The sequence below is a fragment of the Amblyomma mixtum genome, chromosome 6, assembly GCF_055824585.1.
Source record: "Amblyomma mixtum isolate Tamu chromosome 6, ASM5582458v1, whole genome shotgun sequence".
NCBI classification, from domain to species: Eukaryota; Metazoa; Arthropoda; class Arachnida; order Ixodida; family Ixodidae; genus Amblyomma; species Amblyomma mixtum.
In genome coordinates, this window is record NC_143017.1 from 125,253,188 (window position 1) to 125,379,479 (window position 126,292).

At 47.4% G+C, this 126,292-nt stretch overlaps 5 protein-coding genes across 8 annotated transcripts; 3 read left to right on the forward strand and 2 right to left on the reverse strand.

Annotated features, from left to right (window-relative positions):
* Positions 1–39,746: 39,746 nt before the first annotated feature.
* On the reverse strand, positions 39,747–41,984 carry LOC149340281 (uncharacterized). Its single transcript, XM_089551095.1, has one exon. It carries the CDS (start codon positions 41,982–41,984, stop codon positions 39,747–39,749), a length of 2,238 nt encoding a protein of 745 aa, XP_089407221.1.
* A 7,044-nt stretch (positions 41,985–49,028) lies between these two features.
* LOC149340282 (phospholipid-transporting ATPase ABCA3-like) lies at positions 49,029–83,237 on the forward strand. Its single transcript, XM_089550709.1, has 17 exons — positions 49,029–49,268; positions 51,045–51,462; positions 53,245–53,513; positions 54,557–54,857; positions 57,116–57,416; positions 60,302–60,455; positions 61,094–61,378; positions 65,098–65,379; positions 66,265–66,411; positions 67,999–68,562; positions 70,161–70,728; positions 71,671–71,799; positions 74,559–74,898; positions 76,856–77,111; positions 79,263–79,615; positions 82,419–82,770; positions 83,004–83,237. Exons 1-17 carry the CDS (start codon positions 49,029–49,031, stop codon positions 83,235–83,237), a joined length of 5,193 nt encoding a protein of 1,730 aa, XP_089406835.1.
* Positions 83,238–84,670: 1,433 nt separating this feature from the next.
* Positions 84,671–86,653, forward strand: LOC149340283 (uncharacterized). Its single transcript, XM_089550710.1, has one exon. The coding sequence runs from the start codon at positions 84,770–84,772 to the stop codon at positions 86,651–86,653; it is 1,884 nt and encodes a 627-aa protein (XP_089406836.1). The 5' UTR covers positions 84,671–84,769.
* Positions 86,654–93,569: 6,916 nt separating this feature from the next.
* On the forward strand, positions 93,570–98,873 carry LOC149340284 (Na(+)/citrate cotransporter-like). The gene is made up of 3 exons (XM_089550711.1): positions 93,570–93,854; positions 95,561–95,679; positions 97,469–98,873. The coding sequence occupies exons 1-3, from the start codon at positions 93,570–93,572 to the stop codon at positions 98,871–98,873; spliced, it is 1,809 nt and encodes a 602-aa protein (XP_089406837.1).
* Positions 98,874–100,258: 1,385 nt separating this feature from the next.
* On the reverse strand, positions 100,259–120,221 carry LOC149340285 (uncharacterized). 4 transcript variants are annotated; one of them, XM_089549031.1, is made up of 7 exons: positions 120,081–120,221; positions 112,893–113,077; positions 111,964–112,122; positions 110,743–110,790; positions 107,186–107,326; positions 102,643–102,921; positions 100,259–100,649 (listed from the first exon to the last, which is right to left on the reverse strand). In XM_089549031.1, exons 2-7 carry the CDS (start codon positions 112,947–112,949, stop codon positions 100,422–100,424), a joined length of 912 nt encoding a protein of 303 aa, XP_089405157.1. In that variant the 5' UTR covers positions 112,950–113,077; positions 120,081–120,221; the 3' UTR covers positions 100,259–100,421. The 4 variants fall into 4 exon arrangements, with proteins under 4 accessions (XP_089405157.1, XP_089405155.1, XP_089405156.1 ...); XM_089549029.1 differs by lacking the exon at positions 120,081–120,221 and adding an exon at positions 115,316–115,563; XM_089549030.1 differs by lacking the exon at positions 120,081–120,221 and adding an exon at positions 113,219–113,773.
* Positions 120,222–126,292: the final 6,071 nt, after the last annotated feature.

A 126,292-nucleotide genomic window follows, 5' to 3' on the forward strand; every position in this document is an offset into this window, starting at 1 on the left:
ACAGGTAATGTTCGTCCGAGTCGGCAATTAGAGACGTGGTCAGCATAGCCTACAGATCCAAGCATCCTCCAGGGAGCTTAAGCGAAGCGAAAAAACAGAATCCTCGCACTGGTCGTCCGGGTTGCAGCGAACTACAACGTGCTTTTCGCTAGTCGGAGCTTCAAGTCACGTCGTCGGGTAGACGCTATAAATAACACGTCTAAGCCATGGCCATTGCTATTGTCGTTGCTGGTTTTGCTGCATGGTTCCCTGTCATCCCTCTTATTCCCTGCAGTTTCTTGAAGGCAAAGCGGGCAACCCGATGATGGTGCTGGCAAATATTTCGGACATAAATAGAGCATATTATTCAGTATTACGTCTTTTCGGGCAAGCATGATCATGTGGAGACGACCCTGGCATGCGTGCAGATAAAAAGAAACATACCTTAAGCAACACACTAAGTTGATACTCGCATCATACTCACATGATACAACAGCCAATGTTTCGCGGCAATATGAACGAGTTTAGAGAGGCAGAAAATGTACTAAGTACATCACAAGGAAAAAGAATGGGGTATTCCGTAAGTCTTCCTTAAGTACTTCTCTCTCTCGACATTTTTATTGTTATCTTCACCTACAGTTATAATTAGAGCTACAAAACGGACCCAATCTTTTTCTTATTTTTTTTAGAAAATGGATACAGGAGCAGCTGGTGCACGATATAAAAAAAAATTGTTATCGCCATCACCTCCAGCAACTGCCTTAATCTTTACTTACGAGCACCAGTAACACGTAGAGATATTTGACTTTTGTTCCACAGTCGTTAATAACTTTGTAACCATAGCGCTCATTATTCCCCGCCACTCATCTTTCAGGCACGTACAAGCAACGTGAAACAAAACACCTATCCTGTTGTTCTGAACAACGAAACACTGCCTGCAAAAGGCATCACAATGCCTGAAATTCTACACGGGAAAAGTCATGCCATTAGTGCTCGGTAAACTGGACACGCGTTCCACAGAGGTTTCCCATTGAGATGTGGAAATAGGACAAACATGAAGCGCGTAATACTGAAAAGCTATGGTTGGTTCCACATTTAATTGTCTAAAAAGCGACCCTATGACCTACCCTTCTGACACTAACAGACTTACAGCGATACTCTTCCAAGGACAGCCCCTTCGTACAATGAAAGTTTTAACGTTTCAAGTGTATTATGTTCGCCAATGCTTGTGAAAATGGATGGTTATTTATTCACCCACCGGCCAAGGGTAGCTGAAGAGGATGAGGATCAGTGATGCTTTTAGAGCGCGCTTATTTCATCTATTATATTCCGCGCACTTAGCGCTGGGTCCAGTGTGTTAGCTTTGCTCACAGGGTATGGTGTAAAGGGTCAATATTTGTACCGGGCATTACCACAGTCGACTGCTTCGTAACAAAAAACGATGATGCTCTGGTTGCAGCGCGCCAAACATATAGGAAACAAGGCAACACCGCTAAAGTAGGTCAGGATTACCGTTCGAAAAATTTCTGGACATTATACGCCTGCCTAACGCTCCAAGCCGTTTCCTTGAAAGGTTTCATTTAAAACTTCGGACCGTCGCATCCATCGGAAGCGTTCTTACGTTCCCTTCCTTTCGCTATCTTAGGTTTGCTTGGACATCCGTTTTTGACAAAACCGTGTTCTCACCGCCTTCATGTCACCTCGAAATCCCTTCAGCAGGAAGCATTATATACGCTTGGGGTGCTCTCGGACACACGAAAACGAAATGGGTGTTTCTTTTTCTTTTCTTTTTTTTAAAGCCAGTCATTGAATTCAGAATAAGCTCGATCCATTTAAAAACGGAAACAAAGATTTGGAGGCGGAATTTGAAATAACGGCTTGTCAGGAAATAACCTCAGAAATAAAAAGAACATACTGTGCTGAAACTCTACTTTTGCAAATCTGTAGGTTTGCAAAGAATAAGCATCAGCACCTCACGTTAGTGCGATTGAAGCGGATAAGAGTGACATTTTAAATTTAGTGGCACTCCGCTACATTATTTCGTAAGTTTTACTGCGGCAACGCAACCGATGCAACAGTTTCAAATACAGTAGATATTACAACATAAACTTCTTTCCGCCGTAAGCAAAGCTAAAAGTTTCCTTCCTAGCCCACTCATTTATCTTTTTTTTAGGCACTAGAGAACCATATAAAAAAGAACTAGTAACTTAAAATTTAGGACTTTTTGGCAACTTTTCTAAAATTCTATCAAACTGAACATCTAAGTGACTCCTTGGGACACTCATGGATACCACTATTAATTTTCAAATTAAGCATATTTCATCCATAGAAGTTCACCGGTGTCTATAAACAGATTTCCGCGTCAACAAGAACAAGCTCGACCTGTGGCCTCGCCATCCTTAGCGGGAAGGAGTGTCAAAATTATCTCAGCCTTCCCACCTCTTTCAAGTAAAAAACAAACAGATGCCCTCATGGGGTGCATCATACAGGCATCATTCTCCTTAACCTAACATTTGATGGAGTTTAAAGACAGGATAGTTGGTCATAGTAATTCGAATGCATGTTTACAGCGCAAAATTAAACAGGATGAAAGAAGACACAAGACACATATATCGCACTTAAAACATACATTTGAATTCGTTAACATTTGAGACCGGTAGCTTCCACTCTATGTGACTGAGCCGACAGTAATGCCATTTACCACCATAGGGTCCCGCACATAGCTATAGCTGTAAAATGGCAAATTACGCTTTAAAACTGAGCTGAGCCGCTCAGTTGGTTTTCACGAAAGAATAGAAGGCGACTTCCGTCACAACTATCGAAATGCTCTCAGCCCTGAGTCGTTCTGCATTTTAAAAGCAGAAGGCGTCCAAGGAAAGTGCTTGAGAGGAAACATCGTCTTCGGAGCACAAAGCCTGGCATTCTTCGAGCAGGATACTACGCCGCGAAAGATGTCAGCCTCGAGAACTACGTCGTCTGTGCGGCCGAGTGACTATATGCACGAACCGAGGGGCGGGAACAATACGAGTTCCATCATTACACGGAACGTTTTATTAGTCGAAGCGAATGTCGTGCTATACAGACGGGGAGGCGCGAAAGGCCGTGTTCCTGCAGCGCGCTGGCGCCCGGCCGTTTCAGGAAACGGGTGTTCCGGGTGCGCCGCACGCTCGCTGCGTTGAAATCGAGAGCAGCTTGCGTTCCCGCCACTGCGATGGGGTCATTACGGCGCTTTCCAACTTGACCCGCTGGGCAAATGACCGCTCGGAAATGATCCCCAGACGCCGTCGCCATTGCGCGGCTCTGTTCGTGGAATCGGACTCGCGGGGCAAGCTGGCGTCGTGAGGGTATACTCGCGACGGAGCAGCTCGCGATTTGAATGTCATGCAGCGCTCGAGCCCGCTTCGCATGTCGGGGTTTTTAGGGTCCATCATAATCGTACAGACTGCTTGAAGGAATCTATCCGTGCACAGTGATGACATTTTTGCGCTCGAAACACGCGCAGTATTTTAATTTGGACGACTGCTCTGTATACTAGCAGCAACTCTGAGGGTAAGAAGGACGATTGTTCACTGAAACCTGGGTTCATATTTACTAACGTTGGATTCCGTTCTCGCTTTGGGTGGTCGTCATGTCACTCTTGATGAAGGCAACAAGAGAAGCAAACAACCAATCACAGGCACGGACGGCCAGGGCGCGGCGCGACTGGTAGCAACACTGCAGCCACTGCATCCATGACATCGGCACCTATATAAGGTGCGAATATTACAGTAGCTGAGTGTATATGCTTTCCATGGCAGCCTGTAATTCTGGGGTATCTAAAGTGGACCATGGCGTCTGTATAACCAACATAATCGCGAACGCACCCACGTTCCATAAAGAACAGCGCCGACTGAAGCTACATGGTTCTGAAATCCCTGGCTTCTGCTGGCCTATGCTTATAACCTAAAAATTGTAGGGGAGACTAAAGCTCCGCCTTAACGGTATGACGCGATAACGTCATGGGTTAATGCTCAGATGCAGACGGTTATTCTCTACTATACATTTATAGATCCCTGGGAGTCCTCATACCCCTCCTGGCACATTGGTGCTGCAGTTAAACGATGCGCCACTGCCCTGCGATGACATATGCTCCCAGTGGTGAGCCTTGTGCGGCCCAGGTTGCTCTTCCCGAGCGACTATTCATTGATTTAAATGTCACGGTGGGCATTTCGATCACTGTCCGGTGGTCAGGTTGTGATGACGCCGCAACGTCACGTTAACTACGTGTTCTACCTGCCTTCTAGGTTAGGTTGGTCCCTGGGAACCACCAGCCAGAGCCATGTCCATGATTTTTCGCACACAACACCGACTTCGACAAAGCCGACACTCGATATTGTGGAGAACGGGGCCTTTAACGCTATCGCATTGAAATGAGCGTCTTTTTTTAAGAAGTGACCTAAATCGGCTGCGTTGTTAACCGGCATGGCATAGAGGTCGACTCTGAAAAACTACGTGCTCTGGCCGAATATGGCCCTCCTTGCACAAAGATGGAGGTATGAAGTTTCATCAGTATAGCATTGTATTGTATTTCGCCGATTCATTAAAGATGTTTCCCAGTACACTGCAGCAGACGACGCTGGCTCACGGGCGAGTCGGCTTTCCTTGTACCATACACGAATGCCTGCCAAGAATGTCTCGGCGCAGGAACATTTTTCTGGCGAACATCGTGTCCTCTGTTATAGCAGTCGTCAGCTATCCGATAATGAAAAACGCTGCTGCTCAGGGAAACTTCAGTGCCAGGAGATGGTCTGGGTGATGGAAACGTTCTGTTCCTTCCTGCGCGGCCGTAATTCTATCGCCGCCACAGACGGCAGCGTTCCCATCTGACTACAGTTGTCGCAACACTTAAACTGGAAGGTGATGCGGTGTTCCCTGCAGCTAAAAGAATACGGCTTTGCTATGCTATCGTTCACAGATCCGGCTCTACCCGTCAAACTAACGATTTGTTTTCCCGCCGCCCTCTGGCTTAATATCTCTGACAGAATTCTAGACTGCGAAGGCCAACGTAACAACCTCTCTTACAACACTTGCTCTCTTAATGGAGATAGTGGGACTCGTTACCGATATCTATGGTTGTGCTGCAAGGTGGAGGAGGCCCTACTGTTGCATGCAAAAATTACGAGGAACTTTAGCGGCTAAAGTGGTGAAAGGCGAAAGCCTGAGTGCTGCATTCTGCTACGCGATTGTTCACTTCACATTTTGTTGCTGCATTAATTAACTGCCAATTAATGACGCTTAATGTTTGCCTTTACGAGTGGAACGCGAAAGCGTGTTGTAGCGCTGCCAGGGAGTCTACGGAACGCCACCACCCGTTCGGCGCGATGCGTTGCCCTTTGAACGCAACGCTTTTTGAGGAAAGGAAATGGCGCTGTAATTCTCTGTCATCTCGGTGGACACCTGAACCGCACCGTACGGGAAGGGAGGGAGGAAGTGGAGTGAAAGAAGAAAGAGAAAGACGGGCCGTAATGAAGAAAATGAAAATTGTATTTGAGGAAAGGAAATACCTGTCTCACATATTTCGGTGGACACCCGTCACAATACGCGCGCAGTGACGTCATTACCATTTTGACCAATCTGAAACGCGGAAGAATTTGCTAACACGTATTGGTCACGACAGTATGAGCCATTAAAGGCTTTCGCCTTAAAATGGCTCCCCAGCCGACCTTCTGGTCCGTTTACAGTCGTTCCGAAAACTTCAACTTCTGCCACACTTCTTAGGCTGCTTACAAGACTACGATACAGCAGGCCGGAAAATATGCTTTGAGTTGAATTCAGAAGAAAATATGACCCTGACATTAATTTACGTAGTATAAACTCATTCTTGATGTAAACAAAATTATGGTGTGAAAATGCAGTAGCTCAGGTAATTGTTGCTGAAAAAAACATAAAGAAACCTTCTTACGCCTAATTTTCATGACTTATCGCTGGGGCTCTTCCATCTCAATCTCAAAACATGAGAGCGGCACAAAGCTTGATGCTGCCGCTCGATTCGTGCGCTGCTACTTATATTCAACGTTTCGACACATGATCGAATGAACGAGGAGAGTTACGTGACTCGTTTATCTTGCTTATAAGGATACGATGACATATGCGCAATATTTCAGAGCCTACGTACTACTAAATCACGCCTATGTATAGTAATAATTGTCGCACCCACTTGCAATAAAAAAAAGGTGGAAGTGATGCTTACGTAAATCACCGGCTGGTTCGTGATTCACATCTTCGGCGTCGAAGAGTAATACTGGAAGGCTGCATTAAACGTATAAAAGATGAAGACCAACGCTTACTTCAAAATGGGAATCAGCGCTTGAAGGTCGGCACATAACTACCTTCCTCTTCTTCTCATTCATCGTTCTTAGTCGGTCCTACGCTGTTATGTCCAACTGAGTATGTTGCTCATATTTCGAGCGCTTTCGAGTTTGAATCCAATTTTACCGATGCATCTTGAAATAAATTTTGCCGTCCTCTGCCCTTCACTTGTGTGATTCATTTCCTCAGTTTTCGTGGAGTTCCTACAGTTGACGCAACAGCAGTGAGTGAGTGAGTGAAGAAACTTTATTTCCGCCAGAAGAAGACCCGTGCCCCTCCGGGTCCGCACGCAGGCGTCCGGGGAGGGGCAGCGTCGCAGCTGGAAGACTAGCAACGGTATAGTCGCGCAGCTTCTGCTACCAGGCGGGTAGCGTATCGTTGTATGCTAAGGTCGGCACTTCTGAGTATGGTCTCCCATTCCTCTGCATTATTGATTCTGCCATATCCTGGGGCACTGGGGCATCTCCATAGTATGTGTTCGAGTGTAGCGGTATGCCCGCAGAACTCGCACACCTCCGCATCCTCCCTCGTGTCACCTCCTGTCCAGCTCCTCCAGAGCGGGGATGCGAAGTTTCTAGCTTGGAGTCTTCTCCAGTCATAGGCCTCAGCCGAGCTAAGCGATCTATCCGGAGGAGGATAGATCCTTTTGTTCTTTTTCTGAATGTCTGTGATGCTATTAAAGGTATTGGTTTCCTCTTTAGTGCTGAATTCGTATGAGGTGTCCACGGCTCCCCGAGGTAAAGAGGAGCGGGCGAGCCTGTGGGCGGCCTCGTTTCCAACCAGACCCGAGTGGGCTGGGGTCCAGATAATTAGAATATTGTGGGCTGGGATAAAGTCTTTTAGATATTTAGCCGCCATTTCGTGGATGCGTCCCTTGCTGTAATTTCTAATTGCGGCTTTGCAGTCGCTTACTACGTATTTGGTACCTGGCTGAGTTAGAGCGATCGCTATTGCAACCTCCTCCGCCACAAGGGGTTTTAAGTCAAGGTGTCTTACAACGCGTAACGTTCTGCCTGAGTCCCCGACGGCTACGGAGACGGTGTCTCCTAGCGTGCCTACCGCGGCATCAGTGTAGGCCACGGTTCCCTGTGGCATCTTGCCTAGCTTAGCAGTCAGCTGTGCGACCCTGCTTTTCCTTCTGCCTTTGTCGTGGATGGGATGCATGTTTCTAGGTATGGGAGCGATAATAAGATGCTCTCTTATTTCTCTTCCCAGATCTGTTCTGGTGTTCACTGTGCTATCTACGGTTGCCCATTTCGCTAGCTGTAGGTATTTCCTTCCTGCGGGTGTGGATGTTAGCCTTTCGATTTGCGATGTTCTAACCGCTTCAGTCAGTTCTCTCCAATTGTTATGCAGGCCCATTTTCTCCAGTATATCATTGGACGTGGAAATGGGCAGCCCTAGCGCTCGTTTGACACATTTTCTGATGATTGTGTCTAATGCCTTTTCTTCGGTTTTGTTTATTTTCAGGAATGGGGTTGCGTAGCATATCCTGCTAACGATGAAGGCCTGCGTGAGTCTTAGTTTGCTGGACTCTGAGAGTCCTTCCCCCCTTCGAGATACCTTTCTGAAGGCTCTGACGACAAGTTCAGCTTGCGCTTTGAGCTTGTCTAGCGTACTTTTGTTTTTCCCTTTTCTGTTAATATACATGCCTAGGATTCTTATTTCCTCGACAATTGGTATCGTTCTATTTTCAAGTGTAACCATTTTTTTCCATCGCTCGCATCGAGCAGTTAAGAATGCCATAGAAAACCAATGGGGTACTCTTTTGACGATAGCAAAAACTTTAATCGCAAAAAAATGCAAATCTGTTGACGGGAGCCTTGCGCATATATTAACTGTTATCGTGAAATCTTACAATATGTAAAAAAATTGCTTCCATAAACTCTTTCTCGTTCAAAACTGCTTTTGTCCAGAACTGCTTGGTTTGGTCACAGAAATAAGGTTCACATTTTTCATGTAGTAGAAGAAGACAAGGAAATATATCTCTTCAAAACGTTATCACTGCTGTGATCAGTAACAGCAGTGATAACGTTATCACTGCTGTGATCAGTAACAGCAGTGATAACGTTTTGAAGAGATATATTTCCTTGTCTTCTTCTACTACATGAAAAATGTGAACCTTATTTCTGTGACCAAACCAAGCAGTTCTGGACAAAAGCAGTTTTGAACGAGAAAGAGTTTATGGAAGCAATTTTTTTACATATTGTAAGATTTCACGATAACAGTTAATATATGCGCAAGGCTCCCGTCAACAGATTTGCATTTTTTTGCGATTAAAGTTTTTGCTATCGTCAAAAGAGTACCCCATTGGTTTTCTATGGCATTCTTAACTGCTCGATGCGAGCGATGGAAAAAAATTAAAAGAAATATTTCGCTAATCATCAGAAGAATAGACCATTAGCTTCAATATTTCAATAACAGTACCCTGAAATTTTTCAATATTCAAAAGTTTTGTCCAAAAATGTTCGACATGGGAGAGGAGAGGAAAGTCATGATCACAGCCTGTAATGAATACTTGTTACATTAAAGACATAGAACACACCGTCGTTGTTGTTGACGTTAGTAAACATTGCACATACCCACGCCGGGAGATTGGCCAAGGTTTGGTTTTGAATGCCAAGGAGAATCACAAAGGTAATTGCAAGGGGAAAAAATCATGAGGCGGAGAAGTAGAATAGTGAAGTGATTTAGACTAGAAAAAAAATCATAATTGAAGAAAAATCAAAATATATTGCTGAAGTTGTAGAAGAAAGTAAAAATACATATTTTTTACATGCTGAAGAATTTTGAATACTGTTAACAAGATAACCTTGCAACTGCAATCATGTATTCGTGAAGGTTTCCGCAAACCTTACTTAACGCGAAACCCTTGGCTCTCACATCGAACGAGAGAAGACAAGGAGCCCTAACATCGAAAGAGGGACCACCAGAAAAGTCTTTCTCTGAAGTCCGAACCGGCGGCAAGTGAGGAGAAAATGTTCTATTGATTCAGCTTCCCCGCATGCGTAACAAAAATTTGTCGGAGCAAACCCACCTCTACATGAATACAAATTTAAGTGGGGTATTCTGCATCGCAGAAGCGTCATTGACACTTGACACACCGTCAAAGCTTCCGTACCCTAATATATCGTCCTCATTTTCTTTGTTCCAAACAAAGATGAGCCACGTTCAATCATCGCCTGTGGCTATGCCTTTTTAAACTCCTCCAATATATTTCCGTATTTCGAAGATGTGCTGATAATGAAGCATGATAACGAAGTAGCTCATAAAAGTAAGTCGGTCGCAGCAATTTTTTCGAAGATGACTAAGGGCACAAGCCTCCAAAAACTCCTCAGAGGCCGCTGATAGATGGCATAAATTCTAAAGCACAGCTTTCAACCCCTTTTATTTTAGTTTCTTTTGAATGAAAACGCGGACAACAAATTCCCGTCTCGCGTTTCATTGGACCGAGCGCTTGTAAAGGACGAATAGCCAATCTTGACGCCTCACATCAGACGCGCAAGAACATTTACAAAATTTCTGCCGTGGCAAGAAAAAAAAACCAAGGGCGCCACAGAAGAGAGAGCGCAGGCAAGGCGCAAAGTGGTGTGACATGTTTATCTGAACGCGCTGTCCCCAAAGTAGCTCCCTACTTGATATGCGCTGCTTGTTCGAGCAAGTGACAAGCATTGGAATATCCGCATTCAGACAGCGGCGTCAACATGACGGAAGAAAGCGGAGCTGTGATGAAGAAAATGTGGGGAAAAAAAAAAAACAGCACACTGCACTGCAGACTTTTACGCAGAATTGCTTGGGAAAGGTCGCTCGATGAACGAAAGAAAGCAAAAGCTAGCCCTGGGCAAAATGCTGACGTTTTGCGCAAACAAGACGACGACGACGACCTCGGAGCTTTTTTTCTTCTTCTTTCTTCTCTCCTTTTCATTTACGCTGTTACTATCCTTTTAGGCAGCGGCGTAAGTGATGCAGTCGAAACTGTCGCTAGCTTAGTCGGAGTAATTCACAGGACTCAATTCGAGAAGAGGACGCTTTTATGCGTAACGACCACAGCATCCTCGCGTCGCCACTACAGCGTCTCGTAGTTCAGTCGCTGGCTATGTAACGCACAAGTAAAGCTTTCCTAGGAGTACAACGATGTCCGCAAAAGAAAATTTCAACGCAACCCTTGTCCTGCGCTTTGACGGAGACTTTGAAACTGGCCTAATAGAACGAAATGCCGTCTCTGCGCTTTGAAAGAAGCCAGAGACCGTGCAGCGCGGACGAGACAGCCAGTGAAGTTCAATGTCAAATTCTCTGAGGCCCTTTGAGCTTTCGTGAAGGGCGACTATATGCGTCTTGCAGCTTTTGAGTTTACTCGGGCAAGCGATTTAAAATACGGGTGCCTGCAGCAAGTAGCGCCTGGCGCGGGGCAACTACAGATGTAGTCAAAGCGATTTAGGGAAGCCTACCAGAGTTTTGTAACTGCGTTGAAGCCCCTAGACGGGCCCTTCACGACAAGTGAACTGGGTAGTATGGCCGACAAGGGCAGAATATGCAAAGGTCACTGTTGACTACAGCTATGTGCGCAAACCATAGCATACATAAACACTGATATCCAGCATATTAGGTGTTTAGTGGAAAAAGCATCTTTCCAGAGTAACACCACTGCTGAGGTCCAAGAAAAACGTGTTTTAGCGTTGGTGCTGAAAGCATCGAAATCACTGGCAGGAGCAGTGAAGTTCATTTGTAATTGCTTTCCCGTGAAAATACTGAAGCAGGGAAATGAGATAAAGAATATATTTAAGATAAGATCTGAGGCACCTCTTTACGAAAAAGTCTCCTAAAACAATCTAAGCACCGGGGGAGGGTAGTACCAGGAGTCTGCAAAAAAAAAACAAATAAAAGTTTCCAGTCAATGGCAGCGCAGTATGTAACGCATGCACGTCGGGCTCATTGCCAATTTTTACAGAAACGTTCATTTATCTGTCCTTATCGTGCGTTTCAATTTTACTTTCAACCATGTCCTCGTGAAAAACAACATACCCGCGTGAGTTGAGAATGCAGTCTCTCTGCCCATGTCGGGAGAGAATTTTGCAGCGTGCTCGAATTTCGACCAGTATTTCCACTGAAGCGCCCAGTCACATCCAGTCTGCGCAGTGTCTGTCACTTGGCTAATTCCTCTACGGCGGCATGCTGATGCTTATGCTCCCGCAAGACTTGCACTTGTGGCACTTGGGGCAGCGGTAGCTCGGCACCGACGATGAGGCCACAGATTTGGACGAGCGCCGCGAGCAGATTCGCCTCCCGCTCACCGTCACTTCCACTTGTGACGACACATCCTGGGTTCCCTTGCGCTGTTTCTCCGCCCGTTTGCGGCGGACGAATTCCTCGAGGCAGTCAAGACACGGGTCCGGCGTTTTCGCGGACTTACGCGGAGGCTCCTTGCGCGATTCCTCTTCCGAGCCGGAACGGGCCGCGATCTCAAACTTGATCTTGATATCCGCCTCTTCAGCATCTTCAGACTCCCGCTCAGGCTCCGGCTCGGGCTCCGGCTCGCTGTCGTACCAGCTCTGCTCTTGGACTACCTTGACGACAGCCGGCGACAGCGGTCGCGACCTAGAACGTGAGAGCGACTGCGACCGGGCCCTGGAGCGCATGGGCGGCGACGAGGCTGGCAGGGACTTCCGGCGGGGTGGCGGCGCCCTCGAAGAGGACGAAGACCTCGGCATCTGAGTGACTTGCTCGAGAACGATGCTAGCTCCGTACGGGACGACGCGTACGACGGGCGACATTTCGTTCGTGACGCTGTTCTCTTCCAGAGACACGCTCAAACTGATTTCGTTCCGATCATCTTCGAGCTCGGGCGGAGGCGACGGGGGCGACTTCTGCATGACCTTGTAGACAGTCTTTCGCGACGAAGACGACTGAACGCGGCCTCGCCTGCTGCTGGAAGCCGGCGGTGGCTGGTCATCTTCTGCCGGTGCAGCAGTGACGAAGATGACTGTCTCCGAGCTCACCTTGCGCTGGGCTGACCTGCTCATGGCTGCGTCCCGGATGGAGGCCCCGCGAGCAAGCTGGTCTCTCCCACGGTGCCGGCGTGCGAACGGGCGCGGGTCTCACGAGCCTCGCCTGGCGCCTCGCTCCTTGCACGGCGTTCAAGGTGTCGCGCAGCCGGACTCGTAGCCGCTTCCAGCCGTCGGCCACCCTCCGCTCGCCCGGCTAGGATGTCGGCGGCGAGCTCCGAATCGTGCAGCTGCGCGAGATCGTGGCCGCGAGGGCGCGTGAGGCTAGCGTTGCCCGCGACAGAAGCGAAAAAAGAAGAAATATAATTTCGTCCCGCGCTCCACCCGGCACTATCCGACAAAATTCAGGAGCCTGCTTCTTTCTCATAATTAATAGGAAAACATTTTTTGATGAATTATTTTTGCCACGAGTCTCTATTCTCCAAGTCATTCCAAATGCGCGAAGACTATCTGCATCGGTAGCTTTTATGGCTAGTAACTAGCTGAATAAAAAAAAAATGCTCGTAGAATGAGACGCCGAGAAGAACGAAGACAGTAAGAATGAGTAATCATGGAAGGTATTTAGAACTGTCGAGAATAATACACAGATGCTTTGGCATGATCGATTTCGCCGCCTATAAAAGATTAACTACTGGTCTCTCTTTCAATCGCTGATGCAGCAGCTGTTTTCAAATACGTCCCTTTTCGTGTGTGTAATCTGGCTGTCAGTCGTTGGCCATGCACGCATGAACTATGGCAACTCGTGCTGCCGAAAGTCCATTTTAAAAAAACTAGCTCCTGCATGGTGCGACTGCAACGCAACTGTCTCCACCTGCACAGCCCTGTGATACTACGTGGGTCCAAGCTTTCTCAAAGAGACAGTGGCATTTTCGTGTCAGGAACTATCCACGCGCTGATATTTTTTTCCACCGATCACACTTTTCTTCTGCTCCTGGATAAACTCCCTCATTAACACCACGTAGCACTTGCTTATCCGTAGATTAGTTTCATTATGCACACCCTATGGAGACGAATGTCGCATGTTGTGCCGGCTGCGATCTGCTACGCTGCCGCATGTGTTCAAACGGCTTCTTTCAGAGAATACTGACATCAGCCTGGCTATGCCCACCGCTGGACAAAGGCATCTGCCATATCCCTCCAATTCACCATGTCCTGTGCCAGCCGCGGCCGCCTTATCACTGAAGTTTTAATCTCCTCAGCTCACAAACTTTTCACACCCCTTGATGCACTTGCCTTCTCTTGGAACTCAGTCCATTGCCCTAAATGACCGTTGGTTATTCTTGCCTGCGCATTACATTCCCTGCCCAAGCCCATTTCTTCCTTTTGGTTTCGACTAGAATGTCATTAACCCGTGTTTGATCCCTGACCCACTCTATACCTCTTCGCGTCTCTTAATGTTACACCTATCATTTGCCTGTCTCATTTGCTATTCATCCCCTGAGTGACATAGCAAGGCAATGTCAGGAGTTATTCACAGATTAAAATTACGAGGACATTTTGCCAACTGAAGTGTTGAGAGGCGAAAGCCGAGCTATGCCGTGACGACTTCCGGTGGATGTGACGTCACACCGTTCCCATATCGATACCCAAATTATACATCTTTCATGGATCCTAAGTGATAATACGCTTAATTACACATTTTCCCACCTAATTTGACAAAAATCAGACGTTTTTCTGATCATTCTGTGACAATTTTCACTATGCCGTGATGACTTCCGGTGGATGTGACGTCACACCGTTCACGTGGAAATATCGACATCCGCGCTATTTCGACACAATTTCGACATTTTTGCCTACAATTAAATAATTAATCTACAGTCATCAAATTTGGCTTCTAGATTCATTTTTTCCTCCTCTATCTGAAGCAGCTATTGGTTTTCTTCCATCCATTTTAGTTCCCGAGTTAAACGCGTCTAACACGCTTTCTTAACGGATGACAGTATGAAACATTAGGCTTTCGCCTTAATAAGGTGTTCTCCATTAACTCTTATGCCCAACTGTTCTTAATCCAGGTCTCTGAATACCTCCTGTAAACAGATGAACAGAATTCGCGAAAGCATGACACCATTCCTTATTGGAATATTATTGCTTTTACACGATTCCTGTTTCTGCTAATTGATTCTTAGTGTGAACCTCTCGTCGAAAGATTTTCTCCCTCATCCATGACTAGCCGGGCGAAAGTTCTAGCGCAATTCTTGGCCTAATCAAAGTCGGAGTGACTATGTTTTAAGGGACCCATGAAAATCTGTCCCAGAGTAGTAACAGGACACAATAGTGGCGCACAACAATTTTATTCCCAAATGGCCCTTGTCCAAATTGTCCTGGTAAAAGACCAATCGTCCCCTCTTCGTCTTCCAAGGACCAAGGCAAGTCCACTGAGCTGACTAGCCTCCATCTCCGCAAATTTGGCCCGTTCCTGTTCGGTGCCTCGGCTACGCTGTCGCTGCCACTGATCGGGGGCCGCCGCCCTACTCGTACCACTTCCTGGACCTGGATCTAGCGGTGTTCGGCTTGAGTTCTGCGCCCATCGTGCCACATGACTTGCAAGCCGTGCAGGTCGGGCAACGGGGCGTCGACGCCGGCGAAGCACCGCGCGAGGATGCCCGATGTGCGGGGCTCTGCTTCACGAAGCGTCGCGAACACGACGCCCGCTTCGAACTGGGCATTCTGCTCATGTAGACAGGTGCGGGAGCTGGCTCCGTATCCAGACCTCGTCGCCTGCGCATAAGTTCTTCGAGGCACTCCAGGCACGTCTCGGGCTCAGCGGGAGCCTCGGACTCGCTGGACTCCGGGACAACCTTGTCGTACCAGTTGCCGTCGTCGACGAGCTGCATTACCGTGGGTAGCTGCTTGCGACGCGATTTGGACGAGCGCTGCGGCGTCTGTTTGACTTCCTCCACGTAGATGTTCTTGCCTTTGGGCACGACGCGTAGTATCTGGGGCTCGTTGCCGCTGGCGACCGCTCCACCGTACCGGACGTCTTCCATAGAAACCTGCTGCAGGCGGCACAGCGGGGGGCAGTTGTCGCACTGTAGACCGGGGGCGAGGGTGGCTCCCGGGACGGGCGTCAGAACGCGGGCGCCCTGGATCTGCGACGGGGCCATCCGGTACACTGTCTTCCTGGAGCGGCCCGCGTTATTCTCGATAGGCATACAGACTATGCCTCCGCCCCCGCCGAGGGCCGGCTGAGACTTGGCCTGCGCCGTGTCCAAGTAGTACATGGTCTTGGAGCCTTGCCTGACTGCGGTGCCCATGGCTGCTGTCGGTGCCGGGTCCTTGCTACGCCTTCCGTTGACCTCTTGCTCGGGGGTCCGGACCTGGGGCGTCGAGAATTTTAAGCCGGGGCTCGCGGAAGGGGCGCAATTTTGCGACGAGCCGCAACGGTTCGTCGAAAGGGCCGAATAATCGGCAGCAGCAGCGCCGGTGTTCTTCCTGCTGCAAGCGCCCCTCAGAACGTGCGCACGTTGGGCCGCCCGCTCGAGCGCCCTTCTTGCGCCTGCAAGATGGCGATGAAACGCAGCTCCCGCGAAGAAGAAGAAGGAAATGAAAAAATGGCACCTTGTTAAAAAGTGCTGCAATCGCGCTATAGTCTCAAATAGAGGTTTCCTTGGCAGTGCAGCATCTTCACGTGGTTTCATTTATTCGGAAATCAAAGTAAATACTTATGCATACCGATGACCACACAGTAAAGAATATACTGCCTCTACTCCACCATATGTCATCATCATCATCCCCAGCCTGACTACAGCCAACTGCAGGGCGAAGGCCTCTCCCATGTGTCTCCAACTATGCCTGCCCTTTTCCAGCCGCGGCCATCGTATCCCCGCAAACTACTTAATCCCATCCGCCCACCTAACTTTCTGGCGCCCCCTGCTATGCTTGCCTCCTCTTGGAATCCAATTACCTGGTGGCACCATATGTAAAATGAATCATTTCACCTAACTTTTACAGCTGTTAAGTAATTTATGATTAATTCGAGGTAGAAAGCTACAAAACTTATCTCTTAGGCTACGCAAAAATGGCGACAATTTTTTGCAATATAGAGTGTCCGTAAATACTTTAGTCCCAAATATTTATCCCAGGTGACTGCTCATAGACTCCTCCGGACTACTAGACTGGTCAGGAAATATTCACCACTAAGGACGCAGTTGAGCTCGAAAACATTTGCAAAAGAATTTGTGTATATGCCCCACACTGGAATGACGAGAAGGCCTCTAGACTTCAGACAGTAGTGCCATGGCTGGCGGTGTGGGGAAACGATACTGCTTACGCTTACGCGATTCTGTAGGAACGGGAAGGCATCAGCTCCCGATGCTGTTGCTTGCACCCTTTAGGGTCATTTTTTTCAAGCTCTCCTCTTCTATTCTGTGCCCTCTAAATTTCTAGTGCATTTGCCTTACTCTCTTGTAGCGCCCAAAGCTCAATATAGCTAGTCTTCCTAGTGCCCATTTGTACTGCTTTTGCACCCAAGATATCAGCTTCAGAAAATCTGAACAAGCCCTTCTAGTTTGTGTGGCTGCCACCCCGTGCTGCACGTTGCTGAGCATCAGAAAGTACCTATCGATTTTTTAATGTTTAGTTCATCTCATCGGTTTCGTATGGCAGTCAAAAGTGTTGAGCTGGCGCAGGACGCATTCTAGAAGCCAGATTTTCCGGCTCGTAGGAATGGAAGGCCGCAAGTACCAGCATTTTTGAGCACCCTTTCACTTCAGGTTCTAGTTCCTTCTAAATTGCAAATGAAAATGTTCACATTCGGTTACGCGATGAGAGCTATTGGTGGACGACAGATAGCGCCAGTGGGTGCAAAGAAAGCTACCCCTCAAGCGAATGGGAGCGGCTTTTACCTAAAGGTCTTCCTCCTCCTTCTGTCATCTTACCCTGTTTATTTCTGCCTTTTTTTTTGCCACTTGGCCAGTGCACTGTACGTGGTGCCGATCAACTTCAAAGCGTATGGCCCCGAGCATAATCACCATTTTCATTATCATCATTATCTACCCCTTCATCATCAAAGCTGGGCATGACCCAGTGCCGTGTTAATATCAGCAGCTACCAATCACGCCTAAAAGTATGACGAAGAAAATGTTATTATTTAATCATTCCAGGAGACGGACTTTACTGGAACTGTGCTACTTCAACGCTAGATTTATCTCACTGTTGTTATTGACGCTTTATCCCTAAAGGCGTGCTCTTAGGCAACCCATTTTGTTCTTCCAGAATGAATACTGTACTCCTAGTACACGCTTAAATGTACCTATTTTTTTATTGTGACAGTGTGCCTGCTGGAATAAAATATTATTTGCAAATACAGATACACGCTGGATTCTCTCTGCGCATGCGCTTCGCACGCAGACTGCAGACGCTTATAAATTTCGACCGATACTGATAGAGATAAGTTGTACAAAACAGTGAACGAAATTTGATAGCCCATTTAAACCGTAGGGTGTCTTCTGCATGGCTCCTCAAATGAGTCTTCGGTACGTATGTACATATACTTCACAATGTTCATTTTAATGACCACAATCGGGCTGGTTGATCTTTATGTCCTTATTCTTAGCGTTAAGAAAACTCACAAATTCGCTGCTATTTTTAGAGTTAAAGAAATTGTCGTTATTTATTATGCCACTGTTCGGCATAACGATGAGTTTTTTCAAAGCAGTGAGTGACTAGATATTGGTATCACCTGGGAATTAAAATTGAAATTACGGAGATGAACCACTGATGCAGTCCATGATGTTAAGAAAAGTAATTCCTTTTTAGAAATGGGAGTATATGAGCACGACACCAAAACTGCGCATTTATTTTTCTTTTCTTATAAAATACACTCCTTGCTTTTAATTTTGCATTATGCGACAGCTCCAAAAAACACAGACGCCATGCAAAGACGGCATCGAGGACTGAGCATAGCAAGAAAAAAAATTATTTAGCGACTTACCACCATGGAACTGTTCTTACGGTTAGCGGAAGAAGTTTCCATGGCCAAAAAAAAAATAGCGAGAACAAATTTCTTCTTTTTCGCATCTCTCTTCTCTACATCATCCCTAGCAAGACTGCGCGGGGATGTCCAAAGCGACAGACCACCTCGGCCATCTCCCTAATTCCGTTCTTTCCACCTCTTTTGACGTAGCCGCCACGCAGTCCAGCATGCTCAAATGTTTACTTAGTTGCAGCCGCAAACGCGCGCTCACCTCTCCTTTTCTCTGGGTCGGTTCATAGTATCTATCTGTGCTTAGCGCCTCTGCTGCCCCTCCTTGGTCCTCACAGGACATTTGATCGTCATACCTGTGCGTCGTTTTTCTTGTGCGCTAGGTGTGGTCTTTGGCACAGAAGCAGGAAGAAGCAGGCTGTGTCTTATTTTCTCATCAGTGGCTCAAAGTCCTCGAGCTTGTATCTACAGAGGCGCAATGCGAGCACTGACCCATGTCGAGGTTCCTGAATGGAGGCCCTGATCGAGTACTTCCCGAAACTTCCTCGAACGTGCAAATTTCTAACATACTTTGCCGGGTAGCTTTATTGAATGGTATTTTAAAAGGGCATACACTAACGCTGTAAAGTTATAGAGAAAACGGCTCAAGTACAGTATTACATGTCACTAATTTTCCGCAAGATACTACGCTGAAAGACATCAGAGGAGGGCAGCTCCACTGTATAAAAACAACACGGGCCACACGCCAAAGTCCTTCCAAGAAGGGTGCTAAGGCTAAAAGTGATAGTAATTAGAAGAAAAATCTAGACACAGAGCTCGCTGGGTCTGTCTTTTCCTTCCTCTTCATCCCAACTAGATTTAGTGCTTATATGTGTAGGAATCATAGCAATCAAGCGCTACTGCATGTGTTCACATGCTACATTCCCCAAATTTTTCTACTTCTTCTTACCTAAAATTGGTGAATAGATGGCCAGTATATTACCAATCCTTCTTGGTTCTGCCATTAGTGTAGAATACGGCCGACAGCTCAGAAGTTCTTTATTGATGTTTCTGAGCTTGAATTAAATTATTTGTTCTCCTCTGTATCCGGTTCTCCGGCCCTCTCGATATGAATCTACTGTAAGCTAAAGGCAATTAGTCGGCAGGTGCTGCACTGTTCTGTCCCCGCTATCGTGCTCGCTTCATATGTTTTCAGCACGAAGAAACAGAAACAGCGATGTTAAGCAGCACTAAAAGAGCCCGTTAGAATTGCACTGCGTCTTCGTTGACCTCTGAGTGTGCAATGGCTTTGCTTTTGTGCCGACATAAACACTTGAGGAATGGAGCGCCTAAACATTCAGAAACGCCGAATTCATTCCGAGTGAGTTATGGAAGTTTTTTTGAACGCAAAGAAAGCACGACGGCACACAGTTTTCTGGCTGACAGCAGTCGCCACCCCGGCGGACGCAACTTTGTATTCCTAGCATTTGTGTCAGATTTTTAAACTGACCCCATGAATTGATTCAATGCATGCAAAAAAACTTCTCACTTCCTTAGCAAGTTTATTATTCAAGAACCAAAAAGAAAACATTGTAGACATATTGAATAGAACGATGAAAAGTGCAACCCGGCGAAAATTTTCTCGACTACGTAAACAAAGGAGGCCTCAACAATAGGGGAAATGAGGTCTCCCTAGCTTGAATGGATGTTCATTGCATAAGCAAAAGGACAGCAAGTTTCACAAAGTTCAAACTGTTTTTGTCGGCAATGATCGCGGTGCCTGCTTTATTGTTATAAATATTCGTTCTTGGTCTCACTTTGGTGAAAAGCCGCTCGAATCCTCGTTCATTTCTTTTTCGATTCTTGAAATTAGAGGTTCAACGACTTCGGAGACCGTAAAATTATACTGATCAAAAAGAACCGCAGTTCTTCTTTTGCAACGAGATAAATAGTGTTACATGGTCCGCCAGTAGCTGCTTTTGTAACAATGTTGTTTTCATTGATCATTTTTACGCTAACATCGGGTTAGTCAACACCTACGACGTCGGGGTCAACAACAAATGGCGTTGACAGGCTCTGTCACTAAAGGTAAAACTCAGCAATATCATTGAGACGAAAGGACGAATATCGCAAGAAATCATTACAGAATACGGCTCCCAGTAATCAACTAATTTGTTCCTCTCGCTTGGGAAGGCAGACTTGCAAAGGCGTCTAGCGGCGTTAATGACATCCTGATAGCGCGGCACAGTTCTGGGTCACTCACCCTGAGTTACTGCTTTAGGTCAAGCCCTCGCCGACCAGGCCCACGTAGGTAGTTTGGAAATAAAAGGGACAATGCAAGCGACTCCTTCTGGCAGCAGCGGCTCACTTTCGCTTACAAGCAGAGCTGCTAATGATGCCTCCCGATAATCCTTCTCTCAAGTAACCCGGAGCTACAAGGAGAGCAATTAGCGCTTACTCAGGAACTCCAGCTTGCTCGCATGGGAAGGCACACAAGGCAGTCTCGAAATGCATTTTCTCCGACGCCCAAGAAGGACAACGGACAAGAAACACAAAGACGCAGCATACGTTAGCAAAGACAGTGAGCGTCTTTGGTGTTTACTTGGACGTGGAGCAAGCCCCAGCAGAGTGTTCGTCGGTGGTAAGTACTCTCACCATCGCTAACAACTAGCCTCGTCGTGTTCATCTACCGAAGCGGCTGTCAGCTAAAGTAAGCGTAAAGAGACCGCCTCGATGTACAAATACCGGCTCCCCAAGCTCCCACTACCGTTTACTGCGTCGACACTAAATAGCTTCTTGAATAACATAGCAAATATGCTGAAGTGCGATTGATGTCTATGTGACAAGATGGCGTTTTATTTACTTCATCGGCTGAAGATCTCACCGGATCACCTGACCAGCATTCATGTAGTACACCGGTTTCGATTACTTGCAGATGCTGCCGAAGCATCTAAGATAATGCGAAATATACAGACAATGTTAGCATCGCAGACATTGTCTCTGGCAGTAGACGTAAATTAGGAGACTTAGATCAACTCGCAAAAACAGGCGAACACTCCATTGCTCCTGAGCATGAGAGACTATACATACCGATGAAGCGATAAGTGCAAATGCCAATTAATGTCGCTAAATGCCTGCGACCGAGTTCATAGGTTAGGGTTTTTTTCGCCAATTTACATTTTCTTATGTGTATAGCTAAGCCACAGTTTGTTCCCACTGTCGCGACGGAATAAGTGCATATAAATAGATAGATAATGTTATTCACAGTTTGATATAATGAGCTTAAACGGAAGAAAACGTCGCTAGTGGCGATCGAGAGACGGGTGGTGAAATGATGTCAGGAAATTTTCTTGCAAATGGAGGCTGCGTCTAGCGCAGGAAGTGGTGAGTTGAGGTGATTTAGACGTAACTGGTGCGTAATCGGTACATGGGATGTAATCTCTTGGATGATAATACTGTTCATGGCGATAACCAAATAAGATATGTAGACAATTTTTTTTCTTATTTTATATTTAAAGCGCAAAATTGTTTGCCACTCTATCTATAGGTGACGAAGCGATGTCTAGACCTGAAGTGTGGACTGATATGTCTTAACCTGAAGTGAGTTTCTTACACTCGGAGAAATAGGCCACCGAGAGAATCTTGGTGACAGCAACAATTACGGCGTGGCAATCGTATCCGAAAAGTGCTACTGGCCATTAAGCTTAACGCTTTACTTTTGTCCATTTCACAGAGGATAAAGCTTATTCCGACAATCCCAATGTTTGATTCCATCATGCCAAAATACTAGATACATTTCTACCTCGAAACGCGGATCCATCTCCTGACAGCATGTCAGTGGTTTTGAAGAACAGGCATCGTAATACACCATGTTTTCTTGCCACAGAAAGAGCCCGGACACTCAGGGTCCTTTTAAACGAGAAGAAAAAAGGCTAAGCATCAGCGAGTTTACAGATTATGTTTTGAGGCATCTGTGCGTCCACAAATACTATGGAAGTCTGTATTTGAAACTACAGGCCACATATGTAATGTGTGCGTTTAATTGAATTTCGTCAATTGAAAGCGTCTAAATGTACAACCACCGGTATCGTCTGCCGTTACCTACAGTCTAAACACGCATGCACCTTTATGGGAGTAAAAACGGTTAGCTCTCATCTAGCATACTCCTGTTATAAAAAGAAATGTGTTAGCGGACAGCTTACTTTCTTTTTACTCCTTCGTGTTTGGAGGGTAGTGCTAAAAGTACGAGGTGCACACTAGCGATAGAAAATGCCAATCGTCGTAAGCTGAGAAAAATTTGGGGGGGCAGAAACGAAAGAAAACTGCGCAAGGCACTCCATACATGAAAATGTACAAATGCGGAAGAACTAAAACAGCTTGCGAGTATGAATCTAGAATGGAGTCGATTTGGCCCTATAAAGCATCAAGTGCGCCACACGGCTGCGACCGCCTACCCGAATAGTTTGATCCAACGACCATAGTAGTAAAGCCATTCTGTTTGCTTTGTCGTTAACTTATTTTTGTAAGTTCAGTTTGTTATAAGCGGTGTTTATTGAGTTTCTTCTATTTATTTTTTCTCGGTAGTGATTGACCAACTTCGCGTAGTAAAAGTGCACCTAAGAGCGAATAAAAAATGCAGGTATCAAAAAACCGACTATAGCAACATAGCTTCGATGTGAGCGATAACGTGCGGGCCACAGTTCTTGATGTAGCTCCAGACTGGCGACGCAAAGATATGGGTTTCAGAGTTTTTCCACAGGAGAACGACGGCAGCTGCTGGTAGTGATTCTCAATCGCTTCCTTCTCAGAGAGAACTCGCGATAAAAAAAAAAAGGAAGAAAGGAGGAAGAAGCAACGCTAAGAAGCTATACCAAAACAGCAACAAGTGCTACTACAGAGCAGTGAGCTTGTAAAAGCTTTTCCGGCACCCCATAGCCAGTCTTTGGAAATGACCGGCGTGAAAGCTTTAGTTATTGAGTTACTCCTTCAGTTTATACGCGTGCTCTAAGCTCGAGGAGCGTTCTTGCTAAGGCAAGTTGGTTTTCGCTTCAAGGCCTTTTGACGGAAGTTCAGGTCATGGTCACTCTTGGCGGCAATAGATGTAACCTACTTAAATAATGCAATACAAAATGCATCGCCTCTAAAGCAGCACTCTTTCCTATCTGAAAATATTTCAGTTCCTTAAAGAAAAAACGGCTTAAAATAAAAAAGATGAAAGCTTATAAATAACGCCGTTCTTCAAGGCCTTGCGCAGAAACTCGAGCTGCCTGGACGCCTTTTCGGTAGTAGTTTGCGCCTTCTGTTCTTTTCTGCGTACGAATAAGTGACTTTGCAGCTGCTGCTTGTGTTACCGCCGGGAAGTTTGCACTTACTATTTCTACCTTCGTGCCGCACTTCTGGAAACCCGTTCATCGACTCAGAAAGAACGAAGGAAATAATGAGAGGCACGTTATCGAGGCATACATACTTCTGTCTACCCTAAAGCGTACGACGGCTTGGAAAAATGGGACCAGCTACGAAAGGCATGACGGAATAAAATTCTTGCACAACGTGCCTATAGTGAGCCAATGTTCTCAGACATTGAACTATTTTCGCGCTTTTCTCAGCCGACGAAAACTCAAGGAACATTCTCGTCATGTAGACGATATGTATTTGCCAATGCAGCCAAAAAATCCCGGTTACCGTAAGGCACGTTTGGCTATTTAGGGCGCGAGTTGCATTCACATGGCACAAAGGTGTGCCCATCCAGACATGTTCCACAAAAAAAGTATTTCCGTTTGTTTTTTTTTTCTTTTTGTCCACTAGAAAGCAAAAACGACGTAATTCGCATGTCAGTCAAGATCTACACCTCTGTCAATACCCCACATACACGTCCCTTCCAAAAAAAGCACGCCAGCGTAAGTGCTTGCTCCTCTCGACACAAGGCTCGTGGCGCAACTGGGTCGGCCGCGAGTTCATCGCACCGTAAAACCCTCGTCTTTACTGCTAAGCCACGTACACCCTCACCTCCGCGCGCACACATCTCAGGCGGAGGGAGAGCGATCTTGGTTAAGAGGTCAGGCATCGGCAAAGTGCGTTGGGATGTGGCCGGGGTGTCGCTGTCAGAAGAGGAAGACGGGAAGAGGCCGTTGAGGCCGAGAGACGGGCAAACCCCATGAGTCTGGCTGCGATAAGTAAGACAAAACGCAGGGCTACCGAGCCCGTGCGGCTTTGTGTCGTTCGCTACACAGCCCGCGGAACCATCGGATGGAAGAGTAGAATTCCTGGCGCGATGTCCTTCGCTATTGATATTAGGAGCGGGGGGAAAATACGGCAACAGTCAGGATATTTCCCTCATCAGAACATTTCCCCTTTCTGAGGTTGCACAGCCACAGAAATTATCCGGACTTCTTCAACAGGTATGCGATAACATTGGTTTGCTATATGTCTATTGTTTAGGGTGGCGGAAAAAAATCGAATCGAATCTGGGGCTCTTGGAGAGGAGACAACGCTGAACGTAAGATAGATCCAGTCGACCGCTCGAACAGTGGCCTTGTGCGCCGGATATGAAGGAACAGAGCACGAGATAAAGATAACTGAATTACGTGTGATGTTTTCACTTGGTCTAAAAGTTATCTATAAAGTGCGTGCTTCCTGCGCTCCTTTCAGCGCGCTATTTATTCCTATTCTGTCTAGTATTCAGGGTGCCTTGGTGCGTTGCTACACTCTACCGACTCTTAACTCCAGCTTGAGCCAAAGTATACTAAGTGCCTTCGATGGGGCCTAAGTGCATTCAACGCTTTTCTCAACGTTCTCATGTTATACCTGTGCTCAGTTCATTTGTTGTTATACATTAGCTAAGACTGCTAAAATATATCAAAGCTTTCGATGCCACGCAGCGCTCAACATGAAATTACGAAAGCGGCTTGCAGTGATGGAAGTGGTAACGCAGCTTCTTTCATTACGCATTACTTAATTTGTAACGCATTTCAATAGCAACAGCATGTGCACTGCTTCCCATTAGGTCCCGGGGGCAATGTACTTCTGTGTTTGTTTCAACTCCTGTATTCGTAAACTGCTTGCCAACAAAAGCAAATAAACGACTGACGGAATGCTGAAATAAATTGACATCGTTTCAGGGTTCTTCTTCTCGGCGCTATCCATGCTCAGAGGTCCTAAATAAGACATTAACTTTTGTGTGCGACTTCTGTGTCCTTATTCTTTCCAGCGCCTCTTTCAAGACACTATTTTTAGTATTGCGTATTTTACAGCACAACCTGTAAAGCTGAGTTCAGGAGCCAAGCATAAGGCTTACAACAGCGGAGTAGATGTCAAATATTAGTTATTTTTGAGTACAGAAAACGACGCAGAGACTGTCTCACATCTCGGTAGACATCTCAACCGCGACATGAGGGAAGAGATAAAGCATGGAGTGAAGGAATAAGTGGAGAAAAAGATGTCGTAGTGGAGGGCTCCGGAATAATTTCGAGCCTCAAAGGATCTTTAACAACCACTGATATTGCACAACACACGGGTGCCTTTTGTGTTTCACCTCCATCACACAGTCAGGCGTAACGCGCGTTATATGAGGAAAGGAGATAGCTCCGGTAACGGCAGGACAGAGCCCCAGTGTTGTCTTATTCGCAGACTAAACTCTCCGTAGTTTTTAAGGGCGCATAACGGCATCACTTTGTAGGTGGACATCACTGTAACCTCAGCTCGAATTGATGTTACCACTGGCCCAGTGAGCCAGTTATGCGCCCTACCTTTCCTCAAAACCAACTGAGTCCAAACCCTTCATCGGTTTTTGAACGGGAAAGGCGCATAACCCGATCTTTTTGTAGGTGCACATCACCGCCACTTTTCAGCGCGATTGAGGTGAGCACACACTCAACTAGTGAGCTAGTTATGAGTTTTATGAAGGTTATGAGCCAGTTATGAAGGTTTATACTGTGAATAAGACAACGCTAGGTACCAGACTGCCCATTTGTTTGGTGCAAGCGTACCCTGAAGTCTGCGAAGTGTGCCGAGAATACGATCGAACCGAGGACAGCGGAAGTTCGAGTATACACTCGTGCATAGAAACGCCAAAACGCGTATTATAAGCTGGAGTCACCTGTGAAGCGTCAAAACGGACCTGCCATTCCAGACCTGCCAAAACCGGTAAGTTAAGGTATTCTTATTTTTAAGACGAAAGCCTTATATGGCACATTAGCTGCGAAACCCCGCGTCGACGTCGGCGTGCAGGCAAAGTAGTCCAGAACACCCCCACATCGTCTTCAGCAAAGAAATCTCTTGCGAATATGCAGGGATTTTAACCAAGGGCCTTAAAATTGCGAGGCGGACACAAAGCCCGTATAGACACGATACAGCATTGTTTCTTGGCGAATAAAGGTGAACCTAGTGTATGCGTTGCCTTACGAGTGCATGATATTGAGTAGGTGAGTCATTAGAAAGGAACAGAAAATATCAATTAAAATTTAATGGTTTCGCCTTCAATGCACGTGAGTACCCTTACGTGTCCTCCGTACATTTTTTTTTCTCACGATGCCCCAAGTGGAGGAGCGGAATCATGCTTTCTGCACAAATTCAGCATAAAAACAGTCCTTTTACATTGACTTAGCGGTAGCAGTGCTATATGGAAATAAATGCAAGCTGCTTGTAGAACACTTCGCAACTACGGCACGTGGTACTCATCTAAAAAAAAATAAACCCTTCAATATGTTACACAGATCATATTGTGACTATACAGCAGTAGACAGCGAATAGCTAAACAAAACTAAATCTAAGATCTGTCTTCGCAATTCATATTCTAGGGCAGGCGCCCATAAGAGTTCCCGGAGTGCGCCACTTAGGTGCACAAGAAGCCACTGCTCAGTGATACCCGTTCTCATCACAATAAAATCAGAATCAGAACCATTGGCTTTAATTCGTGCAAGGAAAAGCGCTGTTACTAAATGTACTGTAATTAAAGTTACTACTGCGCATTTTTTGCACTAGGCAACTTATTGGGTGAACTTTCCTGATTATCCCAAATCAGAAAGAGTTTTAACTAAGTGTACTTTGTGAATGGTTGGTTAAGTGCGATACAGAACTCTGGAGGACATGTAAGACTACTTACGTGTTGTGAATGCGAAAGCACGCACGCGGGGTATTCAGCAGCAGCGATCACTTACTACTGTACCGCAGTGGCCTGCGAAGCTGATCTATTTGCACCACCCGAATGGAGGTTGATGAAGACGATGATACCCAAATACAGCGCGAGAGAAGCCTGAGAATATCATCAGCATCATCACCGGCAGTTTAACACGCGCGGTGCTGTGCTGCGGTGATCGCTTAATAAATAAATAAATAAGCGGTGATGGCTTCCTACTGTAATTAAGTGTCCAGCGAAACTGATCGGTTTGCGTCGGCCTTGGTTCGAAACCTCAGCCGCAGCGCTAGTCATCAAGCACCACGACAGGGTGGGCCGGGAAGTTCACGTCGTTACCGACTCGCAACAGGCCTGCCGGAACATCGCCAACGGGCCAACATCGCTGCTGGAGGCTCAGATTCAGTGTACAAAGATAGAAAAATACCATCCAATCCCGTGAGCACCTGGAAGCGCGAGATTGGAGGGAAACGGAAGGGTGAGCGCCTTAGATGGAGCGTTAACCAACTCAGCGGGGCAAAACTATTCCTCCGATCAATCCCCACACTTTATATACGTGTCCCTGCCATTCCATTCCGGCGAACGCCTTTAGGTCAAGCGGTTTAACCGCAGGATTTATCCTCCCTCACAATAAGCTCAGTGCTGAAGACAACGTAGCTCTCAAACTTGTTCAAACACATTCCCAAACCTACACAGATAGAGCAAGATGTGCCCACTAACATATTGTGAGGTCTGCCCCTTGTGCGCCGACACACGTCCCACACTCTTCCACATCTTTCGGGGGTGCGGGTACAAACGCCAAAACTTAGACGCCTAGCGCATCATTTGAGCGGTGGGAGGTACAGCTGTCCGGTGATACCCTGGCGTAACAAGAAGCGCTTGTCCAGCAAGTTCGTCGAGCAGCCGTGGCCAGTGGAGTCCTGGAATGAGGAATTCACCCACTCGACCACTCCAACGAGGTCACTAACATCGTTGTTCCTAATAATTGTTTCTCCTCCTCCTCCTCGAAATCCACGTCGGAAGAAATTTCATTTCTCTTTTTTTTTTCATGACGAGGACACCTGGGTTTTCGGACCGTATGGCGTGGACAACGACAACGCCTGATTTTCCGCCTCATGAGCCATAGAATGCTTTCGCATTAATAATCTATTTACTCAGCAAGACACAACTCTTGAAAGGCCGCTAATTGCGTCAACGAAACGCGTTCGATTGTATCAAAGCCTGTTTTAAGTTAGCCAAAGCATATAACTTGTTGCCCTACAATGTTTATGATATGTTTAATGCTAATCACTCTTAAAAAAGCACACTAAAGTTAACTCACTACCCAGAGTATTCACGTCGATGCTTTTCTGACCCTTAGCGAATTACAGTTCTCGTTAGAATACTGCCACAAAGTTTACGTGCGAGAGCTGGTTCAGAAGTTCTCAAGAGCCGGCTACCAACCCAGACAGAAAAAAAAAAGCACGCACGGTTACCCAGGCTGCTTTATCAAGAGGAAGCCTCTGTAAACGGAGCGTCCTGTGAAATAAATTGTCGCGGTTTCGTTTTGAAGTCTTTACGAGCGGCCGTTCATCATTTCTCGCGCATACGCGGCCATTGCCGGCCACCTTCCTTCAGCCTCATTAAACCGGACGCACCATCGAGCCGAGCTCTCGAAGCGGCTAGGTCGAACGACCGACGGCCTTCCTCCACTCAGATTTTTTGCAGCCTGCCTCGAGCTCTTCAAGCAGCGCACTCTGCATTGACCCTTCTGTACAGCTCACACACGTTTCCCGCTGACGCCGCGCTTATGCGAGTCCTCGAAGCTTTGTTTGGCCATCTGCAAAAGCAGTTCTGGAATTTCACCGAGGGGCTCATTATGGAGCCCGCCTTTGAACGCTTCTGCAAAGGCTGTCCTGATGTGCGTCTCTGTAAAGGGGATACCGAGGTAGCTTGCGGCGTTCCCTGACACGCGGTACGTTCATTCATACCGTTTGAAGCGTAACGCACACGGCAGCGTACATTAGGAACAAAGCAGTACCTAACGCGACCCTGCAGCTGTAAGCACCGCAGCGTCCCAGCCATCTCTAGACAGAATTCTGAACAATGCTTCTGCGCTGTAGGTGCGAAAGAACCTTTTTAAATACTTTCTTTAAAGTTAGTAATGTCGTGCGGGCGCTTTGAGACACTAGATCCATTAGAGCCCTTCTATTTTGTTTCTGTCTCCTCTCCCGGGCTTTCTTTCATCTTATCATTTGAAACTTGTCACTGTGGCTACAGAAATCTGTGCTAGAAAAGAGTTTCTATTCGAGGCTCTATGTCTCTTCTACGTTTCTAATTAGCAATGCACATCACTCACAATTCGGAATCGAATACACCAAAACCTTCCGGACCACCGTGCTAAATAGACAGGTTCTCTAAAACAGTGCATGCGCGTGCGCCCGCGTTTGTGTGTGTGCGTGTGTGTGTGAGAGAGAGAGTGTGCGTGTGTCTGTGTGAGTGAGTGAGTGAGTGAGTGAGTGAGTGAGTGAGTGAGTGAGTGAGTGAGTGAGTGAGTGAGTGAGTGAGTGAGTGAGTGAGTGAGTGAGTGAGTGAGTGAGTGAGTGAGTGAGTGAGTGAGTGAGTGAGTGAGTGAGTCTGTGTGTGAGAGTGTGTGTGTCTGTGTGTGAGAGTATGTGTGTGAGAGTGTGTGTGTGTCTGTGTGTGTGCGTGTGTGTGTGAGTGTGTGTGTGTAGCTGCGTGAGTGTGTGTGTGAGAGTGGTTGTGTGTGTGCGTGCGTGTGTGTGTGTGTGTTTGTGTGTGTGTGTGAGTGTGTGTGTGTGTGTGTGTGTGTGTGTGTGTGCGTGTGCATGCTTGTGTGTGAGTTTGTGTGTGTATCTGCGTGAGTGTGTGCGTGTGAGTGTGTGTGTGAGAGAGAGTGTGTGTGTGTGAGAGAGAGAGTGGGTGTGTGAGAGTGTGTGTGTGAGAGTGTGTGTGTGTGTGTGTGTGTAAGTGTGTGTGTGTGTGTGTATCTGCTTGAGTGTGAGAGAGAGTGAGTGTGTGTGTGTGTGCGTGTGTGTGTGTGTGCGTGTGTGTGTGTGTGCGTGCGTGTGTGCGTGCGTGTGTGTGTGTATCTGCGTGAGTGTGTGAGAGAGAGAGAGAGTGTGTGTGTGTGTGTGTGTGTGTGTGTGCGTGTGTGTGTGTGTGTGCGTGCGTGCGTGCGTGTGTGTGTGTGTCTGTGTGTCTGTGTGTGCGTGCGTGCGTGTGTGTGTGTGTGTGTGCGCGTGCGTGGGTGCGTGTGCGTGTGTGTGTGTGTGTGTGTGTGTGTGTGTGTGTGTGTGTGTGTGTGTGTGTGTGTGTGTGTGTGTGTGCGTGTGTGTGTGTGTGTGTGTGTGTGTGGGCGCGCGCGCGCGCGCGTGGTGCGGGCGTGCGTGCGTGCGTACCTTCTCAGCAGCTTTCCACTGTGAGGCGGAAAATGACATTACGTCCTACTTATGACGGTTTCCAATCGATGATCTGCAGCAAGTTTTCTTGGCCCTGCGAATCCGAAGAGACTGTTTCAATAGGCGATTTGAATTCAGAATCTCATTCCTAATTTGACAGCTACAGTGCGGTCCCTACACTCGCTAGGTCGCTAGATTCCCTAGACATCTTGCTGCTTCGCGGATTCGCAGAGCTTCTGTCGGTTGCCAACTGAAGTTTGCCATTAGTCATTCAGCGTACCAGCCGCTTTCCCGTGTCTTGTCAACAATCATGTTTATATTCAGGGCATTCTGCGAGAAGAATTATGTACCAAACTAGGACCGGTGTTTCTGCGCACGTTCTGTCGTGCATAGATGGCTCCCATTTTCATCTCTGCCGCGTGAATAAATCGTTTTCTCTCACCTCAGAGGAAGCGTGCGCTAAACGCCAAAAATTCAAACGAATACCTTTCCAAACCGTTCAAGATTCCACAGACTCCATCCCACCAAATACCAAAACTCCTGCCCTTGGAGCAGCGCTAGTCCGGCAGTCTTTAATGTATCATAGGGGTTCTAGGTTAAACCGTAACATTTACATACATTGAGCACGTTACCCGAGCACTGCTAGGTACAACTGACCAGCGTCACCTTGGACAGCCAACGAGCGTTCGTCTAAAAGAAGCGTTCGTTGGCCAAGGCCTCTGGACTGGGGGCCTTGACTGAGAGCTGGTGGATCTAGCTGTACGGGCGACCTGCTTCTTGTTCCCTGGATTAGGGGCTCCACGTTGTACCACGTTTATTTCTTTAATTCATAATAAATTTTCTACCGCCATCCCCTCGCCTGAGGGCTCCAGCCATGAGCTCAGTCAACACCTTTTCTTTGGTGAATACAGGTTTTTTTCCTTCACCTCCTTATCTTCGCCTCGACTCTGCCTCAATGACCACCTCCTGACGTCCGAGTCCCAAAGGCCCGGTGCCCCGCCTTGTCAACGCCGCCTTGGACAGGGCCCCCGGGCGTGAGAGGCGTCAACTTTTCTGCCTTTTTTTCTTTTTTTTATTCTTGTGAATAGTGTTAATAGCTCGCACCGCGGTTTAGTTAAGCGTTACTGTTTTGTCGTCGTGTTGTTTTTTTGCAAGTGTCTGCAACGTGGGTTATCTGTGCGAAACATTTTCGCATTTCGTTGCGCTGGCAGTGATTCAGCTCATAGTGGCAGCAAAGCCAAGGCGGTGCGCGCACGTTGAGAACTGCGCCTTCTCGTACCGTCCGACGATGCTACATCAGCGCTCCTCCAGTGTGCGTCAAGTGGCGGCGTGTTCTAGGGGTGCCCACGTGCAAGACCGGCACCTCGCTGCATCACTTTAGCATTTAACCCCGAAGGTAAGGTTTTATTGCTCTCAGGTCGTGCGTAGCATTCCGTATTAAAGCCTTACGTCCGGTCCCGTTGCTGTTCTTAATTGTAGCTGTTAATGGGATCGTTTTGAAAGGGCCTGTCCGTCACGCTTCGGTGCTCGCCATCACCGACGCTGTAGTCAGTGGTGCAACAAAACACGCACATGCTAAAGGAAGCGATGGACCTGAGCATAATTTACAGGCGTTTAGGCCTTCCATCTTGCTCTCTAAACTTTACATGTTTTCGACGGCATTGACTTCTGTCAGCGTCAGATGCAACCAGCGAATAAAATTGAATCGCGCAAAGCATTACGTGTTCTTCAAGGAAACTGAAAAGTAGAACTGTTGATTTTCACTTCTAAGGCGCGAGAATAGCTCTTTATTAGTGGTAACAAATCCGGTTTGAGTTTTCTATCCAAAAGCTAATATTTCTGCGTCTTCGCGCTTCCGTTATCCTGTTCGTGTTCCTTTTGACTTTGACGGCACAAAGCTTGTCCCTGAGTGCGACCCTTCTATTGCCTGCCCACCTTTCGTTTGGATACGCTGCTATCAGATCATCTATCTCCAGGGCCTACACTTGAAGACTCTAACGTAGCTGAATGGAGGTGCCCACCTTCCTACCGTTCGACTTAATTTCTTTTCATTTCGCTACGCGTCTGAGGGTGTAATCTTGAATAAAGCATGGCCTTCGATGTAACACAACAAGCATTGGAGCTCTCATTTGTGTCTTTAGTGAAATCACTCAGGCGATGTGATTCGCTTCAAGGTCCTATTCATTTAAAAAGTTCCCTCTGAAAAAAAAAATCACCATGCCTTTATATGACGCGTGACAAAGAAAGATGATATCAACGAATACAAAGGTAACACGGTGCTTTAATGAGTCGACTGAGAACCCAGTTCACTGCCTTATTTTAAGTCGACTTAGCCGTGAAAATTGCTGTTGAGTCGGCTTAAGAGTAACGATAGCTTTTATCTGCCGGCTTTCGAGCGCGTCATTCTATTTTTGTCGCCCTTGGCATTGTCTTTTTGTCGTTTAAATGGAGGGGGTTGGGGTGAAACTGCGCCAAAAAAATCATCACGAAGTCAGTGTTTTCTTTATTCGTTAATTCACCTCCACTCTCAGATGGCGCCATGAAACTCGTGCCTCGCTTTGTTATCACACTCGTGGCTTATGTGACTTTCGCTACCAGTTGGTACGCATGGGTATACCTTGAAAGCAGCGGAAGCGCTGCTGATGACGGTCACGCAGTCGGCGGCCAGCACCAGACTTCAGGATGTACAGTCTTTGTCAAAAGTAACCAGGCTGCATGGTTTGCTTCTAGCTCGTAGAGTGGAGCCCTTACAGCTTCCCTGAAGCTGAAATGGTCGTTAAAGGTAAGGACTGGGGGTCTTCTTACCTTCCAACACCTTTTGGTTTTTAGGAAAGTCACAAGGGCTCCACTATACAAGCTAGAAGCAAACCACGCAGCCTGGTTACTTTTGACAAAGACTGTACTTACTATCGTGCGCGAAATAAAGATACCCCTTCGAGCGAGTGCCGAATCGGGCCGAACTGCATGCAGCGCTGCCTGACTAAGCACTTATGGTTCGACACCATCGCACTGACGTGCTTCTATCTCGAGCAACCCGACGCAGCGCCGGTGTCGACAATGGGAGTGCTTCGCCCGGTGGCGCCCGCGTGCAGTTTGGACCGATTAGGCACTCGCTCGCAGGGGGTCTCTCAATTTTGCTCACGATAGTACACTGACTACGGTGTGGCAACTTATCATAATGAAGGTAGAAGATGGAAGCCGCATCCCCGAAGGTGGAATACCTGTCACCAGCGAAAAAGTCAAGTATCCACAGGTTGCAAAGTGTAGAGATCGCAATCCTCCTCTCCACTTTCACAAGGGGAAGGAAATGCAACTGTAAAAGGGAAAACGAGGAGTGGGTGGCAGGCAACGGATAGCGGGTGGCAAATGGGAGAGCGGGAACTCCCACTTTCCTTCTCGTGCACAAGCGCTAGGTGGGTTACTAGTGAAATGCTATTGTGTATCCAGGTGAAGGAGGAAAACCAGTTTTGTGGCAGTTGCAGCCACGTGGAAAGGACGAAACCCGGGCACGCCAGCAACAGCCAAGTGGAACGGCGGATAGCGCGTCTTCTGCAGCGCAGGAAATGAGGAAAAGCGGTTTTTCTGTAGCTGCAACCAAGTGGAAAGGCAGAAACCGCGTTGCATCAGTTGCCGCTTACACTGTCTGTAAAACCCCCACAAATAACCTATGCGAGCGGTCCGTACATATTGCGCTGAGCATCTAAGTCGCATTTAGTTTAACGAAGCAAATCGGGGGTTAATTCTTTGTACAGAAGTGAAACGGTTGTACCACAGGGAATGATTGCCTCAATATTGCGGAAAACTGGAGACATTACGTTTTTGACATGTTCTACAAAATTTGCGCTTCCACGAGCTCTATTAACAAGTGGGGATGTCTCCGTTGTTAATCCCCTAGACAGGAGAGACGCAAACAATTCCTCGAAACACGTCGTTAGAACTGAAACTTCGGCGAGTTTATAATCCAGTGAGTAATGCAGCGCGATTTGAAACGGTCGAAAAAGGTCAGACGAGAACGAGCGTCGTTCTACTATACGCGCAGGCTGCCTGAGTATTGCCACCTGAACCAGCTTGCCAGCTTTCGCTGTCATTCTAAACGAATTCTGTTACGGATTAGCGAATCTCCTACGATGCTTCCCCGTGCAGTGTAAAATCCGGCTCAAAAGAGCTTTCAGCGCGCTTAAGTTTCGAAGAGCGCTGGTTCTCCGGGCGATGCAAGAGTTCCGTCTTCTGCGGAAAGTCCTTATTTGCTTCTACGCATTGTCGTGGGGACTTTTAGATCCGATTAAATCCTCTATAGAAAGACGAGTATTGATTATTGTGAGCTCATATTCAGTATGATCTGCATGGCGAATGAAAATTGGGGCTTTTGTGGAAAGGAAATGGATGAGTAAACTTTAGCTACCACTTCAGCCCTCCACCATGGTTATGCGCCTCCAAATCACATGATACATGACGTCACACCACGTGACACGATGACGTCACGACAGTAGAGAAACGGGGGCCCACCTCGCGCCGTCGCTGTGGTTGTGCGCCTCCAAATCATGTGATACATGACGTCACACCACGTGACACGATGACGTCACGACAGTGGAGAAACGGGGGCCCAACTCGCGCCGTCGCTGTGGTTGTGCGCCTCCAAATCACGTGACACGATGACGTCACACCACGTGACACGATGACGTCACGGCAATGGAGGAACGGGGGCCCACCTCGCGCCGTCGCTGTGGTTGTGCGCCTCCAAATCACGTGATACATGACGTCACACCACGTGACACGGTGACGTCACGACAGTGGAGAAACGGGGGCCCACCTCGCGCCGTCGCTGTGGTTGTGCGCCTCCAAATCACGTGATACATGACGTCACACCACGTGACACGATGACGTCGCGACAGTGGAGAAACGGGGGCCCACCTCGCGCCGTCGCTGTGGTTGTGCGCCTCCAAATTACGCGACACGATGATGCTTCGCATTCTCCAGGCTTAACCAAGTTAAGCCTCAGCATTTTTTTAACGCGCGCTGACATCGTGCAGCACACGGGCGTGTTTGGGTTTCGCCTCCATCGAAACGTGGCAGCAGCACCAGTGTTCGAACCCGAGAACTCCGGCTCAGGAGCCCACGCTCTAACCACTCAACCATCGCTGCGGGTGCGATTGAATATAGTAAAACTCTATTAAGGAAATTTTATAGAAAGGGCACACAAACAGAAGCATGGCTGGCATGGGTCAGTTAACTGACAATCGAGTGGGGGAAGTTCAAAACAGACGGGTGCCAACGCATCGAGTCTGACTGCATAGTGGCGCCCAAGGTGGTGGCATGGTGGTTGCGCCCGAGGCCCAAGTGGCCTCGTTTTTAAAGAAAAAATGTATTTAAAGAAAATGGTAAATCTATAGGTTGATTAATTACACCGTTAGAGAAATAGAAAGAAGAAAATAATGAAAAAAGCACAAACATAAAAATAGCGAGCATAGTGGCAGCTGCCACCACCCCGTTTCAGACGGGGCGCTCCTATCTTCCATCCATCCATTCAGTGTGTGGCAGTATGCAGTGACGAGTCTGGCAGAGCGGAAAAGCAAAAGATTAAAAACAGTTGATTTGCATTCTTTGTCAGAGAGGTACGCATCAGCTGTCCTGTGTGCTAACGCAATAGCTGAAAAAGTGATTAGGGGCTGATTTGTAGTGCGTAATTGGTGTTGCTGCGCTCTTGCAGTGATTTTAAAGTATCATTACTGCGATGGGCCATTATTATTGTTATAAACCTGGTCTGAAAAAACTACGTCAAAGAGTTCCGGGCGCGTACTTTCGGCAACTTCTTTCTGCTGTGATTCATAACTGTAAGCCTGTAATATTGAAGCTGCACAATGTCATAATAGATGTATCGATAAGCTCCGAATGGTGCTGCGGGAAATGCAAGGCATCCGCTGCTCTCAGCGTCTTGAAAACAACCCTGCGTGATCCAGATATTCTTTTAATCAAACAGTGTCTTCCTATTTCTTCCAAACAGAAGCTGCAGATACTGAGCGCATCGAGAAACAAAGCGGCCAGCATGTCACTGACTTGACTGGAGATTAATTCAAACATGTGGTGTGATCAGCGGTCATTGGCGATACGGTCAATTATCGGTGGGCATCGCTGCAACTGAGACACCGTTCGCATAGAATGCGATCACGCAGCCGCTATCTACTTGCGTGCCACGTAAAGCGTCCTCGTCCTGCTCGCAACGTTGCCTGGCAAGTTCGGACAGGTGCATCGAGGACTGGCCATATACCTTGGTACCATGGGCGGAATCGTTGGAGCCAGTCCAGTAGGAATGGCCACTCGCGCTGCAGATGCCACCGGAACGGCAAGCGGAAGCGGCGTAGCCGCCGAAGTTCCGAAGAGCGGCGGCGACATGAACACTGGGGGAGGAGGCTGGGGTGGAGATGGTGGATACCAAGGCGGCGGGGCCAACATGATCATGGGAGGCTCCGAACGGCGACGATGGTGCTTGGAGGGCGTCTTCACGGGCACCGGAACGGGGACGGGGACGGGAACTGGAACCTGGACAGATACATCCACCATCGAGGGCACTGCCAGCAACGAAGAAGGGGCTGTGGGAGACGAAGCTGGTGGCTTAGCCAACGGAGGTGGTGTGGGTGACGGGGACGAATCTTTCTTCTTGCTCTTCTTTTGTTTCTTGCTCTTTCGTTTCTTACCCTTCTTTTTCTTCCTCCTGATACGACGTCGCTTGCGGACCACTTTCTTCGAGGACGTCTTGGCAATCCTCGAGCCTACAGCCATATATATGGCTGCGATGGCGCCCGCCGCAATGGCGGTGAGCATGCCAAAAATGACCGAAAGCACAAGCGCCATCCAGTGGGCCACTAAATCGTCCGTGAACAGTGGGCATACCGACACCATGTCCGTGTTAATGATCTTGTATGGGTAAAAACAGTCGCCACTGATCTTCTTCTTATCCGCGCTGGCTTGTTGTAGACTGGCTAATGGTGGATGGTCGCGCCGCAGCAGTATAGCATGCAGCTCCTCTTCGGCGTCCTGAGGAATTTCTAGCGCTTTCTTTCCGGTCTTCGCTGGACAAGATGTCAAGTCATCGATGCCTTTCTTGCCTTTAGTGGTACAATAAATGGCTAACTTGCTTGGCACCAATCGACAGAATGGTTCAGGCCTGTTAGCCAACGGCCAGACCTTCGCGACACCGTCGTCTAGCACTGCCAAGGCACCGCTTCGGTAAGGCGCGCACAGGTAGGTCTCTCCCAGTACGCAGAGTGGCAGCCAGCGGGCGATCATGGGCAGCGTAATGGCCAGGTGTGTGAGCAGCAGCACGGCGGCGGCGATAAGGACAGCCGCCACCGAGACCGGACTGTGGCCACCCGCCTCGAGGGCCAGCTTGCGCCGGTTCCACGCTCCGCATGCGAGCAGAGCTGCGGCAACGGCGACTGCGACCGCTATACCAAGCAGAATCATCTGGACAATAGATATCGGGCCCGTGAGCATAGACTGCAGGGATTCGTAAGCGTCGAAAGTGTTTTCCCATAGTGACAAGTTTCGTTGCAGCCACTTGATGCCGGTGATGGTGGAATCCTGAACTGCCTCGAGCTTTTTAATCCTGTCTGGCTTCGCTGCGTTCTTCAGCTGGTCTACGGTCACATTCGTGTAGTTTCGGAGCAGCTCGAAGGTCCACTGATACGCCTCGGGCGCTTTCGCTCCGAGGCCGTCTCTCATGCCGAACCAGGTGCTAATCATGGACAAGAGGCACATGAGCTGGACACCGGCGCAGGCAAGTAAAACCATTTCGCATGCAATCCAGACAGCAGGGCCCACGGTGGCTGTATAGAACCGAAGGCCGAACGACGCACACGGTAGAAGCACGAAAAGCTCGAGCAGCACTAAGCCTGTGAATACGTAACAGAAAAGGGCGACATGTCCGACGGAAGTCTGCTCCCTGTCCAGGAAGCTGATGAGACTGCCCATAGTGCCATCATGCGCCAGCGCCGAGAACAGGTCGGCATTTCTAGGCTCCGTGGTCAGGCTGCTTACGGCTGAGCGACCCTTGCTGTTGAACCACGGACTGGAACCACCTTCTGTGTATTCCATATCCAGCTGAATCAAGATTGGCAACGTCTTGGCACTTGCCGGAGCCGCCATTGTCTGCGGTATATCGCCTCCGTATTTCTGCGTCCTTCTTAAAAGCAGCACACGAGAAAAAAATATAGGCCCTGCGGTCAAGCATGGGCGACGGTGCGAGGGTATCCTCTTCTTCGTCTTTGACGCTCATGCATACGCTTACATTTATTAGCGTGCAGTCACTTTACCCTCTTCTCATGGCCCTCCCCACTGAACTCTGGCCAATCCCCTCCGCCGATGTGCAGCGTGTCAATAAGACACCGACAACAACGGAAGGCGATGCCCCGATGCGGGAGGAGCCTCAGTCTTGGGTAACCTTCTTTGTTTGTAATGCTTCTCCGGTGGCAATGCCTGCAGTTAGCTCCAAAATGAGGAACAGGGAAGATAGCCCAGAAATGCTTCGAATAAATCCGCAAATCACAGTAGTCAATGTATGAAAACAAGAAAACACGGCGAGCATGTACTGTGTGAGCTGTGCGGCTTCGGCAGAAAAAAAGAAACTGCTGAGTCACAGCGTACTTCCACGTACGCTCGATATTCACAGCTACCGCTTGGAGCATAGGCGGTGAAACTTCGCTATGACTTGATGTCCATTAAAAGGTACTTGCTCTTTATCCAACACCTCGTAGTGTCTTTGTCTAAGCATATAAACATTTCCGAAAGTAATGCCAGCGTGCGACATTGCCCCCTGTAGAAAAACTATCCTTGTCTACGCTCTTTGCGTGGTTTCTTCCGTGAAAACACTCAAGCTTGAAAAGTAAAAAATTCACAGATTTATTGAAACGTTGCGTTTCTATTATTTCAGCAAGATGCAAGCTGACTGCGCTAAATAATGCAACATGGTCTCAGTCGTTGTAAACATTTCAGATACGGCGAGGGACCGCGTAAGTCATCTGTCTCGTAACCAGTGGCTGGACCGCTCCAGGAACACCGCGAACTAAGCGGCTCCCTGGCAAAAGCGCCACTGTTGACGGCGGCACGTTCCCGGAGCGATGTGCCACCGATGAGCGGCGTAGCGTGCAGAGGGACGCAGCCCGCCTCAGTGGCGACAGGATTCGCGAGTAGGCAGGTTGTTGCGCCGCGAGCACCATGCTCCTGCTGGGCGCGTGAGCCAGAGCGATGCCGCTGTCGCAGAAGTTTGCGTTCGTGTAGCACAGAGAGTTCTCACGGGAATAGCTTTCATCGCACCCGCAGCATTCGGGCGAACGACGCATCATGACCGTCGAGATTGTCGGCGATGCCGGAACCGGAGTGGTAACGACCTGCGACACGGCTCCCACGGGCATGCCCATGGATGGCATTACCGCTGGAGGGAAGGGCAGCGGGGACGCCATCAATGCTGGTGATACTGCCGGCGACGTCGCAATAGGAGAGGCAACGACCCGTGACGCAGCTCCCACGGGCATGGCCATCGATGGCATCACAGCTTGAGGAAAGGACAGTGGAGCAGCCATCAGTGCCGGTGCAGGGTGAGAACAGGGTGGCGTGGACACCAGAATAATAGGAGGCTCCGACCTGCAGTGGTGGTGTCGGGGGCGGCGACGTCTTCGAGGAATTATTACCGGCACAGGTGTCGGCACTTCGACCGCAATGTTGACCTCACTGGGCTCAGGTGGTGGAGGAGGTGGCGGTGGGGGTGGTGGCGGTGTGGGTGGCGGCGTTGGCTTTTTCTTTGGTTTCTTCTTTATGCGCCGCTTGCGGACAATTTTTTTCTTTTTTTTCTTCTTGCCGATGGCCAAAAATATTACGGCAATAGCGACAGCGGCCAATCCACCCAGTAACCCAAAGACGGCCGAGAGCACGAGAGCCATCCAGTGTCCAATCAGCTCGTCCGTGAGAAGCGGGCATGCCGACGTCATATCCGTGTCGAATACCTTGTAAGGGTAGAAGCAGTCGCCGTCGATCATGTTCGCGGGCTTGGTGGTTTCCGGAGCAGAGTTAGGCTTCGTAGGCGTCTCCTGCAGCGCCAACAAATGTGCCGTGATACGAACGGGAGCCGGTTGTGAATCGTTTGCCTCTGCACCAGTACATTTCGGTAGCTGCAGGATACCTGTCTCGTTCTTGGCTGTGCACTTGGAGGCCAATGCGGTGGGCACAAGCCTGCAAAACGGTGATGGTCTGTTCTCGAGTGGCCAGACCATACCCACGGCGTCGTCATGTATTATCAGGTTACCGTCGCGATAAGGCGCGCAGGTGTACGTCTCTCCCAGTACGCAAACGGGCAGCACGCGAGCAATCATGACGAGCGCCACTGCCACATGCATAAACAGGAACACGGCGCTCAATATGACCACTATAGCGGTCAAAAGAGGAGTACGGCGGCCTTTCTCCAGGGCTTGCTGGCGTCTGTTCCAGGTGGCAAAGCCGAGCAGAACCGACGCCGTCGCACCAGCCACCGCAATAGCGAGTACACTCATCTGCAGGATCGTTAATGGACCAGTTAGCATGTTCTTGAGAGCCGCGCGTCCGTTATAGTTGTTTTCCCAAGCAGACAAATTGCCTTGCATCCACTTGATGCTGTCCGTAGTGGTCGCCTCGTCAAGGTCGAGTTTTTTGCGAACCTCAGGCGACGTTCCTTTCTTAAGCTGATGAACGGTCAGTTTGGTGTAGTTTCGGAGCATCTCGAAGGTCCAGTCGTACGCCTGAGGTGTTTTAGTTTCGAGGCCATCGTTCATGCCGTACCAGGTGCTGATCATTGACAGAAGGCAGATGAGTTGGATGGCCGCGGAGGCCAGCAGGACGACCTCGCAGCACAGCCATGGAATCAAACCCACTTTGGCGGCATAGCGCCGGAGGCCCAACGCAGCCACCGGCAGCCCCACGAAAAGCTGAAGCAGCACCAGGCCGAGCAGGATGTAGCACACGAATGCCACTGTGCTAACAGAGGGCTGCGCAGTGTCCAGGAAGCTGATCAACGTGCCCATGCTACCGTCACGGGCGAGCTCCGTGAACAGGCCGGCATCCTCGGGCTCCGTGGTCAGGCCGCTCAGTATTAAGCGACCCTTCTTGTTGAACCACGGGCTGGAGCCGCCGTCGGTGTAGTCCATTTCTAATACGACCAGAACAGGCAGGCTCTCCTTGGCGCCCGCAGGGGTGGCCATTGCTGTCGCTGAGTTCGTCTCGGAAAGATATGGCGACCAGAATGGCGGATCTCAGGAGCCGGTTGCTCGTTCTTCTTTTTCCTTGAATGGCTCGTGGCCCGGTTAAAAATTGTTCCCCGACGGTAGATCGCAGCACCTGCCGAAATTTCTGTTTTGGACAAAAAAATCTATAGATAACATAAATGAGTTCGATGCACTAAACGTATACTCTGTTGCCTGATGGTCCCATTTCATCTCTTCGCACATACGATTTGGTAACTGGAAGTTCATGCATAGCCGTTTCCTTTGCTGAAACACGTACGCTGCCGCCCAGAAGTGCTCTACTGTGTGGCATTTTTAACAGTGTCTTCTGTTATGCATATAACTTTACTCCTAACACTAAAGAGCCTATGTGGGAGTAAAAAGAGAGTAAGGTGTCCTCTAGGGCACTTCCTTTTAGTGTGTGTGTGCGGGGGGGGGGAGTTGTAACTTGATGTAGTTAGTAATGGAGAAGGCTTTTAAACGCAGTGATGGAGGCCCAAATAGAGATTGAACTTCGCTCAAAATCTTCGTAACTGCTATAACTTTGCACGTTTCAAAGATGGAATTTATTTCCGTGGCCAACTTTAAATATTCCGCATGTTTAGCGAAGGATACCTACCTCTGTGCTTGACCAACATACCCTGCCCCTTAAAGGGCGGGCCCTAGAGGTTAGCTTAGTTCCTTTTTACTCCTTTCATGTTTAGTGAGTAAATGTCATGTACCAGTTGAACTGTATGTAATCTAATTCCGCGTTTTACTCTGCTCTTTGACGAAACACATTCCCTGAATCATTTATGTTATCAAAACGCAAGAGGGTTAGCCGCTCCTATAGCTGTGTTTTCTGTTTCTATGTGGCCTTTATTTTTTTCTTTCTCTTTGTTTTACTCTCATTTTAATAAAAAGCCCCTAAATGCTTACCTCTGGGCAGTGCACAACTAACCCTTTGAGGGCTTAACAAGCCCGTAAGTCTTCCTTGTGCTCTGAAAATACAAAGATAGCTGAAATTGTTTCATTAAAGGAAAAACTAGCGACAGGTATCTGTTTATTGCCTTCCAAGAAAACTAAGACAACTTTACTGAACGTAAAAAAAAAATTGCTTAACGCGCCACAGACATGGAAAGGTTGTACTGAAGGAAAACACAGAGAACGTCGTGAAATGAAAGTTGGTCTGCCATTTCTATGTGGTACATTGCGTGAGCGACACACACAGAGACACATAAGATCGCTGTTTGGATATATACCTTGAGATGCACTTTGGACACACGGTTCCATAGTCACTCCTGAGCATTGTGCTGCTCAAGCGCTGAAGAATCTTGTGGTTTCAGCACCCACCTCGCATGCGATAGGTGCCGGGTTCAATGTCAAGTGGCGACTTGTGCCCATCGCTCTTCAAAGGGTGCAAGCTTTCCCCTGGCCTGGTGTTCAGCTTCTCTTCAGTGAAATACTTGAAAAATAGGCCTCCGACTCCACCTTCTGTAGACGAAGAAATACCTCGTGTGCTAGGCCTCTTTGACCGAAGTTACCCTTGGGTCATTAGAAATTCATGATCATGACCATCATGAAATACTAACGATCGTTTTTGCGTTATGCTCAAGCTGGCCCTTTTTGCGCTAGCGTTAACACCACTTAGCGGAAAAAGTGTCCCCCGTAGACGCCCGACATGTTAGAGCCTACTGGGCGAGGAGGTTCAAAGTTGAGAACGGGAAAGGGTGATATAGATGGAAGGAGAGAGAAGGATGGGAGAGGGTTGGAGGAAAGTGTGGAGAAAGGGACAGAGGATGAGTCAGAGAGAGGTGACGGGTGAAGAGAGGGAAATCGCGGTGCCAAGCATAGTCGAGGGGTGGAGAGAGTGACGAGGGGAATGGCATGGCACACTGTGATTGCTGGATTTTATCGGGTGCGTGGAAGGGGGCACGATGTATCACACGGTGGTTGCTGGGCTGTATCATGCCACCCGCTACCGTCAGAGGGGAACACTAGTGTTGACGCAAATTATACCGCATGAATCGCAATTGATTGTCTCTTACTTTTTGTATTGCTTTTGACGCGTTTTAAACCGGAGATGTACTGCATGTTCATGTATGTGCCCTGTAACTAATTTTCCCTAATTCATGAAGCAATTTTCGCATCCCGTCCACGCACAGCTTAATTTAAAACTTTCTGTCAAGAGTAAAATTTTACAACCGGAATGAAGCCCAATGCACTGTGATCTCTTTTATGCTCAAAAATGCATTATTTAGGGTTTTCAAGAACACCTCCTTACCATGATCTTGAAAATTATTCAGCACGCCAATAAATTCCTCGCACTGCGTGTTGCAGTTAAAATCCATCGTGCTCTTTCTAGCAGGCACATCGAATGCAACCTAACGTAAAAGAAACCTGTCGGCAGCCGATTTTTTGAGAAGCACTTTAGACGCTTCCCTTCTTTTACTGTCATCTGCATCTATGCCAAACCTTATTGCCATGCGACTTGTGCAGGAAGACGATAGTTGAAGGTTAGTGATACGATCATTTATTCAGCAGTACCCCCCCCCCCCCCTTTCACTGTTTATCCCAAAATAATATAAAGTTATGCTCAGTCCTAACATCACTGATATCATCTCATTCGTTCCGCACAGAGTTTACAAATCAAATGAAGGACGACGCAGATGCAATATTCACCGTCTGAGAATTTCTGGGCACTGAGCTATGCAGCTTGCGGCAGCAGACTACAGGAGGGTAGAGCCGTACTACAATTGGTAAGACATTTATGCAACAAAAAACAGCAAACAACACAGGACAGAAGCTGGAGACAACAAAACAGTTAATGGAATCGTCCTTTGTTTTATCGTCCTCCGGTCCTGGTCTTTTGTGGTTTTTGTTGTTTTAAAACTGCAGGACTAAATCGCAAAGCTATTCGCACGTTTTAACGCTGCTTGATTCGCCGGCACATTTGTTATGGTACTTTCAACTATCTTAATCCCAACGTGATGGCCGTAGCCAGTAATAAACCTTTTTCATGTCAGAGATGTTTTTACAGTCTGGCTCCTGACTAGCCGACATGAGACGTAGCTTTCATTTCAACCTTCCTGATTGCGAAAAGGACGATAGTTGTTGCATCTCGGTGAGATTCTAAAGCAGGCAGTGGACGTTTTTTGATGTTCAAAGCAAACATCAATTTCTTCGTTTACTGACCACCGTCCCTGTACGAAACCTCTGACAGGCGTGCTGACTTCTTAACTCGGGTTGGCTTCCTCATTTCCTCCAAGCCTGCTGGGCCGCACGCGTCAAGACAGCTAGCATGAAGCGCTCCAGAAATTAAAAAAAAAATGAATACAGAAGAGAAAATTGTAATTTTTCTAAAGCAAATAACCAGAATGGCTATAGGAGGAAAAGACTAGTTCTTGGTGTTAGTCTCCTGCAAGTTGCTTGTACAAGTTTACAACTAATATTCCTGCTGCGTCGAGAGCCACGTGATTGTTTTGGCTCGCTGTGCAGGAGAGCGGTAAATAGGAGTGTATATCTAATGCAGTGGATTTCACGTGAGCAGGAAGCATAAGGCACGTACAGGTAATTTCAGACGAAAACCAAGAAACAAAGCCCAGGGTAGGTGTTTCATGACGCCAAGTTCCAGGCCAGGAATAATTCAACAGGCGAGCGAGGTAGAAACGTGTTTACTCTTTCTTGGAGACAGAAAATGGTGCATTGGGGGTCGCATCACCCACAAAAGCCAAACTTTCGTCTTCAAAGAGCTCAGGGACGAGGAACATTAGCATCTTTAATCCGAACAGTTACATGAAAAGTTGATTTATCCTTACTAAATTATGACTCCGGCAGTTTTAAGATATGTAATGACCTGACAACTCATAACTTCAAGTCTTCTAGTCCTAATTAGCTCTTCTCAGCGAGCGAGCCCCTGTTCGATTAGCGTGTACGAGCGCAAGAGTTACCATAGTGCCGATCACGCGAGCAGTGCCTTATACCCGCGCACAGCCGCTAATCATTAACACTGCTATAGTCTCAGGCCTGCAGATGCTCCCTGATCCTGTAGGCATGTTGAATAACTCTGCATTGGCTAAAGGTTGAAGACACTGCGCTTCGCTTCAGCGAAGACGAAATACTTCACTGCAGAAGTCGGCTTTTTAGATAGAATGGCAACGCCAGGCCAGCAGAACACCACACAACGTCTAACTACGCCTTATGAAGAAGGATAAATAAATGGTAAGCATCTGAAATAAATGGTAAGCATCAACATCGTTTTCCTAGCGCCTGAAGAGGGGCAGGGCAGTCTGTGAGCCTCAGCTGCTGTGCCGCTGCAACTCAGCCCAACCTTTTCTGCTACAGTCGTTGCAGCCATGCTGGTGGACTTTTTCTAGAATAGGATAGAAAATAACTCGCTACGCGATCTTGAGCAAAGAACGTCGGGTGGATGGGTGCTCTAGAACACGCTGTCCTTTTTGTCCTGTCCTCACTGCATTCATGCTGGCGAGGTGAAAATCGTTTTTGCTTAATTGTTTGTTTGCATGTTTTGTGTTGTTGTTATTTTGCTCAACATGACATCCTCTCCAGGCAATGTACCCGTCTCCCATATGGCACATTAAGACATCTAGCAGTTCCCGTGCTGAGTGACGGCGAAAACCGGTCTTTAACCGCCATGCCTCCTTTTAACCGCTTTCGACAGTAATACTTCGGCCGCATTAGGTAAAGATTATCTGCACACATGTATGATTTCAGTTCCTTTCATACCGTAACTGATTATTCCTGATTTTCTGATTCACAGCTGAAGTACAGGGTTGTCGATGCTGCTCCAGAAGCTGATGCGTCCCTCAAAGTAAAACGTGAGCGAACTAAGCACGCGAAATGCGTCAGAATTAGGACAGGAAATTCAGAAAGACAGAGAACCGTCCAAATGTTTGGCGTTACAAAGAGAACACGCGAGAAGATGGCGGACAATGATGTAGGGGAAGGAAAAGAACTGTTATAGTCATCATCATCAACATCAACGTATTCTGGAAACGAGTTACGTCTCGACCTCTCATCATGTGGCCTTAGTAGCTTATAACCACAGCGAATGAATCTTTTCTTCTTTGCATCATGGCAGAATGAAAATGAGTACATATTTTTCTCTTTTCCTATGCTCCGTTACCATTCGCTACTGCGCGAAGCTAAAGAAGTGGTCAAAGGCGCGCGACCGTGTGGCGCGTTCGCCTTGAAAGAAGAAGGCAGCGGAACCGTTTGGCCGCCACCGAACAACGGTCCGCGAGGTGAGTGGACATTTCCTGGTTATTCTCCGTAGTTCAGTAATATTTTCGCCTCTACAGAATCATAACGCATTAAGAGGAACGGCAGATGGGTTAGTTTGCCTCAGTTGCGTGGAAGACTGTTCGAATGGCGTGTTTGATGCGAGGCTTGCTGACCTCTGCTCTTTTTTATTTTCGTGGTTCCCCTAGCTATGATGCATAGCAGACTTTTTCTCAGCGTTCGCCATTGATGCTGCTCACCGCCGGAAGCGTACACGAAACTTCAAAGCAGCAATTCATTAAAAGTAAACATCATACAAGTGATCGTATTAATAAATCTGAATCTTCTGAAGGCCGCTTTTATAGGGTTATGCGAGGTAACCTCGCTCAGGTGTTTTGGACGACGAAATATTCGAAACAGGGCGGCAGCTGTATATCAAGGTTGCTTTACAACACCTACACATCTGGAACCACGTAGATCCCGAGTGTTATGCTCTTTTCATATTTCAGTTATCGCCGAAAATATGCTTCCGCATGCTTACCTTATGATTTTGTATATTACCATACAAAGGTTTCTTCACAGGAGTTGAACACAATTCGACATTTACCAGTACTTAGCAGCCTGGTATTATAGTTGATAATGAGCGCATATTTCTTGCATCTCTAATAAGAATTTTCTCATTGAGAGCGAGGTGCCTTAATCGTCTTAGTGTTCTAATATTTTTCGACTTTCTGTGCGATTTTGTGCCTATATTTACTGCGCGTGAATATGTGTTATGTTCCTGCGCCTAAACATGAAGCGTATAATTACATGTACCAATACACTCTGTGCGTAAATATCGGCACAAATCTTGCATGCAGGTTAATATATTTTTATTTTCTTAACTACCGTTATTAATCATGAGGGCAGTGCAATGTTGCGTGATGACAGCTCATCTTAAACAGGAAAGCTGAACATGTACAATTGATACACTAATTTTATGTCATTATAATGTGGCATTCAAACTGCACTAAAAGAGCTAGTTCGCCTTAAGCATATTTGGTGACAACGTTACTGTTCTTGCTTTTATCTTTTTCTTGATTCACTTTTTTACAGCAGTACAACCGACGACTATCATGGATTGTTATTTACATTGCGCACGACGAATGACTCTTGGTAATAGCCAATACATACAAATCTCCTGCTGCTGTAATAGCAACGAAAAGCGACATTTTGAGTATACCGTACCTAAAATCACGCGCCCAGTCAATTATAAATAATGGGGGACTCATGACCGTGCCGCCATCTTGTACCAGCGAAAGACACCACACTAGACAAGCGGGAGCCTTTATATTCCGTTCCGTTCACAGATGGCGCCTTTATTGATCTTGTGTTGGGGTGCCTCGATGTCTGCCCGGCGGCGGGAAGGCATCGATGCACCCTGTTTTGTGTGTGTGTCTGTGGAGGGGGGGGGGGGGATAGAAAGGAGTACGTTCTGGCTGCAAGGTGCTATCCGGAACACGTCTCCCACGACGCTGTAAATGCAATCTAGGTGAATAAGTGCCACGTTTTGCAATAATCACTTCAATCCGCTGCCCCACATTAATCGGGATTGCGCGCACTGCCGAGCCACTGGTTAATAAGAAAGAAATCGGCTTCAGTAAGTGCTCACGCGTCCTGAAGACTTTTGTACCCGATATTATGAGCCCAGCAGCATTACTGCTGAAAGCTGAGCTGCTCCCTAAGCAACATCGGGGCTCTGTCCGCTACGCCCCCTTACCCACTCCCCCTCCACGTCCCCTGCAGATCGCGGCGGCAGCAGCCATGAGCGTGGTCGGCCAGCTGTACACCATCGTCTGGAAGGACGTGTACGTGCAGGCCATCAAGCGCCACTACTACGTGACCACTGTCGAGGTGGTCCTCATCATCCTCTCGTTCTTCGCCGTGGAGCACGACCGGCCCATACTGGAGAGGCAGCAATGCGCCAAGCCGCCCTGCCTGCGCTTCGCCGAACCTCGCGAGTATGGCGAGCGCACGCTGGCCAACTTCACGTGCCCGCAGGTGGTACGTGCCCCTCTACTGTCCTCCCGCGGCGCCGCGCAGGAATGTCTGCAAGAAGCGCTTTTTGGGCGGAGCCATACTCCTCAATGCTTTGTGCGTTCGAAGTGCGTACGCGAGCATCCTGCATTTATTCGCAACAGGCCCAACAGCACGTGGTCTACTCTGTGTAAACAATGCAAAGGTCTAAGCACGTAGGATACTAGTCACCCTGTGCATGCGGGTCCGGGGACCTTAGTTTGGTATGATACTCTTGTAGGTCCATTATTTAGCCCTTCCATCATTAGTAGCTGTCACATGTTAAGCTCGCAACCAGAAACTGTCGTCATTCTCAGCCTCTGCTAAGGCGAAGTCGACCAGGGGCATAGGAGCAAAAGGGTGCATCGGGCAGAAAATATTTGCAGAATACTGACTCTGGGCTCGGAGGTAATGTCCGTTCATCGCAATTATTAAAGTCAGTGTGCTCCTGCGTTTATGAAAAAGACCGGTGGAAGCATGAAAGGCCAATATATTATATATTTTCAGTATTATTCCCTGCAACATTGATAAACAAAACAAAGTGATTCTGACTTCTTAGTGTTTTCCAATCCCTCATGAGGGTTGTTGATCTGGCGGGTTTTTCACATACCAATTTTTCTAATTTCGTGAATGGTAGTATCTCTAAATATGTCTCTGATATTTTGATCCTTTTTGATTTTGTTCTGAAAAGCAGCCATGTTGTCGCCCTAGATCGAAGAGCTCACCAATGGCTTTGCCGCGCAGCTTCCGAGCGGCTTTGAGAAACTCGGCAAACGTAGGAGAGAAGCTTAGCGCCATTTTGTGCTAGAGCGAATCACTTCACACAAAAGCGAGGATTAACGCTGGCTTCTTGCTACATATGGCCCTCAATTTTTTAGGGGACAATGAGAACACACTGAGTCTGGTCTCTATATATTACCGCATTATAGACGCAAAGATACCACTTCGCTGAAAATGGGGCTTCTATATGCTGCAAAGTACAAGGAATGAAATGCCGGTGTCGCCACCATAGGCCACTTTCGGAAGTAAACTTCGTGCGTCGACACAACTTTTGTGACGCGGATCAGAGGCTAGGTAACACTGCCATTCGCTTCAAAACTGAGATTATAGTCTTTTTCGATCTGGGCGTCACGAGTTTGAATCAAGTGGCGCGAAAATTTTTAATTAATTTTTTCAGCAATTATTTCTCCTTTTGCTTCGAGAAAAACATTGGCATACCCGGAAAGAGCCATAAAATCAATTTTTACTGAGAACAAAATTTAGCTGCAGTTGTCTTCAGTGCCTGTTTAAGCTGCAGAATTCTCAAATTTTCTTACACTCTCGCTGGAAACGACGGATTGTATTTTGCTCTTTGACAAAGCAACGTCAGTGAAGCGCAATAGTGCACAATAACAAGTCAAATAGAATAATTGTCATTCTTAATCGGAAATCAACCACCTCTTCAGGAGGAAGAAACACTTATGGTCGTCTCTATAAGCACTACACAGGAGTTCAAAGGAACGGTCTGGGCCGTTAGCCAGAAAAGATCCCCATTTTCTATGCTTGCATATCCCATAGGCTTCCCTCACACTCTGCAAAAAATTATTTGCCACTGCATGCAACTTCTCTCCGCTCCTCGTTGGCACTTCCAAATTTTTTAGCTTCAACTTATTTCTTGGGGCGCTTAACACAGTTTTTGGGGAATGAAACTTGCTTCCACACCTGGGTGGCACATAAGATTTCTTTTAAAACATGGAAATTGTTTTCGCGCACGCGGCATCGCAGGTGCTGTTCGCGCCTAGCAAGCTGGGCGACAAGGTGTTCGCGGCGGCCTTCAAGGAAAACCCAAATGTTAAAATCGCCGGCTTCGAGACGGTGGAGGGCATGCTGGCCGCCTTCCACAAGATCTCGCCCAAGCCACAGCGCGGCCCCGAGCAGCGCGTGGTCGCCGTCACGATGGACAAGGACACCGCTTCGTCGCAGGGGCTCAAGTTCACCGTGAGCTTCTACGACGAGTTCTCGTACATGTCGAAGCGGCTCAACGGATACCCGCTCTTCGAGCCGCTGCCCAACCCGGTGACTCAGCGCGAGAGTATCGCGTGCCTACAGCTGGCGCTGGGACAGGCGCACATTGCCGCCGTGGCTGCAGAGAAGAAGTACGAAGGCAAGCTGTACGACCTGGCCACGAACCGCTTCAGCGAAGGTGGGTGCTCGGAGATTGCGTTAGTTCCGCGGAATGGCCGTGCAGGGTTGCGCAGCAGGTGAGACTTCACGCACTTTGCAGCCTCCAGAGGCACTAAGGCGTTTATTAATGTGTTCACACTGCCTACTACTTATTGGTTTTTGGGATGGAATGTATTCCAAGACAAGGAAAACTTGAGGGCCGCGAATCAAGTAGGCGGATTGAGGTTAGGGGATTTTGCTCGCGTAAGGCAGCCACACCTGGCGTAAGGTAGGGTTAATTGGACATCAGTCAGTGAGTCAGTCAATCAATCAAATCAGTCAGTGAAGTCTAGAGTGTTGAAGGCCTTTTTCTTGCAGTGGACGTAATTAGGCTGGTGGTGATGATGGTGACTTACTGCTGATTTACGCGCTTTCTTTTAGAGAACTAACAAAATCCTTTATAAATAAGAATTATTTCCTGTAGTGTCCGCTTATTGCCTTGTGGGCGAACAGTTGCTATGTGGAGGACAGTCAGGCCACGCCAGATTCTTCAATGCAACTTCAGCATTGGAATGCCCCTTGCATAAGAGAATCAAGATTCTAGAGGACCACCGCGCATCGTAATGACGTTCAGAGTTAAAAATGGCACCTCTTGCTGTGCGCGACTTCTTTCTTGTCCAGGCTTTACTTTTCTCGGCTGCACTTTGATTGTTGACCTGTTCCAACTAAAACTGCGGCTGGAGGCTTCTGACCCTCGGTCATTGCCAGATAATTCTAGACAACCAAAAGTGAGCACCTGGTAGCAATCCATCTTGTTGTGGCCGGCTTAGCGCGATCATGCACGGCCGCGCACGATGGCTTTGATGCTAGCTTCACTCGACTGCATTTGGTTTCGACACAGCGCACCCGGCCGTTCCCTGGGATATGCGATGAGGACTATGCTTTTTTCGCTCATATGTCTAGTAAAACACGCGTGCCAGATGGACCACATTTACAGGCAAGACATGAGCGTTTTCATCTGCGCATTACACAGCGACAACTGTGGGCGACTAGCTTAGCGTGACTATATGTGAAAGCGTGAAGACTACGGGAGCCTCAGTAGAGAGCACATATTGAAGGCACCTTGACAGTGCGTCGGTTGCCAGCCGCGAAATCATGCTCTAACCGGTTCTTGCTACTGACTGTGACGTGCCCTGTACGCTTAACGCACTAAAGTGCGAGTGTTTGCAAATTAAGTTAATGCTGCTTGAGCTAACATTTTTTCTGAATCTGAAATTATGGGGACCCTCACTTAAACTTGTTCCGTCAACAACCTCGAGATGATGAAGGGAAAGAAATGCGTGTACACCTCTAGTCGAGGCTAGAATACAAACGCGTACCGGTCGACTCTAGAAGTGACGCACTACCGATCAATTCATGGAACATTTCGGCCTGCCGTCAGCATAGACTCTGTTTTTTACGAGGCTGGCACGTGCAGAGTGACAGAGTCTTTAGGAGTCTAGTTAGAAGGAATGGGCAGGTATTTTTCTCACATTTATTTCCCTAAATGCCAATTTTTTTTAGTAAACAACAAGGGCTCGTTACCGAAGATGAACATGTTTGGCAGTCATGTTTTAGAGGGTAACTGTTAACAGCTGGCTTCTCGAGCAAACGATGGCAAGTAAGTTAATTCCAGAATACCGTACTTTAAGTGCGTGTAACGGATGACAATCGCTACTCAATCCTCTAATCATTCGTTCTGCTTCAAGGGACGGGACAGACTAAATTTTCGTTACTTAGTAGATTAAGGGAAATAAATCTGTCCTTCGCGCTGGCATCGCAGGGCCGTACCCGCTGGACGCACCATCCCATCGCTGGCTCATGCTGCTCCGGCTCGGAATCGGCTACATGGTTCCCTTCTGCCTCATTCTGTCCCGCGTGGTGGAGGAGACCCAGCAAGGCATGCGCGAGAAGCTCCGCCTGGTTGGCTTGCGCGCGTCTTTTTACCGCATGGGCCACTGGATGTCCGGATTTTTCTCGGGCATCGTCAGCGTCGCCATGGTGATGGCCTACATGACGGGTGTCGAAAACACAAGCAAGTACGGGTCGCAGGTGAGTTACTGCTCGATTGTCAACGCGGGCTGTATGCACTTGACAGCTGCGCCACTAAAAGAACTGCTACTTGCTGTCAGCTTGTATGCCAGCGCTGCTGACGCGTGCATCAAAAATATTAATATATCCTCCCTGCGAAGGCAACCGCTTCTTGTGGCGTTAACAAATCTGAGCTTGTTCTGTGTGATGTCTTAGTTTATTTCACTTTTTTTTTTGTCTCTTGCTTCCACAGTCAGTGCTGGAAACGCGACTGCGCTCCCTTAGGCACTACTTTTTTCGGTCTAGCAGGATTAGAAAAGTACTGTCCACTTGGTTGAAATATTATAGACATTACTTTTTCAACGCACACAGACTTCAGTACATTGACTCTCATGGTAGCACGCTTCGACGTGAGTCGTTAACTGTTTGAGGAGAAGGCAGACTTCAGCGGCTTTTTTTAGGATTCTGCATCTCATTGTTAATGCTATGATAGGTTGGGAGCAAGAAAAACACACGCTAACTGCCCCGGTCTGAGTGAGCATCAGACCTGAGTCGTGAGGGAAGAACAGCACTCGGTTAAGGGGGAAAAGAACGTAGTCCACGCGCTGCCTCTCTCGAAAATAGACAGCCTAAGAGGATTGCTTCTAAGACGTAAGTGTGGCTCTAGTTGTAGTAGGTAGCGATTAAATTTCAGGAGATTTGTAGCGGTCGCAACGCATAACGAGCCCAAGAGCTTGACGCAGAGACAGACCTCTCGAACTCATTACATTCGACAAAGGTTGTATGTTCCACGCATTGTTTATGGCGGGCCAAACCCACTTGGGCTAGGGGCCACGGTGTCGCAACGCATCAGACTCTACCTCATGGTTCAAGCCAGAGGAGTCAAAACGCGCACTTTTTGGACCACTGTTACTACTTGTGATAATTCGCTTTACAACTAGCACCGATTTAGCCGCTCTTGCACACAAAAAAAGTGTGGGAATATGGCAACGCTCAGAGGGCGCGTCTTTTGCGAGCGTCAGTTTGCGGCGACGGCGCCCTGATGTCACGGCGCTTCCTCTCAGTCATTCCTGGACGGCACGAGCAAGACTGTGGTGCTCATATGCTTCGCGCTGTTCACGGCTCAGTACATCTCCAGAGCCATGCTGCTGGGGCTCTTCTTCAGGGACACCACTCTGGGCGTAGTGTTCGGCGCCATTTACTGGACAATCAGCTACGTCATGCCATGCGTGCTCCTCGAAGACATGCAGGGCCGCGCCGCCCACTACATACTCATGGACCGGTGGACAAAGCTGCTCACCACTACGCTGCCGTGCGTCGGGATGCACTGGTGCTTCCGCATTATTGGATGTGCCAATGCCGTCGGTAAGTGGTTCTTTCTCCTATGGGCCTCTACTCTCAAAACTCCGCCACGAATTCCCGCCCAATTTCGCGCTTTGGAGTGAACATAATGAAGAGCCGAAAATTCCAAATGGAGCAGAACCAGAGAATGATGCGCTGCTGCCAGAAAAACATGCAGGCCATCCGTATGATCTCTCGCGGGGCACCAAATAACGGAGAGAAAGGATGCAGCCGAGCTAATAACTGAAAATGAGCTAGAGGAAGGAAACGCGGAGTCCTGACCCGAGGCATCATTGGCACTTCATTATAACAGCATTAGAACTGGGTTGTCATATTGAAGACGAGAACGGGAATTTTTCGAACTGTTTATTGTGCTTAGATTTCTGCTAAAAGGTAGGTGAATAGCTGCAACTACACTAAAATATGGGCGCCCGCTGCTGCAGTGGTGTCACACCAAATGGCTGAGCCGACCTTTGGTGACATCGGCCGCATTTGATGTCCGCAGGCTCCAAATCCAAACATTTAACCCTTTACCCGCCACGGTGTCTCAGTGGTTAATGCGCTCGTCTACCGAGCCGGAGTACCTGGGTTCGAACCCGACTGCAGCGGCCTCGTTTCGGTGGAGGCGGAACGCAAAAGGCGCCCATATGCTGTGCGATGTCAGTGCAGGTTGAAGATCCCCAGGTTGTCGATATTATTCCGGAGACCTACACTACAGCACCTCTTTGTCTTTCTTCCTTCACTCCCACATTCCTCCCTTTCCTTATGGCGTGGTCCCGGTGTCCACCGAGATGTGAGGAAGATACTGCGCCATTTCCTTTCCTCAAAAACCAATTGACCAATTTACTAGCCCTTTAAGGCAAAACGCGGAAAATAAAATTCCCAAATTATTGCAATTTTCAATTTTGCTATTTTTTTTAATAATTTACGTGTCTTCGTCTGTCTCATAACGAAACATTCTGGCAAAATGCACGGTACAAATTTAGAAATTGACATTTTTTGTATGTGTGGTCGTCGAATTTTTCTGTTGGTCCCATCAGATCGCGCATTCCGCGGGTTTCTGAAAACGGAGCACCACCATCTTAGTATCCCCATGAAAGAGAGAGATCAGAGCTTCCGCCGGTTTTAATTCTGCTTTCCTTTGTTCAAACAAAATAGTATACGAAGCGATATATGGCGTCCCCGAAGGAATGAACTTAAAGCTGATTTTCTCTAGCTTTCACTTTATATGTGATTGTTAGCATTCATCCATCCAGAATTGCGTAATAAATGACACTAAAGTTATTGTATTTTTTGTTCATGAATTCTGATACTTTGAGCGAGTGCAATAAAGCACTCTGTTTTGTATGCATTCTAGAGATAGGCGTACATTTCCATAAGTCTGGCATCTAATCTAAAAAAGAGCTAATAGCCTTATTGAACAGAATAGGCCTTTGGCTACATGCTGCCATCAACAACTTGTGCATATTCCTGAAATATTTACAACCCCTGGGATGACTTCACAAATTGTAATTGTGCTAATTGTAATTTCTCAACTATGCCGCCTGGCTATAAAAAAGTAAATTCTGAAACCACTTGATAATGTGTAGCAAATTTTGTTGCCTTTCATGAAAGAATAACAAAACTAGTTGCAGTGTCCTCCCTTAATGTTCAAATTTTGAATGAATCAAAGAAAAAAAACCATTGCCTTCGTATTGCTAGGAAATGCTTCGACAATCAAAAACAAATGTCAGAATTTGCTATCGTGGCTTATTGTTCAGAAAATGGTACGACGCCATTTAGTAGCAAAAAGAATTTTGTCAGTTTTGTGCAGCCATTCTAAATTGTGTGAAAGCCTAGGTCGAAGATATCGAACCAAGTACAACGCCCACAGAGAGAAAACAATTTTTTATCCAACAGATGTCTCTCTATAGACGCAGCGACACTTGTCTGAAAATGAGAGATGTCGTACTGTTGGACGCTGGCTGAATTCCGACATTCGCGCCCCCTTCAGCTTCACACTGCCTGCTCGAAGCAACTGAAAACTTTTTGACCGGAAAGCGATGGCTGTTGAGAGCACGCTGACACCAAGCTTTTTACCCAAACTCACGTTGAAATGAATACATGGCGTGCAAACGTCATGTCGTGAACTCGTGACAGTGTGTAAGGAAACGTCAAGGTACAATCCTTAGCACCAGTGGGTTAATCACTTGGCCAAATATCCACTTTGCTATATTCCCTGCCACCGCAACAGAGCAAGACCGCTCGGGCGTAAAAACCACTCACATTTCACGCTCGCTCAGGCGAGCAGTACACGTTCGGCTCAGCGGCCTCTTACGTGCTGGAGCTGGACAACGTGACCATGGTCGAGATCTGGAATGTGATGCTGGTGGACAGCCTGGTGAACATCTTTCTGGGGTGGTACTTCAGCCACGTCCTGACGTGGTACATTGGCGTGCCATACGTGCCCTGGTTCCCGTTCACGTACAGCTACTGGTTCCCCGGCCAGCAGGGATCTTTCCAGCAGGTCCCACCTTCTAAGCCAGACGGCATCCACTTCGAGCCATACCCCACCGACAAGGAAGAGGTCGTCTTCGTAAACAGGCCAGTGCGCTTTGGTTAATCAGTAAGCAAACTACTAAGCATTGTGTCGCTTGCAAATCAACTTCTACAACCACTGAGTAATGTGTCTTTTCAACAGCGTTTACGCTGTAGATTTCAAGAATTTCCTTGCACATGCGACCCCTCATCAGTTAGGATGCCTGTGAAGCAAAATAGATTGTCGTAAGGGAGTGATTACTCATGGACCACCCAAGCGCAGCCATACGGCTATAAAGGAAAGCTATACAGCTTTCTCAGAAACTTCGCAGTTAAAGAAAAATTCGTCCTGGTCCGGGGTTCGAACCCAGGACCACCGCTTCACCGGAGCAGTCGTTCTACCAACTGAGCTAACCGGGACGGCAAGCTTATGGAAGGGCGAGAGCGAATTGATCAATAACTCGAAGGGAGTAATCACTCTCTTGCTACAAATCTACTCCACCTTGTGAGATTCCCCTAAAGCATTTGACCAAATATATTATCGTTCGTATAGACTGTGTTGCAATTGAAAGGCTATATTTGTACTATAGTAAGTATAATAAAAGCTGAACGCCAAACTGCTTAGTCACTGAATACAGTAACGGTAATCAAATTACATGGTTTTTGAAGGAAATATTCAGCCACTACAGTATGCTCAGTAGACAGTGTGGTCTTGAACTGGTCAGTGCTGTGCATCTCGCATTTATATAGTAAATAAAATTGTTCTTTCGGTTTTCAGCGCTGAAAAGGGAGGCTTCTCCCCCAAGCACGACGTGATGATTTGATACGTCGACACGTTCTCATGAGTTCACATGACATCTACGCATTTCTGCCTACCTAGTATACGAGTATTAACGGTGTGAGCCGAGACAAATCTATTGGAATGATGGGTCGAAACCAACCTCAGATATGTATAGTTTGGGAATAGGAACAACGGAGTGGCCTTTAATGGTAACTGCAAAAATGGAGTCTCCTCGATTATAACAGATTGATTACAATTGATGACAATGACAAGATGATGATTGCTTATTCATCGATGAAGCTGACGTTCGCGACACAGCTTACATAACAATTTCCGGTATACAGAACGGCGCACGAAACGCCGACTGTAATTTTAAGCATGAAATGCTTTTAGCTCCCGTTGTCGGCAGTGGGGTGACGTCACGCCGAGACCGAGAGCCAACATCCGGGCACTGAATTCCACTCATCCGGGCACTGAAACGAGAACATCCGGGCACCGTACGAGATTTAACGAGATTTAACGAGACACTCTAAGCCCTCCTACAGGACCGGCATACAAGCGCCGGTAGCTTCGCGCCGAACGGATGGTGGCCTTCCTCCCTTCCTGTACGGTGCGGTTCGGGTGTCCACCGAGATGATAGAGAATTACTGCGCCATTTCCTTTCCTCAAAAAGCGTTGCGTTCAAAGGGCAAGGCATCGCGCCGAACAGGTGGTGGCGTTCCTCCCTTCCTTTATGGCGCTGTTCGGGTGTCCACCGAGATGACAGAGAATTACTGCGTCATTTCCTTTCCTCAAAAAGCGTCGCGTTCGAAGGGCATCGCGCCGAACGGGTGGTGGCGTTCCGTGGACTGCCTGGCAGCGCTACAACACGCTGTCGCGTTCCACTCCTAAAGGCGAAGCTTAAGCGTCATTAATTAGTAGTTAATTAGTATTTTGTCATTAATCAGAAATTAGTCACCAATTAGTAATTTGTCATTATTTCGTCATCAATTATGTGTGACGTAATCCAGTGGTGACGTCACCAGTGTCACATAGGCAAAGTGGTGCGGAAAACGCTTTCGCCTCTACGCACTTTAGACAGTCTCGAACGCGCTGCATATACATTCTTGTCAGGCCTGCGTCTCGTCATGTCCGCGTACGCTTCTGCATCGTTCTGCATTTCATGCTTACCCTACTCTCGGTTACGGGGGAGGCACAGATTTTTTTTTCTCCGCTCTGCACTCACCTGTGTTCGCATGGCCACATTTCTTCGAATCAAACATAGCAATAGCTTAAACCTTGAACACTTCCTGTTGAGCTAGTTGGTCTTCCATATTATAATGAACCAGCGCTAAAAAATATACGGTCAGCGCTTCCGTCTGTGTGCCATCGTTCGTCTTGTCCATTTGTTCATCTGTGCTAGTTCATCAAAGCTAGAAACATTGCCCCAACTCTTATGGGCAAAACTAGCAATTGAAAATGCTGGGTTATTTAGTTAATGATAAGGTCTAATATAGAATTCCTTCCCCATCACGATCCCAAAGAAGAGTAAACTGAAAGGAGCGACATATCATTTTGTCTTCAATACGCTCGCAGAAGATATTTAGATAATCAAGTAACACTTGTTGCTGGGCTAGTTGGTGCATAGTTCTACGTACAAAAGTTAGCGCAAAACACAAGACAGTCACAAGAGAGGTGGACAGGACAACGCGCTACTGACAACTAATTCTTTATTGAAAGAAACACGTAATATATAGACACATCGCCACACCACCTATCAGCTGCAGCAAAAGTCAGAATGATGTAAAGGTTCATAAAAGTGATAAAAGACACAAAGACTTAAAACACGACGTAGCTACAAACGATAAAAGTGGTGGAAGAACATTAAATATTTAGAGCGTTGTCCTGTCCACCTTTCTTGTGATTGTCTTGTGTTCTGCGCTAACTTTTGTACGTAAAAATATTTACATAACCCGGATGAAGCTGTGGTGTCTAAAATGGCCTCTTTATTGCATTCCATTGCATTATTAAGCTGCATAAAGCAAGAATTTGGTTACGGAGCCCCTGCATAGTACCATAATTTACGACCCTGCGCTTGCTCTGCAACACAGAAGGTGCAGGTGCCTGCAAACACACAATGAGCTTGTTTTTTTTCTTCTACCCACCAACCCCAAATAAACTTGTCAAACAGGCTTGAGTACGAGATGAAACAGAAGCACATCCTGCGAGACACGAGCTTCAAGGCGTATCAGGGAGAGATCCTGGCGATTCTGGGTCCTAGCGGCGCTGGAAAGACTGCACTCATGAATATCATCAGCGGCAGTGCGGTGGCTACGGGGGGACAGGTGAGCCATACCATTTTTTCTGTCCAGTGTCAATTGCTAGTGACGACTTGCAAGTCGGTGGTTTAGGAAGGCAGCTTGACAGGCGGTTAAATCCGTCAGTTTCAAAAAAGTGATTAGTGGGCGAAACAGCGCTTGCATGCTCACACTTTACTCTGCAATAAAGGTGTAGAAAGCAGCACATATTTTAATGTGAGCTTTACAATTTGGTAGAATTGTTGGTAGAAGATTACTTTCTTTCTAACTAGCGATTTTATTTATGAAAATACAGATCACAGTATCTCACATAAAAAAAATGCTACTAGCAGCGCTGTGGAACCGAAGTCGGTATTCAGCTGTTAATTAGTATTCTGTTTCTCTGTAAAGCGCCGCGGTGGTTTAAAGGCTATGGCGTTTTGCCACCGGACGGAAGGTTGCGAGTTCGAATTCTGGCGATATGAAAACACATTCGTGTTCTGTGTGATATATGTACAGGCGGAAATACCTGTGGTGATAGAAAATATTTCCCAGCCCGCCACTATTGTGCCTTTCATAACCCACCTCCTGATTCGGTTCATTAGGCTCAACATAAAATACCCATTTCATTTTAGTTACATGCAATAACACGCAACATTACCTCCGTCGACCAACGTTCTTCGCAGGTTATCGTGAACGGCTACGACGTGGCGATGCAGACGAAGAAGGCTCGTGAACTGATGGCCGTTGTTCAGCAGCGGGACGTGCTGTTCTACGACCTGACGGTTGCCGAACACCTCACGTTCTTCGGCATGATAGCCGGTCTCTCCGGGGACGCGCTAGTACACCGCAGCGTCGAGCTCGAGGACATGTTCTCCATCAGCGACGTCGCCGACGTGCGCGCCAGCGCACTGCAGGGATCTCAGAAGCGTCGTCTGGCACTCGCCATAGCTCTCGTCGTGCCCCCAAAGGTACAGCCGTCTTGAGACGTTGCAAAATGAATTTATCCGACAACCGGGAGAAAAGCCCTGCTTTAAAAGTTATAGCGGATGCAATGCCTAGCCATAGGGAAATGCTGAATCTCTTCATAAGGCGCGTTTCCTGTTCATCGGCTTCATCCCGAGATTGAAGTAACGGTCTCAGCTGTGACGGTACACGAGCCTTTCGTTCAGTCTATGCCGGTCATGTTTCGTGTCAGTTCACTAATGTATCAGTATTCTTCAGAGCTTAATGTACCCAGTTTCCTGTAGATAAGCCTACTCACAGCCCCCCCCCCCCCCCCCCCCCCCCCCATGAATCCATCTTCCACCTTTTTGGTTACTGGCATGAGGTCCTTAGCCCTCCTATCAACTATACTTGCTTCTGGTACTGAGATTGCAGAACTTCATACAACCCAGGCCCAGGTTTTTTTTTTTTTTTGTAAAGTGCTTCCTTTTTGTGGCTTTACAATTCTATTCGCATTTGAAAGCGTTGGAATGGGTCGATTGCGGAGGAGCTTGCAGGCGCGTCTGGCAGGCTATGTTTTATCCATGTTGAGCAAATTTCCGCTTTTTTGCCATATCTTACAAAGAAGCAGCGGCGCGCCCTGGATGCAGCGTCTCTTTAAAAGGACATTGAAGTCAACTCCATGAAATTGTTGCTCCCACCAAATAAATATGTCAGTTATAACAGCGTCAAACCAGGTATGACTTGCGAAAACACTTGGTTTCGAATTAGCTTTACTATTGCTTAAACATGCCTTGACCACCACATCTCCAAAATAATATCTTTTAAACTTTCGTGCCACGTGACCTTCCCCTAGCCACGGCGTATCCAAGTCATTTCATCTCGAAGTTTACACCAATCATCTTTTTCATGACGTTTTCAGGGTTGCGAGTGAAGCAGTGCTTTCACACTGAAATTGATGCTCTAGCACTTTCTGGTTATGTTGACGTCTGACAGGCAGCAAATGGCGTCTTTATCGCCGGGAAAATTGCATTTAAAAATCCTCCCGCCCGTCTACGTATACTCGCGCGTCCTTATTAAAAAGAACATATTGCGACCACTTCGAAATGAGCGGTGCTGTAGCGTAACCTCTACGATCAGCGCGAAGAAAATCGACGTCGATGCACTCGTTTTAATTGCGAAAAGGCGGCTGATGGCGACATCTGTATTTCGTTTACTGAACTTTTCTTCCTTACGAAAGCCCGTTCTTTGGGGATAGTGGTTTTTGTGATTAGACCATGATTCCCTTATCAATACAGACCGACTTCTATATGACTTCAGTGTCTCTCTGAAGGTCGGTGGCACCCAATACTCGATCGGGAGACTCCATGTTGGCGCACAAAGGTTTATTCGGCTCCTTCAGTAGAGGGAAAGTTCTAAAAATCAGTCTGAAATAAGACGTCGATATCTCCAAAACAGAATTGGATGCTCTCATGTGTCGAATACGCGAAAAGGCTTATTTCCGCAAACATATTTTGATTTGGCGAAATTTGCCCCCAAATGGCGATGTCATCAACCTGGAAACAAACGCAGCACGGGGCGCAGACTAAATAAGCATGCTGCCAGAAATCATCTTTCAGCACTATTTAAAACTGACTTAGAATAACTGAGATCTTTCGGTAAATTTTGGCAGTCGATAAAACGAATTTTCTTTCCTAACTCCACCACAGAATTTTTCGCGCTTATTTTTGTGTCAGCACTATACATGTGCAGACCTTACTCACAACTGCCTTGGTAACGTCAGCTACGGCGTTCTAGGACGCCGAAAGAAATACCAGCCGCGGCGGTCACGTTGCGATGCGGGCGAAATGCAAACGGCGCCCGCGTGCTCTGCGATGTCAGTGCACCTTGGTTGGTTATTGGTTATTGGGGTTTAACGTCCCAAAGCAACTCAGGCTATGAGGGACGCCGTAGTGAAGGGCTGCGGAAATTTCAACCACCTGGGGTTCTTTAACGTGCACTGCCATCGCACAGCACACGGGCCTCTAGAATTTCGCCTCCATCAAAATTCGGCCGCCGCGGCCGGGGTCGATACCGCATCTTTGGGGTCAGCAGCCGAGCGCCGTAACCACTGAGCCACCGCGGCGGGGCATCAGTGCACCTTGAATAACCCTATAGTCAGTGGAATATTTTTCCAAAGACTCTAAAGAACCTCAATTTGTAAAAGCTTAATCGAAACCTTCCACTATGGCGCCTCTTTCTCATTTTTGTTCTCTCACTCCCCCCTCCATTTGTTCCATCGCAGCGCGGTTCCGGTGTACAGTCGCCGTCAAATTGAAGGCCACCACTTCAAACCGCCTTGAATGAATTGCTTTTCTGCACTGTACATTTGCAAGAAGACCGAGCGGATTGCATGAAATTAGTTGGCTCCTTCAAGCTTGTAACCCTTTTTTTGTGTGTGGAAGGATGAGGGATAGGCTTCATAGAAAAAAAGATTATTTGTTTCCATCCCCCGACAGCATAGCTATCACCTTTACATTGACATCGAGAAGCGAGATATTTATACGTACTACATTGTGCTGCCCAATTGCCATCGATCGGCAAGGCGATCTGATTTTTGCACTGGTTCACCACGATCTACAAGTTCGATTGGTGTTGGTGCGAAATGTATGCACAAGGCATTAAGCCGCTGGCAAATCTCCCGAGACCAATTAATACTCGTACAGAACAAGGCAAGCGGTTGATTCTTTCATGTTTTCCAAGTTTCAGGTTGCCGAATCCAGCGATAAGTCTTGATTCTATTGTCGGAAGCGCGAAGACTGCTCTACTAGAGTGTTTATTTTCTGTGAAAGAACTGTGTGACAATAATAGAGGCGTAATTCTATCGAAGAATTACATGTTTTTTCTCTATAAGCAGATAAAGGACTAATACTGTACAATGCACGTCACTGCCAACAACTGACGTCTAACGGTTGCTTTTGTATTCAAGATGCGCGTCGGCACGCACTTCCGCGCACGAAGACAAGCGTGTCTGCTTCGCCGCCTGTGGGAACCAATGCACAGGCACTGATGTCGCTCCGCTGCTACCGCGTTGCTGCTTCAAGTGGCCGTATTCTGGGAAACCAGCTTTTCTTTCCCGGAGAGCAACACAGCATGAGTAGAGTGCGGCTTTAGTGTGAAGATAATCGCCGTCTCATCGAGGCTTAGTTGAGCTGCAGTTGACCAGTCTTGCATTTTTATTGCTTGGCCTGACGGCTAGAATGAAGCACGTAGTGGGACAAATGACTGAGTGCTAACGCGATCATTGTTGCCTGATAGCGCGACGAAAGGGGCTGGGCTGGGAGCGAGATGAGTGTGCCGGATTCACGCCGAGACTGGCGCGTCCGCAGCGTCCAGCAAAGGAACGAAATCATTGCGCCGCCAAGGACAAACTGCAAGATGCGGGCGCTGGTTAAGCGTTTGCTCCAGCAGGTGGCGAAGCAGCTATTCTTGTCCCTGTGTGGACATCCGTGCTGGCAAGCATTTTGTCTTGAACCCAGCGCCCACTGTTAGGCATCGCTGGCAGGCACCGGAACGCACCAGTCGGGCGCTCTTATAGCCAGTGCGCGTCTAAACTGGCATTCGCGCTACCAACCGACAATACTGACGATACCGAGGAAAACAGGGTGGTCAGTGCGGCGCATCGGCACAGCTTGGTGGCTTGTGTGGCAAAGAATGGCCACTGTATACAATTTTTCACCGAGGCCCCATGGCGCTGGCCGCGCAGGTTTTGATTCTGGATGAGCCCGTGCGCGGCATGGACCTGGCTTCTCGCGTCAACGTGTGGCAGGTGCTGCTTAAGCTGAAGCCCACCACATGCATCATCATGACCACACCAGAAGTTGAAGAGGTGGAGTCGCTAGCCGATCGAATCGCCATCCTGGGCTACGGAGCTCTCAAGTGCTACGGCCGCACTGCCTTCTTGCATCGCCGCTACGGTGCCGGCTACAACATTTCCATCCTGAAGGCTTCCAAGTTCGACACAAAGCGCACTCTTCAAGCTATTCAGGTACGGGAAACTCAGAAGCGGCACTAGCTTGGCGGAGTGCTACATTAAGTGTACAAAAGTTTTCCAGAAACGAAGCAATTTTTTAAACTGCTAGTTAAAACAGAACAAGGTTTTATGTGCCAAATAAGCACTTTGGGCCATGAAGCACGCCGTATATGAGGACAGCGGATGTATTTCGACCAGATCCAATCTAAACTGACCGGTTGCGATCCACTTCCATTGCCTAAGATCCTGTAGTCTAAAGCATGTCTCGAATTTGCAGGGTAATTTCATTAATCTTTGCTGTTTTTGAATACCACGAAGGAAGGGGGGGGAGCATTTATACCATTGCTAGTGAGCTTCCCGGACACAGGATGAAACATTTGTCATAGTTATCGGGATAACTAGCCAATGATTTGTGTTACTGATATTCATCTCATTTTACAGTTTACCCTAGCTGATAGAACTTAAGATGCAGTAGTTATTCAGACAATAGCAGATATATTTGTCTTTTCTCGCCTAATAACTATGCCGAGCGATAAGGAACGTTCCACTCGCTCTGTTTCGCATACAGCATGCGCACTTCCCTTATAACAGTGGTCTATAAACAGCCTATAGACTTTTTATAGACTCTGTTCCCTTCCTATCGATACTTCCTTCTATCTGGACACAGTATGTAGACCGTCTACAAATAAGCCTGCTGAAAGTGTATGGCTATAAATCTATAGATTTATGTCTATTGACAGACTACGGGGTTTGTATTGACTACAGAATATTGTCTAGGATTTGTCTAAAGCCAGGCTATCGACTTTATAGAAAAAAGTCTATGGACAGTCTATAGACTGTTTAAATTCATAAGCGATTCTCCTCTTTGCCGCATGTTTTTCTTTCCGCTCCAACCTGCAGAGCCGAGTTCCTGAGAGCCGAGTGGTGCAGGACCAGCGCAACAGAGCCGTGTACTCCCTTGGTCTACGCAACGGCGTCGGGCCTGTGTCGGCCGCACTCCAGCTCCTCGAGAGTGACATGCGGGGCATGTGCATCGAATCCATGAAGGTAACGTGTCGGTTTACAGCGAGGCATTTCAGAGCGCTGCCAATGCGACCATTCGGAGAACTTGTTTGATAAATAATCCTTCTTCCTGATAAATAATATTTCGCAAATACAAAATGTGGGCAAGCTGTAGCTACCGCTGGCGGCGTTTTGCTTGAAGTCGAAGACTTGGATAGGTCACCGTCTTTTATAAGCGTGGCAAAAACAAGGGACACAAAAAACGACACAGGTACGCTGAAATAATCTGATGAACGAAAACCAACTCGCTCAATACTGCGTACTCGGATTAATGCCGGATCAGAACACAGTTGTCGGCGTCGATTCACCAGCTGGTCGGGCCATGCCAACGGAATACTTTGGCGTAGCAGATCGGCTGCAGGGAATAGGCTGTAATCGAACGTCATCGAATCAGGAAGCTCGGTATGCGGCGTGCGAAGGCAGAAGTAGCGATGTCTGCATCCTAACGTAATAAGAAGCAATAGCTGCTTTGCCGCAATTTCGAATGCCGCGTTTCGTGCTCTTACTCCCGTCCTCTATGATGGCAACTGCACCAATGCGACTTGACTGACGTGGTTTTATCAAAAGTGCGTTCATTTAAAGGTAAACCGCTCAAAATCCGCATGGCCTCTCATAAATGAACGCCTAGCTCGGCGCACTTGCATCGAGCTCCTAAATTCGTGGAAGCAGTGCGGCCAAAGGGCAGTGATGAAAATCGTCCTGAAAGTGCAGTAAGCACCATCTTATACTATAAGAAAATCTTAGTACCGTCATTGCAGGACTACGGGCAGTACGCGGGCTATACATGTTTAAATATGCATGCTATGCTTGAGCCAATTTTATGTAAGGCGTGCGCTTCCTAACAGCTTGCAGGCGCAGCACAACCGCGACCTTTTTTCAGTCTGTACTTCGCCATGGCAAGTGAGTGAGAGTGAGTGTGAGAGTGGAGTGAGTGTGAGAGTGAGTGTGAGAGTGAGTGTGAGAGTGTGAGTGAGAGTGAGTGTGAGTGTGAGAGAGAGTGAGAGAGAGAGTGTGAGAGAGAGTGTGTGAGAGAGAGAGTGTGAGAGAGAGAGTGTGTGAGAGAGAGTGTGAGAGAGGGAGTGTGAGAGAGAGTGTGTGAGAGAGTGTGTGAGATAGTGTGTGAGAGAGTGTGTGAGATAGTGTGTGAGAGTGTGTGAGAGTGTGTGAGAGTGAGAGAGAGTGAGAGAGAGAGTGAGAAAGAGTGAGAGAGAGAGTGTGTGAGAGTGAAAGAGAGTGTGTGAGAGTGTGAGTGTCGAAGTGAGAGTGTATGGGTGGGTGAGTGAGGGTGATTTACTGGGTGAGGAAGCGAATGGGCGGATGGGTGAAGGAGGGCAATTATCGACTTAAGACAATAAACACAGTGAAGACTAGTCCGCAATGCGGCATAAAATTATCTTGCTGGTGCAAAGCTAAAAGTTCTCCGACTTACCTCTGGCCGGGAGTGCGGAAAGATGACAGCTACGGCTTCTGCCAAGCGTGCAAAAGGCGGTGCTAGGGGATGGCAACGTTTCAGATGCCCGCTGCGCTGTCGCTTCCCAACAAGCTGCGAAAAATAGCTGCCCCTCCTTGCAGGTGCACGTCGTCACCATGGAAGACATCTTCACCCGTGTCGTGCTCGAGGTAGACATCGCGAATGTCGAGGCGAGCCGAAAAGCGGCCACCACAGCGCGCCGTTCCATCGCCAAGTCGCACATGGGCGCCGCCACAGAGATCGACTACGAGGAGCGCGATATGGTCATGGCCACCGAGAACGTTGGCGCCATGTCGAACGTCGAGGTGGAGTACGAGTCATCGGTGCAAATCGAGGCTCACATGAAAACCTTGTATGACCTGAAGCCGGGCAAGCCGAGCTACTACCAGACCCTCGTGGCCATGATCCAGAAGCGGCGTAGCTACACGTACCAGGTGTTTTCGCTGCCAGTACTGTGCTGGCTTCTGCCCGCGGCCCTCATGTTCGCCGAGTGCCAGTCAGAGAAACGGCTGGGGGAAACACTCGCGGTCAGCTTCGCAGGGGACAACCTCATCTACGACCTACCTACCCTGCACCCAGGGGCACGGACGTTCGTCGCCGCCGACGAGGCGTCGCAGGCGTTCAAGGACCAGTACCACGGATATCTCGAAAGGGAGGACACACAGGTCAGAGTGCGCCGACGACACGTCGGCAGCGACACCTAGCGCACTTGGGTGTCCGCATCTTTTCGTTCCAGACGCCATTAAGTAACAAGCTTGACCTGCCGAAACCTATTTAGGAAGCTTGACAGTCATGAATACAGTAGGAAAGCTTTGCAAAAGCGATTTTTGGGATTGCACACCTGGCATGAAGTTTATTTTGAAGAAGGCACGAAAGAGACAAAGACAAGTAAGGCACAAAAAATGATGGAACAGGCGCCAATCATCAACCTTAGCTATGAACCGACTAGCACAAACCAAAGTATTTCTTGGCACCATACCTTGCATGAAGCTTCAGACATCCGCCGCGGTGGTTGGTGGACAAGGTGTTCGGCTGCTGAGCACAAAGACGCGGGTCGAATGCCGGCCGTTGCGGCCACGTTTCGATGTACACTGTGCTAAAACGTTCGCGAAGTGTGTGACGTCATCGAGCGTTAAATAACAGTGGTTGGTAGAACTTAATCCGGGGCCTTACACTATGGTTTCCTTATAGCCGATGTGCGGTTTTGCGACGTCAGACCCCACATACCATACCATTCCATACCATACAGCCCAACCCAGCACGCCCTACTATATCACCCTATACCACACCACACAACACAATACTTCATACCCACGAAATAAAGCAAACATAATGTGAAGCATGCTGAGCGGAAGACGCCAGAAGCCACTAATTATTTTGATGCAGAATACTTCGGAGACCAATGAGACACTGTTTTTCAAGAGAAAAAAAAATACCGCAATACGCGTTTACAAGCGAAGGATGCCCACAGGCAAGACGCTCGAACACAACAAATCCTTATTGTGTATATCCGCCTCTTGTGAGCGCATTCTTTTTCAGCTGGTTTCATCTTGTGAAATACGCACCAGTTGGGCGAATAAACCTTGTTTCTTTAAGAAGACTTTCCCGCGTTTTAACATTGAAGAGATTCTTTTTTTTTTATCACAGCTTGCTATACAAGAAAATGATATTGTATATTTTTCATGTGACTAAGTTAATAGAAATTAATGGTATGCACAAATTGTAAAGATTAAAATATCAATTGTACTACATTGCCTTTAGTACAGGCTATAAACATATTGGTCTAATGCTTTTGGCAGAGCTAACTCCATTTCATAGCTTACTTGGGCAACCATTAAGCCTCGAATGGTAGCGTCACCGCCCTAAGCTTTTTTTATATTGGCCTGCCGGTTTATCGTGAAGTCTGATTTTTCAGTTAGTTCGTCTAAGCTCCTTCATATTGTTCGTCCGATTATGAAACTGAGGAAATCATTTCTTTTTCAACGGTTTCACTGCACGTGCCATCCGATGAAACGTAATATACAGTCTTTGTCAGAAGTATACAGTCCAAGAGGTCTGCTTCTGAGCCCTGCAGCGCGGCTTCCCTTGCATAGTCAGGGACCCTAATCTCTGGAAGGCGGGAGGAACTCAAGTCCTCAACCCTCCCTAGATTAGGGCTGTCAAATGCTCTAAAGAGCCCCGCTACGCGGATTGAAAGCCACCCCCTTTGGCTGTATATTTTTCAGCCTGTACATCTTAATGTCTCATTTTCCTCCTCATTAAGGTCGAGGACGTGGCCAGCGTAAGCGGTGTCATGGCGGACTTCAAGGGGTCGCGCACTGCCTTCCGCGAGTACAGAGCAGGCGCCGAGTTCAAGGCGGCCGCTGACGCCGCGACGGCAGGCAAGGCGGTGGCCTGGTACAACGGCGACTCCTATCACACCCAGTCGGCCTCCCTGGCTGCCGTGGGGAGCGCGTTGCTTCGGAAAGTCGCCAGCGATCCGGACGCCCAGATGATCACCGTACTGCAGCCCCTCAAGAAGCGGAACGACACCATCACGTCACACAACACCGCGCACTCACGCTACGCGGAGGAGCTGGCCAGCATGCTTTCTTCGCGCGTCTTGCGCATGGTGCTGCTGCCGGCTACCACGTCCGTGGTGGCGGCCAGCTTCGTGCTCTTTCCGATTGAGGACCGCGTCACCAACTCCAAGACCATGCAGCTCCTGTCGGGCGTGCACCCGTTCATCTACTGGCTGGGCAACTACGTGTGGGACATGGTGCTGTCCCTGGTGGCGCTGCTGGTGCTCTTCTTTCCAGTCCTCTACTGCCACTCGGAGTTCATCAGCATCGGTGAGTCCCTGAGGAGCCGCGCTTACTTTTTTTGCCAGTACGTCGGTGTGCAGCTAAACCGTAAGGCGCTTGGATTGAGTCCGCACTGGTGCCCTTCGGAATTGTAGTACGGTGAATAAAAATAAAATATAACACAAATAACATGGCACATAGGCAGCGAAAAGAGCAATGAGCAGTGACGAGGAGATTTATAGACAATAATGGTATTGATTGCACTGGGGCATCAAGGCCTCAGTGCGAGAAAGAAACACATCATTACACACATTGCTAGCTATGGAGCCTGGTAGACTATTCTAAGCTTCTACCTGTTTGTATTGCATGAGTAAATCAAATTTCTTTAGTTTTCTGTCCATGTCAGTATTCTCAATTCTATTTGTTGCTTAATAAGTTCAGAGTTCAGTGCTATAACTGTATATCATGCACCGCTGCTTTTGCTGTCACAGTAAGCACACATAACAGGCCAGAACATTCCAAGCGTAGATGGGGTTCCACCTTAAACTCAACGGCTGGTATTCAGAACTAATTTGAGGTAGTGGTGAATCAGCGTTCACTTACGCCGTGGAGGTTCTTTTTCAGGCCACATAGAAAGAGGCAAATCTTGCAATAGGTGTCACAAGAAGAATCACTCGGGATTGCTCGGGGATTACTCGCAAGAGCGCCTTCTCTGCAATTTTGACCAAAATAAAAATATGAACTCGAACTTACGATTCATCTCGTGGTGGTAGCTGAGGATGTGATAACTTTTTCTGCATGGATCTTTAAAGTCACTGAATACAGTGCTGCAGAAAATACTTTACGATATCCATCTGACTTCCAAAGATGAGAATTTTTAAACGGCGACAAAAGATTTATTTTCAGGCGAACAACTGCAATGTTATTGTTGTAGAGCGCAGCGCCTGTGCCCGTTTTTAAGCAGTGTATGCTTTCTTCCTTTTTTTCTAGCTATCAGCGTGGTCGCGGTTTTCCTCAGCTACGTTCACAGCATGCTGGCGCTTGTCTATTGGTTTTCCTTCGCCACCGACTCGCTGATCAGCGGCTTCATGATTGTGAACGCTATCACCGCCCTTTCAGGTACGCAGCGGCTTTCTGTGCCCTATTTGCGCTCAGTTCAATAATGTTCCAGTGATCAAAATTATCTGGAACGCTCCGCTGTGGCGTCCCTCATAGCCTGTATGTCTCTTCGGGGTGTTAAGCAGTTGCTATTAATTTCTAATTGTGAAAGTATTATATGGCCATCGGCCATAAAACCCGAAGGCGCTGACCAGCACTGATCTCAAAACCCCCAATGATGTCACCATGGTCTCATATGACGTCATCACTAGACACAGTGACGTCTACAGCAAAGAAAAATAAAAATCTTTACGAAGGTGTGAAGAATTGATCAAGGGCTTTCAGATTGCGAAGCGACAACGCAACCAATAGGGCACAAAACCGCGTTGCATCTTGGCGAATAAAGATGAATCTAATGTATGCATTTCCTTGCGACTGTTCGGTAATGAGCAGGTGTCTCATTACAATGGAAGGAATTTAGTAAACCTCGCAATAGAGTTCACGGCTAGACAGTGCTTTCGCATTGAAAGCACAGCCGCCGCGGTGGCCCAGTGGCTATGGTGCTCGGCTGCTGACCCGAAAGACGCGGGTTCGATACCGGCCGCGGCGGCTAGAATTTCTTTGGAGGAGAAATTCTAGAGTCCCGTGTACTGTGCGATGTCAGTGTACGTTAAAGAACCCCAGGTGGTCGAAATTTCCGGAGCCCTTCACTACGGCGTCTCTCATAGCCTGAGTCGCTTTGGGACGTTAAACCTCATAAACCAAAACCAAACCATTGAAAGCACGTAAGTTTTCTAAAGTGTCCTTCATGATTTTTTTACTCCATGAAATGACTGCTGTGTGCATTAAAAATAGCCCCTCATAGCATCTTACTAAAATTTAGGTTGGTTGGTTTGGTTTGGTTTATTGGGGTTTAACGTCCCAAAACAACTAGGGCTATGTGGGACGCCGTAGAGAAGGCTTCGGGAAATTTCGACCACCTGGGTTCTTTAACGTGCACTGACATCGCACAGGACACGGGCCTCTAGAATTTCGCCTTCATCGAAATTCAGCCACCGCGACCGGGATGGAACCCGCGTCTTTCGGGCCAGCAGCCGAGTGCCGTAACCACTGAGCCACCGCGGCGGGTCCCTAAAATTTAATATTTATGGTTATTCAATAAAGAACCGTCCATATATTGTAATGCACACTCCCTTGCTCATTTTGAAGGTGCACTTTTTAAAAAGTTTATTTGGGCATAACCTCATACGTGATGATGCAGTGGAACCGAAGTAAAAGCAGTCTTTCAGGAGCTTGACCAACGGTTTTAAAGCCTTCAGAATTTAAACGTTTTGAGGACATGAATATTTAAGCACTTTTTAAACGGCTTCAAAACATGCATTTTCAATCTGCGAAAAGATTTGATCAAACCATGTCTTTTGGACATGATACAGTTAGTTGGTTATATGCCAATAAACCCAACATAACATAACTAACTACTCTTCTTACGTCCCAACGGTCTTTCACGCGTCTTCCATTAAACCTAAAACAAGCATATATGTGTCCTACAAAGCCACATAGGCTGAGCAGCTCATGTTTGATTTCTCCTTGTCTACTTCATAATTAAATTCAAAGGCGCCAAATCATACGCAGACACACACACACACAGGAGAAGAAAGACGAGACAGAGCGCCACTCACAACTGATTTAATGTGCAGAAAGACACGTACATATATGTCACTGTCGGCGCATGCGCAAGGAAGACATTCAGCTTCGTGAAGATAAGCAGCGATCAAAAAACGCTTTTTCAGCCTTATACAGGTTTATCGACTTTTCACTGACGCACAAGTTGCCCCTCTTTTCGATATGGAATGCTTCTATCAGTTCTCTGGCTTTTGGCAAAGAGTAGTGTGACAACATATTAGAGTGTGTGTGTGTGTGTGTGTGTGTGTGTGTGTGTGTGTGTGTGTGTGTGTGTGTGTGTGTGTGTGTGTGTGTGTGTGTGTGTGTGTGTGTGTGTGTGTGTGTGTGTGTGTGTGTGTGCGCGCGCGTGTGCGTGTGCGTGTGCGTGTGCGTGTGTGTGTGTGTGTGCGTGCGTGCGCGCGTGCGCGTGTGCGTGTGTGTGTGTGTGTGTGTGTGTGTGTGTGTGTGTGTGTGTGTGTGTGTGTGTGTGTGTGTGTGTGTGTGTGTGTGTGTGCGCGCGTATGGTTTGGTGCCTTTGAATTTAATTATGAATAACTACCAACTAGCCCAACAACAAGTTCTTCTTGTCTACTTCGTAACTTTTTGTTGCCTGGCTCCAAAAAACGCTCCCTGATAACTACACCGGCATGCAACAAATGTTCGAAACGGTGCTCTTAAAGACAAACTCCAATCACACTTCCAAAGCGTCGCACCACGTGCTGGCGCATTGAGCGCCGCGCCACGTCGGGCGTCAAGAGAGATACGCAGAGGTAAGCAGTTCGACTGCCAAGAATGGTGAAAAGTAGTAATCAGCGTAATAAAGTGATTTTAAAATGTGTGGTATGTTTTTGGTACACAAATAATTAAGCACGTCTTTTCACTGTGATCCTGTATCTCAACACTGTCGTCATAACCCGCAGCGCCATCGACACTCGTTCACTCTGTGCTCGTGTGCAGCGCGCACGCCAAATATCTCACAGGAACAGATCCGAGCATCGGGGCTCGCGCGGGACTCCTGGCCCGCGGTGACGCGCGGCGCAAGTGTGTTTGGAGTTCGGGCATTGCGCTTAGTTGCAGAGAGGTACCGAGATTCGTTGGTCCCTGCGTGGTTCATGCAGGCACTGTGAGCGCTATGGGCTACCAGCAAGTGCTGATCTCTCAAGAGAGGGGCTCCGACACTCTCATCGCTACCGAGCAGCCCTGGGATGCGCTGCTCATGAGTCTCTACCTGCTGCCGCCTTTCTCCTACACCTGGGCGCTCACCAAGGTGCAGCAGAAGGTCACCGAAGACAGCTACTGCCAGGGCTCGGTCGACGTAGTGAACGACGTGTGTGCTTACCTGCACAACAGCCCGGACGACGGCGCCGTGCTGCTGACGAACCTGCGCTACTGCTGCGCCACTTTCTACGCCAGCAACGGAAGGAGCGTCTCCCATCTCAGCCCGTTCGCTTTCCACAGGTATAGCGGAAAGCTATGTGCAGGATTGGCCAAAAGTTCCAGGCCACGGGTATGCTTCTCATCAGTGTAGTCTGGCATTTCCGGCAACTCGAAGCACAAAATTTCTGTAGAGGGTACGATGAGCATCGTTCTCACCTCTGAGAACATTGGTAGCTTTATTGACCCCTTAAGTGTCAAGATATACCTCTGAAAAGTGGTCTCTGCGGCCTGGGAACTTTTTATTGACCCTGTACAGTGCGAACAGACCGCTTGAAGACAGGGGCCACACATACGCCCTTTGAACTCTAAGTAAAAAAGTGCGTCCAAATCAGCCTTGTGGTGCCTAGTGTACCACAGGATACCAACCGCAAACATGGGGATAATTTTGACTGCTAATTCTATAGGTTTATTATCTTTGTCTGCATATGAATGCCTGAGAACATTTTAAGAAGTGAAATACCTAGAAACGCAAGGGGCCGCCTGGAAGATCACACACTGCAAAAGCTAACCCTAGTAGCAAAACCACAAAATTTGTTCCCGTACTGCTGGATTAGCAGGCGATAGAATAGCGTCAATTTCTTTCCTAATTTACTAAACGCACAAATTTAGCTGTGCGCAGTTTCTTCGTTGTTAATTCAGAAATTGTAATTCGATAGTTTTAATTATGAAGTTCTCACATTTTTAAAAACTAAATCTACCAGTTTTCTCCATCTCTGCGATGTGGGACCACTAATAATGGAATGCTTCAAATTTATAACTTTTATCTGGATCTTTATATTCTCTGATCATTACATGGTTAAACGATGCTAACATCTTATTAGTGTGCCGTGACTAATTATTTGCCGCCTTCTCTTGCTGACGGAGTACAATGCTTGCCAGGTGGGTCACTACCTTAAGAAACGTGCGTGTGAGGAGTGTTCTTGACAGTGGGTTATATTTGGTCATGCGGTTAGGTGCACTAAATATGTAACTTCTCTTTCATTAGCTTCAGTCACATTTGTGGTTGGAATGTTGTCGAGGTAGGCATGTAAGTGCTTTTGTAGCAGCAGTAGCAGCGGCCTTATGCAGCAGGAGCAGCACCAGTGGTCGAAGACGATGACGCCGAAATGCCGCCGAATGGAGCTCCCTTTCGTGCTGGCGTCATCTTACATTCGAGCACTCCGACCAGTAAATCAATCATTTCCTTCATGGCGCCGGCCTCATACTCTTTGGGTGTTACACTTTTACTAATTCGACCGGAAATAGGTAACGATTTAGATATCATTTTCCCATTTTTTGCCCCTCGGAAGATGGAAAGGGCGGTTATTTTATTTTTTTCTTACTAAGAATCAGGCCAAACTTCTACCACCACCTCTTCCTGAGAAATGTAACCTGTGTTTCTCAATGCCCGCGCTGAGCACATGTAACGCGAGGCGCATATTGTAATATTTCTTTTCTTCATTTTTTTTCGTTGGCCACCATGCTTCTGCATCTGACACCGGGCTTGCGATTAACATTTCCTATAGTCTCTTACTACACAACGAACGAAAGGGCAGATGCGCACCCAAAGGACGTTCTCCAGCCATTGGCGTCGACCGATTGCCATGACATCGTGGTTAATCCCCTTGGATCTGCTAATGTGACATCGCAGGGGGTGACAGATAAAAGAGGATTAACCTAAGCCGTATAAAATTAACCGCGGCGTCATGAGAATTGGTCGAAGTCATTGGCTGTAGGACCTCCTTTGGAAGACAGATGTTACTGCGTTCTTGAGTTGTACCCGACTGGTATTTTTCTTATTCATTTGATACGCCTCAAACTACATTATGTAGCCATGAGACCATGCGAAAGCCAGGTCTCTACCAAAGGTAGAGTTTCGTTTCCTTTTTACTGGCATTTTTGTTTAAGGCTACGTGGTTTATGGCTACTCTTAATAGTTTGTTTTCCTAACTCGTGGACGTATAACGTTCGAGTGGAAGAATGGCTTTCTGAATCGCAGGGACTCTGTCATGGTTGAGCTGCTGGTGATGCTGATCGAAGGATTTGTTCTCCTCGCGCTTCTCGGCATGTTCGAGCACGGACTGCTGCGTACGCGGTCCCAGTCCAGTGTACAGAGCGCGCCGACGCAAGAGGGGGAGATGCGGCCTGGAGTGGCTGAAGAGAAGAGAGTCGTTGAGAAGATAGTGGGCGGCCGCGATCTGACGAAACCAGCACTTATAGTGCTCGACTTGCGCAAAACCGTCGGCACCCGTCAGGTACTTAACCCTGCCGCGAGCTTCACTCCTACTGTGAAGTAGGGGCAGGGGGAGGGGGGGGGGGGGGGTGATGCAAAGCGCACAATGACACTACCTGCTGGACTCTTGTGCGCGGAGGCTGTAAGAAACAGAATTATTTGTGAAGAAAGGAAGGGCGCTGTAGCTGTCTCATCTTCGTTGAACGCCTGAACAGCGCCGTGAGGGAAGAGATGCAAGAGGGAGTGGAAGATAGAAGAAAGGTGTCATAGTGGTGGGCACAACCCTTATAAATAATGGTGTATAGACAGTCTATAGACTTCTTATTGACTCTATTGACTTCCTATAGATATTTCTTTTTGTCTATTCATAGTCTATAGACTGTCTATAGACAAGTCTTCTACAAGTGTATGGCCATAAATCTATACATTGTCTATAGACTGTCTATGGTATTTGTATTGCCTATAGACTGTTGTCTATAGACAGCCTATAGACTTTATAGACAGAAGTCTATAGACACTCTATAGACTGTCTAAAACTTTTTTGTAAAGGAAACGTACGGTTTGCATACATTTTAAGAAAAGTAAGAGCACAGGAGCGTAATCTTATCTTGAGTAAACCTTTACAATTAGCACAGCAACCATCATACATATTCGTGCCATCAATAATTTCTGCTTAGCTCTAGTGTGTAGTTTATCGAATGCCGTCTTTGAGCTCTACCCAGGAGGGGAGGGGGGGGGGAGCGACCCCTGAAGCGAAAAACCATACACAGGAAAATCACTACCAGTACACTACCTCTATGACTGACCCCTAAAACCGCCCCTGCCTCCTCCGTAAATGGCTCAGCACCGCCGCGGTAGCACTATATCGGTGAGAAGGCTGAAAGCAGTGCAGAATTATAGCTACTGGGCATCTGTTGGTGGCCTGAGACAGTGTAAGCATGCATTAAACGGTTGTTGCCTGCCGCTCCAATTGGCCCCATCGCTGTTGTTAGTCAACACTTCTTACTGCATTCGGCTGTCTTTGCTGCGGCCTCTCTCTCAGTGGCATTAAAGTCCATAGGTCTGTCGTCATTTCATTGCCACCGCACAAAACGGCGACGATGTTGTCTTTTGCCTCACCCATAGCAATGCACTTGCTGCCTTAGCTTAAAGTTCGAAACAAAGGGCTTCACACACCCAACTTTTCTAGGTATATGTGCAAAAGTTTTTTAATGTTGTTTTTGTAAGAAACCTTTTCATGTAATTATGCCTGCTGGAGTTTTCACTTGTATTTCCATGAGAACTGGGAATTAAAAATGAACGAGTAGCTTTATCGCGCACATCGGGGATTTGTGACATGGCGACATAAAAATTTGCGCACTGTCGCGTTAAGTATTTAATGCCCTGGGTGTGAGTCCCTGGGGAGGGTGTTTAGGAGAGTGCATACGTTTGGCTCCAGCTCAATTTTGGCTCAGAGCGTGGTGCCGAAACGCACCACAAGCCTGCGCAATGGAGACAGCACTGCTTTACGCTAGCGAGATAAGGGATTTTTAACGCTACAGCGTTAAGGCTCCCGTTCTGCAGAAAATCCGAGTCGTTGTCCTCAGCGTCGTTGGTGTTGTAGGTGAAAAATCCTCATAGAAGCAACCTAGGTGGGCAAGGTCACTTGACCTTGTGGCTCATCGCAACCACCTCATCTGAATTGTGAGCGAACTGACCACCGCGGCAGGTGGCAGTCAAGTTATTGACTGGACGCGGGAGGTTCCTCTGGAAGAGCAACGAGGGTCGCCCAATCCCCACCGCTGGCAGCACCTGCCATCGCACAGCAGGGGCGCACCGCTTAGCTGCTGCACCCCTGCACCAGCAGTGGTACGAGTACTCCCAGGGATCTGCGAATGCGAAGTTGAGAATGATCAATTCCCCATATATGGGCATTGACCCATTAACGCTATCGCTTCATACCCTTAAGGCCGAGCTTAAGTGTCCCCTCCAATTTTTCCATCAGGTACACAATGCAGGTGTGTTTCTACATCTAACTGTCTTGGGACCCGATGTGGATCGCTTTTATGTATACAACTATTCGAGGGTACAGACAATCCAAAAGGGCACAGAAGCTGGGACACCCGGTAGCCTTTTTGGTGTGCTTGCGTCCATTGCTCCTCGTACCTTCATCACCTGCACTCCCGACGTGCAGGTTCTGCAGGGCCTGACCTTCCACGTAGAGCCCGGCGAGGCGTTCGTGGTGCTCGGCCTGCGTGGCTGCGGCAAGACTACACTGCTGGACATCCTGTCGGGCGTGGTGCCGCCTTCATCGGGCTCGGCGTTCATCGCCGACTGCCCGCTGCACAACACGTCCGCCTGGCAGCAGCGCATCGGTGTCTGTCCCCACTACGACGGTGTGCTGGGCCGGCTGACGGTGCGTCAGACGCTGTCCCTGTACGCCCGCGTGCGCGGCATCGCCGGGGCCTCCATCGAGAACCTGCTCGAGCACATGATCCTGCTGCTCAACCTTAGCGCTGTGGAAAATGAGACAGTCGACTCCTCGGGGTGCGTGCTATATTGCTTGTGCCGGCTCACAAGCTCTCAATGGCATTAACGCTCTGTTGTGCTCAATAGATGGCGGGTGAGGCGCATTCTTTCTCACTTCGGCCGTCGAATCAGCTACTCTACGCAGGCTGCGGGCATTCTAAAAGTCCTAATTGTCTGTTCCCTTTTTTTTTTAGAGCACGAGCTCTACTCCTTGGGATGAAATTTACGATTTCGATGTGGATGAAAGAGTGACCTTCAATGTTTTACAAGGCCTAACCGAACTTAACTGCATGTGGTATGGCCCAATCTAATGGTCGTATGAGCACGGGACCATACGACTATGACCATCGGGTACCTGACCTTGACGTTTGACCTTGACAATTTACCTTGACGTGGAGACCATGCTTAACAGAGCTTTCGCTCGTATAACAAAGTTCAAGCCACGTTGAACCCCCGCCATTTTTTTTTTCACACTCACTCATGCAGACACGCGCTTGCATGCACAATGTCTGCAACGTGTGAAGCGTGATGCGAGCATGTGGTCTTTTGTTTCCTGTTCAGTGAGAAGGCGGATATGCTTTGAAGCATGCAGAAAAATATATGAGGATTATCACATGCATGCACCGCTACCTTTCATTTGGCTCATTAAATAAAAGCCCCAGCGTGGGTCAACATACTTGCGGTCGATGGGACGCCGGTACGCAACGCAGAATTTTGCCGCTTTTCGTTTGAGAGCTGATACATCCAGCTAAAATGGTAGTAATGGTATGCGTGCTCCTGAAAATAAAAAGAGAGAAACATGACAGACGGTTACGATTGTCGGCAATGCGAAGTTAGAGCTTTTCACGTATTCTACTTTTGCCACCTTTCAGAATCTTCCCATGGCAGCCACCTTCCAGCTGTCCATTCCTCCACTTTCGCCGTGGCAGGCGAAATGTTTCGCTCTGCTACTACCTGTCACCTGTCAGGCTAGAGGGTGACCTGCGCAGGAGCGTACTAATAACGACCACAGCGGAGTCTCTCGCAGGGGGTCATCTGCGAATATACTTACAGCGTAGTTAGTCAACAAGCATGCGATAATCTACTCACAACGCGCTGTTTAATGAGCAGTGCCCATGCAGTTTTCACGTGGACGTAGTGTTAAATGAAATGCGACAGAGCACGACTGCTGCTCGCCGACCTTTTAGGATTCCTGGAAGCTTACGCGTTCACCTCACATAACACAACGCTCCGAAGGTCGCAAGGTTCGGTGGTCGTCGTCTATGTATACGTAAGTGATTGCGATGAGCAGTTCTTTCTGCAGTTTGCGGCTGCCCTCGATAACTCCACGCAGTTTCTTTCGCACCACGGAGCCTATTTTTACCGAATGCGGGCGCGGTAACGAGATTCACTGCGCGCTATGCAGCGTGGAGCCCCGTCGAAATACCGAGGGGCTCAAGCGGCCTGCACTTGCAGCTTGCCGCCGTGACCCCTGATATGTCGACTTTTGTTTTTCAGTTTCCAGCCGTGCTTGCCGTTTTTGAAAGTGGCGCCTCTCATTGTTCGAAGAACTTCATTGCAAATGCATCACAAGAATGGCGTAACTTTGCTTATTTTTCGCAGGCGGCTGAATGTAAAGGGTTTAGAGACTCTCATTCGCTATTTTCTCAAAGGCGCAGCCAACTTTCAGCGCAGTAAAAACGTCGGTAGTGGTCCCGAGGAGTAGTCTGTCCGTTTAGCTTACTTTTTCATTTCTCTTTAGCTTCCCTTTAATGCTCCTACAGCAAATCTAAAAACTGTGTGCACATTAGAGTTTGGCCTTACATTTCAAATGCTCCTTTTTTACTTGCTTGCTTCTTTTTCTTTCCTCATTTTCTTTTCCTGCCTTTTCTTCATTCGTATACAGTTGCAGCATACTCGGTGCAGGCTAAAGTCAGGTTATTGCTACTGTGGCGCCAGTCAAGCAGATAATTACAAATCAATCTCATCAGACATGAATCCGACCTTGCAATATCTGTAGATGTACCAACATACCTGGCAGAATTGCTAGCTCCGACATAGATGGGGTGCACCTAAACCAGCTGATTTTGTGGCAAATGCTAAAACTCTTTGTTTTGATTTTAAGAATTAGTGAACGAAAAAACTCATTTTTAAATCATTTCTAACTCATTTTTTTACTTCCGTTTCGTGAACCACCACATACTCAGACTTCCTGGCCACCCATGCTCCCATGTATGTGACACATACCCTGACAATATTGCCACGTAGTAAAGAGGGCTTCCAAACGAAACTTTTTATTGAGCTGATTCGCGCCCAAAAAGAACTTGAAGACTCGGTAGCGGTTAGCAACAAGCGTGCGTGGGGTCGTCTAACAGATTGCCCTCCGCTCTCACTTCTCACTTTGCCCACTTTAAAACTGGCGGCGAACTTTCGAGATACGGTGAGCAAAGTAACCGCAGCAGTCTGGAACAATGTAGAATCGCCTCCGCCTGGTTGTGATCACTCGAAATGAATCTGATCACGTCTTGTATCACAAATAAAGCGATAAAGCTCCGTGTCGGCAGCTTTGAAGAATGAACAAACAACTATTACTGTGAGAGCTGGGCCACTCCTCATTCCACACTACGCCCAGCACTGTGGTCACTGCTCATTGCCCACATCACCCGCGCGTTGGGTAACAAGCACACGACCAAGAGCTGCAACCTCAGTACGCCGGCTTGAGACAAGAACCCGGAGCAGAGTCACGCAATAAAGTTCTCTGTCTCTCTCCTCTAGTTCAACAGCGTGCACACATTGCCCGCCTTCATGTGGAAGCACCATAGCCTGCCTTGTTTTTTCGCAGCGCTGTAACTCGACGCAAGCTGGCCGTGGCCATAGCCATCATTGGTCTGCCGCCCGTGGTGCTCATGAACGACCCTGCAACGGGACTGGACATGATGTCCAAGCGAAAGATCTACCGCTCCATACAGCTGCTGCGCCAGCTGGTCAAGTCGGCCGTCATGATCGTGACGCAGAGCGTGTCTGACTGCGCTGTCATTGCGGACCGCATGGCCATCATGATGAATGGACAGTTCCGCTGCCTCGGTAGCATCGATCAGCTCAAGCAGCGGTACTGCCGCGGCAGCATGGTCCTGGTCAAGCTTCAGCCGAAGGTGCTGCAAGATCTGGCCGTCATCAACTCCATACATCAAGCGGTGAGCAGACTCGATCTGCTGTGTTCAGATTACTTTTAAAAGCGTTTCTTGACCACATGAGCGTTGTCGGTTCAGAGGTCGGGTCGTGATCAGACGCCTTGTCTTGACCGTCTCGATTAAACCTTCGCAATCTAACAAAACAGTGTCATTAGATGCTCTCTCACAGCTAGCAAAATAGTGCAAGATGAGTGAAACCCACAATTGCCGCTTAGCGCAGCACCCTTGTTTTGCAGGTACTGGCAGCATTTCCAGGTGCCATGCACACGGGCCGGCTCTCAATGGCGCTCGAGTATGCCATAGAGCTACGTATGCCGTGGAGTCAGGCCGTAGTCGTCGCTGACACCCTCAAGCAGCAGCTCGCCCAGTATGCCCTGGACGTGATTTTCAGCGACGTCACCATGGAGCATGTGCTACTCAAAATGGCCAAGTTCGAGGACACCAAGCCAGTGTCCCTCGCTGTTGCATGAGACCGCAATAAAGCGAACGCGTGCGCTCGACGCCACCTCGCGAGCCGAAGCAAACTTTTCTGGTCTCTTCCTCTCAAAATCAGGCAAGCCACTTATGACTAGTTTCATGCAAAGTGCCCACAAGAAACAAATAAACGTCAGGCAAGATTTTAATTAGCTACGAGAGCAGGTCTAGGCTATAATACATCGTGGCGTTTTTTTCTATTTTGTCATCATTGACATACTGCCTCGTCCGATGCCAGCAAGCCTATTGATGCAATGCTCGTGCAGCAAGTTTAATAAAATTTGGCAATAGGCCTGAAATTTGTTATGAGATGGCAGGAATATAGGCCTTCTACCCATATTTTCACAGGATTAGCATAAGCTTCATCGCGCTGCGATCTCCTCACACTTATTTAAACCACTTTACCCACTCTAAGTGAATCCTACTGGCATCCCCCCCCCGTTCCCCACTGGTAGTTAGTTCCTTTCTATAGCTATCAAGGTAATGAAGGACCACTACACACTCGACGCTTCTAAATAGGTTTTATTTGCAGTGCTATTAGATCAGTAATACAAAATATACATGTTCGAGACAGCAAATAATTTAGGGAGGTCTCTATAGAAGCGTCTCATCAGTACGACTCTTCGCCTGCAATCAATTGAAAGCCGACAGTACAACGTTAACTCGCGGTAGCAGCTGCTGTTCAATTTCTTTTCTCATGGTCTTCAAAACCGCTTATCAACAGTGTCGTATGTTTTGGAATTTAAGTCGTTATGACGGAATTAAAGAAGCACGAGCAGCAGTGTCCTATGCCCCTTTTTTCTGCATTCAATGACAAAACCCTAACCAAATAAATATCTTCCTCGTTTTTCCCTACGTGGCTTCCTTTACCCTTCTTTTTTTCACAATTTGTCTTTCTCTTTCATTTGTAAGCTACTCCAAAAAATTATCGATCTGGCATTCATCGCCACCATCAACTAGAAGTGCAGTACATTACATTTATGATGAAGACTACTATACTCTAACGGGCACACAAAGGTAGGGAAAGGAGGGACTTGTTAATGACGTAGGTATGAAGAAAGGCAACAGTCGTCGAAAACAAGGAAAACGTGGGGATGTTTTTTTTCTTTTCTCTTAACTAAGTGGTGTTGAGTATTGAAAATTATTTTTGTAATTATTTCATGATTGAGAGATAATTAATTAGAAAGTAGGAGAAAAATCTGAATTTGGATTTAGATAGCGAACGGATTTTTATTTTGGTGTATGGCAGCCAAGCTTCGCCTCTGTCGATAGCACCTTCAACGCAGTCAGTCTTGTTGTTGAAGTGTTTATTGGTCAAATTGAGTATGAACCCTGTTGTTAGAGTCCCTATTACAGGATTCCATAGGTTGGAGGTCCTACAGCGGCCTGATCTTGAGCGGTACTATACCGCAAGCCAATTTAAGCCAGAGCCAGTAGCGAAGCCACGGCCAATGCAGGTGGCGGGTCTAGGCACCTCGTTTTGAGGACATGGTCCCGCAGTAAAGCGGGGCCGGAGTCCCGCAGCATCATGGCCCTGACAGCGCTGCTTCTGATAGCGCTCTTGCTGCCAGGCTGCGTCCTGTCGCTTCCCAACGGCCAGGTCGACCAAGGTCCGCAGCGGGGACTGCTTGAAGCGTTGCAGAAGCTCCGTCTGCTCAACCTCGCAAACGGACGGCAGCAGAACAGAAGGTACGCTAATGCTCCGGCTCAACGTCAGCAATCTCAGCAGGTGCTCGTGGACATTGCGAATGCAAGTCAAAATGTTTCGGTGTTTCCTGACTTGGACTCACTTCTAAGGAACCGCCTGAAGCGTGACCAGTCGCTGATGGTCCAGATCAACGTCTTCAACAGCGCTGGAAGGGGTTGCTGGCACAGGAGAACAGCACTGCCATCCTCGGCTTTCCCGAGAGCAGAAGCGGACGTTGGTGGTGCGTCTCCCGTTGTTGCGTCTGCGCTCACAGAGATCCCCACAAAGGCTGTTCCAATGTCAGTAGGTTTAGAGGAAGGTAAAGTGCCTTGGGTACAACTGGACACGCCCTCTGCAATACCTCCTTTGGATCAACGCGCTAATGCTTCGGGCATGGATTATAATGGAGCCGCAAGCATCGCAATAGAAAACGTAACAGCTGGCGCTCTTGAAATGGCTTCAGCCATCCAGAACATTCAGAACGAAAAAGATATTATCCACAACAATCCTGTGCCCTCCTCGTCACTCGTACCTGCGTCACCATACTCAGGTGAAGCTGCCGGCACGCTCACTGAGGGATTGTCGCAATGGAGAGCTGAGTCTGGTTCACGTATCACACCTGAGGCCGCCGCGTGGAAACCTTCAAATCCCGTATCCTTGCCCGCGCAGAGCTTTGACCACTACCCTGCCAAGTCGTCTCCTAGGATGCCCATCGGTCCTATGACAATGCGCTTCCGACTTCCGCCGCCGCTAATTAAGGTGACGGTTCCCGTGCTGATGCCATCTGATGATTACCTCTACCAACCGGGTCTGAATGCAGTCACTGACAGCCTCGGCGAACCAGAAGGCGATGCCCTCAATGACCCATCTGGTTGCTTGCAGTCTTTCAGCGTGGGCCTCAACTGTGACAAAAAAATTTTACGCGGTAAGGCCTCCGGTGTCCCTAGCTCTCCTCTCGACAATCTACTACGTAAAGCTCCAGCGCCAGTTGAGCGCAGAAATATGGACCTTAGCGTCGGTGCCGCGAAACAGCTATGCGAATGCAGCGATAGCAATAATGCAGCTGATAAGAACAAGATTGGCTTCAAGCCCAGCGATGTACAAGAGCTGTTGTTCAAACCGCGAGGGGACGCCCTGCAACGCCTCCGGCCCCAGCTTCAACAGAAGCCCCCTGCTAAAATTTTGGGAAGCCTGCGCTACCCGCCGCCCAACGATATTGCTTACGAGTACGCTACCACCTACGTGTACGAGGACTACGTGCCTTCGGCCTACTATGAGGCCCAGCCACAACCTCAGCCGCTGCCCCTTCGACAACTGCCACCCCAGCAACCTGACCAGCCATCGCCACGTCAGCAACCTCAACCAGTGCTGCGAGCAGGCATAAGCCCGTTGACTGTTCCAGGTGGAAGCAAGCACGAGCTGCGCAACGCTACGAACCACGTTCCAGGAGCGTTGGCTGTAGACCACAAGCCACGCCGCCTGAAATCGAGAAATGGGACGCGGACAAGCGCGAACCCGCTGAAGCGCATCGCACGTGACTTGCAGGCCCTGGAGGTCACGCCGGAAGGATGTCCATGCGCCAGTACTCGAAAGCCTCCTTGCAAAAAGACGCCGAAGAAGTGCGTCAAGAAACGCCCATGCACCAAGAAGTTAAAGAAGTGCAAGAAGCGCTGCCGGAAAAAGACTGAGGGCCTTAGCGCTGTGTCTGTACCAATAACGTTTTGATGCTGCGTCTCAATGACATTTGCTGGTGTACTAACGCATCTAGATGAACCGTGTGGCACGCAAGTATCTGGCGCCGCTGTGACATTACAAACACGCCTTTCTCTGCTTTCCTCGGCGATCAAAAAATGAACATAACTCGTTCGGGTTGTGACTCATCACTTTTGCTCGTCGTGTGCGGTGTATAAAAAAACGCGCTGATTAGTGGTTTTAACGCAGCCGTATTGTAAAAGAAATGCAATACCGTATTTTGCGGTTTTCCTTTCTTGGGCAGTAGATACCGTTCGACCCTAATTTCCGTCCGATATGTGCCTAGTAATTTCCGCGAAAGCGAAGCACGCAGGTTTAACGCCGTCAGCATTTGATACGTACTGCAAGGAGAATTCTTTAACGCAGATCAAACTATCGGTTAGTCCCAAGTACAGCATACCATCATGACATAACCCATTCAATTTCCCAACCTCTGTCCACGCTCTCGGCCGTGAATATGAGTGGTTGGTATTACACACCTGAATAAAGCGTTTTAACTCTTTCCCAACCATGAGAAAAATGGCTGTTTTTTATGGATGTTGATTTTTATTTCTATTTACAAACTGTTACTTATGTTGTGTCACGCGTTAAAATGAAACTGAATGACCTTGTTCTTCAAAAGCAGGCAGCGTTACGCAGAGAGAATTTTTATTGTAAAAATTTTATGTCAACAAAAAAATTGCAGAAAACATCAGAAAATTTTTTTAAAGGTCAGCCTCGGGAGGGGCTGGGTTCGATTTCCGGTGCCGCCTGGTACCCACCGGTTTTTTTAATGGGTACAAGATTTCCCCCGACCTGGTGCTCGCTTTTCTGGGCAGAAATTCTTGGGAAAAGGGTCTTGGACCTTTGCAAAATAAAGCCTCTATTGCAAAATAAAGACGAAAAAAGTGAACAGTTTAACCGTTAGGACAATAAAACGTGTTGCACAAACTAATGTTGTAGCTATCAAAATTTTCGAGCTATAAAAATTTAGGTCGACCCTTATGACCGACGTGTAATGCATCGGAGCAGTCCCGTGACGTGATAAAACACAACTACACTTCAGACGTCTTACAGATGGCGTCGTTTAGTACTATTTTTGTTTTCGTAGCACTGATATCTATTTTACCACTTGTTCATTTTAGTTGCCTAGCGCTGGATAACTGCGGGTGTGGAAGAGACATGTCCTTAAGACGTCGTCAAGATGTCGGTGTGTCGTCAACATGAAGGAGTTGGTGCACAAACTCTAACCTAAAACCAAGCTGGTCATATCAAACTCTCTGCTACTGTCCAAGCCAGAAACGTTAATAGACAATGCGGCAGAATCGCGAGATGTTCCACGATGTTGCACTTGCAATGGACCCGCGTGGGTGGCCTAGGGTGTCAGCAATCGCTACAGAGCATCGGTTTCACGGCGGTTTATAAAATTGCAGCCTGACGCCCAGAGATGAAACAGCTCAAAATTGAAACTTTAGTCACTAATGTATTTACGAAATGGCGCCATGTTCCCGACGCTGCCGCAAGAGCTTTTACATAAACGCTCAAATCATTCTTTCAGGGTTGGTGAACGCTCTATGGGCGGGGTTGGGAAAAGACATATGCCCGGTGATGTGCATTTAGTACCTTGTCATTAGAATACAAGAAAATGATGCAGAAAGCGGGTTTTTCGTCACCTCATATCAGTATTTGCTGCAAGAAATCTCTGACTTAGGGCTGACACACACTAGGCATTTAAGCATACTTTGTAAGCGCAGTTACGGCCTCCTACAGCACACTTTTTGTCATCTTAGTGTTGACTGCTTTAAATGCGGTCTTAAACCATTGTTTCATGACTGCTCTGGAATACTGCATTATCAAGGATAAATGAAATTTATGCAAGAAAAGCTTAAGCTCACACAATAGAATACTAGCAGAAAGACAAGGGATGAAAAAAGAGTTTTATATCACTGCTGAACAGCAGTTATCGAGCTTTTGACGCGAATAGGTAAACTTCTATTTTCTTCGTTTCAATACTTCCACTTGTATATCATTTCTCCCCGACTTAGCACAACAGGTAGACACAAGACAGACTGCAGAAGCTGCTGGGCTGGCACTTACCGGCAAAAACGAACGCTCCCTTCTAACCATACGTGATAAGGACATATATGGAATAAGAATGGTGCAAACGAGTGATATTCAGCAAAAGCTGTCAATTGTTTTATATATGTGTAAACTTTTATGTATGTATTCTGTTTCACAAGCCTCCAAAATAACGTTGTGATGAAGATTTCCTTTCTGTAGGCATATATCTAGCTATTTCCTTTATTTTGCTGCGCATTTCACTTGGAGGATGATGTATCCACACGACCCAAGCAGTGTTGCTAATCGAAGGAAACTAAGAACATTTTCAGTGCGATAAACGTCGGCGCTCGTAAAAACCATAGCAGTGCGGGAAATAATAACCCTTGGCTGCAGCAAGCTAGTTTAATGCAACCTATGCAAAAGAGAAGTCTGCTACAGGTTCTCTATAAGCGCAAATTTTCCAGCACTGCTGCGGTCCAGTATTGTAACAAAAAAAATTCTATGGCGCCCCCATACCTATAAGAGCCAATGTAGTAAGATGAACAGGTCCCCGTGCTTTCTTAAGACTTGGTTTGGATAATTCACGACCCTCAATTTCTCAAATGTATGCACTGATAAACTGGTAAATTGGTTTTTTGAGGAAAGGAAATGGCGCAGTATCTGTCTCACATATCTCGGCGGACACCTGAACCGCGCCGTAAGAGAAGGGAGGAAGGTGGGAGTGAAAGAAGAAAGAGAGAAAGAGGTGCCGTAGTGGAGGTCTCCGGAATAATTTCGACCACCTGGGGATCTTTAAGGTATGTCACCACCTTCGAAAAGGTGTTTTTTTTTTTTGTAAAAATGACATTATTTCTTTTTTATATTTTGGGAATCCCCAAACATTCCAAAATGTTTTGCAGCAAGAATAATGTTCGTGTCTTATTTTGTTAAAAAGTTATAGCCAACTTTCGAACAGGTGGTGAATAATTCTTAAACCGAAACTAATGTGGTTTGGTAACAGAAAATCATAACTCGGCGATAATCAACGGCGTATATTGAAAATTTTTTGTTTTGTTTTAGTCTGATATCTAAAAGATTATTCAAAGGCATTATCTGTAAGGCTTCCTTTTTTTTAAACATTGCTTTAAATTTCCGCAAGGGGGATGCATGACGCTACAAGTGTCTCAGTTGTTTACTTTGCGCGCGCTTCACGCTATCGCTCTGAATGCTACCGAATTGGTCCTTCTGCACTGACATCGGACAGCACACGAGCGCCTCTTGCGTTTCGGCTCCATCGAAACGCGGCCGCCGCGGTCGGGTTCAAACCCGGGTACTCCGGCTCGGTAGACGAGCGCCCAACGTGCTACCTACGATCACATCCTGTGGGACTGCAAAATAGAGCCAGCTCCGGGTGATCTAGTTACAGCTCCTTTTCTCGAGCGGTGGGAGACCGTGCTGGCTAGCTCTGATCCCAGAACGCAAGTTTTGGCGGTGGAGTGGGCTGACAAAGTCGTCGAGGGCTATGTACTTTCGACCACTTAACGCGACCTCTTGCCAAGCTCTTTCCGGCGAATGAAATGTTTTCCAATCAACAATCAAGACGAGCGCCTTACCACTGAGCCACCGCGGCGGGTTGTATGCACTGAAAAATATGATTTTAGGGCAGGATTGGTCCACAGATTATTGATCTTTTTTCATTAATAAATTAGAGTAACAAGTACGGGGCCAGCAAGGCAAGAGGAATAGTTTTGTAGCGAGAGAACGTAATCGCAGTAAACAAGGCCTTTGTATCGTCTGGTTCAGATGATTAAACATGACATCCGGCCGGTTGCAGGGGACTGAGCCCAATGCGTTCATTGGGTGCTAAATTTATAGAGGCTACATACCAAGAGAATACCGTCCTTTTCCAGAGAAGCGCCTTGTGTGCGCTTTTTCCATGGTTTCTGGGGTGATTATTCAGGTACCGATACAGCTTTTCTTTTTTACTAACAACAGCAATGTTTACCGCGCAGTTCCATGAGTGCCTTCATGGTATTACATATCAAAGAAACGTATTCGACGCAATGAAGAAGTTATCAATCGTCTGAAATGAAATTTCGCTCTCGCACAATAACTTAAAACTGATATTTCTTGAAAACAAGGTATATGCATGGCCAGGCTTCCTGGACATCAGAAACTACGTCATCTATTGGCCGCCAGTAGCGACAACCTAGTAACTAAATGGAGACATTTTATGTAATAATATAAATTTATAAAATGCTTCCTGCCCTTAAACCCACTCTTTTCGACGGGCATAGAAATTTGATTGATTGTAAAACATTTTATTCGCTGGAAGGAGCCTGGTAAGAGCGTTAAGTGATCGAGAGTACGCAACCCTCGACGACTTTGTCAGCCCACTTTCCCGCACAAACTTGCGTTCTGGGGTTAGAGCTAGCCAGCACGGTCTCCCACCGCTCGAGAGAAGGAGCGGTAACTAGATCACCCGGAGGTGGCTCTATCTTGCAGTCCCACAGGATGTGATCGTAGGTGGCTCGTTGGCCACAGTGTTTACAGTTTGGGTTGTAAAGATCTGGAATGTTCGCGAGGAGTTATGGGGTGCGTATCGATCTCGTCTGTAGACGACGCCACATAACCTCTTGTTCTTTACTCAGGCTTTTGTCCAGAGAGGGGAAAATTCTCCTCTCTAGTTTAAAATGATTGGTGAGATCATGATATGTGATCATGGAGTCCTTTGGGAAATTCAGAGAGCCAGACTCATCCACTGCCCGGTCGACGAAACCTCGGGCATTCCTGTGGGCTGCCTCGTTCCCCGGATTCCCCGAATGGGCTGGGACCCATATCAATTCGGAATAATTTGGTGAGAATTTGGTTGCGTTAAGGATTCTAAGGGAGGCGTTTGTAATTCGCCCTTTTGTGAAATTATCGATACCCATTTTGGAATCGCTGAGGATGATGCTCTCTTGGGTATGCGCTAGGGCGATGGCTATAGCCGCCTCTTCTGCCGTTTCAGAGGATTTCGTTTTGATTGTTGTCGAGACGATGTGGTCACCATTCTCGCTCACAGCCACAATTGCAAAGGCATCCGTATTGTCACGTAGTGGTCACAGTATATTTGTATTCTGCCGCATCTACCATGATTGGGCTGCACCAAGCATTCGAAATTCCCGCGGTGATTTTATGTGCTCAGCGCCACGCTGCGCAAACTATAAGCGTTTTCCCAAATTTCCTGGGCTTGAGCGCAAATAATGCATAAGGAGCGCAGGGTTTTTCTTTTTGATGTAATAAATATTTGAACTTTGTTTTTCGTCCTTGCAGAATACACTGTTTTCAGAGTGCTGCAGTTTTTGATGCCTAATGCTCCTCAAGGGTAGCCGGATGGAAGTTTGCGGCGGAAGCTGCTACGTATACCGCGAAGAGAAAGCTAAACAAAAATCGACGAGGCTCAGTCCAGGCTCGCTGCCTGGACTATGCTAAAAGAAAATTGAGAGATATAAAGCAGCGCCACGGCCTTTAGTTCGCCTTCAGACTGGAAGAAAATGAAGCATTCCTGCCGCGAGGCTGTAGCGCGCAGCTCGAGCCCCGAGACGTAGCCATAGCGCGCAGCTGCACGGCTGAACGTTCCTTCTGGGCTGCTGCGCCAAAGCTTCGCCCTTGTTTCCTACGACGACTGGGCCTAGAGTCGCGCCAGAGCACCGTTTCAAGGTGAAGCCGACCACTTTTCTTGTTCTTATCTGTCTTACCGCACGTAATGGAACCCGCGGTCAGCCGGTCTCGTGTTATGCGCAAATACTGGCTTCCTTCTTCGCTTCTTGCGCAACCGCGCAACTACGACGTCCCTGTGCAACATCGCAGAAGTATTAACATTTGGATGCTCATGCGAGATGGGCCTAATTCACGGTCAGAGAATAATGCAGCGGGATTTTTCGCTCAGGGATGTGTCCTCTGTCAGTCTGTGTAAGCACCTAAAAGTGGATATGATTGGCAGCTGGGCTGCGGCTTATGTGACCTCGGCAACCGCTGATTCCTGTGAAGCAAGTGCTGCTCCCAGCATTGCGTTTAAGGGAGGGGGCAGGATAAGCACAGCTCAGTGTGCTGCAACTTCACTCATGCCCGAAGCTACTTGTTCGTCAATAACGCACACGCCGGGAGCGCAAAGCACCTTTGCGAGGTTGCACCAGGCGTTGATAGCAAGGACTCATCTTTGTCCCATGTTTTAAGCCGGTGTTACCTAGAGGTGATTGCGTAAAGACGTGGCTCTCAGGTTGATATAATCCTCAAACGCCGCACGTATGTCTCAAAGGCTCCTCTCTGGAGACAACTACGGGGAAAACCTTTTGTTAGCAACTGTTCAACAACACTGCTTCATTAGAAGCTGCGGCTTAACCATTCAAGTTCTCGAAACTGTTGTGTGATGAATTTTGGAAAGGTTTGCTCTTTTTTCAGGGCACGTCGCTTTCGCTGCACTCAGCCTGATACTTTGGCCAGCCTTTATGAAAATTTTGGTGACTTGAGCAACATAATATTAAAACTATAGCTTCGCATACTACTTGAGACAAGAACTCCAGAAACGCAGGAGACCCAATATCATTGGCTTCCAACATGCAACAACCATTGGAAGTTAGCACTCGTGCATTCCCTTTCTTTCTGATGCACTTGCTTTGCGCTGCATTAAAATTCTCAAACTATTGCAAACGAGAGGCGACCATCCAAGTCGCAAGAAGTATTCGTTTAAAGTCTAAAATCTACCGCCTAATTCTGTAAATATTAAGAAAATCTCACAAAATTGCAGCACTGAGGTAGCGCCAGTTGGGGGCCTTCATCATAGACGGCACATGGGGAATAAGGTGAAGCATACCTGAAGCTGACACTAATGAAACCCTCAGCGCAGACACTTGAGCCTGACCCGGAGGAACTTCTTTCACGGCCAGGAGCAGCAGCAGCCATGATTGACCAGTTCGCGAATCCGGACGACCTGTCCCTAACGGACCTGGCGCGGCATGGACTGCCCGAGCGCTTCCAGACCATCGGCTTCTACGTGCGCGTCTTCGCCATGTACGCAATCCCGGTGTGCCTGACGCCGCTGCTTCGGCAGCGTTCCTCCGAGAGCCATTGCGCCTTCATCGTCCTCTACGTGCTCTTCCTCTGGCTCTTCCAGGTGCGCGGCTGTTGTATCTTGTCAGAAGCAGGCGTGACGTGTTAAGCAGAAGCGCCGCCAGTCGTGCTAACCAACCTTCCATGCACAATGTGTGTCATAACGGAAAATTGCGGACACGCAAGCGAAACGCCCAGTCCAGCCGCTGCAGAAATGTATTTCAGTCGACTGCTCCTAAACGCACACTGAGCACTAATTGAAGTTGGCCTGTCTCGATAGATTACCGCGTTCTAATTTCATGTACTCTGCTTTCACTGAAGGATATTGAAGCGAAAAGCTTCACTAGGCTAGTCAAACTAGAGTCTGGCGTATGCTGCGTGATCAGAATTAGCCCCGGCTGTGCATGCGCATAACCGAGGGACGCCACAGGAGAGGCGCAAAAAAAAAACAACCAAACAAAGACAAAGAGTGTGCCAGGAAACACTCATATCTCGGTGGACACCCGAACCGCGCCGTAAGGGAAGGAAAATGAAAAGAAAATTGGTTTTCAGGAAAGGAAACGACGCCTGTCTCTCTCATATCTCGGTGGATACGCGAACCGCGCCGTAAGGGCCTTAAGGAAAATGAAAAGAAATGAGAATTGGTTTTAAGGAAAGGAAATGCCTGTCTCTCATATCTTGGTGTACACCCGAAAGGAATGCACGCCACAGTACATGACTCTAAAGCAACCTTCTAAGACAGCACCGTATTCACTACACGCCCGGCTCCTCCTCCGCCTCGCCGCAGCTTTTCGCTTCGAAATATCCAGGCTTAACTTTAGCTAAGCCACAGCCAATTTTTTTATAGGACAAGGTCACAAAATGATAAACAGGTTTAGCCATCACCGGCCGTTTTCTCAATTATACAGTAGTGCGTTAAGACCATATTTTTTCGCGGATCCTCGAGGTTATGCTACAACATAATTCGCTTCCAAACGATGATCACGGACTCTTTTTTTAGCCTCGACATAACGAGTTTGAATCAAACGGCGGGGAAAAATTTTTAAATCCAATTTCCTCGGCATTAAATGCACCTTCCGCGTTCAGATAAATATCAGCATAACCATAAATACGGAGATTCATTTTTTCCTAACAACAAAAGTTGCATGTCATTGCCCTAAGGATTCTGTTTAAAAGTCCAACTATTATTCTACAGACTTATCTCCTTCATCTTCTACAACTGCGCGCTGTCCTCCTCTCTTACACTCACTTTAATAATCTTCTAAGATTCTATAGGTTTCGAGTAGATAATGTATCTTCCTACATTCGCAGCCATGTGAGCAGTGAACGCATACGTCGTCATTTTTAAGGGCGTACTATATAAGAACAGAGGTAGCCTTTATTTTTATCTCAGTGGGATTGTCCCTGCATTAGCAAAGTGGGCTGTGCCCTGTCGACACAATACTTTATACGGAAAAATCTGGAATTCAAACAGTATAATGCGTTTCACCACTAAGGAAAAATACGCCGAAGAACACAACCATTGCACACGAACATTTTCTGGTAGCGGCAATAGGAGGACTGGTTGTTTAAAACTTAGTCTCCTTGATTAAGAACGTTGAATAAAGTTTCTTATCGCCATATTAATTGCCTTTTCTAGAGCGTAATGTGCCTCAAGATAATAGAGATTAATGTCAGATAAAATTTCGTAGGCCGGCTAAAGTACGTCAGCGATAGTAGTACAGAAGTTTCCCCATACCTCTTTTTTTTTTCTGGATTACGCTGATGCAGTCCTTCCCACCAGCCATCGTATCTTTCCTGCCAATCATCCTGGCGCCACCGTTTCTTGGTTTCTCAAGTGGAGAGCTTCTGGCGTACTACACCTCTGAAACAATGCTGCTCTATATTGGGTACGACGTACTTTGTTTTTTTTTTATAAACCAATATCAGCTTGTTGCTGCTCATACGACTGGTCGCATGCCTCCTAAATAGTGGTAGAGGAATTGTTCCACTGCTAAACAGTGGAACAATTCTGCTAAACGACACCGTTCTACCTAACCTCTATGGTTCCTATCAGAGATTGTTAATAACTACAACGTATTTGTTATGTTTACATCAGTTATGAATGCTTCTCATGTTAAGGAACAAAGTAGTCAAGACAGTGTCGGCAGAAGCCGCTGATAATCTCCATGCGTTATTTTAAGCATATTTCGCTTAACACTTTTGTGTTGAAAATCGGGGCCTCATGCCATTTGCTTAAATATCTGTAGGTGGATTAACACTTCGTAAATAATTTCTAGTTTGTGCGACTGTTCCCTATGCATGTTGTGCCGCTGGAATCACTGTTAGCATCGTACCGACGTGCTTGTTTAGGTGTCAGTAAATACGACTGCGCTCAAACATTCCATCACCTTCACGCTATCACACCTATTGATTGATGAGACCACCCTTCTGGCGCTAGCCCGAGTAGAAGGCTTGGTGGAAAACGCATTAATCCTCCTGTTCAAATACGGCCAAGCCAGATTTGTTTTCTAGATTCGGAACTATATATTCTGTAAAGCTTAAACGCCGCACTACCTCGTCGTTATCCTCTTTCGTACCCTTCTGAGACCCTGTAATGGTCCTTGCCCGTTTCTGTGGAAGTGATTTTTCGCATCGCAATAACTGGCAAGTGACAGCTACCATTGCGCCATCCGTGGTTTGCCCCAACGCTTCGATACGATGCTCGTTTTCTGCTTTCGCTTGTACTTACTCACACAAGTCATTTGTGAATGCCGTTGCTCAGTGCACGCTGATACATGAATATCTAAATGTCGTAACCTGCGTTGCCGTCTAGAATTGGCGAAGGTGACACGTGACACCCACGGTCTTATGACGTCTTCCAATCGGCCATCCGGAGCACCTTTTCTTTGTTCCCGAACAGAAACCAGTGCTTGAATAGGTGACTTAGATTAATATCCTATTTTCCAATCGTGGAGAAAGAGCAGCTCGCTTCGCGGCGGATCGCGCTCGGCCTTGCCCTGCGCAGCCAGAAGCGCATCTATTGTTGCAGTCGTGAACTGCGACTTCCGGATACCGCTGCGGATTTTACGCTCCGTCTCAGAATCACAGCGCTGCTCCAAAACGCCGACTGGAATACGCCGTTTAAAGTCATTATATGCCCTCATTCTTCTTTTCAAGTGCTGGCGTTACCTAGAAAAAAAAAAGGATACTTCCTTGGTTTGTTCGATGGCTTCCTGTTTCAAACAGGAAAACATATAACCGTTTATGGTAAGCTTTTGCCCTAAAAGCACTTTATTAAGTGGAAGTCAGAAGCATATGCAAGCTCTGCAATTTTTTAAATTAAGCGCATGTTTGAATCTATGGCATCCTCATTATCTTTCAAGCCTTTGTCTGCCCACCACCACTTCACAGTATCAACCTTGACCAACACGTATTAAAAGTATGGCTCGCAAATATCCTGTGAAATAATCTAAATTTTCTCCGTAGTATCACAACTGACTTAGTAGGAGACGAGTTCATCGATTCTCCATCCTCATAACGGTCGATAATGAGAAATAGAAGTGGTTAATTTCCTAAGATTTTCTCCAGCAGCAAGATATGTTCGCGTTCGCACAAACAAGTTCCTTGGTTGCTTAATTTCACAAGCAGACCATCTTCGCAAGAACGCGAGTCACTGTAACACATTCTCTTCCACAGGTATGCTCTCGTGGTGCAGGGCGTCGAGGCGACCAACCTCCACAAGCGACTCATCCTGACCTTCCTGCTGGTTTTCGGCGGGAAGTCGGGTTTTATCATCGGCGGATTCGTCATCACCACCATCCTGGTATCCATGTGGACCAACGCCGTGCGAACCGCCGCTATCGTGCTGCCCATCGCCATGGAAGCCCTGCAGCACATCCAGGACAACCGGCTGTTCCACGTGCTCGAGCTGCGAACGCGCTACATCCGCCGCACCGCTGGCATCGGCACGCCAATCATGGAGGCCCGCTACCTCATCGAAGGCGGCGTTGTCATCCCGGACGTGATCCGCATCCTCAGCGAGTTCTTCACTGTCAAAAAGGGCCTCCTCATCGGAATCTCTTATTCGGCAGTGCTAGGCAGCATGGGCTCCGTGGTCGGCTGCGGGGGCAACCTGTTCGTGAAGGCCTTCATGGAGCAGATGTACAACTACCGCCGTATCACCATCTACCAGTGGGTCCAGTGTCACCTGCCCCTCACTGTGCTCTGCTCGTTCCTCCTGTGGTTCGTGCTGTCCGTGTGCTACGCGAGCGACGTGGTGTCCAGCGACCACATCTCCAAGCGGGCCTTCGAGGACATCATCTACCGGCACTTCGCCGAGCTGGGCGCCGTCACGTACACTGAGGTGGCGACCATCATCACCTTCCTGTGCATGGCGGCCGCCATCGTCGGCTCGCACCACTACGCCGAGGCGCTCGAGGTCGAAGTGGCCGAATCCATCTTCAATGAGACGGCCTGCGTCTTCTTCTCCGCCTTCGTTCTGCACGCCGTGCCCAGCATCTACCACCAGCGACGCGGCCGGGAACACGGTCGGCGTCGCTTCCGAGGCCACACGGCGCATCACGCCGTCAAAAAGATCTCGTGGGCCTTCATCATAACCATGGGCGCTGGCGTATGCGTGGCCAAGCTGATAGTGCGCTACAACCTGCAGCAGTTCTTCGACTGGATGCTGCCGCACCACACCATCAAGTCTGCCTTCCACCTCCAGCTGCTGGTCACGTTCTTGGCGCTGGTACTGGCCGAAATCAACAACTCGCTCAACAACATAGTCATATTCGCGCCGCTCATCTGCCACATGTCGGACGAGCTCAAGGTGCATCCCATGTACCTGCTCATGCCGTTCACGTTCTGCTGCTACTTCGGCTTCATGGCGTCCACCGCGACGCCCGTCAGCGAGTACGTCACCGACTACGGGGACCTGCTCGAGGACGAGTTCATCCTGCCCGGCATCGCGATGAAGATCGGCTGCGCGCTCATCGTGCTTCTCGCGTACAACACCTGGTGCTGGGACTACCTCTACTTGAAGGAGCCCGTCCCGCCGCTCACCAAGCAGAACCAGACGGTGTCAGAGCAATTTTCCTGACGCGCAAGTGGCTCCTCGCGTCGGGCACACCTGGCATCTCTTTCCAGTTCTCGCTGTAGAGCGGCCATTATACCGCATCTCCTATCTTCGCGATGTTTTTTTGTTCCTCCTTCGTCATCTGCTAAAGCGCGTATATCGTACGTATAATGGTCCGTAAAAAGTGTGGAAGAGATTACCCACTGTACATAGAATTTCGCCTTGTGTTTTGCATACCGTTTTGTTTCTGCGCGTGTGTACGTTCACAAATTTTATGTACTTTGTCTGGCATTGCATTGTTCTGGCTCCCCGCAGCATACCAGATGGTACTATATGCATCATTCCACTGTGCTTCGCAACACTCCGCCGTCTGTGATGCCTTCGTGGAGCTATGCACTTCGTTTTTTCTTGTACAGAGGCCCGCATGTACCTCAACCTCAGCATACAATGACATGCTGCTGGAACTCACCTGTTGAGCACGCCTTCTAGGACTGCCTAAATACACGCTACGTTCAACACTCCGCATCTCATTCATAGTGAACATATTGAAGCACAGGGAAAGCTTTACTGCATGCCTACAGCTCTGCATGACCATCTATTACACTGAGATTGATGCGAGGGGAAAAAAACTGCTAGTCGCAACCGCGTGCAACCCAGACTGCGATGGTTGTTTCGAGTGAACTGTCTACCGGCCTGTTTCTAGCTCGTAAGGCGTGCACGGTATCCTTGATCAATGTGCTGATTAAAAACTGCCGCTGGCGGATCTGCAGTCGTTATGGCACACAGTACGCGAAGGCAGCGCTTAAAAATATTTTCTCGTATACAAGTCACACTCACGTCATGAACACTTTAAGGTACTGCGCTTTACGCTTCGTTTTCTTTCACACTGAAGCTGATGAAGCCATTGTATGTCCTTAGTGTGCAGATGTGGTGAATGCTATTTGACGAAACTGAGCTCGTGGAGTACAGCTGCGTTTAAGCTGTCGTAAAAAGGTGGTGTTTCGTCTGAAGCCCAAAAGGGGTAGTGAAGTACAATGCATGCGCATGTCGCGAGCGCTATCCAATGAAACATTTCTGCAAATATCGATTCGACCATTACCCATAACAACCAAGGGGGCCGGATGAGTTCCTCGAGGTGATAAAACAAATAGGAACCTTGCGCACTGTGGACCACCACTGTACACTGCGCACCGCCACTATGAATGCGCAGATCACCCTGAGGGCGCAAAAATAGCTCCATGAGCCGCAAAACTCGGGGCACGCCTGCCTGGTCGAAAACCACTTCGCATGCACAGTCGCAGCACGCGATAAGAAGTAGCGCAGGCGGTATACGCGCTATGGTATATGTCCAATGCATAGTTATGGAACGGCAACGTTCTTATCTTTGCTCCCATTCATCCCTAACCTCATTCAAGGCAAGAGCTTTTTATTTTTTGTAAAACGTGGGGGAGAGAGTTCCGTGATAACGCATCGTCAGTACGAATCCCAAGAAATCCTAATCTGGCAACAAAGCTTTTGTTTACATTTCTTTTGTTTGATTTTTTCCGCATGTTGAAGATGATGAGAAGAGCATCAATCGATCACGTGGAACTCTAGAATGAGCAGGTCGTCAACGACGTATCCGGTGCGCTTGTCCTCCAGTTCTTCGAAACGAATGAACTTCTCGCGTCCAAACAGCGTGTTCCACATGTGCAGAGGCCGGCTCGAGCTGCGCCGCCGGTCCTGGCCGAAAGTGCAGAACTCGAATGTGTAGTCCACGTTGTCAACCCCCTCTCGCTGCGAAGCCACCCGGATCAGACACTGCGTGACGGCACGAGGTATACACTCACTTGGGGTGCTTGTAGCACGTACATGAAAGCCCATTGCACACGTCAGGCGAAAGGAAAACTACAATCAAAACAATACAGATGGCTTAAAGTGAGTACGGGAACCTACTGTTCCACTACAACATTCATTTTCGCTGTGTTTGTAACTACCCACGGTACTTATGGGGAACGGCGAGTCCCCTTCTATCGAAATGATCTACTATATTTGTTTGTGACTACGAAGTCCGAAGCTATTCATAGCTTCCTCAGTGAAACCAACTGAGCGCCATGTTGTTGGCTTGGCAACGGTGCGTGAGAAAACCGGCGAGAATATGGTGGCTGTAGGGGAGAGCACTGCTTGTGAGGGTAACGCTCCATAAGCTAATCCAGCGAGAGAGAAAAAAGCTTCAATCAGAGGAAAGGCGGAAAGGTCGGCCGGCGGAAACGTGATCTTGCCCTCATCCACGGTGCTCTGAAATAAGTTTTTACAACATGAAACAAACGAGAGATAGCAGACGACCTCGAAAGAGGTGATTTCTATTTAAGTGAACAGTATTGCTGAAACTCTCTTCAATACCACGATGTGTTTCGTCATCATCATCACCAGCAGCAGCATCCTGACAAAGCCCACTGCAGGATAAACGCCTTTCTCATATCTCTCCAATTAACCCTTTCCTATGCCATCTGCGTCCACATTGCCCCGCAAACTTCTTGATGTGATTCATGGAGACACGTACCGCGGAAAGAAGAAGGACCAAAGAAAGCTGCAAGAAACGACGCCAGCGCTTTTTTTCTAGACTAAAACTTTATTGGAAACAACACAAAAATATATACCCACGTCGAAAAAAGATAACCAAAAGGATAACACCACGAACAGCGCCGGGCAAAAAATTCAAAAGATGGGAATGCTGAGTAACAAGAGATATGACACAAAATGCAGGAAACTCCACAGTCACAATAAAGCAAGACCAAAAGAAATTGAAAGGAAAATCAGTTCCACGTACAATCTAATTATGCTAGTTCCTTTTGATGATATGACACAAAAGGCGTTTCCTGCCTTTTGTATCATATCACTTGTTGCTCAGCAATCCCTTCTTCTGAATTTTTCGCCCTGTCCTTTTCATGGTGCTATCATTTGGTTATCTCTTCACGAAGAGGGTAAATATTTTGTTTTTTTACAATAAAGCTTTAGTTGCGAAAAAAAAGCGCTTGTGTCGTGTCTTGACTCTCCCTTTAATCCTTGCTCTTTTCGCGCTACCTTTCACCATAAATCAAATTCAACTCACGCAACTTCCCATCGTACAACTACTTGATCTGATCCGCCCACCTAACACTCTGCCGCCCCTTGCTGCGCTTGCCTTCTCTTAGAATCTGGTCCATTATCCTCAACGACCATCGGTTATCTTGCGTTTGCATTACATGCCCTGCCCATGCCTGTTTCTTCTTGATTTGGACTGGTAGCTAATTAACTACAGTTTGTTCCCCGACCCACTCTGCTCTCTTCCTGTCTATTACACTTGCTTCTATTGCTTTCCTATCCATAGCTGACTGCGTAGTCCTCAATCTATGTTCACTACTTTCGTTAGCCTCTACGGTTCTGCTCCATAGGTAAGCCCCGGTAAGGTGCAGCTGTTATACATTTTTCCCTTGAGGAATGCTGATTAAACTGCCGTTCATGATCTGAGAGCAGCTGCCACATGCACTCCATTCCACTCCTTTTCTTCTAGTTATATAACTAGAACTAGGTTAACCGCTTCAGTAACTAACATGATTCACCTCTTTCTTGACGTACGCCAACACTGGGGTTACTATGCCTCAAAAAATATCTATTTACCACAAAAACCCTATTTTTAAATTCAGCGGCGCTCTTCCTTGGAACACCTGGTATAACGACGCCGTCTACCCTTGAGCAAGTGCATAAAAGTGCTTCCCTTTCTAAAAAGAAACCGGCTTCAGATGACCGCGTGTTATGTGTTTAGACACCTCACCCTGGTCTTCTTGGTGCAGCAGCTGCCCATCCTGGCCACGTCGTTGACCTTGAACTGGACGAAGAAGGCCATGTGTGAGCCGGCACCGCCAGCGACGCCATACAAGTTGGCCTGCAGCCGGAACTTGCAGCCGGCCAGTCCGAAGAAGATGGGCTCGCTCAGGCAGTCGTCGCGGTGTGTGAGCGCGTGCTGGCGAAGCCGGCGGTACGGCTCCAGGCACCAAACGTACGACGGCCCCGTACGACGCAGCAGCGCCGCTGTCTTCCGCTCCTGGATGCTCTGAGAAAAAAAACGAACATGTGTGCATTCAAGCAGGTGTGCGAAAATACATAACAATAGAGTCCGCACACCATGGTCACAGAGGCTTGAAGTGTAAGCGTTCTTTGCTCTATTTAAGCCCAAGTTTGTCTGTCTTCGAAAAACTGTTGAACGTCAGCGCTGGTGTTGTCATGACTTCTCTGTTTCTTCCTTCTGCCTTGTTCTTCCTCGCTCTTTTACTAGTAGTAGTAGCATAACACTTTATTCCGCAAAACGGGAAGGCGGCTAGGGGTTGGAGTTTTGAGCCGCGGGTGGTGCTCATTTTGTTTGGTAAAGCGTTAGCGCTACATCGGACGAACACAAGCAAGGCAGACAAGAAGACGCGTTACTTACAACTTATCCTTTTATAGAAGCTAGAGATGTGAAGGCCTGAAAAAAACACTGCAATTTTGGAGAAAAAAAAACGGTTTTTTTCGTTTTTTTCAGAAGAGGGAAAAAGGAAAAAAACATCAAAAATTTCAATTTTCTATTTCAAAATGCAATTTGAAGGTTTTATGGTTGCTTGCTTTCAGTTTAGGTTTTTGTTTTTGCTTTGAAAACCATTACAGAGTGCATCGTTGAACGACTGGAGAGCAGTCGTCATCGCCGGTTCCAGGTAGTGCTTTTAAAACGTTCGTGCTGCGAGTACGCGAGTTGAAGGCCAGGTCACATATAAGATCCAGGCTTGACCTAAAAACACATTAATACTTGAACTCACGGCTGAAGTAGAACAAAATGGCTGCAAATTCTACAGCGCTGCACACACGGCATAAATAACATAGGCTTTAGAAGAGCAAGTTGCTGGGCTAGTTGGTGCTGTTGCATCGTGGTGGAACAGAGCCTGTGTACGTCTTTCCTTGTTTCTTGTGTCCCGTCCTTTGCGCTGCTCCACCACGATGCAACATAGGCTGCTGTGCACGTAGGCGGTTTTAAACAAATGTAAGCCCAGCTTCTTGATTTCCAACGTAGCAGAGTACAGGACATCCGCAGGAATTTGGTCCAGGACAAGGGTCTTCAGCGAAGCACGTGACCCCATCTACCTGGTGGCAAGGCCTTTGCACCAACCAGCCGCTAACTCGTCTGGCTTGCCGACTGCTGCAGATACCACCATCATCCGCCAGCTGCGAACTAAACTGGTCCCGTTTCGGAAACGTGCATACAAGGATTCGCAACATGCTTTCAGGAGAACGCGTTCGAAAGTTTGTGTATGTGCCGTCGAACCTAGCTGTGGACACAGCTTCAAACCATGCTGCTGCGCGTAGTGCCGCACCCAGCGGCAGTGACTCTGAGTCCGATATGGAGTGACTTATAGATCAGTTTTCATGTTCCCTTTCTCGGTGCAATAGAACAAGAAATTCGTTCCACAAATATGTTATTTATATCTCCATATTCGCCTGAAGTGCAAATCATTATTTATCTCCTCGGTGCAATAGAAAAATAAGTTCGTTTCACAATATGACATCTATAATCACATATTCGACTGAACTTCGGAGCATTATTATTGATCGTCGTGCTGTTGCAATTAAATCTGTTTTTGTCACGTTTTGCAAAATTTCCAATTTTCATGAAAAAAACCCTGAAAAAAAAACGTTTTTTTTTCATGCCATTCAAAATTTCGTGAAATTTTACATCTCTAATTGAAGCACACATGTAATGATAGGAACACCGTCATACCACCTATCAGGTGCAGCTTGGGTAAAGAGATTGTACAAAAACAAAATGTTAAAGGGAAACATATTTAACACGGCGACATGGGGCGGGTTAAAAGTGATAGAGGCAATCGCTGATTCATTCCATTAAAAGGACAAAATGGTACGCGCTGTAAAGGGCCAAAGTAATCTGCTTCAATACGATCTGAAGAGAGAATAACAGAATGGAATTGCATTAAAAAGGTAAAAGGCAGTAAATAGCACATTAATCAACATAAACCTTTTGGAAATGGCTTCGCGCGCTGAACAATTCACGCCATCGCATAGAAAGCACCCGTACGCAAGTTCTTAACTCAGGGAAATCTTTCTCAAAAGCCTTCTTCAATCTTATATAGGAAGACCAATGCATCACGAACCTTTTTCCTAATCAAAAACAGCTTTTGTTCAATTCACGGGCAACATGTTCGCGGCTTCTACTTAAAACAACCGTTCACTTAAGAATGGGCATGCGCGAGCGCAGTTCGCAGCCCTTGCAATGTAGCGGCAAATTAAAACCCGTTGCAGTCGCAATAAAACGTTTATACTCCCTTAACAATACAGTTGACCAGCGCCCCGTTTGACCGATGTATGCCTGACCAGACGCGTGGGGCAATCTAATAACCCTCTCATTACAATCCACGAACAAGCAGGAATGTTCCGTTCCACGTGTTTGTTCCCTTCTTATTGCTTTGTTTTACGAGGACACAATGCGGCCAGCTTATATGGAGCAGAGAAAACTACTCGACTTTGTACTTTGTGTCTATTTTTTTTTTTCAGGTTATGAGTGACTCGGTGGGAGTAGTGAACAACTTCTGGCCTAATTCTTTCATCTTCTTGCTTGGGCTGATTACTTTTCCTCTCTTTTGCGCTTTGGACAAGGTACTCAGCTACTTCCCTCAGAACAGACTGAAGGTAGCCTGCATTTCGAAGCCTTACTATCTATAACTGTAAGTTCCTTCCCATGGTATGACAACACGACCTCACAATGGCGGCCTTTAGACTTAATGTGGCAATGGCCCAATTGAATCTTTTCGAGTGTGCCGATTCATGAGATAAAAATTCATTTTGGACACGAGGGCATTACATCCAGAAAATTTTCCGACCTACTAAAGAGAGTCCAAGTCTAAAACTGCAACTTTTTGCATTCCGGCTGCTCTGGTGTAAATTCTAATCCTTCTCCGTGCTCGCTAAATGTTCTTAGATTCTCATTGACTGTCCTTCGGTAGGACCATGTGTCATACGTAAGCCAATACAAATCCCTTTCTTGTGTATGAATAATACACTCCGGAACTGTGCGACTGAAGCGTTAGAAAAATTTCTAACAACGACATGAAAATCTCGATTGAAACCCCGCGGCATTTTGAAGAACGGGACCTCGTCTTCTTCAATGCATTCTCGAACGGCTATGAGCAATTCCTTGTGGGGAATAGAATAAAATGATAATCTATCATCAACAGAAAAGATATACCCAACCGGCTGCCTAGCTCGAATGAATTCAATTATTTCCAAAGGATTTTTTGTCTCGGATGGGTCACTGACCAGAAGTTAAGATGCTTCAAAAGGAACAGACCTAGAAGGCGTTGCCAAGCCCCCATTCGCTAACAATACAAGGTCTCAGGCACGAATCCCATTGGTTCTTGCTGCCTCTTCGGCCCGCTAACCAGCGTTACTTGATGTTGCGAGTAAAAGCTGCACAGAACCCCCTCCCCCACTGCGCGACTCCCGGGTTTTTAATTTTGGGCTGTATCGGAAAAAAAATGTGGCATGCCATTAAATGGCTTGCCATCTACAACTCACTATTTCAACCGAGGCAACGATGGTCAATTTCAGCGACACCCCTCGAATATTCGTGTGATACCTGAATGGAACAGAACGCATTCCAACTACTCTACGAAATCACTGAATGATATCGCTCTGGTCCCTTACGGTTTGAGAAAAATTGGCGCAATTCCAGCCAAGAAGATGAAAGACGCTTTCCTGGTTGCCAGCTTCCCTTAGGCTGGGCTATATTCCCCCTTCGCTTCGGGTAAGCAGGCGTCTTTGCTTCCTCAGGCTGGCCAGAAATATAGTGTGAGCATAAATTTATGTACGAAAGAACACGCAGTCACATTTTTGTTTCCGTTCATTCTTGTTAACTACTGACGTGGTTCATGCTGCTCTAGTGAACAGTCGTGTTTATAGTGCTGGATAATTAAAACGTTACCCACAGCGTCCTCACCACTGACTAGAGTCATAGCCTAGCAAATGTATTATTAATTCGTTGTATCCCTTCGCGTTCCAATCGATTAGTTTGCAGGATGTTGTCATGGTGTAAATAACGTATTTACTCGCGGCTTTCACTCCATCCAAGAATAACACACTGGCTTTCAGCGTAGCGCTCACACAAGGAGTTAGCGGAAATATGTGTTCCGGTATAATGTGCTACGTTTGGAAATTTAGCCAAAATTACAAGCAGCCTTCGGAAACGTGCCAGGTTTATGCCATTGCCAGCTTTTTACAATACGAACGGCTGACAAAATATTTGTGGTAAAAATCCTGCTCCGACGGTTTCAATATACCTGGGTCAACTTCAGCTCGGCTATTTCCTTTCTTGCAGCATTCAACAGTTTCCGCAATTCCTTGATTTCAGCGTCCGTGTCCTTAGATTGGAACTTTGCCTTTTTCATCTTGGCCCCGCTGCCTGCAGGAGCACTAGAGGCCTGCAAGAAAAACACGCTTAGTGATGCAAACCAACGCGGAACATCTCTACGAAGCTCTGCAGTCATGTGCCATTGAAAAACGGTCAGTATTTTACGCTGCGCACGTATACTCGCACGCAAATATTTATTTTATCGTTTCAAAACCATAGTCACATATGGCACGTTCTCGGGAGCAAGCGGTACCGGCTGGTTGTCTGTTCTGACCGAAAACTCATGCAAACACGTGTAGGCCAATAAGACCATTTTACATCTGGAGCCAGAGAGTGTGCTAGGCAAAATGGCGCTAGCCGTAGGCCTTATTCAAAGTAAATGCCAATAAAACCCATCTACCCCATCCATTGAGGTCACGTGGTCCATGTGGGCACATTGTGTGCGTGTTTCGGATCGAGTACTGTTACGAGAGAGAAACAGCTCGTATCAATATTATTATTTCTATTACACTTATCATTATTACAGTCGAGCCTTGTTGCAACGAGGTCGAAGGGGTCCCGCGATTTCTTCATTGCAGCGGTACTCGACCATAGTTGCAACCTGCGCTAATATGTACTGAGGATAACATAGCCGGCATTTAGTGTGCCGCTAATATGCGCTGTGGGAGCCTTCAACACGTGCATCGAGCGCTCATCATGTGGCCGAATGTAGGTACATCAGCCGAAATAACAACACGCTCATATTTTCCGCAGCCCACCTGTGCTTCAGAGTCTAGAAAAGGCGTTTCGGATGAGTAATTTTGTACATGAAAAGAAAGATCTATTCAGAATATTGAGTAAAAGAAGACGCGCGGCGGCGAATTCACCCTTAGCGCATTTCGATTTGCTTTCTCGCACAGCACGCGAGCAAGGTGGTTACAAAACTTCTCCACAAGACAGGGATATTTTGTGGCGAATATAACGATTCCCGCCTTCGGATTGCCGCCTTCGTGATTCGTCGCTTGACCCGTCAAACGACCGGGACTCCGATACCGTTACACATAACAAGGTCACTTCCAAGCGATTTTAACCCTGACACCTGTCGAAAACGAGAACTGCGCGTGGAATTCGGTAAACAGAGCGTGCTCGCAGTGGGCCACGTGCACCAAGGATTCATAACAGGGAGCTGTAGTAAGCTTCGAAACTCCTTATCCTTACAAGTATAATTTTAAGAGGATTCTGGTGTGGGCTAGTTGGTTCATGCTTAATAAACAGATTCACAACAGCGCTACGGAACGAGGACAGAAGGAACACGAAAAACACAGGACGGGCGCTGTAATTTTAATTTCCATAGCTAGCTGCATTATCCACAGTTTAAACTGAATCCGTTTCGTTAGCCTCCACGTTTAACTCGCATAGGCGAGTACCTTTAAGATGCACCTGTAATATATTTTTCTCTTGGGGGATTCTGGTAAACTGCCATTCATGACCTGAGGGTAGCTGTCAAATGCGTTCCTCCCCATTCTTATTCTTCAAGTTATTTCAGTCTCGTTGTCCGGATCTACGGTCACTACCTGCTCTCAGTAGACGTATTCCCCAACCACTTCCAGCGCCTCGCTGCCAACCGTAACCTGTTTTTCCTTGCTGAGACTCCTGAACATTACTTTAGTTTTCGGCATGTTAATCTTCATACCCACCCTTCTACTTTGCCTAATTGATCACGCTTAATCATTGAATAGCAAGTCATTGATCATGCTTTGCAATTCATCCTATGAGTGACTTGTCAAGGCAATATCATCACCGAATCGCAGATTACTAGGCTATTCTCTATTAACTCTTATCGCCAAATGTGCACTCTCCAGGACTCTGAATACCTCCTGTAATCAGGCGATATTCACATGTCCGGCGCAAAATCGATAGTAGGGCTCTTTGAAGGTTCGTTGTGTTCAGTTGCAGGACAATTTTACTTGTTAAGAACGAGATATCAAACATGGGAGCTCGCAAGGGGAATAGCTTTTCTTTCGCTGTTTACGTTAGTTCCCTATATATGGATTTGTTATTTCACTGTATATCTAACAGCGCATACGTTGTTTTAATATGCGTGAAGCTGGATTACTTTAAGCATCCTCTCAAGGGTGGGGGTTCACCTGCGTGATAAGACATATTTGCATGACACACTGGTGTGCTTTTCTAGCTCAGTGGTTATCGCGTTCTACTGTTGTTCTAGCGTGTGCGACTTTCATCGCCGTTGGCAACAATAGAGCGGCCATGGAGACGAAATTTTCAAACGCTCAAATACAGGCAGCCTGGTTACGGCACAGAACTTCGAGTGAACTCTTTGTCGACCCCTTAGAGGCGCCTCAGAACTCCGGCTTAAATTTGACACGAAACGCGTTTATTCGGTTCTTTAACTGCCCGTACGATACGGTTCTCAGCCTGATCCAAGCAAGCAACGTTGAAAACAAATGCATCCAAACCAAATCTCCGCGAGTCCCTACCACACCCCATCTATGGCCTCGTACGCGATGAAGTGTAGGCTTTACCCTTCCCAGCACTTATCCAGAATAACCGCTCTCATTGAAACACTGCAGAGATTAAACTGCCTCATTCTTATTCCCACGTCCTCCAGCCTGTCGTCTTTCTCGCCTTAGTCATGACTAACTTCTCAAATAATGCGGGCTGGCATACGCCTCTACCTCTCGCGTCATGGGTCCCTGAAACTTGGTAAGGGCAATCAATACCTAGAGCGCAGCTCGATACTTCACTGAGCATCGACCGGTTTGCACGCGTTGGACTCTCTGCGGCGAGTTTCTTAACAATGCCCACCGTCTCCGGCATTGTCCACACTTCGCGTTCCTTCGCATCTCCATCCTCTCCTCGTTCTCTCCTTTCTTTTTTAACTGCAGACGTGGCTGACGCATTCACCCGCACAGGTGCCCAACACATGCGCTTAGCGCACGGGCCACAGCCTGAGGCCTCTGGAGCGAGGTTCCTTGTCCGTAAATTTCTATTTCCCTGCCATGAATCGGGAGTGTTTGAAAGAGATGTTTTCATCCAATACTACTACTAGCAGTAAAATAAAAAGTGGTCGAACTGTACAGTAGCAATAGTGCTAATACTACTCCTAATACTACCGTCGTATATTTAACTGATCAATGAACATGGGATTGTTTTTTAGGATTCGTGCTTCTTTCTCTAAGGAAAATATCGGCGCTCAAAGGAACCTTAGCGGCAGTCAGCCATGAAATTTCCGAGAAGCGTACAATTGTTTTTCACGTCACAATGTACCTACTTTGACACCGTATTACAAAAGGGCAGCGGCGTTAAACTACTGCGCTGCTGCATAACAGACACAGCAAGTGAAATATGGGCGAAAGAACGCAATCACAATCATTCGAAAACACAGCAGCGCTAGTGCTGTGTTTTCGAATGATTGCGACTACGCAACACAGCGCAACACAGCAGCGCCATACAAATGGAAAAAATATATATTGCTATTTTACTCACTTTTTTGTCTTCCGCCTCTTCCGCCATGCGGCAAGATTTGGAGTGTTCCTGAAAAAAAAAATAATTTCATGTTTCACGTTTCATGCAGGATGTCTAAGACAGCGAAGAGAGAGCCATTTCTTTATTAGCTGCGTTGAATCCACGGATAAAATTTTCCGATGGCAAGGAAATCATAACTTCTTTATCGTTATTTGTTAAACTTTATAATACGGATCCTCGTATTACAAAAATTTAAAGCATCGTTTCAGAAGTTTAGTTCCGCTCCCTGTGTAACTTTGCCCACGAAGCCGGCCTCCTCGGCAGTGTGTAACCTGCACTTTCTTGGTCGTTTTACCCTGACCTTTTCCCCTACGTAGGCAACCGCAGCAAGCCAGTTTGATTACATATACGTGTAGTTCCTCCCCCTACCTTCTTTGCTTCCTTAACACCAAGTTTTTATTGCTTCTTTGGTTTCTTTTGTCGCGGAACCTTGACACGACATGCCAAACCACAGCCCTAATTCTTTTTGCGCTACTCCCGCTTTACTATCTTCCTGGGCTACGGCTTATGCGATAGGTATAGTTAATTTTGCTGTCGTTTTGTATGTTACGTTAAGTTTGCTTCTCGGTTCTGCACGATACGTCAGCTCTTCAGTGATCGTTTATATGCTTCCCGCTTTGTTCTGTTGTCGTTAGTATGTTTGTACACCACCTTTGTTGCCCGCTGCTTTGGAATGCAGGTGCCAAGGGGCGTGTCAAGCTTCCCTTTGCGGCTTTTTTCGCTGAGCCATCTCTATGTAAACATGGAAAAATAAACTGAACTAAACTTAATTTCTGTATTCTGCGAGCCAGGACATGACAGACAACTTTCATTAAGGAAAGCTCGCTTCGTGTGTAACTGAACAAAGATAAAATGAGGCACGACTTTCTACAAGCAGACAGGCGCTGTAATGATCGCATCTTGTCGCCTTTTACCTTTTTTGTACAGGCATAACGACTGGTCGTGCGTAACCATCGACTGAATTCTTTTTCTGTCTGTTACAAGAAGTAACTTTACAGGTCCCTTTAATATCTGTGTTTGGTTTCGTTGTTTTTTTCTCGCCAACGGCATTATTCACAACTATGTTATCGCTAATGTCAACGAAAGCTGTGACAAAAGAAAATGAGTAACCGGTTTAAAGTAATGAGCATGTCGCTATGGTAGCACCGCCTGTTGGTTGCGCGCATATTGTGCATAACTCACCTGCGTTTCCTCCGCAAAGAGAACAGCGGAGCAGATTCTGCATATGACGCTTCTCTTGGGACATGCCTTGGAGCAGTGCTCCAGCAGGAGGGACAGGCCGACCTCTGCCTCGCACAAACCGCAGCGAGTTGTTCGGAAAGCGCATCTCTCGAGGTGTTCCTAATGTTAGAAGACAAGAAAATCATGAACTCCGATAACTTTAGCTCAATTCACTGCCCCTTATAATAATGACGCATTAATATTAGCGAACTCTTGTCGCGAAACTGACTCAGAAGAACAAAATAGAGGACTCAAGCTATGAAAGTATGCCCTAATGTATAATCATACCATAAGCTCCAATAAACGTTTACCTAGTCGCTTTAGCAGTTATTCGTACTCTAGTGAAATGTAGCCACGCCATCTATATCCGATAATAATTGACGATCATTCTAACAAACGAAACGAAGTCAAGAAAACTGTACAAAGAAACATAACATAGCATATAACCATAAAACCAATATAGAGATCCCCTTTGTGACCGTACTGATCGAAAAGGCAATTTTGGTATTGATAAACATCAAGCTGAACCCTTTATTACTAACATTTTGACAAATACCTTGGTGCTACACTCACACATGACTTTTTTTCCCCCTAGCATAATAACCATCAACCTCGTTCACATTGGATGTACTCTTTTTCACGGGTAAACCTGCACCCGTGAAAATATCACACATAGAACTAAATATTCGGTGAACAAAACTTTTTCCCGCCCGCGGCAAGATGAAAAACGTTTTCCTATGGCTGCCCGGTGTGACTCGCAACTTGCACATGCAGATGCTTCAGCTTTTACTTTCTCAACAATTCACCTCGTACAAGCAAATTTCTGGAGAAAACGGGATGTCCTTGAACATGCCATCCGGAGGTTAGCATTATATTAACACTCAGCGTACCTCAAGCTCTTTGCAAGAGAGCTCCTTCTGACAGCCTTCATTTGGACAGCGATCCATGTTCTTTTTCGACGGGGAAGCCAGCTTCAAGGTCTTCAGACGAAACAAACAATTTTCACGCCTTAAAGAGGAATGCCTCCTGTACAAGTCTTAAGCTTGTCAGCAGAGAAGCGCCATTCATTACGGAGCTGAAAACAGAAACAAAAACATCAGTTTCAGTGTGCGATCAGTGCCATCTATGGAGCGTAATAGAACGGCGGTGCACCATGCATTTCCTATCCTACCTGTTCCAGTAAAATTAAACTTATTACCGGCAGAAAAAAAATTACCTTGTTGTGCAAGACCTACTGATTTCCGGCCGCTGTGAGCTCAATAGCGTTACCCTTCTGAAAGCCATCGTCTATCTCCAGCGACTCGGCAGCCCGTTATCCTCGGAACGCCATAGATATGGCAGCTCGAAATCTTTCGTTCAGGCATGAAGCAACAGCAACATTCACGCTTATCACCGCATATCAGGGAACTCCGAGCCTTGACCTAAACGAAGGCTTGCGATTCACGCCGCACTCGAGTGGACATATAAGCTCCTTAGTCTGATAACGCATCTGCATCGACTGCATGGAATTGTTTTTCATAGCCTATTCACGATCGTATTGTTATTCACTGCCGTTACTGTTTGCCTTGCTATTGCATAAATATGCGGAGGTAAACGCCTGGTGCATTACTGAAATTAAATTAGATGATCAAATAAATAGCCATCTTTATTAAACTAAATCTGTCGCGCCATGTTAAGCGAGCCTGTTGGAGACGGAGGTGTCCAGGAGATGGCTGACTCGTTCAGCCCCGCAGGTCCCGGCTCCGAAGGACGGTGTCGGACTGCGTTATCGAGGAAACTGCACAGAAGGTTTGTTTTACATATTTACATTCGAGATGGGAGTGCTCTGATCACATAACAACATCCCGTTAAATAGGGTTGGTATTCCCCAGATCCCTGACTGGGGAATAAAGTTCGAACAACGATGACCAATTAGGAGGGCAGTTGATGACGCTGGCGGTACCACCCACGGCAGGGGGCGGTACTGATGCTCTCTCGCTCTCTCACAGCTCGGGGGATGGGAAGGGGAAGACAGAGTCATCAAACACTGATGCGTCACCTTGACCACTGCCGCAAGTCTTCTGTGCATTGCCTGCGCGGGAAAGGAGTATCCCGCAGACTCCCCGCAGGTGAATGAACCTCCTCGAACTCCCCCGCCGGATGGTCGAAGCACGAGACCTCTGTGGAGTACACAGCGTCTTTCAATTAGCAGCCTCAGCGTGCCTTGCGTAGCATCAGCCCGTCCGGTGACCCGAAGACCGACTCGGCCAACCTACTGCTGCTTCCGCCGTGCTTCCTGTGCATCTGTGCTTCCGCCGTTGCTGCTGCTGTCGCAAGCCCTCGCCGCATCTTTTGCTTCGCGATGAGTCACGTCCGGTACTAATTCTTCCCAGGCCCGTGTTCGTCGATTTTAACAAGCCATTATCGCTGCCAGGTAGCATGCTACCGCGTGGGTAAATTGATACTGCCACGCCTCATGCTCGCCTAAAGTTCATTTTGTTGAAGTGGCATAGCGTGGAAAAAGATTTGATTTGATTTATGGGGTTTAACGTCCCAAAGCGACTAAGGCTATGAGAGACGCCGTAGTGGAAGGCTCCGGAAATTTCGACCACCTGGGGTTCTTTAACGTGCACTGACATCGCACAGTACACGGGCCTCTAGAATTTCTCCTCCAAAGAAATTCTAGCCGCCGCGGCCGGGATCGAACCCGCGTCTTTTGGGCCAGCAGCCGAGCACCATAACCGCTCAGCCACCGCGGCGGCGCGTGGAAAAATAGTATTCACGGGGCTATATTTATAAATAAACTTAACTAAGCGGAGTTCTGAGTTTGCCTTTTGTCTTTTTAGTTCATCCCACCTATTTTGTGGTGGATATTGGCTAAATAATAACCGAAAACCTATTCAGTAATATCTAAATTGATCAACACCACAAAATAAATAAAAAAAAAATTCCCTGTGCCCCTTGGTTTCTGTGGCTGTTGGCTTCTTTCATACCTATCTTAAAGGTACTTCCTAAATAAACAAATACCATTGGCAGGCCCTCTGAGTCACAACAAATCTGTCTCTCCAGCCGGAACAGAACATAGCCATACTGATGCATACGTTACCCCATGTTTACAAATTATGCTTTATGACTGCCTTTGTAAATGAATAATGCGACGGTCCTGGTATGCAGCAAGCCGCAGTTTTGAAAGCAACAAAACCGAAACTATGTGCTAAAGGTACTCCTATTAACACCGGTAAAGAATAAAAAATAAGGTCTGCTAAAAGCTTTTGCATTTTTATCATAAGAAAAACTCGCCTTCAACCCACAGTGAAAAACTGATCATACTCACGAAGGATGAAGCAGGAGAAAATGTAAGAAGTCTCCGTCGGAGCCACTCATTGTAAGACTCTTCCTCCCGAACTAAGTGATCAAATCCGCCACTTGAACCTCTGACGCCTGAGAACCTTGGTTAGACTCAAGGACGACTCTTTTGAGTCTCAGTTCAGCAGCAGTCTCTCGTTAGTACCTGAAGCTGCACTGCCGCTCTGACGGTCGCACGCGCCAGTCTGTCGTTGCCGCACAACAAAGAGCGGAAGGCAAAACGATAAAGCGGCGACAACCGCACCCGCGTCTGATAAACATTTCACTCTCATTCTTTCCGCTTCTGCGCTGGCCGCTGCGGCAGAGCGAGACACCCTCTCCGCAGAGTAGTTAATGTGAAGTTCAGCGAGTTTAGCATGCTGCCCGCAATGAGCGCTGCGGAAGAAGAAATGAAAACTTCGGAAGAACGAGGGCAGCACCGAAGAACGCCGCTTTCAACGCCATACCGTGCATTAATCGCGGAGCATAAATATGAACTACTGCCAGTTTGAATTTGACCGCTTTTTGCAGAGTGTTGCTGCTTAATGTATGTGTATCTGTGATCCAGTAATCCATTTCATCCGTATGCACAAAAAAAAAATCTACAAAAACTGTTTTGCATCGCTCTCAATGCATAACAGCCAGTGATGAGAGCTCACATTTTTGAAAGATTCTCGTGCATTGTTGCGCTTACGAAGGAACTGGGACACAATCAGGGACGACACAGAACAGATGTGCGCAAACTATCAACTGCAAGTTTATTTCTGAGTGCATGTATATATAGGCATTGTCAAGACAAAAACAAAAACAAAAACAAATCCGTGATCACATCGTCATGGCAAGATATCTTTTAACGTCCTGTCCAGCAGTAAAAAAAACATGCATTATCTTTCTGACTTAGCTGTTTGTTTTTATTTTTCCAAAAATTCTTTTTCCTGATTTGAGAGCTCGATAGAAGGCACGCTTACACATGGCCCTTCTTTTCCTGATTGTATGCAGTATGCTTCCCAAAGTTCCCTGATTAGCTTCTCTCTTGAACCGAGCAGTATTGCTGTCTGCTTAAAGTGAGGTGTGCAATTTTTGCATCTGGCGCAATGCGCTGCCAGATTTCCCGGTGAGTTGACAAGACTGCAGTTGCGCCTATGTTCTCTGAGCCTCTCATTGAGGCACCTACTGGTCTGGCCAACGTACGTTTGCCCGCATGATAGCGGTATCTTATACACAACACCTTCGCGGCATTCCACGAACTTTGTCTCATGTTTGACGCCACATGACACCTCTTTCTCGGCATTGTCTTCGTCGTTTACTTTCGCGCACATTGCTTTCAATTTTTTGTGTGCTGAAAAAACAACTTTTACGTCGTGTCTTTGTGCAACCTTTTTCAGGTTGTGGGAAAGTGCATGGACGTATGGGATAGCCACAGGCCTCTTCTTTTCTTTGGCATTGCCTTGGTCCTTTGTTCGGACTGTCCTTCTTAGCACTTTCTCTGCCACGGAAACGAGCAAAGGTGTCGGATAGCCTGCTTTTCTCAGGCGTGTTGCCTGCAGATGGAAGCTTTCTGCAGATGGAAGAAACTTTGGAGCAGTTCAAAAGAGCCCACAAGGGGCTCACATTTACCCACGAGCTACCTACAAACAACAACCTACAGTTCCTTGATCTAGCTCTCACTCTTGAACCACATATTTGCTGGCAGTACAAAACGCGCAATGAGAAAGACCTACGACCGTATGACTCTGCCCATTGCAAGCTGATCAAACGAAATATGGCCATGTCATGTTTTGAGCAGGCCATAAAGAAATCATGCAGCCACAAGATGCAAGAAAGCTTCCATCTGCAGGCAACACGCCTGAGAAAAGCAGGCTATCCGACACCTTTGCTCGTTTCCGTGGCAGAGAAAGTGCTAAGAAGGACAGTCCGAACAAAGGACCAAGGCAATGCCAAAGAAAAGAAGAGGCCTGTGGTTATCCCATACGTCCATGCACTTTCCCACAACCTGAAAAAGGTTGCACAAAGACACGACGTAAAAGTTGTTTTTTCAGCACCCAAAAAATTGAAAGCAATGTGCGCGAAAGTAAACGACGAAGACAATGCCGAGAAAGAGGTGTCATGTGGCGTCAAACATGAGACAAAGTTCGTGGAATGCCGCGAAGGTGTTGTGTATAAGATACCGCTATCATGCGGGCAAACGTACGTTGGCCAGACCAGTAGGTGCCTCAATGAGAGGCTCAGAGAACATAGGCGCAACTGCAGTCTTGTCAACTCACCGGGAAATCTGGCAGCGCATTGCGCCAGATGCAAAAATTGCACACCTCACTTTAAGCAGACAGCAATACTGCTCGGTTCAAGAGAGAAGCTAATCAGGGAACTTTGGGAAGCATACTGCATACAATCAGGAAAAGAAGGGCCATGTGTAAGCGTGCCTTCTATCGAGCTCTGAAATCAGGAAAAAGAATTTTTGGAAAAATAAAAACAAACAGCTAAGTCAGAAAGATAATGCATGTTTTTTTTACTGCTGGACAGGACGTTAAAAGATATCTTGCCATGACGATGTGATCACGGATTTGTTTTTGTTTTTGTTTTTGTCTTGACAATGCCTATATATACATGCACTCAGAAATAAACTTGCAGTTGATAGTTTGCGCACATCTGTTCTGTGTCGTCCCTGATTGTGTCCCAGTTCCTTCGTAAGCGCAACAATGCACGAGAATAACAACCACCAACTAGCCCAATTTGAAACTCTCCTAATTTTTGAAAGATATTTCCTGCGTAACCGGTAGTATCACGTTCAGAATGTTTACAGCTGGTCTGACTCAATGTTGAAAGCCCCGGCAATTAATCTTGTCCCCGCCAGGCATATACTTAAATGTGCTCACAAATGCCTTACCCTGGATATAACCTGCGCGCGGCGCGATAACAGGAAGGCAGCATTTATGATCCTGAAACGAGTCTTCACTCCCCATGCATTTCCGCTAACAACGAAATGACCTATGCGGTTCATTTGTACCGATCATCAGCGCAATCATGGTTTTCGTTGTTGAAAGATACCCGAACAGAATATATCAAGAACTGTATTTGGGATTTTTTAATTTTGTGGTTTATGGGGGTTTAACGTCCCAAAGTTACTGAGGAAACTCAGGCTATGAGGGACGGGCTTTTAGTGCGTCGCTCAATGACACAAACTGTAATGCCTAATCCATTGTTCAGAATTAACATATGCAGATATGTTTCGAGAACTGAACATTTTTTACATCGCGGTCGCTTTTGAGTTGAAACGACCGTTGCGCCGCGTAGCAGTGCTCCAGGAAACGTTCAACGCAACGTCGGTGAACGCATGGTCGAGAGATGGCGCCACAGATCGCAAAGATGAAAAACGTGTCCTTGCACAGGTTGAAATATGCCTTGTAATGAGGGTAAGTCGTTGAAATTGGGGTGCCGTTTTTCGGTTTTGTTCGTGCAATGACTAATCAGCAGGCCCTAAGCGTCGTAACCGCGTTATACCTACTCTCATACCAAAGTTGGTGGGTTTTGGTGGTACCTGAAAACATGGGAAACGATGGGGGAGTAGGAAAGCTAGACGTCAAGAGTGGCGTGGCGATGGCTTTTCAGTATTGCGGAGAAGGTTGGACGAAAACAAATTTGCAAGTGGTCGACAGTTGGGCGCCAAGCTGGGGCACTGTCATCAGCCATTTTAGCTTATTTATTGTGAGCAGTTCCTTGATCTCCTTTCATTTCAAGGGAATGCAGGTGTATTCTAATACGACTGATTACGTAATATACTGACAGTTGCAACTTCACTTGGACAGGTGAGGACCACGCCCATCTCATCGTCAAGCAACTATCAAGACCAGTTTCTCAGTAAAATTTATTCTCTCTCTCTCTCTCTCTCTCTCTCTCTCAATCCAACCGTTAGGCACCAACTCTGTTAGATTAAAAACTTTAGCAAAATGCATGGTATACAAAGTTTTGCTTGCAAATGCCGAAAGGCCAGTCATATCAGAGCTGAATGTTCGCTCCAGGGCTACACAAAATGAAATTCAGGATGTGCACAATCATACTGGTCATTGCAAACTAGTGTGGAGTTGCGGGCGGGGGCCATGTTACCACCGGCCGACACTTCCTCCTTTTCCTCTCATTAAAATTCCTTTCTCTCTCTCTCTCTCTCTGTTTCTCTCTCTCAGAATGAATGATTATGACTGATAACTTCTTGTTTCTTACTAAACTGCTAGAGTGTAGTGCAGGCGCAAACAGATTTTGTCCTCAAAGCCAGAGCAGCAGGCTACGCCCAAAGACATGCGAACAATACTTCCTGCCTAAAATATTGCTTCTCAAGTGAGCTAGTTATAAAGCTCCTGGGTATAAACAAAGCCACCACAACGGATACTGAGCGCATATTCGAATAATTGATCACTCGTGGATAGCCACCATCCAGCTGCTTTCAGTGTCTAACTTTGGCGAACACGAAAAGATGTGAAATCCTTTTACGAAAACAATGCCGCCGAAAGCTTTGTATAAAGGGCGCCCCTGTTGGTACTATTAATGGAATGGTTATAAATGTTGGACCACGTAACATCGGTTCCACCCACATCCAGGGCTACAACTTTTTTTTTTTTTCAAGCAAATTGGTTTTGGTGCTTTCTTTCATTAAAATACCAAAGCATTGTTCCCTATGGGTTGTAACCGAGGCGAAACGGGAATAATGCGAAAACTCCAAACGAAGCAGCATTACGGACGAGCAAAGTACGCTGCCCACCTACCTGTCAACGTAGCGAGGGAACTCGGGCGATCCTTCAGCCTCGTGTAGTCCTCCGGCCACGTACTGATCTTTGTTCGCCTCCCCGCAAGCTGCTATCCTCGACCACGGAGCCCCTGCCGCAGCGCTGGCCGAGTCAGGTTCCACGAACATGATCTGGTGTTCGTCTAGACGCGGCAGTGTTGTTGTTTTAGCTCCTCAAGCCGCATGAGGCGCACATCGCCCTCTACCGCTATCGACGGTTCGACGCTGCCAACGCTGCTGCGTATTTAAGCGGAACTTGTGAGAAACGCGTTTTATTCAGTACAAGAATGTTGCCGGCATGCTGTGGCCTTACTCGGTTATAATAATTAGATTTGTTATCGCAAATATGAGTTAATGCTTATTACAAGTAAAACTGTAATTGAAGGTTGTTTGTCGAATTTTCGCAAAAAAAAAAAAAAGCTGCGATTTCAACAAAAATTATTTCTCATACTTTGAGCGGTTTCCATGAAACCGCTGAAAGTAGCTGAAAGTAGTGAAGAATTCAAAGCAATCTCTCCCGTACGACAGTCTAAAGTTGCACCACACTCTTGCAGAAGATCAATTCCAAGAATCACATCATGCGTTGACCGAGTCAGCACTGTTAATTCTGTTCTAAACGTTAGACCACCAATAACAACATCCGAAGCACACACACCAATTGGAACCAAAGGTTCACCACCGACACCACGAAATAACGCTGCACAGTCACTACTAAACATCACTTTCCTACCTAAACGGTTCTTAAGCCTCAAACTCATAACGGATACTGTAGCTCCAGTGTCTACAAGAGCCATTGTTTTTACGCCATCAATAAACACTTAGAGTTTGTTCTTCAACATAAACACAGACAGAGGTATAATGGACGTCATCGACTCGCCGGCGGCCTCACCTCCATCGGCCGCCCCTCCTAGTTTACCGGAGGCGGAGGAGAAGCACGACGTCGAGGAGAAGGTGACCGCCGTTGGCGCTGAGCTGGCGGCGTCACATTGCGATCAGATTCAGGTGATGAACTCCGCAAATTTGTCGGATGGTACGTGTCCTAAGCGGACATAGTCGGGGATCGCTGCTGCTCGGTGTGGAGTTGTCCGGGAATATTCGCCGGGGGTCGGTAATCTCGAGCAGACGGGAAACGGCGGCGGCAATATATAGTGTTATGCCCTGCAATGCCACACCGGTAGCACAAAGGTTCAGAGCGCCAGCGACCGCCATAAGAGTCCTGGCGAACAAAGTCGCGACGTTGGTTGTAGCCAAGCTCTCGCTGCTGACGAACCACGTCTTCAGGGTAGGTGGGCCTCCTTTCCGTAGGCTAGTGGCCATAACGTTGGGCAATGCTGTTCCGATCGTCCATGAGCAAAGCGCCGCTAGGTTGGGCCCACGGAGTCGACAGGCCGGCAACGTCTGCCTGCGGTGCAGATCTGTGGCGCAGATATTCTGTACGGCAGGTGTCCCTGGATCTGGACAATTCCTCGCGCACAATCTCTCGTATCATATCAGCCATAGGATGTGGAGGACAGGCTTCAGCACTGGCTATAGAGGTGCCATTGGCCAGTCTTCCGAATTTAGGAGGGATTCGACGCGCTTCAAATGTTCTACAATGTTTTATAACGTCAGCGGTGGTTCTCAGGCTCTCTTTGCTAATCAGTAAATTATACACGTCTTCCACAATTCCTTTTAGAAGGTGGCCGACTTATCTGGTAGAAGCATACTGGAATTCACTAGCTTGTGTAAGCGATCGTACGACGCAATTTCTCATCGGCGCCTACTCCCGTTCAGACGGCGGCAGTCGTCTCCTCGACTCAAGTGGCGCTCACGTGAATCTGGCTCGGTGCGTTGGTCGGTGCGGAGTGCATACCGCATTGCCTGCCTATCCTCTTCCATTTCTTCCCGGCGCCGTCAGGACGCCGTTTGTGTTTGTGATATTTGTTTTTTTCGCGAGTGCGGCGCGTCATCAGCGTCGGTGGCAGGAAGCGCAGCGAGAGTGTGTGGTGCGCGAGCGATCTGAGCGGACGCGCGTAAGACAGTGCGAACCCTATTGAAGTGCGCGAACTTGTATTGTAACTGCAATATATCCATTGTTTATTCCCCAATAATTTGTTGTGTGCGTCGAGTGTCCTTACTCCCTCCCCTTCGTTTTTTCGGTGATCTCTAACACTTGCATAACTTTATGATGGCTTCGATGTATGCCGTGCAAGTTTCTCCGGGTACTTGCGCGCGGTGAAGCAATGTCTGTTCCGCACGCTTATTCTTTGCCGATTCATCCCCAAAATTTTTCTTGATCTCGCTTGTAAAGGTAGCCCATGAACTTAGTGAATCCTTATGATTATCGAACCAGTCAAAGGCAGTGGCGTCAAGGAAGACCACCACGTTAGCCAGTTTACTAGCAGTGTTCCAGCGATTACATGCTCACCCATTCGTAGTGTTTCAGCCACTCGTCAACGTCCTCCTCAGGTTTTCCAACGAATGTGCGGGGCTCTCGATCATGTGGCCAGTTGTTCGCTGTGGATGGCCCGGGTTGCTCGGCATTGTCGTCTCCAGGCATGTCCGATGGCAGTGGTGGGAAGCCTGCGACTCTACGGCTCCTTCGATAGGTGGAACATTCCGTGGTCGACACCCAGCACCTCCACCAAGCTGTTACGTGCTTATCCGCACGGGGGTTTATTTACAGAGGGGATCGATAGAAGCAGGACAGCGACGAAGCGTACGAGAGTCCTTCTGCTCTTTCTCTTCTTTTTCCTCTACCGGTCCGTCCAACCGTTGATCTTCTGCTTCTTCCGTCGATGTTCTGTGAAAGCACGTGACAATATTTTTGGTGGGTTTTCTTCGCTTTTAAATCATACCAAGTGGTTTTGCGAGTGAAACCTGGGCTTAGTGCGTCAACGCTACGGAACTAAATTAGTCTGAAGAATCCGGGGAGAAATGGGAGAGACGGTTAAGCCCACGCATGCCAAATTACCATTCTCGGCATGATCATACTGTTGACGAAACGATAAACCGCGTTCTTTTACGTGTAGACTCATTCCCTACACCGTCTGTGCAGGTAGCGCCACGCAATCAGAAAACAAAAGGCATTATCTGTTATGTTAGCGGAATACCATTCAGCAATCAGTTGAAGACCTCTCAAGATGAGAGGGACTGGTAAAGGTTTCGAAATTTTTAGCATAATACGTAGATGAAGATACTGTAAATGGCATTAATGTCATAAACACTTATGCCTACTGAGTTTCAAGACTGGATGTGAGATAAAGCACTAGGAATGCGCCCATGTCGATGATTCCCGGCGCCTTTATTTGCGCGGCGCGGCATATACAACAGACCGCGCGCGCTGGCCTTCTAACGTTGTTTTCCACTGCGACAAGCTACCGTATAAGGTTTCGTAATTACGTACAATGGGGCGCCGTCACACCAATGCGCTTTTCTCTGCATACGACTACACGCGAGGGCAGCGAGAGCGAAACCTATCGCTAGAGTAACTTTACGAGCTACCACAAGAGGCCTTGGAGCGTCACCTTCTTTAGTTTGTTTACTTGAAAGAAACGAACTCAATACCGGGACAAATTGAGATGGGGGCACGCACATTTTGTGCGCGGTCCGAGCTTTTTGTGGACATTGGATAAGACCAGAGTAATTATTGCCCAGGTAGCACCGGAACGTTGCAATTTTACTTTTTGTTTACCTGTGATTTTATTTTAATATTCCATACTTTCCATGTTTTGGAAGAATATGTTGCCGTATTTTCAAGGCTGTACTGAAAGCGACCTTAGCTGCTCACTTCGCAACTGCGAGCGGGCGCGCTTCGTTCATTCAACGCACGTTTGGCAGCGCTGCAATAAGGTATCGCAAATGAGCAATCACATGCTGTTTTTTCATTTTTCGTGGGCTTTGAAAAAATTCCCACTTAGGAGATACGTTTTCCATGTTTTGGAAGAATATGTTGCCGTATTTTCAAGGCTATACTGAAAGCAACCTTAGCTGCTCACTTCGCAACTGCGAGCGGGCGCGCTTCGTTCATTCAACGCAGGTATCGCAAATGAGCAATCACGTGCTGTTTTTTTTTTTTTTTTAATTTTTCGCGGGCTTTGAAAATATTACCACTTAGGAGATACGTTGAAAAAAGAGGACCGGTCGTTCTTTAACAACCTTTACAACTTAACGAAATGCACATGACCTGAAGTGAATAATAAAAATTTTGCATTTTAAATCTTCGGTAAATAACTGATAAAGCGGGTCTTAAATACATTCTGTGGCGCGGTATACGACGCCAAACAAGATGTCAGGTTTCACCCACTTGCGGCGTACGGCTTTTCTTTTAATACTTTAATACTTTTTAATACTTTTAATACTTTTCTTTTAATACTTGCATAACAATTGTATAACATGAGAATAACATAAGTGCTACGAGTGACCGTCACTGGAAGTATCAGCGAAGGTGAGTGGGGCGCGCATGGTGTAAGCAGGCCAAGCGTTCGCATAGGGTGCATGCACTCTACTGGGTGTTTCAAAGAAGCCGGGCATTATTTTTATAAAAAAGCATTTTTAGGTAAATAAAAGCTTTCACACAGTTAAAACTAGTTAAACTAGTTAACACGCGAATCATGTTAACTAGTTCTGTAATTAACTAAATTCTAATACTTAACTTTTTAACAATTACCGATAGGTGCCTGATTACAATTAGAGATTTGTAGCCGGCCGTTAGTTAGTAAGAGCCATATCAGTTTTTGGAGCTTCGAAAGTGCGATTAGCCTCGGCGCTGCGGCTAAACAAATTTGGTTTATTTCTCGCGTCGTTCGAAAACCGCGCGCCTGCGGGAGTGCAAAGCGACGTCCTTCAAACCACGACACTGAGTGACGCATGTACCACGTGACAATCTCCGCCTTGACCGCGCAGCTTAGAGATGTGAAGGCCTGAAAAAAACACTGCATTTTGGAAAAAAAACGGGTTTTTTTCGTTTTTTTCAGACGAAGGAAAATGGAAAGAAACATCGAAAATTTCAATTTTCAATTTCAAAATGCAATTTGAAGGTTTTATGGCTGCTTGCTTTCAGTTTAGGTTTTTGTTTTTGCTTTGAAAACCTTTACAGCATGCATCGTTAAAAGATTGGAGAGCAGTCGTCACCTCCGGTGCCAGGTAGTGTTTTTTAAGCATGAAATGCTTTTAGCCCCCGTTGTCGGCAGTGTGGTGACGTCACGCCGAGACCGAGAGCCATCATCCGGGCACTGAAATGCACTCATCCGGGCACTGAAATCCACTCATCCGGGCACTGAAATCCACTCATCCGGGCACTGAAATCCACTCATCCGGGCACTGAATTCCAGTCATCCGGGCTCTGAAACGAGATTTTAAAACGTTCGTGCTGCGAGTACGCGGGTTGAAGGCCAGGTCACATATAAGCTCCAGGCTTGACTTAAAACACACTAATAGTTTGAACAAAACGGATGCAAATTCTACAGCGCCACACACGGCATAAATAACATAGGCTGATGTGCATGTAAGCGGTTTTAGCCAAATACAAGCCTAGCTTCTTGATTTCCAACATAGGAGAGTACAGAACATCCGCAGGAATTTGGTACAGGACAGGGGTCTTCAGCGAAGCGCGTGGCCCCATCTACCTGGTGGCAAGACCTTTGCACCAACCAGCCGCTAACTCGTCTGGCTTGCCGGCTGCTGCAGATACGTGCATCCGCCAGCTGCGAACTAAACTAGTCCCGTTTCGTAAACGTCCATACAAGGATTCGCAACAGGCTTCCAGGGGAACGCGTTCGAAAGCTTGTGTACGTGCAGTCGAACCTAGCTGTGGACACAGCTTCAATCCATGCTGCTGCGCGTGGTGCCGCATCCAGCGACAGTGATTCTGAGTCCCATATGGAGTGACTTATAGATCAGTTTTCATGTTCCCTTTCTCGGTGCAATAGAACAAGAAGTTCGTTCCACAAATATGATATTTATAATTCCATATTCGCCTGAAGTGGAAATCATTATTTATCTTCTCGGTGCAATAGAAAAAGAAGTTTGTTTCACAATATGACATCTATAACTACATATTCGACTGAACTTCGGAGCATTATTATTGATCGTCGTGCTGTTGCAAATAAATCTGTTTTTGTCATGTTTTGCAAAATTTCCAATTTTTCATTAAAAAGCCATGAAAAAAACGGTTTTATTCATGCCATTCAAAATTTCATGAAATTTTACATC

What these genes read in the sequence shown, in the direction of transcription:
- LOC149340281 (XM_089551095.1), bottom strand. Translation starts at nt 41,984, where the DNA reads ATGGCCACCCCTGCGGGCGCCAAGGAGAGCCTGCCTGTTCTGGTCGTA.
- LOC149340282 (XM_089550709.1), top strand. Translation starts at nt 49,029, where the DNA reads ATGAGCGTGGTCGGCCAGCTGTACACCATCGTCTGGAAGGACGTGTAC. An exon ending in TGTGCATCGAATCCATGAAG is followed by an intron (nt 66,412 to 67,998) that starts GTAACGTGTCGG and finishes CCCTCCTTGCAG; the next exon opens with GTGCACGTCGTCACCATGGA. An exon ending in TCAACTCCATACATCAAGCG is followed by an intron (nt 82,771 to 83,003) that starts GTGAGCAGACTC and finishes CTTGTTTTGCAG; the next exon opens with GTACTGGCAGCATTTCCAGG.
- LOC149340285 (XM_089549031.1), bottom strand. Translation starts at nt 112,949, where the DNA reads ATGGATCGCTGTCCAAATGAAGGCTGTCAGAAGGAGCTCTCTTGCAAA. An exon ending in CCGAGCTGAAGTTGACCCAG is followed by an intron (nt 102,922 to 107,185) that starts GTATATTGAAAC and finishes TTTTTTTCTCAG; the next exon opens with AGCATCCAGGAGCGGAAGAC. An exon ending in GCTGCACCAAGAAGACCAGG is followed by an intron (nt 100,650 to 102,642) that starts GTGAGGTGTCTA and finishes GCCGTCACGCAG; the next exon opens with TGTCTGATCCGGGTGGCTTC.
- LOC149340284 (XM_089550711.1), top strand. Translation starts at nt 93,570, where the DNA reads ATGAAACCCTCAGCGCAGACACTTGAGCCTGACCCGGAGGAACTTCTT. An exon ending in TCTTCCTCTGGCTCTTCCAG is followed by an intron (nt 93,855 to 95,560) that starts GTGCGCGGCTGT and finishes ACGCTGATGCAG; the next exon opens with TCCTTCCCACCAGCCATCGT. An exon ending in ACAATGCTGCTCTATATTGG is followed by an intron (nt 95,680 to 97,468) that starts GTACGACGTACT and finishes TCTCTTCCACAG; the next exon opens with GTATGCTCTCGTGGTGCAGG.
- LOC149340283 (XM_089550710.1), top strand. Translation starts at nt 84,770, where the DNA reads ATGGCCCTGACAGCGCTGCTTCTGATAGCGCTCTTGCTGCCAGGCTGC.